Here is a 140,208-nt window from a genome sequence, read left to right on the forward strand (position 1 = left end):
ATAAATGATCTCAGATTAAACCGATATACTACCATGAGGTATTGATATAGGTTCCATCACCTCAGAATACCGAGGTAATAGAACCTAGGGAGCAGTTGTGGGGATATATTTTTTAGTACCAACACGTGGCAAGCTGACGCCGACGTGTCAGCCGAGGTGCCACGTGTCCTGGTCATTATGCTGAGGTCATCTTGGTTAAGCCGAGGTTATATCTGAAGATATCGGAATCCAAGGTAAGCGGATAAGGGATAAGGGACAAGAGTCCTAGAATAAAGAAGAGACTTAGCCAAGATAAGAATAAAGCTCTTAGGGAGTTTATCTTTATCTCTTGAGGAGTCCAAAGTAAATACTGAACAGGAATCCATAGAAGTCAGGCTTCTATTGGGATTAGCATTGAGATAACTATAAAAGAGAGGCACCCCCATGGGTCTAAAGTACGCAATTTATATTTTGTCTAGTGAGTTAAGCACTTTTGATTATCTTTGAGAGATATACTGACTTGATCGTCGGAGTGCCCCCGGGTGGACGAACCACCGCTGGAATCTTCTCTTTCTGTTACAGGTTAGCCAGGTGTCATCTATTCTGCCAGTGTTCTCCAGCTGAATACTGAGTTGGGCAGTGTGATCGGAAAATCACTCTCACAGTTAGATAGGTGTAATTCCTTCAATCCTTTAGATTTGTCCAAAACTTGTTTCGGCCAATAAATCTCCCATATCATCTTATCATTATGATGATAAACAAATTGAAGTAGATGTGATTTCTTTGAACAGCAATGCATTTTAGTGGACATGATGCAAAGTTTGAAGTTGAACCTCTGGTTAAATTTGGTCATCTGTAAGACTGTAAATGGAATTTGTCCACGGAAATTTTGAAGCTGAAATCCCAAGTTTATTAACCTTTTTATGGGAGTGTGCTATGAGTTCCCAAAATGGAATAATCTCCAAGCATATCCATAAAATGAACAAAAGTTCTTGTTAATACTGGTGAACTTCTACAGCTCTTTCAATGAGTTATCTATCGTTCATTGATTCAAAGATAGTACTTGTATTTTTGTTGTAATGAGTTTAGTTTGAGACTTAAAAATCATAAATGGCTTCTTTTGAGCAGTCAAACATAATATTCCTCTTCTGAAAATTTTATTTGATACAAGTTGAACTTGTTATCCTTCCTCGTTCAATCGTCAATAAAAATCCCCCTGAACAGCAAAACCAACAGCCCCCACCTCCACTGCCCCCTCAACAAAATCAAGATTATGTTGAGGAGCAGAATGAAGAGGAAGATCAAGAGGTTTATTGATTGCTCAAAACTTATCAACTTCCTCTTGTCATACTCCTTGATTGATTTCTTAGCTGTCATCTTCTATTAAAAAAAAAATTCTCTGGTGAATCTTGTGAGCTTATTATGGAAGGTTCACTTTGTAAGCAGGATGAAAATGATGAAGAGAATGAGCAACAACAGGATCAACTACCTGAGGAGTTTATCTTTAATGCAGAAGGGGGTCTGGTGGATGAGAAACTTCTCTTCTTTGCACAACAAGCCCAGAGATGCCGAGGAAAGGCTGGGAGGGCAAAGAATGTTATATTTTCAGAGGATAGAGGCTGATATATTAAACCAATACTTCCGAAGGTAAGTTCCCCATCTTCGCTTCTCTCAACGTTAGAGAAGAAAATGGAAATTTAGAGGGGAAAAAAAGAAGAGAAAATCTTTGATATGAATCGTCTGCCCTTTCTGAACTTGTGTTTTGCTGATACTTTCAGAAACCGAAAGAAATAGCATAGAAATTAAAAGAAATGCATGGTTTCATTCTCAGTTGGCCATTCTTGAATTTGTTAAGTTAATTGATGGATTTTTTTGAGAATTTCAAGAATCTAGAACTGTGTTTTCTTTGGAAAAGTTTATTTCCGCACTTTCTCTGTCCTGACCAAGTTGCACAATCTTAATTAGGGTCCTGTAAAGAGATTAGCTGTTGATGCAACTCTTAGGGCAGCTACACCATATCAGAAGTTGCGAAGGGAGAAAGATACTCAAAAGAATAGGAAAGTGTATGTAGAGAAAATGGACAAGAGGGCTAAAAGAATGGCACGAAAAGCAAGAGCACTGGTACCATAGTACTCAAATTTCTTTTTCAAATTTTCCTGTTCATTATGTTATCAAATTTGTGGAGTGTTCTCACAGTTCTATTTTGTATTTTTTTTTTCCCTGTAATAGATCTTAGATGGATTTTTTTTAAATCTTTTTAACAATTTTTTTTTTTTTTTTAAAAAAAAAAAAGGCTATGGGATTTGCTACTAATTACCACACTAGGAAAGACTTTTTGATTTTTCTGTTTAGCGTGTACTCACTTGCTTATTCAAAAACCGTCCAAGGTGAGGGTGGGGGTGGGTTTGTGAAATGTAAGGGGAATATGTCAATGATTATCTGACAATTTCATAAATTACAAGTGAAATCCATTTAACTTCTTGGAAATTTCCTAAATTCAAAATGGAGTGCAATCGCTTTAAATTTTTTCCAAAACCCTGAAACTGCTTTTGTTGATGGTTGATTTCCCCCTAGAATATCCAGTTTAACTTGGGTTGATCATGGATACCTCTGATCTAACTTCAGAGGGGTTCACCCTAGAATGTCCAGTTTAACAGTTTAACTTGGGGATATTGGTGGGCTCACAGGACTTGTGTCCGAGTTGTAAGAAAACAACTAGTGAACTTTAGGATTAATTTTATTTCTGGGATTTTTTCCATGGCAGGTAATATTTGTGGTCTAGTGGAAGCATGGCATTGAACCGTATGCAGAATACAAAAGGCACTGCTCTTAAATTACTGGCAGACAGTTATACAAGCAGAGATCAGGTGCGTTTAAAGACATTAATAACATTGACTGTTCAAGCTGAAAATATCGTTTTACTATTTCTCTGGTTACTTCTATATTTAATTCAATGGTAAATTTAAATTTCGGTATAGTACTCCAATCCTTTTCATTTTTCCTCCCAGTTGCATTCTGTTTTCAGCATTCCAGTTAAATGATAAGCTTATGGAGGAATTATGCATGAATGTCTCACATAAGAGGTTATTTCTTATGACAAACAATGGTCTTGAGGTGCAATTGCCATGCCTGTTTATTCTGAAGATGGGTTTAAATGAAATCCCATTTGTACTGCTCATTTATCGAAATTGTCAAAATTTGTACAAGTCATTCTTGATCATATGCTGATGACCTGGAGCATGCCTCTTTCTATTGAAAAGATCATATGGTGGAAGTTTCATTGTTGGAAACGGAAGACATGATTTGCAGGCCTTTTGTCCAAGCCCACATATTACTCATTTGTCACTTTCATTTCTGTTAAGCTTATTTTATTATAATAGTTACTGAGTATTGTTTTTAAATATACTGTTTAAGGTCACATTTATTAATTTTTGTTAAGTCTTTTATTCCTTTGTGACTACCTATCTGATTTAGTTTACTATTAACCTAAAATAGGTTTCGATCATTCCTTTTCGTGGAGATTCAGCAGAAGTTCTGTTGCCACCTTCCAGGTCAATTGCAATGGCAAGAAAACGTCTTGAGAGACTTCCTTGTGGAGGAGGTTCCCCCCTAGCTCACGGTCGTACCACGGTATGCAAGTTCATCTAAATCTTATAATTGCTAGGGTCTTGGCTAAAAATGTCAGAAGCATATAAATTACCTGAAATACGTGAGAGTTTTTTAATTTGTATTGACTGATCTGTTGTGTAATATTTGATTCGTGTATTTCATGAAGATATGTATATCTTTGCCTGAGCTATTTGAAAATAATAATTGTTTTCTAGTTTTTAGTATGCATGCATTGCTTTCTTTCCTCTCCTTTACTTTGTTGGATTTCTATTTGAACCAGTTCCATCTGCATCATGATTCTCAGCTCTTAAACAAACAAACCTGAAATTTGTAACTATGATTGTTGACATTGTCTCTAACATTTGTATTAACCTGAACTCCTTATGTTGTGTTTGGTTGAGGGATTTAGAAAGGGAAATGAAAAAAGTAGGTGAAATGTGAATAAAACATGCTTATATTTCACCTAGTTTCACACGCCTTTTCCCTTTCCCTTTCCCTTTCCCTTTCCAAATCTCTCCTCAAATCTCCTAACCAAACACAGCGTTAGGCTGTCAGGGTTGGGCTAAATGCGGAGAAAAGTGGTGATGCTCGACACATAATGATTGTTGCAATAACTGATGGTCGAGCCAAAACATCATTGAAAAGATCCACTGATCCTGAAGCTACTGCTGCTTCTGATGCTCCTAGACCTTCTACTCAAGAATTGAAGGTAAATTTATGCATCAAGAAATAAAAATAAAAAATAAAAAGGCAGCACAATCCCAGTATTGCAGGACTTGATAATATGCAGGCTTCTTCAGGTACAAATGCTAAATGCTAAATATTATCACAATCAGATGGTATTACATGCCTTTTCAAATAAATTTCACCATCAAAGAAATAGGGTAAAAAATTGAAGTGTGAATGTCACGATAATTAATGGATCTTTTCTCTCCCAAACACACATTAAGATGTACTAATTGAGCGTTATTTTTTTATTTCGGTTGTATTGTCTTTTGAAGGATGAGATGCTTGAAGTTGCTGGGAAAATATACAAAGCAGAGATGTCTCTTCTTGTCATTGACACGGAAAATAAGTTCGTCTCCACAGGCTTTGCCAAAGAGATTGCAAGAGTTGCTCAAGGTTTGATTGCTTGGAATGCCCTTTGATGTTCTATTACGAGTTTCTCATGTCTAACTATTTTTCTGCAAAACTTCATTTTTTAGGAAAATATTACTATTTGTCAAAATGCTTCAGATGCTGTTATATCTGCCACGACAAAGGATGCTTTGTCAGCTTTGAAGAACTCTTGATTTTGAATTTTAATAGTTAGCTCCAAAATTTGCGAGAAACTAAGAGGCTAAAATTATGTGTATTGTTCATTTTTTTTTTTTTGGGTAAATGTATAATTCATTACAAATGTGTATCTTCAACTTTGTAATAAATAATGTGTATATTTTTTTGGGAAATGAAAATTAAATATAACTAAAATACAAAAAATATAATGAATCTATTTTAAGTGTTACGTGATCATGTTTTGCTTCTGTACATATAGAATGGATCAAATTTTAGAGTGTAAACTCAAAAATTATATCTAAAAAAAAATACTAACAACATTATAGTTGAAATGAGGGAGAAAAAAATGATAAGGATAAATTACAAATATGCTCTCTGACATTTATTTAAAATATGAATTGTCCCTTGTGATTTTAAAAATTATATTTGGCCTTTTCAAGTTCATAATTGCATAACAAATAACACATTTTATTAATAAATTATCAAGTCAATTAATGATTTTTAATGATATATAGGAGTGTAGTTACTTCTATATATTTCAATTAGCAATTCAAATAATAAATTATGGATTGCCCATTTTATTAAAAATATATTTCAATTAGCAATTCAAATAATTTTATTTTTGTATAGGAGAATAATTATATATTTTATTTTTTCTGTTAATTATGTTAAATAGAAAATTTTAACAATGGGATATTTGTAATTTCACAAAACACAAGGAGTAATCTGTATTTTAAACAAAGTTCAAGAAGTGTTTGTAATTTACCATATAAAGTATATACCATATTTCGTGTTATATAAAAATTTTAAAACTTAGAATCGAATCGAATTTTATGATTCAATTTTAGTCCAGTTACATAAATTTAACAATTTAGTTACAGTTTTAAATTTTTTTAACCAATAACAAATTGATTTAATTCTTGATTGACTTTAAAACTAAAACAATCCTTTTTTTATTTTTTATTTTTTTATTGGAAACACCCGTAATATTGAATAGTTAGTTTTAGCGGTGAAGTAAGAGCTCGTCTGGAAAATTGTTTTTTAGTAACTTTTATTTATTAAAACATGAGGTGAAAAAATTAATAATATGTTTAAAAATATTTTTTGATTTTTTATGAAAAAAATGTAAAAAAATAGAGTGAATGAGAAAGAATCTTTTAACTTTTTTTGTATGAGTTAGAATTTTATTAGTTCTTCATATTTTTAATGACTTTTTAGCTAAAATACAAGATTTGCCAAACCACCCCTAAAGATTTGCTTTTTTGTGACATTTTTGTTGGATTATTTTCGTTTTTAGTTAACTTCAGAAAAAAAATTCAAAAATTTAGAAATCTAGATTCTACTTGACAAGGCGAACAAGAAAATTTTTAAAAATTTAAAAGATTCCAAAAAAATGAAAATAAACAAAAATAGTGAAGTTTTTAGCTTTTTTATTTATTAGTTTTGGATTTTTTTGGACGTAATTTTAAAAAAATCATTAAAAACAAAAAAATAAATTAAAAAATGACTTTTTTTTATACATAAAAACAAAAAAAATAAACTAAAAAAATGACTTTTTTTCGATACATTAAAATAAAAAGAAAAAGGCAGAGGCTAAGTCCTCTCGCTAGCAACTCTTAACATATCAACATAAATATATATATAACTTATTTCAAAATATTTGGCGAAATAAGAACTCCTTCCACAAAATATATATATTTGTTTGGTGAGATTTTTTAAAAGGACTTCTACCACAAGTGCACCAATTGGAAGTTCATTTTGCCGAAGTCGCGGACATTGGCTTCTCGAAACCACTTCGTGAGAAGTGATATTCCAATTCTATGATAATTATTAAAATCTCAATTTTGCAACCAAATGTTATTATATTTTGCCGGAAAAAGATCCGGACCCCCTTTGGGGTCACCCCTTTTACCCTTAAGCTTATTAAATAAGAATTACCACAACGGCAACCCAATCTAATTGACTGGAGATTCCAAGATCTTGGTTCAAAGGGACAACCGAGTTGTGTATGACTCAAAATGATCACTAGAGAGTCAAACTCCTACTCATTTCTATGATGAAATAGTTATGTCTGCAAGGTTTTAGGTTAAGTAAAACTTTTAATGATTCTTATATCTAGAAATACCTAATGGAGTATGTCAGGATACTCTTCATAAGAATCACCTATATGAGTGTAAACTGGGCTGGTTCTATAAGATTTGTGAAGGGCTACAATTCTCTAGAGCACTCATGAAAGACCAAGTTGTTCAATGCCAAAATGAATACAATAGTGAGAACTAAACTGTGTTTGGTAATATACTATGTGAGTTTTATTGTCTTGGTTTACACAAATGGCTAAACAGTTTAGGACATCATGTTCGCTGGTTAGCTAATAAATCCGATAGTGTCTCAGAAGGGAAGGTTCAAAGCCAAAAGCTACTTATCCTTTGTAGAATATTTTCAATTTCTGTACTCTCTGTAATTAGATCATGTTGTTACATTTTCTCTCTGTCAAATTCTATTCATGTGGGGGATTGTTGGAAAAATATGGTTTTATAGGTTTATTTTGGACTAACTGTAAGCCCAAATTTGGATAGGGCCCATATATCTTTTGAGGTGGGTCCAAAAAAGTGATGTGTTCCTTATCGTGTGGCAAATCACTCGGTGAAAACGGTTCGTCAAAACCATTTTATGAGTGAATGAGAAGTTGACGTCATTTTCGGGTTCGTGAAATGGACAAATTAAAGAAATAAATGTAGGTTTCCTTGAAATGGTTATCCCACATTAGAAACTTATGTGTGTATATAAGTTTTAGGCGGCAATACTTGGATTGGGCCCCAAGGGGGCACCCCAAGTTTGTACAAGGAAGGAGTTATGGACAAAGTGAACCTTGGCTCAAAACACCACACACGCACACACAGCGCCACTGTCCGTCCGTCCGGGCGAGCTGAGCCGTATCAGGTGTGGGTTTGGGTCAGGTTGGTTCTAATATTAATTTTTTTGACAAAATTTATTTGAATTTTTTCCAAAAATTCTTGCAGAAAAATTAATTTAAATTTTGTGCCAATTTTTTTTGTCCAAACAGTGCCCTTTTTCAGTCCATTTTTCAGCAAGTTCAACAGGTTCAAACTGTCCAACAGATTGAAAAACAGTCCAGCAGTTTCGAACAAGTTTAAAACTACCCAACAATTATGAACAGATATGAAACTGTTGCAGTTATCTATTCAAAATTTGAACTGCATTTGTTCGGTTTGAAATTCAGTCCTATTCAAGTCTATAAATACCAGGCTGTTCCAACAATTGTATGATCCGAAAAAACTATCTAGAGAAATTCTTCTCTTCCCATTTTTGCTCTTTGTTTGCATTTTTCTTCATACTAGTTTTTTAGGGAAATATTTGAGAGTATAGAACACAGGTTTGGTTCGCCGTACAGATTATTTGGAGTGCTACTACAATTTGTGAAGATCATTGTATCCTGGGAGATAGACGACATTTATTTGTAAGTATCGTAGCGGAGCGAATATGTCTTAAGGTAAAAGTGTCACACACTCGACTTAATCTTTTAAATATTTATTCGGTTCGGTAAATAAATTTGTAAGTAATTTATGTTATTTGTTTGATTTGGTTTTAACTTATTTGTTTTACACAAAAGATTGTTCCAACATTATTCACGACATTCGCCATTGGCGCACCACTAGGTCTTTATCATTCTCTTGGGTTCCCAAAAAATGCAAATCGTGTTGCCCATTGGCTCGCCTCTTCTATGCTCAAAGGTTCTCTTCCTTTAGATTGTGTTAGGAATCCCCTTTCCCATCTTCTAGCTTTGTTGAGCTCTGGTGCTTTATTGTAGCCCTAGAGCATTTCCTAGCTAAAAAAAATAAAATCCTACTCAAACATTAAACAATATATCATCATTTTTTCAATAAAAATTATTTAGATAATTGTTTAGAGATAGTTTTATTACAATACACCCACATCTATTTTTATTGAATTTAGATGATTTGAGGTAACAAAAGTTGCCCAACAATTTTTTTGGGGAGAAATTATAGAAAAACTCTACAGTTTGGCTCGTATAAGTTTTTAATTTTGTCAATTTAAACTCTAAACTTTTGATTTGTTTTCAATCTAAAATTGACAAAATTAAAAACTCAATATTTATTTTGTTACGAGGATCAAACTTTGAGATTTATTTTAAGTAATTTCTCCAAATTTTTTCGGATGCTTTGTCCAACAGTCTAAATCTAAATTTCTTTTGTCCAAAGGTCCAAGCGCAAAATTGTTATGTCCATAAGTACATGCTTGTACAAAATGACCAAACTACCCATCCATATATATCTATATATATAAGAACCGCTTAGTTGCTTGAGGTTCGTCTTTTCTTTCCGATTTTGTCCTTTTGTTTTGAATAATTTACTAATGATGGCTTATATGTTGAGTGAATGTTTTTTCGTAATTACACAAACATTCTTGGTCAATTATGCAACAGGTTTTTCTTAAATAGACGAACATTCTTGGTTAATTATGAAACAGTTATTTTCGTAATTATGCAAACATTCTTGGTCTGCTTATGTCACGATCCAAACCAGTCTCCTATAGGTTTAGTATCGTAACTGGCCAGTAATCCGTAGAGTACCAAAGGCCTCTAAATCAAAAATCAAATAATTAGGGGCTAGTGGAAGCAAATAACAAATATACAATGTCCATTGAGTTGTGCAAACATAAATGGAAACATAAATGGGACAGAAAAATTTTAAACTTTATATACATATATCATACATCACCTTTACGATATCACATTTATATAGATAAGACAAAAAAGGACTAACTCCTAATTACAGAATAGACAAAAACTCGAACTTTAATTGTATAGCCATGACCACTTGACATATCTAGAACCCCCACGGGAGACACATAGGTTGGCTGACAAAACAAAGTCCAGGCAGAAGCCTTTAAGCATGGTCACGCTCCTGATCACCTACATACATAAACAATACAGTGAGTTAGAACCTAGTGAATAACAACAAGGTAAAGGGTTTATGAATGATGTTCATCACAGATTAAGAAATCAGAGTTTATATCAGAAATAGATTCTTATACATATTTACATTTCAAATCAGAAATAGATTGATATACATATTCAGATTTGTAAACAACTATATGTGGTACATCCATTAGCTAACAGATCAGAGTGATGAAAAGACCCACATGCATAGTCGGTACCGATGACCATAAAAGTCAACATCTTTGTGCACAAATAGCCATGGTACTGTTACCCCTTGGTGAAGGCCACATAAACATAGACCTTGGTATTATTACCCCCGGACAAGGACCACATAAACATAAGCCACGGTATTGTTACTCTCGGTCGAGGGCCACGTGAACTAAGGATGCCACAAATACATTTAAGAAAAATGGACATTCATTCATAAGTCATAAAATAGCATTTCAGAAAACAGATCATATTATTTTAGTCAAAAAATACTTATAATCAAACATAGTTTTACAGAGTTATTACTCACAGATAGCACCAGAAGCGAATTAGACAAATTAGATAGAGTAGACAGATTAGGCAGACGATAGCGCGTGACCTATACAAACACATAACATATACACATTGAAACACAATATCACTTCCTTGATCAAATTTGACTTCTCTTGTCTTTTTCTATCTAAATAATCTGAAATTATGCTACGTTTATTCTTTCTTTATTCAAATGAACCGAGTTCTCATTTCATATATTCGTTCATTATTAAATCATTTTCCAAATAGACCGATTTCTCATTTGGCTTCTTAATCAATTATTATTAAATCAATGACTTATTCCTTAACCAACTAATTTATGTTGATTGTTAACTTATTAATCTTCATTGAGTCATAATTCATTCCTAAGAATGTGTAGGACAAGATGAAATGGAAATATGAACTTAAATATAATTTTTCCAAAATATCCTAAAAAAGAGTTGTTCGCTCGAGCGAACCTTTAGTCGCTCGAGCGGTCTGCAAAAGACTGCAAAAGTACTGTAAGCCTTCAATGTGCACTCGAACGTTATATTGTTCGAGCGGTCTGTAAAATTCCAGAATTTTGAATTTCTCAAAAATGGTTTCCAAATGCATTTTTCAATCTTGAACCCATACATATCTTAATCAAAACTTTGAAAACATTTTAGAAAACATAAACACTTATTTATTTCTAAATTATTTGCTCAAAATCTCATGAAGTTGTCAAAACTTAAACCAAACTCCATGCATGCAAATATTTTCAAACTTTTTTTCCCTTGAAAAATAAGCATGACATTAACCATGAAACTCATGAATTATCTGAAATAAAATTCAATGCAAAAACTTTCATACATCAACACTTTAAAATCCAAACTCAAAATTATGAACCATAATTATTAATTAATTTATTTGAATCAAAACCCATGAACTCATGGTTTCTAAAAATATTCTTCAAAATCAAATACACAAAAAATTTGCATGTAATTTATGGAGTTTAATTTAACTATAACTTTCAAAATCAAATAAAAAATAATTAATTTCTAAATTAATTTTCATAAACTTGAGCTTAGCTCCAATTTTTCATTTTCTTGTCAATTTCTTTCTAATCACATGAAATTGATTTCAAACTCTTTTCTATTTTCCTTCAAAATATGAAATTAAAGTTGTAAACTCCATAGAAAATCATTTGCATGTATGAAATTGACATAAAAATTAACTAATTTTATATTTTTATTAATTTTTTTCATATCAAACCCAAATTCAAACTCATAAGTCTTTTAAACATGAATTAAAGTCTAAAACCTTGAAATTCCAAGATGCATGTAAGGATGACTTTCAAATGTGTGAAGGATGACAAAAATCAAACTCAAATATTAAATCACAACATCAATTTCTTAATTATCAAACTTAACTCAAATCTTCCTCATTCTTTTCTTAATTTCTTTCTAATTCATGAAATTAAACCCAATTACCACTTGATTTCAATTGCTAAATGATTAATCTACCAGAATTAAGCTTAAACTTTCTTACCTAAAACTTTAATTCGTTGAATCTCTTGAGTTCTTCCTTCAATTCCAACACAAAACTTGAATTCCTCTTCTTCTCTTCTCTGTTCGTCTTTCGGTTCTCTCACTCGGTCTTCTTCCACTCTCGGTTCTCTCTCTCTCTCTCTCTCTCTCTCTCTCTCTCTCTCTCTATTTCTATTTCTCAGAACTAGCATAATTACCCGTGCTATGCATAGATAAAAATAAATAATCAAAAATTAATTTTTAAAATTAAATAATAACCTAAAAAAATTATCTACAATATTTAGCAAAAATGATTTAGAATCAATTAAATTTTATTCATTTTTATCATAGTTACATATAAGAGATTTTTTTTTTTATTCTTATGTCATTAATTGTGTGCTCTAAGTTCTTAATAACAAATATATGTCATAATTTAAGTGGTAAAAATAAAAAAAATAAATAAAAAAATTATATTTATGATAAGATATAAATACATTTCGTCTTATGAGTTTCGTAAATTTAATTTTTCACATGATAGTGATAAATTACATTTGTCAATATAGTAATTTTTTCATGTTTTGTGAAGTCTAAAAATTATAATTTGTCTTATGTTATAAGATTTACGTAAAAATGAATTAGGATTCACTTGTGATATTAAATTTGCGTTTAACATTAGATTAACGCCAACTTGTCCTTTACCTAATCATTAAAAATTATTTTGTTTTGTTCCCAACTTATATGAATTATTTGACCTATCTATTTATTAAATTAGTAAATAAATATTTGTAAATATTTTTTTATAATAAAAATAAGAAATATGGACTTATTTTATGCACACTTATTAAAAAGTTTGAACTATAGTTTTTTTTTTTTAAAAAAAAAAACTATATATTTATGTTTAAAACAATTAAATGAATAGTTATATATATTTATGTATAAAAAAAATTATTTAGGATAGAACCACCCTAAATTGTAGGTCATATTCTAGTCCAAATAAATTTAAATTTTATATTTAAATTATGCCATAGTTTATCAGTTCGTAACTGATATGAGCTAAGGGGGTTCTACTAAAAAGTAGCCAAAAAATTTAGTTCAAGTTGATTTTTTTACCAATAATTTTTTATTTAAGGCTAGTCGTTAGACAATTGTCTAGTTCATGTCCAATCCATAAGTTAGTAGATCTGCCTATTTATTTAATTTTTAATTAGAAATATATATATTTTTTAAAATTATAATAAAAATAGGAAATATGTACATATTTATTTGGTATATTTATTAACAATTTCAAAATTATTTGAGAAATTATGTTCTTATTTTTAAAAGGATAAATTACATTGGTAATCCCTATATTTTAACTCTTGTGTTATTTTTGTCCTAACAATTTTAATTTGCTCAATTTTGACCATAAATTTATAATTTTGTCTCAATTTGGTCCAATTGTTATAATTGCTAGTGTTTTTTTGTTTTTTTTTATATATATATATTGAAAAACGTATATGAGTAACATCTGTTATACTTTTCTAGACAAAATTATAAACTTGTTCAACTCAATTAGTTAATATCAACAAACTCAATAACTATTTTCTTTCAAAAATCTTAACCGGCATTATCAATTGGACCAAATTAGTACAAAATCTAAAATTAAGGGTAAAAATCAAACTAATTGAAATTACGAAAACCAAATTGACACAAAAGACAAAATGTGGAGACTATCGATATAATCTACCCTTCTTAAAATATGTCTAATATTAATTGTATCAATATTAAGATATATTTATAACTGAAAAACTATTTAAGACCAAATTAGGCTAGAATCTGAATAAAAAATTAATGGCTTATTAAAAATATTTAATAATTATAAATTCAAATTTGATCAATTTTTTATTTAAATTTTTTCATAGAATTAGGTTGTTTGATAATTTTAATTTATAGTTCAATTTTTCCTTGTGTTTTTTTAAAAATACTTTAAAATTATATATAATTATAATTTCTTTTGAAATTTCCTTTTCAATCTCAAATTAGTTATAACTTGAAATTGGTTAAAATTTATTTTTGACTTCTCATCTACAAAAACTAACAATAAATATAAATTAATTTTTTGAACATTGTAAAACGGTAAATAAATAAGAAATATATTATCAATAATAATAATAACAAAACATATTTTTATTTATCATGTGATGTCTCACCACTGTATTGATAATAGATATTAATAATAAAATTCATTACGATGATACAACAATAATATATCAAATGGTAAGTAACATGTGATTACAATAATTTTTTATAGTTATACAGAAGTACCCAAAATTATATATAAAAAATAATAAATAATCCATATGCAATTTTTATATGGTAAAATTCACACTTAATCTCAACCACACATTAGCTTTCTAAATCAATTTATCACCAAAACTATCTACTGTTCTTTTAATATTCACCTTTTGAAAATCTACCCAAACAATGCTCTAGTCGAGCTCATCATCACCCTTGTTGTTGCCATGCTTACCACCTCCACTAACCATTATGTAACTCCGGTCTGGTTTTTTATCTTTATAAATATAAAAAAACAATATTGTGGAAATAAAAAGGTACCGTTAAAGTTTTAAAGTGTTAAAAATGAAAAATAAAAAAATGCGTGATTTTAGGTTTTCTTATTCCATGTATGGGTCTTAATATTTTTTTTAAAATCCAAAAATTATGGAATAGTGTTTATTATTTAAAATTTTATTTATTGATGGACAAGTCAATTAAATGTTTTGCCAATAATTTTTTATTTAAGCCTAGTCGTTGGAGAATCGTTTAGTTCATATCCAATCCATGAGTTAATGACCTACCTATTTATTTAATTTTTAATTAGTAAATATATATTTTAAAAAAATTTATAACAAAAATAGGAAATATGTACATATTTATTTGGTATATTTATTAACAATTTCAAAATTATTTAAGAAATTATGTACTTATTTTTAAAAGGATAAATTACATTGGTAATCCTTATATTTTAACTCTTGTGTTATTTTTGTCTTAACAATTTTAATTTGTTCAATTTTGACCATAAATTTATAATTTTGTCTCAATTTGGTCCAATTGTTATAATTGCTAGTTTTTTTTTATATATATATATTGAAAATATACATGAGTAACATCTGTTATACTTTTCTAGACAAAATTATAAACTTGTTCAACTCAATCAGTTAATTTCAACCAACTCAATAACTATTTTTTTTTTCAAAAATCTTAACCGGCATTATCAATTGGACCAGATTAATACAAAATCTAAAATTAGGGATAAAAATCAAACTAATTGAAATTACGAAAATCAAATTGACACAAGAGACAAAATGTGGAGACTATCGATATAATCTATCCTTCTTAAAATATGTCTAATATTGATTGTATCAATATTAAGGTATATTTATATCTGAAAAACTATTTAAGACCAGATTAGGCTAGAATCTGAATAAAAAATTAATGGCTTATTAAAAATATTTAATAATTATAAATTCACATTTGATAAATTTTTCATTTAAATTTTTTCCTTGTGATTTTTAAAAATACTTTAGAATTATATATAATTATAATTTCTTTTGAAATTTCCTTTTCAATATCAAATTAGTTATAACTCGAATTTGGTTAAAACTTATTTTTGAATTTTTATCTACAAAAACTAACAATAAATAAAAATTAATTTTTTAAACATTGTAAATTGGTAAATAAAGAAATATATTATCAATAATAATAATAATAATAAAACATCTTTTTATTTATCATGTGACGTCTCACCACTACATTGATAATAGACATTAATAATGAAATTCATTACGATGATACAATAATAATATATCAAATGATAAGTAACATGTGATTATAATAATTTTTGATAGTTATACAAAAGTATCCAAAATTATATATAAAAAATAATATATGATCCATATTCAATTTTTATATGGTAAAATTCACACTTAATCTCAACCACACATTAGTTTTCTAAATCAATTTATCACCCAAACTATCTACTATTCTTTTAATATTCACCTTTTGAGAATCCACCCAAACAATGCTCTAGGCGAGCTCATTATCACCGTTGTTGTTGCCATGCTCACCATCTCCACTAACCATTATGCAACTCTGGTCTAGTTTTTTTTTTTTTTTATCTTTGCAAATATAAAAAAACAATATTGTGGAAATAAAAAAGTACCGTTAAAGTTTTAAAGAGTTAAAAATGAAAAAAAAAATGTGATTTTAGGTTTTCTTATTCCATATATAGGTGTTAATATTTTTTTTTAAAACCATAAATTATGAAATAGTGTTCATTATTTAAAATTTTATTTATTGATGGGTAAGTCAATTAAATGTTTTTAATTTTTTACAAATAAAAAATTTGAAAATTTTGCTTTAGAAATTTTAAAAATGGCCAAATCATAAAGAACAGTATAAGATGCCTTATTCTATAAAAAAAAAAAAAAAAAATCATAACTATATTATCAATTCACATATATCAAAAGAAATAATAATAACAATATAAAAAATACACAAACATCCACCAAAATAAATAAATAAATTCAAATCAACTCCCAAAACAAAGATAGTTAACAGATATATATTTTTTAGCAATTTAGTTGGAAAAAAAATACATTGGAAAGAAAAAGTCATATAGAGGGGAAAAAAAATACTCACACAAAAAACATAAATTTACAAAAAAAAAAAAAACACAAACAAACAAACTTGAAATAAGTTTGGACTATTGGTAAATAGAGAGAATAACCATTGCATCATTACATTTGGGGATGCGTTGGTTGGGCTAGAAAAAAGATCAAATATTGAATATTTTAAAGAGCGAATTGTATTGAATTTTTAATTTGATTGGATTTTTAAATTTTTAGATTTATATTATTTTCAAAAAATGTGAGGGTGGGATGAAAGTGACTTACCATATTATTTTGAATTTTGAAATTTAAAATCATAGATAATTAGTGTTTTTATTTTTTTATTTGAATTATTTTGATCAACATTATTTTTGGAAAGAGTGTGGGTGACTTATCATATTATTTTGAATTTTAAAATTCAAATTGTAGATAATTAATTTTTTTTTGTTTTTGAATTTTTGACTTAATGAACTAACCAATAGATTTTTTTTTTATTTCTTTAAAAATTAACAAATTAACAAAATTAATTTAGGAGTTTGAAACTTTTACGATCATTATCCTTAAAAAAATTCTCTTCCTTATGGGGTGTTTTGGAAAGTTGGTAAAAAGTTGACTTTTGACTTTTTACCAAGCTTTTTGGCTTTTTGGAAAGTGATTTGGGAAGTTGATAAAAAGCTGACTTTTTATTTTTTAGTTTAATATTTATTTATGGTATCAAATCAAATTAAAATAACTAAAATACCCTTGTCAAACTTTGAAATTCTACACAATTTGTTAACCTAGAGGGTATTTACGTAATTAGCCAACCTAAGCTTTTTTATCACTTGCCAAATACAACAATTGCCCAAAAAAGCTGAGCCAGCTTTTTTCAGAAGCAACAAAAAAACGGCACTATATATATATATATATATAGATAGATGCCAAAAAATTGACTAGGAATGTCAAATAATTGAATAGGTTCTTTAGAGGGATGGATATACGGTGCGCACACACCCCACTTTCTCAATCCTTCTAGAACTCTCCTAATTTTGCTTCATTAAGTTAATTGATTAGGAATAACTTAATATATTAATTACATTTTAATTTAACAAAACGTCATTTAATCATACTTAATCTTGATTAGCACATAATTAAGTTAATTATAACCAATTACAAATCTTACATAATTTACTTAGTTTAACTTGACTTCTATTAGAGTCCAATTAATTATATTTGAATTTATCAATCTAAATTAGATTTTTAGTCAAACTCCCAAAAGGTTCCAAATATCAAATTAAATTTATTTCCATCATCAATTTTGGTTTCTTAGATCTTTAAGGCCTTTAATTTCTAATCATACTCAAAATTCCTATCAATAAATTACATATAAAATTAGACACCTCACAAATAAATTTAATTCAAAATAACCACAATTCTCAATCCTCATAATCAAATTAGCTTAATTAATTCCAATTCAAACCCAATTAGTCAAATCTCAATTTTACTAAACTTAATCAAATATTTAATTAAATTCCCATATAATCCAATACTCGAAATTAAATTGATTCAACTCGTTAATTCCACCTTCTTGAGCTATTTAGGCTTTCAATTTTTAATTCCAAAATAAATCCTTAATCAAATCATATACGAATCAGACGTCATAATTCTCATAAATTCCAAATTAATTCAAAATAGTGGACAATTAAAAACCCAAATCTCCTCAATTAATTAGATGCTAATTATTATAAGTGATGTGGTCTTCATAACTTAACTGCTTCAAGTTCGTCTTTTCTTTTTGATTTTGTCCATTCATTTTGAATAATTTACTAATGATGGCCTATATATTAAGTGAAGGGCTTTTTTCGTAATTACGCAAACATTCTTGGTCAATTATGCAACAGTTTTTTTCGTAAATACACGAACATTCTTGATCAATTATGAATAAGTTTTTTTTGTAATTATGCAAACATTTCTGGTCAATTATGAAGGGAACGGTGCACAGATTATGAAATATTATTTTAATGGTTAATTACATCTTCAACTAAAATGACCATAATGGACATCCACAAACACTTATAATATTATATGAAAATATTTTCTGTACACATTTTTTTAAAACAAAAAAAATCTCAATGTACACTTTTTGAGTAAAAAAAACTAAATTCTAATTTTTCTATTATTATCACTTTACTTGCTACACACTCTATACTCTTCTATCGCTTGCAAAACAATACTCTCATAACAACTCTCATATTGTTTTAATCTTTAGGTTTATACTCTATTAGTGATGAAAATGTTAGTTTTTTCGTGCAGTTTTTTTTTTCTTTCTTTTTGCAGATTTTAATCGGACAACCAGTGCCGAATTATTACATTATATTCGGACATCAACTACCAAATTATTTCATTTTATTCGGACATCAACTACCAAATTATTTCATTATATTCGGACATCAATTGTCAAATTTTTTTTTATTATTTTTCAAAACAAATTTGTCAAACTAATCACTTTTATTTAGAAGTTAAATTTCAAATTAAATGTATAATTTTTTGGAAAATTAGTTCCAAAATCCCCAAATTGAAAAAAATAAAAAATAAAATAAAATAACCTAGGGTTTTATGGCAATGGAGTGCACAGAGATCTGAAAATAGTAAATGTAATAACAAAATAGAAAGATACTTCATCTTTAATAATATTTTTGAGGGTTTTCAATGGTGTTTTCAATGGAGGTTCAATAGGGTCTTTAATAGAGGATTTTGCCTCATTTCATTTCACTTTACACTGTAGTCTTGAATGATCTTTATATGAGTCTACAAATTTGGAAATAGGTACGATGGTTATTAATGAATGATATAATTGTAACTTTTAGTGTGTGGATTGAAAAAATTAATTAATAATCAAATTAATAAGTGTGTGTACTGAGAGAATATGTGCACTAATGTAATTCAGTGTGTGGAAATAGAATTTCCCAATTATGAAACATAAATATTTTATTTTTTAACAAATTACAAATATACCATATGGTTTGTTTAAAATATGAATACATTTCTATAGTATTAGAAATTACAATTATCGTTTGAGAGGGAGATTTATGGTCTGGTTTGGGCCGTGGAAATGACCGGGTAGATTTGGGCCGAACAAGTTTGGGCCGCGATGAAACGGGCCTATCCTGAAGTGTCTTGCTCGGTTAAGGCAAGGCGTGGTTGAACCAAGCTATTTGGCTTCATGGTATAGAAGCCGGTCAAGCAAGATGATCGGCGCCAAGCAAGGCGTGTAGGTTCCACGGTTCATGAGTTAGCTCGGCAGGAAGGCTGGTGGCAAACTAGTACAAGTTGTCCCGAGCTCGGCTATGCCGGGATGCAGCCAAGCTCGGTCCTTAATGAGCTTGGTTATTGGAACGCTTGGGCTTGAAGTGCAGCATGGCCGCTGGCAGCCGAGATGCTGCAATCTGGCTGCCGAGCTCCCAGTAGAGTGGGTTGACAGATAGGTTAGGTGTTGTTCAGCAAGATTTGTGCTGACAAATGGGATAGCAACACCACGTGTCGAGAGACTAATGGGAATAGATTTGGGACGCAAAAGGTATATAAGCGAGTTTGCGCCCCCCATACTGGACGAATGACATTTTCGGTGAGATAAACACTATACAGAACTTAGTCCTCTCTCTTTCTCTATCCCTGTGTGTGTGTCTAACTTGATCGTCGGAGGAATTTTTCGGTAACACACCGCCGGGTAGCTCACCGCCGTTGTGCTCGCAGGTCGATCGGACAGACAGGAGCTTGGAAAAAAGGAGTGCGGGCTTGCCTGAATATTTGCTCCCTGCACAAATAAATTTTAATTTAACACAATACTTATGAGGACAAAAACCTACTGTTCAATGCAATAATAAATTATCAAAATTGTTTAATGAAAAATATTTATATTAAAAACTGTTAATTGACTTAATGATTTATTTATTAACCAAATGGTTAACTGAAAATTATTTTTCATATCATTAAAAATTGGTAATTTACTTAATGATTTACTTCTTAATAAAATTGATTATTTGTTATGTGAGTATGATTTATGTATTAATAAAATTAGCCATTTATATATATATATATTTTATTCTGCTTCTTTATTAGTTCAATGAATTATCTTAATATTTTTTTTAGATAAGAAAATTATTTTAGTATTTATTTTATATTTATGTGTTGAGAAAAATTGTACACCATAATTTTTTTTTATGAATTTAGAAGAAATATTAAAGTTTCATAAATTCACCTAAAATTATATGGTTAGAATTAGAATCTATATCATTAGGTATATAACAAATTAAAAAATGATATATATCATATTATATAATTTTATCATATTTTTAATAATTTATTTATTATATTTAATTTTATATAATAATATTTTAATTTTTAAAAAATTATTAAAATACAAAACTTAAATATACTACTAACAATAAACCGTACTTACGCGGGTCATCACAATTTAATTTTTAAAAAATTATTAAAATATAAAATATAAATATATTACTAATAATACTTACAATAATAACCCGTACTTACACGGGTCATTACAAACTAAGGGGTATTTTGAAAAGTTGGTAAAAAATTAGTTTTTGGCTTTTTATCAAGCTTTTTGGCTTTTTTAGAAGTGATTTGGGAAGTTGGTAAAAAGTTGACTTTTTTGATTTTTGGTTTAATATTTTTTAAAAGTGTCACATCACTCCAAAATGACTAAAATATCCTTACTTTTTGATTTTTGAATTAATTAATTAAAATTTTCTAGAGGGTAGTTTGGTAAATTTGGGTGTTGCGTTTTTGGTCTTCCCAAATGGGATTTGGGGTGTTTTGGGCAACCTGGTGTTTTTGGCAACACACACAAAAAGCTGCGTTTTTGGTGTGTTGCAAAAACGGCACTAATATGAGAGTGTTTGGGAAGAAAGCTTTTTGGCTTTTTTATGTTAAAATAGTATTAAAAGACAAAATTAAAATAGTTAATAAGACAAAGTATTACATTAAATTTATAATTATTTCATTTTTTCTCTCACAAATATCACATCCAACTATAAAAAAATCTATGATTTTTTGAGAATTTTATACAACTTGTTTGGTTATTCTAAAAAATGAGTTATGTTTTCAAAAAAAATATGTAAGATCTGATTATTCAAGTAATGGGAATAGCCTTGCCTTTAGTACAATCTACCTGTACTCTTCTTCATAGCCTAGGCTTTAGCCTATGGTACATATAGATACATTTTTCTTTTTTTATTATTTACACAAACAACCAAAACTATTTTTCAGTTTGACTATTTATTTAAATTTCATGGAAATTCTACGATTTTGAAAATAAAAATAAACATAAATATATGATATTTTAAATCGTAAATTTGTAAAAAAATTTATGATTTCATAAATAAATTTACACATCGATTCACATTTTTTTTAATGCCAATTTGAAATAATTGGGCATTTTTTTGAAATTACAATTGCTGAAAATTTGTACATAAATTCACTGTCTTTTTTGGAAACTTGTATAAATTTATGTTTTTTGGAAATTTGTATAAATTTACCATTTTTGCAAATTTGTAAATAAATTTTGGTTATATTGAAATTTTTTACATAACTTTGACAAGTGTACGATCTTGTGAATACAAATTTATGATTTCATTTTGCGCATAATATTTATGAAAACTAGATTATACGAAATAAATTTTTTAATGCCAATTTAGAAAAAAAAAATTACGTTTTCTATGGTTGCAATGAGTGGAAATTTTATAAAAAAGTGATACAGTTAATGATAAGATATATACTCATAAATGGATACATGCTATATTATGTTTTTATAAAACCAAGCATGTATATATAATGTACTTGAGAGAATGTTTTGATATGAATTTTTTGTATTTTTTTAATTGTTTCAATCATTAACTTGGAGGGATATTTAAAATTGTAATGATGTATTTTTTGAAGAACCAAACAAGAATTTTTTTTCAAAAAAGAGTTTTCAAATCACTTTTTCAAAAAAAATTCAAATAAATGCAACCAAGCATAATAATTATCTTTTTAAATACAAAAATTTCAACTTATAAAAATAACTAAAAATTAAAACGATCTACTAAAACAACAACTTAAATAATCTATTGAAATAGCAACTCACGTTGTATACATTTTCCAAAACAGCATCTCGCTCCCTCCCCCTCCCCCTCCCCCTCCCCCCTAGAACACTCACTCTCACTATCACTCTCAGTCCCTCTAGTTTTCTCTCTCTAAAAACCCTAGTGCTTCTGGATCCCAACCCTAGTGCTTTTGACCTGTTGTGCGCCGGCGATAGGCCTTCGGATCGCCGTCGATCTCAGCAACGAGATCGCTGTCAAAGTGACGAGATCTCTCTCTCTCTCTCTTCATCCCCAGCGTCGCCGCTTCTCAAAGATTTTTCAACCTCTCCGTAGTCGCCGTCGCCATCGCCCTCGCCATACTCATCGTCGAACCGCCGGCATCCCAGATGTGTCAATTTCGGTGGTCTATCTGAGGAGGAGCTGAGGTCTGATCCAGCATCTTAAAGATCTAGCATTTCGGTCGCCGGCGTCACCTCTCAGGTCTGGCATTCTCTCTCTCCTTTTCTCTCTTTCGTCGAACCGCCGGCATCCCAGATGTTATTTTTGATAATAAATCTATGATCTCGTAGCTGTAGTTAATACGTGATAATATATGAAAATTCTATTGAGTTTTTTAAATGTTATTATTGGATGTTTTTAAAATTTTAAACAATTTTTTTATTTTTTTAGATGCATCTTATTTATTTAGATGAGTAAAAATTTTGTGGAAAAATATTTTTAAAAATTAATAAATACATAAAAATATAAAAAATTACTGAATTCTCATTTTTTTTTTGTATTTTTAGTATTTAGGCTTGGTTTGGAAATTTGCTATTTTAGTAGGCTAAAATTTTTGTGTTTGGGAAGATGATTGGATTTTTTTGTGGTTAGGTGTGATGTTTGTGAGAGAAAAAAGTGAAATGATTATGGGTTTGATGTGATATTTTGTCTTATTAGCTATTTTAGTTTATTTTGTCCTTTTGTGAATTTTAACCTAAACTAGGCTATTTTTTTTCTTGCCAAACACCCCCTTAGTGAATTTTAAAAAAAAATTTATTTTTTTTATTTTTATTTTTTAGGTATATATATATGTTAGGGATGTCTAAAAATTAAAAAAATTGTTCAAAATATTAAAAAAATTTAGTAAAAACAAAAAAACACGAAAAAAAAGAGAGTATAATTTGTGTTTTTGAGCATGCTGATTATTCTGTTGAATTCAATTTTTTTTTTCATTTTTATACTTATATCTTTAATATATATATTTTAAATATATTTTATGATGTAATTATGACATCATGTTCGACTACTTTAATCCCGTTGTTGAACAGGTAACCGTCGACCGGTCCCTTTTCCATTTGGCTCACCGGGCCATTTTTCAAAACATTGCTTTGTATAAACTCGGTTCCCTTTGTAGTCCTGTAAGTTGTAACTCTTTCTCTCTCTTCGCAGTACAAACTGGCTTGGCAGTAGCTGTAGCAGATACTCAGTGAACCCTCAAATGGCCTCTGAAAGCAAATCCAAGTCCAGCAACAATACCAATACCAATAAGAACACCACAAAGAGGAAGCAAAGATATTTCCCTTTCAACGTCAGCTCTCTCTCTCTCTCTCTCTCTCTCTCTCTCTATTCCTATATATATGTATTTGATTTTCCGATGCTAAAATCCAATTTCTTTTTAATTTTTCAGACAAGTGTGAAGAAGGGTTCGTACCCATTACGCCCTGGAGTGCAGGGATTCTTCATCACCTGTGATGGTGGGAGGGAACGCCAAGCCTTTCATGAATCCATTATTGTTATCAACTCTGTATGATCTATTCTCTCACCTTTTCTCCTTACAACCGCACATTTTCTACTTGTTTCTGTATTGCTATTAATTATAAAATCTTTTCTTGCCACTTCACTTTTCTTTTTTCCCTATGCCTATACATGTTTGTTTGTGTGTTAACCGTATGATCTTTTGTTGCTAGCTTTCGAAATTGGTTTGTTTTTAGGGAAAATTTCATTGAAACCCGTTTGTCCCATGTGTGGATTACCCTTATTTGAAAACAATCACATAACCCCTTGTGATTAATAGTAAGTGTGAAACAGGTGCCAGGACATAAGTTTATGTGCTCATTTTCAAATGTCAAAGGTAAATTGCACATGGAGTAAAGCACATGGGGTTAACATGAATTTTGCTTCAAAATAAAAAAAAAAATTGATGAAAATATCTTTGCACAATGAGGTTACTTGTGTACAAGGGTATTTTAGTCTTTTTGCTCAAGCCATTAACAGGTTTGATTGTACAATTTAGTCCACAAACCAATGGGGGTTATGTGCACATTGGCCATGTACTATCAGAAAACGCTAATAATCTAGCGAATTATGTATTTGTACGTATGTTCCAAAATATGGTACACTTTCGTTCTAAAATGATAAATTTAGTGATCCGAAGTGATTTCAAAAGTTTTTTCTAATATATTTCCTTAAATGTTATCTTTGGAGGAAAAAAATCAAATATGATGAACTAAAATCTAAGGTGGCTTAAGTTTTGACAAGACAAAAACATCAAAAATGAATATATATATATTTTATTGGATGCCTAATAGTTAAAAGAAAATTACTCTAAATGTACTTTAAATTCTCAAGTGCAATATATATAAGTTTACCCTTCACATTTTGGAGCATGTGGCGTACCACATTTCCATTCCCGTTTCACATATTGAAATGATCCGTACTCCAGGTAACATAGTGCCAAACCACAAGGGGGCCCCTTCCTTTTATCATTCAAATTGCATAGAATATTTTTTTTGTTATTGTGAAAACAACTATATGTAATATTTGTATGAATGCCATTTAATTATGTTGGACCAACCAAAAAAAAGAAGAAAATGTGCTATGTTCGTATTTTAGGTGAGCTTATGGGCCCCTATGAAAAAAAATTATTGATAGGCTCTTATTGTTTTGCTTGAATTGTGTGATACTTGTGACAGATCGGCTTTTGTGGTAATGTTTCATTTTTCTCGAAGCACTGTATATTTGCGGCGAAAAATTTATGGGTAAAAATTGAGTTGAGGTATAAAGACACAATTTCCCCCTAAATGTACTTTGATGATAATGGGATATGATTTCCCCAAGATTCATGATAAAATTTTCATTGGGAGAAATGAATACTTAAATATACCCTTGCATGTAGTTGGGTGAACCCCCTATGAAGTTTTCTGTGTATCATATACTCATGTGTGTGTCAAATACTTGTACAATATTACTGATAAGTATTTCAATGTATACTTTTCCATGAAGCAAGCAGTTTGACTTGGCTAAAAAGATGCAATAGGCTCAAGTTTCTAAGATATCAAATGGTGATCAACATTAATTACTAATAATAAGAGCCGCATTCCATCTATGTATCATAAGTTAAATGAATTTCATTTTACCATAACACTTTGTCAGGGACATTCGTTATTATCTTTTACCTCTGACTTGGTGTTATCTTTACAACGTTGTTCTGCAGTATGCATAACTTGATTTATATTGTCTGTATAGTTGTATGACTAATTTTAATGCTCTGTATTCAGAAACATATATTGGTTTTTTTTAGGGAGATTTAATACCATAGGTCTCATATATATACATATATATATGTTTTTAATATACCATAGGTCTCATATTTAATACGTGGAAAATCCTATAAGGGGGGCACGCCATATGCATCCTATCATAAATTGGCGTAATTTTATCACAAAATTTCATACTATTAACCACAAAATGCGTAACCTTCCCTCAAATTGACTTAACAAAAAATGTTGGGCTTGTTTGGTTTGTATTTGAGAAACATGTTTTGAGATAAAAAGTACGAAAATTTGTTTGGTTTGGTTTTTTTTCAAAAGATGTTTTGAAAAATTATTTTGAGAGAGAGTTTTGGAAAAAGTAATTGATTTGATGTGTATGAGAGAGAGATTTGTTTGGAAAACTTGTAAACCAAACAAGTTTTGGAAAAAAAATTTGAGAAAATTTGTTTGGTTTGATTACTTTTGAAAACTTATTTGTAGAGAATTTTTCTCAAAATTTTTTGAGAAACACAAACCAAACAAGGCCGTAGTAACCAAGTCACAAACTTTTGTAACATCAATCCCAAAATTTTGGACATTTTGTTATGCTAAGTTGTGATGAGATTATGCATTTTGTAGTTGATGTTACGAAATTTTGTAATGAACTTGCGCAACTTGCTACGTTACACGGACTCGTCAGTTTTGGCGAAGTACCCGTGTCGATACGACACGACACGGGTACGGGTACGGGATACGGACGGGATACGGCATGGAAGAAGTGGATACGGCATGGAAGAGAAGACGTAGAGTAAAGGAGAAGAGAAAGAAACTTGGTCGGCGAGAGGATCCTGATCGGCGACTTCGAACCAGTCGACTTCGATGACCTTTGAACCAGTCGCAGCAGTCGACTTCGATGACCTTCGAACCAGTCGATGACCTTCGAACCAGTCGCGTCTCTCACTCGATCGCCTCTTCGACCAGATTGCGTCTCTCGCCTTCGCTCTCTCTCTCTCTCTCTCCTTTTCACCTCTGTCCTTTTCGCCTCTGTTATCTTATACATATGTATAGAATAGAAGATATAAGATATAATACTTATAATATATATAATATATAATATATAATACTTACTTATAATATATATAATATATAATATATAAATAATATATAATACTTATATAATATATAATACTTATATTTATAACTTAATAAAAAAATACATATATAATATAAAATAAAATAAAATAAAATAAATAAAAACACATTATTTAAAAAATATATTAAATAATTAATATGTATTAAAAAAAATATTTATTCCTTATTTATTATATTTTTGTTATTTATAATATATATGTCAATTAAAAGTAAAAAAAAATTATATAGATAAATCAGAAAAATTATCAATAAAAGTAATACATAAGATAAAAATAATAAATATATTTAAAAAATAACTATTTAACTTATCTTTATATAATAAATATATTTTAAAAATTAAATATTTAACGTATCCCTGTACCCGTATCCTCGTTTGGATCCGTATCCACGTATCCTCAATTTTTAATTTTGAAGTACCCGACCTCTAGATACGTACCCGCACCCGAGTCCGTGTAACATAGGCAACTTGTGATATGCACCACTAAGAGGGTGCACACTAAAGAATTTCTCATTTGTATATCATGAGAACTCGTTCGTTTAGTGGTATAAAGGTGGGGGTAGGGCATTTCGAGGCTTGTGTCTGAAATGGTTATCGAAATGACTGTATTGGATTGTGAATCAAAAGATATTTTATAAAATATCAAATCGTTAATCGTAGATATTCAAATACTTTTTTAAAAATACTCAGTACATAAGAAAATGAGAAATGCTGGAGAAGAAGAATAATATAATTGAATGGCTTAGTCTAGAATGGACATTAGTTTGTGTATATATACTGATAAAGATTTACAAGATAGGAAATAACGTAAAAAGAAACAAAATCAAGGCCTAAACAATGGCCATATAATAAGACCTAATTAATTCTAATTCCAGCACTCCCCCCTCAAGCTGGTGCGAAGACATTCAACAAACCCAGCTTGACAAAGGATGGACTCAGAAGAATAGACAAAGGATGGACTCATAATACTAGTACGAACCTTTTCTCGAATGAAATGTATGTCAACCTCAATGTGTTTCGTCCGGTCATGAAGTACTGAATCAGAGGATAACATAATAGCTTATTTGTTGTTACAAAACAAAAGAGATGAAACACCCTCAGTAAATCCCAACTCTGCAAGAATGGAGTGAAGCCATAAAACTTCACATACATGTACCCTGTGCTATTGCTTGATACTCAGCTTCAACAAAAGACCTAGAAACAATAGCATGTTTCTTACTTTTCTATGGTATAAGGTGATCACCATAAAAAGTATAGAAACCAGATGTGGACTGTCTATCAGTTCTAGATCTTGCATAGTCCGCACTCATTGATGACCAGTTGTGAAAAATAATTCCAAACTAGGAGAAGTCTTCAAATACCGCAAAATATGATAAACATCAAGATGCTCTGTATGAGGTGTATGCATAAATTGACTTACAACACTAACTGCAAAAGTTAAGTTGGGTGTAGTGTTATATGAGACGGCTAACGAAAGCATTGATTCATGCCTGAATCCTTTAGTAACTTGCAAGAATCTAATGTAAGCTTGAGGTTTGGATCTATAGGAGTAAAAACTGGCTTACACCCTAGCATTCCAGTGTCATGAAGAAGATCAAGAGCATATTTCCTTTGGGACAACGAAATCTCCCGATGCGAGCGAGTAACCTCAATACCCAGAAAGTATTTGAGAGGACCTAGATCCTTAATGTCAAATGCTTGACTCAAATCTCTCTTTACTTGAACCATGCCAACTGAATCATCACCTGTAAGAATGATATCATCAATATATACAAGCAAAATAATACACTGACCAGTGGAAGTCTTGCGAATAAAGCAAGTATGAACTAAGTGGCACTGAACAAATCTTGTGGATAAAATAATAGAGCTAAAGCGACTGAACCAGGCGTGAGGAAACTATTTAAGCCCATATAAGGACTTGCATAGTCAATACACTATCCCTGCATACTCCCCCTCAGCTCGAAAACCAGGTGGAGAATCCATATAAATAGTCTCAAGTAAGTCCCCATGCAGAAAGGCATTCTTGACATCCAGTTGATGTAGAGGCCAAGAATGTGAGGCAACAAGAGAGATAAGGAGCCTAATAGAGGTAAGCTTGGCGACTGGTGCAAAGGTATCCCCAAAATCCTTGCTAGGAACCTGAGTAAAGCCCTTGGCAACCAGCTGTGCTTTGTAGTGGTCCACAATGCCATCTACAAAGATACTTAATATTGAACACCCATTTGCGGCCAACAATCTTTTCACCAGATGGAAAAGAGATACAAACTGCTTGTTACACCCTGGATTTCCAAGATTCGACTCACGGAAATTTAAGTATAAATAATAAAAGAGAAGAAAATAATTTAAATAAAAACAAAGTCTCTAGTACAGATGGTTATAACGTCATACATGTCATGAGATTTGTCCAATTACATGCATCTTATATTCATCATCTAGATGGAGTGAATATATAGTATGTAAAGCAAAATAGTATTATAGTAAATAAGTAAAGTGCCCTTAGGCTTACATCAACAATAGGGTTCAACCCTTAAAAAAAATAAAAAAAATTGGCACTTGGCCTACAAAAGATGGCTTAATACCTACAAATCACGAGAGCTTTTCTAGTTTGCGCATATATTCCACCGCGTCATACCAAGGTCGGGGCACACTACCAACACTTGAAAAAGATTTTAGCCACGTAGGGTGAAAATATAGTCCAATAGGATAACATTTCAAAGGATAATATGCATTGACACATGTGCATGATCATGGGGGTGTTTGGTGCAGCTTTTTTAAGCCAACTTATGGCTTCTGGCTTTTAAAAAGTTATTTTGGACTGTTTGGTTAAACTTATTTCAAACAGCTTCTGATTCTAACAACTTATTTTAAGTCAAAAAAGCTGATTCTGAGAAGCTGCTCACCCCTTGCTTCTGATTATCAGCTTCTGCTGTGGACATGTTAATTCACCGTTATACTCTTAGATTTTTTTATTTTTTATTTTTTTAAAAATAGAAAAAGACTTAAATGGACTATTAAATATTATTATTATTTTTTATGAAAAATGTAGACAAATAGTGAATAATAAAAAATAAAAATTAATTGAAAAAGCTACTTCACAGCTTATTTAACAAACACTACTCAGCAACTTAAATCTATAATCCAACAGCTATACCAAACAGATTAACCGCTTCTGATTAAAGTCATAATCTATAATCTGTTAAGCTATAATCTATAATCTGTTTTAACAGCTACACCAAACACCACCCATGATGTTCTACATGAGTATAACGTGCTCAAAACCATGGGAGAGAAAAGTAAAGGAAGATAGAGAGAGAGAGTTAAGAGTGTAATGTGCAGTGTGGGTTTTAGGTTCAGAAATATCTAAAAAGTGGTTCAAAAATGCTAGGTGGAGGTGTAGCCACATTAGTCCATTTTAGCATGGCCACTCGAGCGGTGCCTACCTTAGACCATTTTGCTTGGTCGTGGCTTGAGCGCCCGTTTCTGCTGCTCGTGCGCCCAATAATTCACTGCTCGAGCGGCCCATTCCTGGGTAGGCTCTTGCTCCTAATTCAATTTTAAGGTTCGTTGGTTCTCCCAAATGCTCGAAACAAGTTTAACAAAAGTGTTACGTGTTAAACAATTGTAATGACAATTTAACTAATAAAATATCAACCTGGTCCATTAATTTGCAAGCCCGAGAATACATCAGGGCATCCATACATGTGGTTTTCAAGTCAAGTTTTAAACCCGAGATGCTACACTGCCAGGTCTGATTTTGTTCCAAAGTTGCCATCTCTGTTTGCATAGTGGCCACCCCCACTTGGGATTCGAAAGAGTTTCTGATACAGAACGAGGAATAGTTTCCAACTTGAGCTTGCCAAGGAAGGATTGATAAGCAAGAGAGACACATTTATAACAAAGATACCGGGAAATATGATGATTAGTATTGCTATGATATCCAAAACGATTAGGTGGATGTCTATTATGAGGAGGGTTGCGACGAGGAACAATAACCAAAGCAGAAGAATTAGCTGACCCATGTATCGAAGAGGTTGTTGGTAGGGGACGAGGATGACGAGAATATACCTGCAATGGAGGAGGAGGTGGAGGAGGAGAAGAAGGAAGAGGAGCCTCAGCTTCAATCTCGGGAGAGACAGCTTCAATCCCATGAAAAATGGGAAGAGGCCAAACATTAGAGGCCAGAAATGGGACAAGAGAGAGAGGAATCCTGCACATAAGAGTGAGTACCAAAAAAGGGAATCTTAATGTCACATCACAAGAATGATAGTACCTACGAGTGCTAGGATCATAACACCGATACCCTTTGGATATAGTAGAATACCCTACCAAGATATATCTAATAGCTTTATCATCTAACTTAGTGCGAGTAGGACTCAGATTCTTAATAGAACAAGTGCACCCAAAAACCCGAGGTAGGAGAGGAAAGAGAGTCCTTGTAGGGTGTAAGGCCTAGAGGGTCAAGACCATGTAAGACACGACTAGGAGTGCGATTAATAAGATAAATTGCGGTAAAAATAGCGTTATGCCAGTAAAACTTAGGTACATTTGTTCCCTTGAGAAGACAACAAATCACAGACATAATTTGACCTTTTTTTCGTTCATCATTCCCATTTTGTTCAAGAGTATTAGGACAAGTAAGTTGTTGAAGTATAGCTAAGATGGGAACGAAAAATATCAGAGATGTATTCCCCACCATTATAAGATTGGATATTTCTAACAACAGTGTAAAACTGGGTTTTAACTATCTGAAGAAACTAAACAAACATAGGAAAGGCATTAGATTTACGTTAGCAAGATAAACCCAAGTACAACGAGTTGGTCATCTATAAAGGTCACATAATATTTATGGTTGGACAAAGCAGCAACATGTGAAGGACCCTAAATATCAGAATGAATAAGATCAAACACAGAAGAAGCACGATGCATACGAGGAATATAAGTAGTACGTGCATGTTTAGCTAACACACACACATCACATTGAAACTAATGAGTCTTACAAGCTTTATTAAAATTTGGAAACAATAAACATAAATACTGGAAATTTGCATGACCCAGACGAGCATGACACAATGTTAAAGTCTTAAAAGAAAAAACATAGTAGGATAAATCCTCAAGTAACATAGAAGTGGAAAAACTAGAAAGAGGCGGCTGATCTGGTGGATCTCCGAAGTAGTATGAACTGTCACGCTCATATCCCCTACAAAAAATCTTCTTCGAACTTAGGTCCTATAACAAGCTAGAATTGGGTAAGAAAATGACAACACAATGAAAGGCCTTCGCAAGCCTACTCACAAACAAGATTTTACGCAAAATTAGGGACATGTAGGACAAAGGAAAGAGTAATATTAGGAGATAGAGTAACACCACCCGATGACGAACGGAGGTAGTAGAACCATCAGCAAGACAAACAGTTTGGGCTGTTGCAAGAACTGGAGAAGAAAGGTAGGAAAGCTCACCCGCCATGTGGTCATTTGCCTTAGAATCCAGAACCCAAGTAGGATGTGCAGAGCAAACATGGAAAGTAGGAGTACCTATAGCCAAAGTGATAGTAGAGGATGATGGTCTGGAAGATATCATAGAATCAAGCTGAGCCAGAAGCTAACCAATCTAAGTCTGAGGGAGATGCAATTCTAGAGTAGTAGAACACGGGACGGCCTCCACAACAGCAACAGTGCGGGAGGAGCCAGATGGACGAGCACAGGAGAAACGTTGTCGCTAGGTATGGTCATGGGGTGGATTTTTCCTAGATTTGTTAATACCGGCCTCCGCCCCCTCTACTTCGTCCCCCGCCCCGTCCTTGTTACGGGGCGGAGTTTTTTTTCTTGCCCCCGCACATTGGGCATCCGAACCCCCCCGGTTAACCTGACTAAGTAAACCAAACTTGTTGCTTCATTCTACTAGAATAAAAGTGAAGATTAGTGGTTTAAGAGAGAGTTAATTTTTTTTGCTCACAAGACAAAATCCAATTTATAAAACTCACTCATTATAAAAGAGAACCTGTTAAACAAAACTCATAAAATTTGATATGGAACCTGTTAAAGAAAACTTGATAATAAAATAGGTAAAATAACCTATTTATGTAAAAACAGAATAAATAATATATCAAACAAAGAGTTCATTAACTTTAAAAAAAAAAAAAAAAAAAAAACTAAATCCATGCCATCTCAAATTCATAAAGTCTCAAATGTTAAATAACCAAGACAGTTGCAAAAATTACAAACTAAGTTTAAAAACCGTCTAATTGACCAAGACGAAACACCTTTTGAGTAAACAAAACAACAATAAACCCCTGCTACTTATCTAGCTCGGTGACAACACTTTCCTCTTCATGATCATCATAATCATCAAGAATTGTTTGTATTGTGCTATCTTTCGGCATAGACGAAGAACCTACAAACAAAAGCAAATAATATAAAACAAATTAAACCCCATAAATTTTTTAAAAAAATCTTAATTTCATAAAATAATAAATTGTAGTTTTTTTACCTTTGATTTCACTCCATAACCAATTTTGAGCACACATCAACGCCTCCAACGTCTTTGGATGAAGCCAACTACGGTGTGGACTCAACAATCTCCCACTAGTGCTAAAAGCAGATTCTGAAGCAACTATTGACATGGGAATAGCCAAAATATCCCTTGCAATGCGTTGCAAAGTAGGATACTTGAGACCGTTAGTTCTCCACCAAGACAAAATATCAAAATCCGAGGTTCTTTGTAACACTCCATCCTCGATGTAATGATCCAACTCCAATTTGACATTCCTACTCTTTCTATTATTATTACTATTAACAATCAAATCAAAGTTGGACTGCGGGTCTTGGATCCTAGATTGAGAGCTCTTAGTCACACAAGATGAAGAAATTTCATAATTTGTTTCTTCATCCATTTTCCTACAATGATACTCATCAAGCAAGTCATAGCAATTTTCTTTTATCTGGTCGATTTCTTCCTAAGACCAGGCACCATAAATTGTGGGGGAAAACCACTCCAACAACTTCATCTTATATCTTGGATCCAAAACAGCAGCAACACTCATAATACCATGAGCCACATTCCGTCATTTTCAAATTTGTCTAACATACTGGATGCCATCTTCTTAATCAATTCATTTGGACACTTGATCCATTCACACAAAGCAATTTTCAATACACAAACCAATTTTCAATTCACAAACCTTAGGAAAACACATGTTAACTGTAGGGTAGGTAGTACTAGAAAAAAATTCAATCACATTATAGAATAGGTCTAACCTCCCACAAATATCTTTAGCTACCTCCCAATCATTCTCACTTGGCATGCTATTATAAGATGAATCACGTTGTCTCAAGCAAAAAAAGACATCTTTATAAACTAAAGCAGTTGAAAGCATCAAGTATGTAGAGTTCCAACGAGTCTTACAATCAAGAACCCAATTCTTTATTGCTTGAAACACGTAGTTGTCTTGTTGTTTCCTCAAACTTTTGCTTTCTCTTTGGTGATGCAGTCCAAAAAACTACACTATCACAAACCTTCTCAATACCTTCACCAATAACAGGTAAACCATCTTGAACAATCAAATTAATGATTTGAGCAGCACAACGCATATGCAACATTGATCCACCTAAAATAAGTGAACTGACTTGGAGCTTGTCCAATAGAATTTTTATAATGGCATCATTTGTAATACAATTATCTAGAGTCACAGTAGATAACTTCCTATCAACATTCCACTCTAACATGCAATCTAGAAGAACATCGGAAAGGACTTCCTTTGTATGTGGAGAAGGTACATAAATGAACCTAAAACAATAAATTAAAGGGTAAATTACAAACACACCCCCTGAGGTTTACTTAAATTACAATTATCCCTTGTGGTTCTAGAAATTACATTATGTCCCTTAAGGTTTTTAATTTCATAACAAATAGGTCCTTTTATTAATAAATCATCAAGTTAATTAATAGTATTTAATAATGTTAAAATTTTATTTCAATTAATAATTTAGATAATTATATTATTCTATAGGTGAATAGTTAGAAATTTCACTTTTTAATTAATTTTGTTAAATAAAAAATTCTGACAAGGAGGTATTTGTAATTTTTCAAACCACAGGAGGCAATTTGTATTTTAAGCAAACGTCAGGGGGTGTATTTGTAATTTATCCTAAATTAAATGATTACAACATAATTTAACCAATAAATTATCGATAGAAAAATTATTCACTTAAAAAAAATTACCTCATAATCCGACTTTCCAAAGTCCAAGAGTCATCAATATAGTGTGCTGTGACAACCATGAATCTTCTCTTTTTATTACTTGAAGTTCACATGTCAGTTGTGATTGCAATTCTGCTTGAACTCTTCTCCACCTTAATCAAAGTCTTCTCCTTTTCTTGGTCATAAATTTTCAAAATGTCCCTCTTTAAGGTGCTTCTAGAAATCATGAATTTTTTTTAAACCCAATGTGTTCAACCATTGCAAGAGGGTACTCATGTAAGATGACCATGTTAGCAAGATCCCTTCTTGCTACATCTTGGTCGAAATGATAATTGTTAAGACTCACTTCTCTATTTGGCTTATTTTGTTCTTTTATTAAAATTTGTTGATGCAGGACGAATAGGGACATCGCTGGATTTTCAAAACAGAGGTTATTTGATGGCCTAAACAGTGAGTAATTTGTGGTTTCAAGAGCAAATTGAAGGCTAATAGGTAGGGGAAGGGATTAGGGTTGATTTGAGGGTGATTGGATGGAGTTTTGAGGTTGAAAAATGCACTTTTAGAGGGCTGTAAATAGTAATCCGAGAATAGCAAATTGAAACATAAAAGAAGAAAAAAGGTCTAGGCATCGCACCTAGATTCCCTTAGGCATCACACCTAGGTTTGGGTTGCATCACAAAACCCTAAAGAAGTTTCAAAGTTCTCAACTTTGTATAAAATATCAACTCTATTAACATAAAAGAAGAAAAAAGGTCTAGGCATCGCACCTAGATTTCCTTACCTAGGGTTGGGTTGCATCACATAAACCCTAAAGAAGGGTCAAAGCTCTCAACTTTGTATAAAAAATCAACTCTATTGAATTATAAGTATTACATGGCTTTATATAGGACTAGGAGACTTCCTAAACCAACTAGAACTAAAATAGGAAACTACCAAAATATCCTTGACTTCCAAAACTAATTTAAGACTGAATAAGAAAAAAAACAAAGACTAATTAAATAACTTGACTCACAAGGCGACCCATAGGCGACCCCAACAGCTCATATAGGCAAATATAAAATTACCAAAATACCCCTCGTATAAAAATCCTAGAAACATAAAAATAATCATAAAATAAAACTATAATAATATTAGAAATATGATTATGTATGGTTCCTATCGATTTCTCTTTGAAATCATTCCAATTTTCAAATATCGCCGCTTCTTTAAATTTACTCGTCTTTGAGCTGTTTAGATTCCGCATCTAAATAATCATAAAATAAAACTATAATAATATTAGAAATATGATTATGTATGGTTCCTATCGATTTCTCTTTGAAACCGTTCCAATTTCCAAATATCGCCGCTTCTTTAAATTTAATCTTCTTTGAGCTGTTTATATTCCACATCATTTATTGCCTCAAACCTCTAATATCTTTAAACTTTCGCCTTTTACATCGGTTGAAGTGACCACGCAAATGGCTAGTCCCTTGTTTGCTATCCCCTAAAAACAATTTATTACAATAATTGCATTCTTCCTTGTCTTTTCCATCAACTTTCCGTTTCTTAAAATGATTCCAAACAGGTGATGGTGTCTTTCTTTTAGTATCTTCCGATGAAATTACAATTGGATTGTCAATAGGGACACTGCCCTTGTTTGTATTTGTGTCATTTATCAACACTGTAGATTGAAAGGATGGAGTTGTGGTGGCCAATGGTGGGACTGAGACAGACTCATCTTCCATCTACAAAGAAATAGGACTTGTTAACATTATAAATTATTATCACTGTATATGTGTATATGTTACTTGTATTTAAATGTCTAGAATATATTAAATTGGGGAAATAAAAACATTCAGATTAGATAACATCTAAGAAATAGAACTACGAATTACAAATTAAAAAATACAGATCAAAACAAAACATCTCAATCATACAAAATTAAATTAAAAAAATATAAGAGACAGAAAAATACATTAATGGAGAGATTTACGTACATTGTTGACCCGAGGTAGATAAACAAATCAAATCAGAACAACAATGAAAGTACGAGTAAGAAAATGAGTTTCTTTCTTGTAAGGTAGAGAGACAAGTAAATGTAATAGTGAAAAGTTTGATATATATGGAGGGATAGAGAGAGATAGAAAGAATTATAATAGATTAACAGGATTTTATTAAGAAAAGGAAAAGTCCCAAACAGCTACCATCGTGTACAACCTATAGGTTATTATTATGAGATTTTGAGACTTGTTTTTATCATAAATAGTTTAAAAGTCTTTAGTCTTTTAGACTCCCAATAAGTAGATGAAAAGTCTCAGAATCTTCGACACTCGTTACATATGCAATATTTTATATATTAATTTATATATAATATAATATAATATATATTATTTATATACGGTCGAGTTCCAATTGGATAGTGCATTCCCCGTCCCTTGCCCTGACCCCGCTTTGGGTGGGGGAAAAAACACCCGCCCTCGCCCCATCTCTTCAATGGATCGGGTAATATCCACCCCATTTACATTGGGTATGAGCAGGTCCCCGCTAGGCAGGTCAAACCCTCCCTAGTTGTCGCAACTCAGGATAGAGTTTGAAATAGTGAACCTTGACATGACCTGGTTCTTCACAATGATGACAAATTACCTTCCTAGCAGAAAGATGAGACCTAGACGGAGCCATCTGATCAGAGGAGACATGAGGCTCAGGAACTGGAGTAGAAACAAGTTGAACCAACCGGCGGCGGTGCCTCATAGAGGGAAGGCTGAGGAGATGTGTTTAAAATCTAAATGTGAAAAGACTTGGAGTTTAAACCCATCAAGAACTGGTATGTATGCTGCTGAACAAGACGCTTGGTCACAAGAGAAGCTGCTTCGGTTGGAAGATTATTCAAAGGCTCATATTGAGCCAACTCTTCCCAACGTGCTTGAAGATACCCAAAGAATTCAGCTACAAAGATACACAAAGAAGATTGAGAAGCATGAGTAATATCTTGTTAGAGCTCCAAGATGCGAACATCATGATGAGCACAAGCATACATCTAAGATAAGGTGTGCCATAAACCAGGAACGGTATCATAATACAGGAACGTATGATAAATCTGGTCCTCCATGGAATTGAACATCCATCCCAAAATAGTGCAGTTATCCATTGACCACGTATAGAATTTGTGGCGTCTGGCTGAGTAGTGGTAGATGAAAGCTAATGAGCTTTTCCCTTTCTTCATAAATAAAGTTTAAGGGAACGACTCCAGGCAGTGAAATTTTTCTAATTTAGTACCAACCTCGTGGTACAATGAACAATAGTATGATGTGAGAGAGATAGCTGAAGTAACTGGTACCACAGTAGAAACATCAGATGAAGACTGTCATGGTGGCTAGAAAAATAGGTGATGTGTATAGTTAACAATATAGAATGATACACAAATCATAGAATACACCGGACACACGGTGTAACTAATCCAACAAGTGCTACCGAACAATCTGATAGCCCACCAACAAAAATAATGAAGAAAATATGTTTACCACATCAACACAAGAACCTTAGAAGGGTAAAAAAGGGGTAAAACTACCTGAGAAGACCAGCCGCCCTGGACCCAAGCCAAAGGGGTCGTAGTCGGCACCTAAAAGACTGATGGCAGTAGTTTTAAGGGGCTGCCGAGTGGCTATGTAGGGAGGAAGGTGGTTGTCGGCTAGGGGTAGAAGGAGAATAAAGGGTATCAAGTAGATGGGTAGGAGAGAGAGGCTATTGGTGTAATAGGTGGGGCTATCGAGTGAATGAGAGAAGTTGGTGGCTGGGTTTTGCTTTGATACCAAGAAGAATGGTAGAATTGAATGGCTTAGTCTAGAATGGAGATTAGCTTGTTTATATACTAATAGAGATTTACAAGATAGGAAATAATTTAAAAGGAAACAAAATTAAGGCCGAAACAATGGCCATAAAATAAGACTTAATTGATTATAATTAATTCTAATTCCAACAAGAGATTCACATTATAGACTTTAAAATTTATTTACAATAATATAATTGAGTGCATTACAAATTAAATGTTGACACCTAACATGTCACATTATTGTAGGTCAGATTATGAAAACATATTTTACTAACATTTCCAGGATAGAAGGTAGTTGTTGTGTGCAAAGCACAATAGTCTCCGTTCTGTATGTGTTGGGGTTCATTCTAGGTCTTACTTTAATGATCCAAACCATTCACTTTAGGGTACATCAAGTAGAATATTCTTGTAGATAATCAAGTTTATTGGATAGGATTTGGAGTGGCTATTGTGCCCCATGCACAACTACCATTGTTGTGTGCAATGGGGCTTGTTTCGTACCTTATTTCGATTATATGAACCGTTCACTTTGTAGAGTTCATCGAGTAGAGGTAGCCCCATAATTAAATTAAATTTGTATTTGCAACAGAGAAAGAAAAAAAAAAAGGCTGATGTGATTTTGAGTACAAAAATTCATACAAATGAGATTTGATCATAGGCTTACTAATATCCAATCAGCTTAATTTTTGCATGAATATTCTACTCGACGTACCATAAATGGTGAACGGCTCATATTATCAAAGTAAGATCTAGAATGAATCTCAAAGAGCGCACAACAGTGACTATTGTGCTTTGCGCACGGCACACCTTCTATCCCATTTTCTATAGTAAAATAGACCTATGTATTTAAATATTAAAAATATCTTGTGAATATGATAAATGGTCAAAAAATTGATGTTAAACGATTTTATGAAGAGAAATAAAAGTAAAATTTTTTATGCATATTATAAAATGCTTTAATATAAGAACGTGATTATAATGTGTAATTGAGAAAACATTTAGATTTATTACAAATAATGTGGATCAAAATCCCACCAATTAGAAGTATAATTTGGTCTAGTTTGGTTTTGAAGTAAACAACGATCAAACCATTATTTATGATTTCATAAAATTTGAAAGCAAACCAAACAATGAAAAATCTTAAAATCAAATTGAACCAAATCAAAAAAAAAAAAAAAAAATTTGTTCAGTTTGGAACTACGATTGTCATGAATTTGTGAAATCATTCACAATATAATGACAATTTGCTCAAAGATCAAGAAGTATAATTATCATTTACAAACAAAATTGTTCAAATGATCATTTAAAACTTTTTTTTTTTTTGGGTGGGTGAATCATTTAAAACTAGTTTTACTATTATAGAACACACTTGTAGGCAAATTGTTAGCAATTAAACGGTCCGGTTAGATTCTAAACTTGAACCATAACTATAAAATTACGAAACCGAACCAGAAAGTACGGTTCACCTATTTTTAGAACTAAGATCGAACCATGCATTGAGAAAATCAAACCAAACATGTTATTTGATCTAGATCAAACCGGTTTACAAATCACTCGAAAACCAAGCCAAACCACACAACACCACCACCATCATATCCCTAAACCTAATATAACAATATCGAAACTCAAATCACACGAAATTACCATCAAAATCAAACCCTATTGTTGAAATCCTAACCCTCATCATTAAAACCTTAACCCCAACCCCAATACCACCATTCCTTATCCATTACAATCACCAATTCAACCCAAACCACCAAACCCAAAAATCAACAACAAATAAAACAGAGATGGAGAGAGAAAAAACAGAATGTTGTCAATCACGGAGCACCAATTTGAGAAGATGGTGTTAGTAGAGGTGAGATCGTGCTAGGAGGGGTAGCCACGTCGTGATCTAGTTCAAAGGAGACGTCACAATTGCGCTTGGAGAGAAAAAATGGTTAGAGGGATGATATTGTCGTAGAGGTAAGAGGAAAGGAAATACCATTGTGAGGTAAAAGGGTATTGGGGGTAATGGTAGGGGTTTGGGCATGCGATGACCTGGTGTTGGGGTAATGGAGGTACAAGGGTGGCGGTAGGGAGGGGTTAAGGGATGCGTTGACTTGGTGTTGTTGGGGTAGGGGAAAAGGCAGTGGCAATATGGTGGAATGAGGATTAACGAAGAGAGTTTTTTAAATAGCCCAATTTGAAAAACTAAGAAAGCAAATTAATAGACTTTTTTTTAATTACAATTCTAGATGCACAAATTAAATACAAACGTTTTCGAGAAAATAATTTCACTATTAGGGTAAACTTTGAAAGTCCTAAATACTTCTAATACAAAGGAAAGGAGGAAAAAAATGAAATGAAAAATAACAAGTTCAAAATTGGATGAGGCTATCAATACCAGAGAGAAACATATAAATCTGAACTGGTCATCTATTTTTATTAAACTCTCAATTCAAAACTCTGTTACAACCTCGTTAGTGTTGTCGCACAAGACTGAGCTTTTTAAGGCTTTTTGGGTCCTTGACTGAAATAACTGTATTTCTTAACCAAGTCGCAATGGTTTTTCTTTGTAACGGCACTTCAAATCACTCACTCCACATTCTTGCTTGATTTATCATCGCCATCTTCGGATGCAGTCTTGGACTCGTCAAATTCCAACAACTACAAGTGATGAACAATTGTGAGCAAAGAATTCAACCAAGCACACAAAACATCTCAAAACTTTGCTAGCAGCGGTTGGAAATACATCGATTTGAATTAAGTAAACTTTCGGCAATTATGTTTATCGTATTAGAGAGAGAGAGAATAAGCAGTGCCCTTCGGTGGAATGCTCTAAAAAGACTCGTGTTTGTTTGGATTATTGCCACGTAAAACAAGTTTAAAAATAGTTTTACCTGTTTAATTAAAATAGGTCTTGTACGTGATATAAAAGATAACCAAACAAACAAATATAACAATTGCATTCAGTATCTGTAAAAAAATTTGCACCAAATTATATTTCAAATAATCTAGTCATTCACAAAAACATAATCCAAAAAGAATGCATTGTACACAGCTGTAAAGGCAAACATAATCTAGTTATTTTGAATAATAGTTATGCGTAAAAATATAATATAAAGAGAATGCATTGTACCAGTTTGACAGTGCCGACCAAAGTATTGAGCTTAGCATTTGCTAAGCTCAATTGGGAAAAAGCCAAAATGCTTAAAAATGTGCTCGATGCTGTAGCCTCTTCCTCAAGTTTCAGCATATATTTTCTCTTTTCCAATTTTTTACAATCTTTTCTTAGATACTCAAATAGAAATGCAATAATGCCAATCCACGTTGCGCCCACAGTGGTGAGCGCAACTTGGCGTTTGATGATACCATTATCTTCGAGCCAATCTATTTTAGCTTTTTAGACAAAGAAAACAAATAAAATAAAAATAGAATTTGTTTAACACATGGAAATGAAACAAAAACAAAATACAAAAGCGATTAAAAAATCAACCTTTTGCCTTCCGAAAATAAGCAAGCCAAATTTTGTAGAATTCAGCTCCATCACCTACAGGAATTACAAAAAAGGAATAATTTCATCACACATGAAAACTAAAATACAAAAGAGATTACAAAATTAACACTTTGCTTTCCGAAAATAAGCAAGCCAACTTTTGTAGAATTCAGCTCCATCACCTACAAGAAATACAAAGAAAGGAATAATTTCATCACACGTATTGTCTCATGTTTATTCAAACTTATTACCTAGTTGTATAATAACCTTTTGACACCCAAGAATGTGAAACTAACATTTAGATAAATCAATTTTTACAAAATACTCTCAATAAATACCAGAATCTATACATTGATTTTAGAACAGGTGCTCGTTAAGGAGTTACGTAACACAAGACATATGACATCACTAGTAAATAACCCACATTATGTGATCAATTATCATGTAGAAGTTCTCCAACAGATGGACATCAAGTAAATAAAACTAGATTGCTTCGTTTTGTAAGCGCACGTCTGTGAGACAGCTACAACAGAAATGCAGAATGACTGCTAAGAACAAAATAGGTATGCTTACAGAATTCTCATAGGCCAAACATGAGATTTGATGTATAATTTCTTATGAAGAATAATCATTATTATCTAGGGGAATCAAACATACTATGCAAATTCTCTCACTAAGACTAACACTCAAAGTTAGTACGTTGTAGCATGGAAAGATCTGAAGATCATAGAGGAATGAAAAACTGATGGCGGCAACTAGGTCGATGCACATGAGAATAGTAGCAAAAAGTTCAATATGCAACAAGAAGGAATTTTAGAATTTGATAGAACCAACTAATAAGTTCAGTTCATTGTTTCATAGATATCTAATTTGCAATGGCAGATAAAAAAATCCTTGCAAATTGCAACTAGGTGCATTCAATTGCAATTACACTAAAATGAATAATCATATAGATGTGAAGCGGGAAATGGGAAATATCACCTCCTTTAAAAGACCCTCTTTCTCCAAAGATGGAGTTTTTGCGTCTGCATGAACATAACAAAAATGTTAAAGACATACCGATATAATACAAAGATGTTACAAAGATTCCATCACACATCTTTCCTCATGTTTACTCAAGCTTGTTGCCTAGTTGTATAATAACTTTCTGACATCCAAGGATGTGGAACTAACTCCTAGATTAATCAACTTCTACAAAATACTCTCAATAAATACCAGAATTTAGACATTGATTTCAGAATAAGAATTCGTTAAGCAATTAGGTAACACAAGGCATATGATATTAGTAGTAACCACATTCTGTGATCAATGATCATGTAGAAGTTCTACTACAGATGAGCATCAAGTAAATAAGACTATATTGCTTCTTTTTGCAAGCTGCATGTTTGTGAGATAGCTACAATAAAAATGCAAAATGATTGCTGAGAACAAAACAAGTATGCTTATAGAATTCTCATTGGCCAAACATGAGATTTGATGTACAGCTTCTTATGGAGAATAATCATTATTATCTAAGGGAATCAAACACACTATGCAAATTCTCTCACTAAGAATGACACTTGAATGGAAAAATTTTAAGATCATAATCAAATGAAAAAGTGATGGCGGTAACTAGGTCGATCTGCATGGAAATAGTGAGCAAAAGGTTTAATATGTAGCAACAAGGAATTTTAGAATTTGATAGCACCAACTAATAAGTTCAGTTCATTGCTTCACAAATATCTAATTTGCAATGACTGATAGAAAAAATCCTTGCAAATTGCAACAAGGTGCATTCAATGGCAACTACACTAAAATGTATAATCATATTGATGTGAAGTGGAAATGGGAAATATCACTTAAAATAAATAATCAATTACCTTTAAGAGCCTCCTTTAGAAGACCCTCTTTCTCCAAACAAGGTGTTTTTGCATCTGCAAAAACATTACAAAAATTTTAAAGACATACTAATATAATACAAAGATTTTACATAGATTTCATCACATATTGCCTCATGTTTCCTCAAACTTATTGCTTAGTTATATAATAACTTTCTAACACCCAAGGATGTGAAACTAACGCCTAGATCAATCAACTTTTACAATATACTTTCAATAAATACTATAATCTAGACTTTGATTTTAGAACAAGAACTTGTTCAGGAGTTAGGTAACACATGGCATATGAGCTTCCTGAGTCGGACCAGCTTGGCTGCCGAATCGTTTGAATTATTGGTAAAGGACCCACATATGTTTGAGATGATCTAAATAAGTGCACTTTTTGATTTTTTTTTGCTAAATGTGTGGAAAAAAAAAGATGTATGTATGGGATAACTTTTTAACTTTTTACGAAAAATGTGTTATAAAATTTTGTAACAAATTGCAAAATTACAATTTCAAGGGTAAAAATCTAATTTTGCTATTTATTCCAATATTTTGTATCACATTTTTTTGTAAAAAGTTAAAAAGTTATCCCAAACATACGTTTTTTTTTTCCTACCAAAAAGTGCAATTATTTAGATCATTCTAAACATTGTAGAACTTCTACATGATCTGATAATGTGGGTCCTTTACCAATGATTCAGACAATTCGGCGGCCATGTTGGTATGACTCGGGAAGCTCATATGCCTTGTGTTACCTTTACTCCTTAACGAGCTCGTGTTCTAAAATCAATCTAGATTCTAGTATTTATTGGGGGTATTTAGTAAAAGTTGATTGATCTAGGTGTTAGTTTCACATCCTTGAGTGTAAGAAAGTTATTATACAACTAGGTAATAAGTTTGAGGAAACATGAGGCAATATGTGTGATGAATTCTTTGTAAAATCTTTGTATTATATCAGTATGTCTTTTACATTTTTGTTATGTTTTTGCAGATGCAAAAACTTTGGAGAAAGAGGGTCTTCTAAAGGAGGCTCTTAAAGGTAATTGATCATTCGTTTTAGGTGATATTTCCCGTTTCCCACTTCACATCTATATGATTCTACATTTTAGTGTAGTTGCCATTGAATGCACCTTGCCTTGTTACAATTTGCAAGGATTAATCTATCTGTCATTGCAAATTAGATATGTGTGAAGCAATTAACTGAACTTATTTAATTGGTGCTATCAAATTCTAAAATTCCTTCTTGTTGCATATTGAACCTTTTGTTCACTATTTCCATGTGGATCGACCAAGTTGTCGCCATCACTTTTTCATTCATCTATGATTTTCAGATCTTTCCATACTGCAATGTACTAACTTCAAGTGTCAGTTTTAGTGAGAATTTGCGTAGTGTGTTTGATTCCCTTAGATAATGATGATTATTCTTCATAAGAAGCTATATATCAAATCTCATGTTTGGCCTATGAGAATTCTGTAAGCATACTTGTTTTGTTTTTAGCAATCGTTCTGCATTTCTGCTGTAGTTATCTCACAAACATGCAGCGTGCAAAAAGAAGCAATATAGTCTTATTTACTTGATGTCCATCTGTTGTAGAACTCCTACATGATCATTGCTCACAGAATGTGCGTCCTTTACTAGTGATATCGTATGCCTTGTGTTATCTAACTCATTAACGAATTCCTGTTCTGAAATCAATGTCTAGATTCTGGTATTTATTGAGAGTATTTTGTAGAAGTTGATTGATCTAGGTGTTGGTTTCACATTCTTGGATGTCAGAAAGTTATTATACAACTAGGCAATAAGTTTTGAGAAAACATGAGGAAAGATGCGTGATGGAATCTTTGTAACATCTTTGCATTCTATTGGTATGTCTTTTAACATTTTTGTTATGTTTTTGAAGACGCAAAAACTCCATCTTTGGAGAAAGTGGTAATTGATTATTCATTTTAGGTGATATTTCCCATTTCCCCCTTCACATTTATATGATTATTCATTTTAGTTGAATGCACCAAGTTGCAATTTGCAAGGTTTTTTTTATCTGCCATTGCAAATTAGATATCTGTGAAGCAATGAACTGAACCTATTAGTTGTTGCTATCAAATTCTAAAATTCCTTCTTATTGCATATTGAATTTTTTGCTCACTATTCCCATGTGCATCGACCTAGTTGCCGCCATCAGTTTTTCATTCCTCTATGATCTTCAGATCTTGCCATACTACAATGTACTAACTTTGTGTGTTAGTCTTAGCGAGAGAATTTGCATAGTATGTTTGATTCCCATGGGTAATGATGATTATTCTTCATAAGAAGCCATACATCAAATCTCATGTTTGGCCTATGAGAATTATGTAAGCATATTGGTTTTGTTCTTAGCAATCATTCAGCATTTCTGTTGTAGCTGTCTCACAGACATGTAGCTGACAAACAGAAGCAATATAGTCTTGTTACTTGATGTCCATCTGTTAGAGAACTTTTACATGATCATTGATTACATAATGTAAGGTCATTTATCAGTAATATCATATGCCTTGTGTTACCTAACTCCTTAACGAGCACTTGTTCTAAAATCAATGTCTAGATTCTGGTATTTATTGAGAGTATTTTGTAAAAGTTGATTGATCTAGGTGTTTGTTTCACATCCTTAGGTTTTAGAAAGTTCTTATACAACTAGGTAATAAGTTTGAGGAAACATGAGGCAATATGTGTGTTGAAATTATTCCTTTGTTTGTATTTCTTATGGGTGATGGAGCTGAATTCTCCAAAAGTAGGCTTGCTTATTTTCGGAAAGCAAAATGTTGATTTTGTAATCTTTTTTGTATTTTAGTTTTCATGTGTGATGAAATTATTCCTTTGTTTGTAATTCCTGCAAGTCATGGAGCTAAATTCTACAAAAGTTGGCTTGCTTATTTTCGGAAAGCAAAAGGTTATCTTTTTTGTATTTTGTTTGTGTTTCGTTTCCATGTGTTCAAGAAATTCTGTTTTTAATTTTAATTGTTTTCTTTGTCTGTAAAACTAAAATAGATTGGCTCGAGGATGACGCTATCATCAAACACTAAGCTGCGCTCACCACTGTGGGCGCAGCGTGGATTGGCGTTATTGCATTTCTATTTGAGTATCTTAGAAAAGATAGTCAAAAATTGAAAAAGAGAAGAGATATGCTGAAACTTGCGAAAGAGATTACAACATTGAGCATAATTTTAAGTATTTTGGCTTTTCCCCAATTGAGCTTAGCAAATGCTAAGCTTAATACTTTGGTCGACACTGTCAAACTGGTACAATGCATTCTCTTTATATTATATTTTTATGAATAACTATTATTCAAAATAACTAGGTTATGTCTGCCTTTACACTTGTGTACAATGCATCTCTTTGGATTATGTTTTTATGAATGACTAGATTATTCAAAATATAATTTGGTGCAAATTTTTTTGCAGATGCTGAATGCAATTGTTATATTTGCTTGTTTGGTTATCTTTTACATCGCGTACAAGACCTGTTCTAATTAAACAAGTATAACTATTTTTAAACTTGTTTCACGTGGTAATAATCCGAACGAACACGAGTCTTTTTAGAGCACTGCTTATTCTCTCTCTCTCTTTAATACGATAAACGTAATTGCCGAAAGTTTACTTAATTCGAAACGATATATTTCCAACTGCTGCCAACAAACTTGTAGTTGTTCGACAAGTTTTTAGATGTTTTGTGTGCTTGATACTTGGTTGAATTCTTTGCTTACAACTCTGTTTATCATTTGTAGTTGGAATTTGATGAGTCCACGACTGCATCTGAAGATGGTGATGATAAATTGAGCAAGAAAGTCAAATGAGTGAGGTGAAGTGCAGTTACAAAGAAAAACTATTGCGCCTTGGTTATGGAATACAATTATTTCTGTCAGGGACCCAAAAAGCCTTAAAAAGCTTAGTCCTGTGCAACAGCACTAACGAGGTTGTAACATAGTTTTGAATTGAGAGTTTGATAAAAATAGACGAGCAGTTCAGATTTATATGTTTCTCTCTGGTATTGATAGCCTCATCTAATTTTGAATTTGTTTTTTTCCATCTCATTTTTTTTCTCATTTCTTTTGTACTAAAAGTATTTAGAACTTTCTAAGTTTACCCTGATAGTGAAATTATTTTCTTGAAAACGTTTGTATGTAATTTGTGACTCCAAAATTGTAATTTGTGATCCCTGCAATTAAAAAAAGTCTCTTAATTTGCTTTTTTAGTTTTGTCAAATTGGGCTATTTAAAAAACTTTGTAATTTTCAAATACTGATTCTTTGTTTATTTTATTCTATATTATATATTGGTAAATTACAAACAAACCTAACAAATATAGATTTTTTAATTGTGACTATAAAATGACAAAATGCCCTTTACTCTTATATGTATAATAATAAAAAGTTTTGAAATTTTCTCTCCCTAACAAAGTCTTCAAATCCTCTCTACTAAATCCTACATCATAAAGGTTATTGAATCATAACCTTGAAGCATTTAGATAGTTGCGTTGTGTCTATAGTTCCAATTGGACATTAGGACAGATTGCAGCAAAAAAATTACAATTTTGGAGGCAAAGGCAAATTCACTAATTGGAGATAAGGAAAAATAAGTATAATATACTGGATTTTGTTGCTTGGGTTACTATATAGGCAGGCACATCTTGTACAACATTTTCGATAGGGTCACCTTCCCCCTCCCAACCTCCACCTCCACCTCCACCTCCACCTCCACCTCCATAGCCATCCTCAATTCACCACCATCACGTTTTCCCTCTTACCCCCCACAACCACCACCTTTTTCCTCCCATCATTAGCCATCGAGAATATCTTCTTTATCAATTTCCCTCAATTTCATGTAAATCAAACTACCACAAACATCTCCCACCTCCTTCATCACCAAAAATCCAAATCCCACCACCCCTTTGTTTGTCCCCACCTCATATCTCTCTCTCTCTCTCTCTCTCCACATATCGGCAAATCCATACACAATCACTGAACCCTAACCCAACATTCAAGACCTCTTGCCTAGTCAACAAGTTTGACATGTTCATTGATGGAGCCAACAAGACCGCCACTTAATCATCATTGTTTCGAGAGCTCGATCTTTGATGGGGTCTGAATACCATGCAATCGCTTGTGAGATTTAATGGAAGAGAGAATTGTAAAGAGAGAAAAACAGGAAGAGACATGGTTATGGGCAAAATGGGTACTTTGAAAAATAAACTTGTTGACATCTTACGATTATGTTAGTTGACCTAATGATTGACCAATAGAGGGGGAAAATTGTAATATGATATTAACTCTCATGTCGCAGGACGTAATTTTCAAAACCACTGGGCTTATACTCAGTTATTTATTTATTTATTTCAATCTCTCATATTTTGTCAAATTTACCAAAATGCCCTTATAAGTTACATTATTGATTTTTCCTTATGGCTAAATTACCTCTTCGTGTCAAAATTATCAATATGCCTTCCATGCTAAGAAGCATGAACACTCTCTCTCTTTCCCAAAGTCCTGTCTACGGGATTTGAGTGTAGCGACCACCTCATCAAGCCCCAAGGTGTTCGTCTAAGAAGCACGAAACTTCTAAGAAGCACGAAACTTCTAAGAAGGTAACATATCCATGTCGTGTTCGTGTTGGACACAGACACTCTTTGGACACTCTTAGGACATGTGTCCGTCACTCTTCAAAACGTGTTCTATTTTTAAAATTTTTTTAAAGACCCGGACACTCTTTGGACACTTGGAGAATACGTGTCCATTGCTTAAACACGCGTGTCTATCGATTAGACATGTGAAACTAATTATAAATTTGAACAAAACAATTTAAGATATAATAATAAAACAAAAACTATACAAATTTATAAGAATTAGTGTCTATTGCATTTTTTATTATCTTTAATGGTATATGTTAGAATAATATATTAATATTTTTTGTTATTATTTTGTAATTATTCTATGCCTTAGGGCTCACCTTGTAATTATGAACTTCATTAATATAAATAGGGGATATATCCTAATCATTTCTCTAAAATAATATGGTATCAGAGCCTAATCCTAAAATCTAAATTCCTCGCCCATACAGTACCCATCGGAGCCACCACAGAACCACCACACAGTTGTCAATAGCCACGACAAAGCCAGTCGTCCCAGAGCCAGTCTTGTCACTTGCCGACGACGCTAAGGCCAGGAGGCCTGATGGCAGTGGTCGACTAGGCTGGAAAAGCCCTAGGCAGCCCCGACTGGGTGTGTCGTTCCATCTGTCCCTGTTGACTTGGACGCTTTGGTTCTCTCTTCGTGATGATGTGTCGCTGAGTAACCCTTGGTTGTGGTCTATATTTCAACTAAACCTCTGCTTTGTTTTCCCTTTAATCTAAAAAAAAAAAAAAAAAAAAATTTTTTTTTTGCAGTAAAGAAGAAAAAAAAGTTGACGAGTTTTTAAGTACTTAATTTTCTTAATAGTCATTGTGTTGTATTCCTCTACCTTCTGGGTTTGTGATTGACACTAGTTTTGTTGAGGGATTGGTATTATAGTATCTATGGCAGATTTCACCGGTGTGTCCACTACTTTTCAGACACCTAAGAATGAGAGTTTCCTTATATATACTACCATGACTGATAACCCCAACCTTAATCTTAAGATCACTACCTCTCTATTTAATGGTCAGAACTATCTCGTGTGGTCGTAAAGTTTGACTATTTTTTTAAAGAGCAAAGGGAAGATGTGGTATGTAGATTGCAGGATGCAGGCACCCAGCTCAGCTGGCCTAAGGTTATGACCAATGAGAGATTATCAACTCTCTGATTATGGGTTGCCTTATTCATTTGATGGTACCAGACATTGGTGAAGGCTACTTATCTATGGAGACTGCCCAGGATGTTTGGGATGCTGTGGCTACCACCTATTCTCTCGCAAAGGGAATGAGTTACGCCACTCTATTGAGAGCTTTGTTCAGGGGGAGTAGACGGTTCTTCAGTACTTCACCTTCCTCACCAATGACTGGAAACACCTTGATCACCTGCAGGACTATAAGCTTGTTTGCACTGCTGATTCAGTCGGGTATCGGAAGTTCATTGCACAGGAAAGGGTCTTCAAGTTTCTAGCCAATCTCAATGTGGAGTGTGATCTGCTTCGGAGTCTGGTTTTGAGTATAGACATTTTTCCTTCACTTCAAGAGGCATTTGCCTATGTACAGAATGAGGAGAGTCGCCGATCTACTGTGATGTTCCCTATCTCTACTGATCGCTCAGCATTACTGTCTACCTTTAAAGATGGCTTCAGCCTGACTCCCATCCCTCTGTTTGTCGCCAAAGAGTTTGTTTTCTGTGATTACTGTAAGAAGCCGTGGCATACTCATGAGATGTGTTAGAAGCTTCATGGGACTCCATATGGGGGTCGAGGTGATCGGTCTGGTTCTAGAGGAGGTTGGTCAGGCCAGTCTAGAGGACGTGGCTCTTATTTATGGGCTCATCAGTCTGGTGATGTTGATACACTTGATTCTACATCTGCTTCCGTTGGCCAGGCTTCTGATGGTCTCTCTGGCATGACTACTCATGATCTTGAGGATGTTCTGCGTCACTTGGTGGACCGCCGGTCTTTTACTACTCTCAGCACATCTTTCGCGTCGTTTGCTTGCTCAGGTAAATTAGCCTCTTCTCCTTGTGTTGTCCTGTCTCAGAGGTCTTTTCCCTGGATTATTGATTCTGGTGTCTTAGATTATATGTCTGGTTCCTCTGACCTTTTCTCTGCCCGTAAGCCCTCTTCAGGTCAGGACAAAGTTAGGATTGTATATGGTACTATTTTTTCTATTTTTGGAAAAGGTTTAGTCCATGTTACTCCTACTTTACCTCTCTCTTCTATTCTCTACGTTCCCAATTTTTCTATTAACCTGTTATCCTTGAGTCGTATTATAAAGGATTTGAATTGTAGTGGCATTTTTTCTTTGATCATTGTCTTTTTGAGGACCTTGTCACGAGGAGGAAGATTGACAGTGGTTGTGCAGAAAATGGTCTGTGGCATCGGCGTCATGGGCATCCTTATTTTTCTTTACTTGAGCACTTATTTCCATCTGTTTTAAAAAACAATAATATGTCTGAATTTCTTTGCGTGTCTTGTCGACTTGGAAAACAACACAGAGCTTCTTTTGCACCTAGTTTTAATAAAAGTTTAGTTCCTTTCTCATTAATATATTCTGATGTCTGGGGTCCATCTCGTATTGTGTTTGCGAAAGGTCATCATTGCTTTGTTGCATTTATTGATGATACTACTTGGGTGTATCTCATGAAAGACGAGAGGTTTTCTTTATGTTTCGCAATTTTCATAAGATGATTTGTACTCAATTTGGGGCCACTGTCAAAATATTATGTTCTGATAATAGGGGTGAATACATAGATTCTGGATTAGGGCAATATTTTTCTACTCATGGCATTATCCATGAGACCTCTCGCACCAATACCCCTCAGCAAAATGAGTGGCGGAACGCAGGAATCGCCATCTTCTTGACATGGTTCGGTGCATGTGTTTTTCAATGAGTATGCCTCGATTTTATTGGGGCGACATTGTTCTCACCGTTGCCTACCTTATTAATCGTCTTTCTCACCGTTGTTCTCACCGTTTGTACTACCACCTCCTATTGGGACTACAGAACCCAATGTCACTAAGGGTAGGGACGGGCAAGTTTATGTCTGGGACAGAGACAGACAGAAAGTTAACTGAATACAAGAGACCACTTCTACTCCTCTACTGCCATCTCCTGCTTTTGATGATAGTCCAAGTTAGATAGGCCACTTCATCAGTTTGATGTAAAGGATGCCTTTTTCCATGGTGACCTTGAAGAAGAGGTATATATATGGACATTCCTCCTGGTTTTGAGGATCATCAGACAGAAGGCAAGGTATGTAGGCTTCAGAAGTCATTATATGGTCTCAAACAGTGTCCAAGGGCTTGGTTTGAGAGATTCACTCAGGCTATGGCTTCAAACAGAGTCAGGTAGATCACACCTTGTTTGTGAAACATCCTCACTTGGTAAGACTACAACACTCATTGTTTATGTAGATGTCATAGTTCTTACGGGCGATGATGGTGAGGAAATTCCTCTGTTGATGAAATATTTAGCCAGTGAGTTTGAAATCAAAGATTTGGAGAGCTTGAAGTATTTTCTGGGAATTGAAGTTGCTCGCTCTTAAGGATGTAATATTTATCTCACAAAAGAAGTATGTGCTTGATCTGTTGAAGGAAACTAGAATGCTTGGTTGCAAGGCCCGTGACCCTCTATTAGAACCCAATCAGAAACTAGGGGATGATGAAGGAGGAGCAGCTGTTGACAGGGAGAGCTATCAGTGATTAGTGGGTAAACTCATTTACCTATCTCACTCCCGTCCTGATATTACTGTTGCTGTTAGTATGGTTAGCCAGTTTATACATGCTCCTCATCAGATTTACTTAGAGGTTGTCATGAGAATTTTGAGGTACTTGAAGTCTGCTCCTGGTAAGGGTCTTTATTTTTCAAAGTATGATCATCTTCGTGTGGAAGCCTATACAGATGCTGACTGGGCTGGATCAGTGACTGATAGAAGATCAACTTCAGGGTATTGCATCTTTGTTGGAGGCAACCTAGTTACTTGGAGGAGTAAGAAACAGAATGTGGTTGCTAGGTCAAGTGCAGAAGCTGAGTTTAGAACTATGACACAAGAACTGTGTGAGCTCTTATGGATCAAGTTATTGTTGAGTGATCTAGGTATTGGTCAGATGGATTCCATGCGGTTATACTGTGATATAAGGCTGCTATCAATATCGCTCAGAATCCGATTTAACATGACAGAACAAAGTATGTTGAGATTGATTGCCACTTCGTTAAGAGGAAACTCACTAGTGGCACAATATGTATTCCCTTTGTGCAGTCTGGTGAACAACTTGCTGACATCCTCACTAAGGGAGTTGGGAGTAAGCCATTTCATGATATCTTAGGCAAGCTGGGCATGAGAGATATTTTCGCACCAGCTTGAGGAGAGTGTTATAATAATATATTATTATTTTGGTTATTATTTTGTAATTATCCTATGCCTTATGGTTCACCTTATAATTATTAACTTTATTAATATAAATAGGGGATGATATCCTAATCATTCCCCATTTTGAAATTCTCTAAAATAATGGCATATATATATAACATATAATAAATATATAAAAATTATATATTCCATGTTTTGCATTTTTTTAAAAATTAGCGTGTTGGCGTGTCCATATCATATCCTTATTGTGTCACATGTCCATGTCCACGCTTCTTAGGTATCCGTCCCATACATTAACGTGGTTCTTAGATGCTCGTATGACAATGATAAACAGACCAACAAGAGGACGCCTTCGCAAAAATTATGTTATTTACTTTTTTTGGCTCGTCAGTTTGTTTGTAAACAGTTGTTTATCGTGCTCATACTTTTGCAGGCAATTTCTAGGCGATCCACTTTGTTTGAGATGATTAGAGATTATGAACAAGCAACAATGGATCTTCAAAGACTAGTGTCTCTTCTCATGAAGCAAGTGGAGGATAAGGCCAATCAGTCTGGTGCATCTGATAGAATGAGCAGTGTGAATGAGTTAAGACAAGCTGAACAATGGTTTCTATAATGGAAGAAGAAGCGAGAAAGGAAATTCACTTGAATATGTACCTCATTTTGTAAGTTTTCCCTTCAGTTTATGATATTAACTATGTGAATTTGTTATCTTATGTTATACTGTGGTGTCACGTAAAAATTTCAACAATTGCATGCATGAATGTGTCCTCCTAATGCATGAAGAAGTAACTTGTACATTGATCAGTATGCTTTGGTTGGATTAGTTTTAAGTCTTTACTAGGATCATGTAGGAGAGTGCTAGAAATCTGGGTGTATGCTGCTAATTTTGATTATGATGGATGAAGGTTAGGCAAATGTTGCAGGTTTAGGATTTTAAAAGGTGGAATAAAGGCCCTTTAACTTCTATAGCCTTCAATAGAATGCAAAAGAACCTTTGTTCTACCTAAAACCCTATGATTTGAAACAAAGGGTACTTATGCTAGAAATAAATCAATATATAAGGTTGTGGATTAGAAAGGGTCATTAGTTTTGGAAGTGATGGCTTACTGGATTTTCAAAATTAGTTGCTTAAATACTAGGCAGCAAGGATTTAGAGTGTTAAATTGAAATGGTTGGAAAGGGTTAAGATTGTGGAATTAGAGATGAAAAACTAAAGAAAAAACATGCAAAAACATGAAATAGGAAAGAAGCGAGCTGCATTGTTATGGACCTTATTGATGCAAGAAAAACTTGTGTGCTATCTTCATTTTCCAATCTCAGTTCTAAATTTTGGACATTTGGTTGGTTGCCTATAATGTTGGTAATTCTTTGATTCAGTACCCGGTTAAAGAAGCTAATTGCATTATTGTTGGACAGAGCTGTATTGTTTATTCATGTTCGGAATCACTATTTACCCCAAGGGGGGAAGATTCATTATTTCCTGATATATGGCTGGAAGGATTTTGTTTCCATTTTAGTTAAAAATGAGTACATATTAAAGGGCAATTTTCACCAAACAGCGAGGGATTCAGTGAAATGCAACAATATCAGGGAAGGCTAGTGTAATTTTTCAATACTAATGGGGCCAACTGTAATTTGGGCAATTTTCAAGGGAGGTCGCTGAAAAGTTTTCTCTAATAATATACTCATTTTTAGTCCCATGTCGTTACCCACTACCCCCCCGGTAACCATACCGCACTGCATTACTTCCACCAACGTCCTCCCCCACCACCAAACCCCATAGCGATTGACACCACCAGCCTTCGCTTGCTATCAACCCCTCCCTCCCCCTCCAATTCAATTCAAGGGATTTTGAGATCAGGGCTTTGGGCAACAAATAGAGGTTAGGGGTTAGGGTTTTGGGTTTTGGGTTTTGTGACTTGTGACAAGGATTTCAAGATAGAGCACAAATGCTTCATCTTATAGATTGACGATGCATCAAATGGGAATTATTTTTGATTATTGATTTGGGATTTGCATTTTTTCATTACTCAAATAATGGTGGTCCCTAAGCTTGATGAATAGAGGTGATGTGGTTCGAATGTGAGGCTGTGGAGTGGCTAGAGATCAAGGAGGAGGTCACATGTGATTCTTGTGCTGGGCTGATGAGATTGGGATTTTAAGGAGAGAAGGTGATATAAAGGGAGAATGGGAGACGTTCATGTTGACAATGGCGACCTAGGCTTTGATGTTTGGTTTTTGCCTTGATTTCTGGTAAGATGAGCAGTTGGCGATGGAGTTGGGATAAGGGAGAGCAGGCAAAGGGCGGTGGTAATGGGTGGCAGTGGGGATAAGGGGGTGGCTGTGGAGGTGATGGGTGGAGGAGGAGGTAAGATGAGGGAGAGGACGTTAAGGGTGGTACTAGAGGTGAAATGAGAGAGGGAAAGTGAAGGGTGGCAGTGGTGAAAGGGGTGTAGAGGGGTGTGCAAGTGGTGATGGGTAAAGGGTGCTAGAGGAAGAGGAAGGAGAAGAGATGGAGAGGTGGGTTAGAGTTAGGGTCGCGGTTGATAGTAATGGCTGTAAATAATTGGGTTATTTTCGTCATTTTATTATGTTTGTTGACTCTATTAACGTTTTAAGTCTATTAGTGGAGGTTGGTGTAATTTTTCAATACTAAAGGACCGGTGGGGAGAATGTTGTAATTTCCCCTATATGTTGTAATTTTCCCTATATCAAGAGAAGGCACCAATAGAGAGGGCACAAACCCTGTACACTCAAAAGTATTGGTGAAGCCTGTACAAGTTCCCGGAAAGTCAATAAAAGAATTAAGAAGAAAAAGACTCCATCCAAAAATATTGTGAAACGGGAGAATTCTCTTTGAACAATGGATCAGAAGCTGTAAAACCATAGGCAACGTGCGATTTCTTTCTTGCCAAATAAACCATATGATGACAAGGGTGCGGTTTTCCGAACCTTTCTTCTATTATCACAATAGAGAGCAGTAAGAGATAGCATGTGCTTGTGGAATATGGAGTGAGCTATCTGGATAGCATTATTGTTATCACAATAGAGAGGAGTAAGAGGATAGCCAGACACCTAAATTAGAAAGGAGCCAAGGAAGCCAAACAACTTCAGCTGTAGCATGGGCCATAGCATGATATTCAACATCAAGCAATCTAATAAAATAAAGTTTTCACGGGCTTGATATAGAACACTCATTAATATGATTTGAACTATAATTCTTATAGAATCGAGAATGAAGTTTTCATTTGATACATGGTCGTCGTTTATGCATGTGGAAATCCAATCAGTTCGTTAACAAAACAATCAACAAATCGAAACAATGGATTCCTTCTATATATTAGAACATTTCGAATTAAATAAATTTAGCTTTATATTTTAAGTTCAATAGATGTTCGGTTATTAGCAGGCATATGCCAAACATGAATACCCCTGAAGCCATGGGCAGAAAACCAGCAGTATTGTTTCTTATTTTTCCAAGAGATAAGAGAGTTACCAAGAAAAACTTTAAAAACTGGTAGTGGACTTGTGATTGAGCCCAACCATAATTGGCTTAAGCCTGAAGAGTTAAAGTGGAAGCAAAAATACTACACTAAACTTTGAAAGATGATACCACGAACATAATGTAAAATCCACAACAAAGCTTCCCAATGAGTAGTGCGAAGTGTAGAAACACACTAACTAACCACATGAACTGCAGAGGCAATATCATGTCAAGTCATAGTAAGATAAACCAAACTATCAACCAAGGCAATATCCAATCAACTCATAGTAAGATAAACTAAACAACCAACCAACTCTCTATACAAAGCAGGATCATCAATAGGAATACCATTAGTCAAAAAATTGGCATGTAACTCACGAGGTGTCAACGCCTTATTGTCCATGAGACTGGCATGGCGAATGATCTCATTCGCATACTGGAAAATGTCATTATTCTTTTCAAATGTGTCACCATTTTTGCGTTTCATTGCCAGTGGTGTTGATCCAGCTGTAACAGCATCAGAAATTAAGAAGGCCTAATGGAAAGCTGCACTCCGACATCATCCTGACAAGGTTTCAGACTTTTACTATCTTCTGCTATACTTAGAGGCTACTATCATTTACCCTCTCTAATAGTATTTTACTGATGTAGGCTGGTCAGTGCTTGACTAGAAGTGAGAATGGAGATGATGGGCTTTAGAAGGACGTAGTGGACAACATTCACAAAGATGCTGATATGCAGTACTTTCAGATCCTACCAAGGTATTGTTCTTGTATTGTCTTACATAATTTGTTAACTCTCTCTCTCTCTCTGTCTGTACAGTATTAGTACTGCAATTAAAAGGGCTGCTCAACAAGTTTCAATCTTGTCTATAAAATCTTTCCCCAATCACTGTTTAACTGCTCACTTACAAGCCTGTAATAATCCCCTAAAAGATTCTTTTTGAGACATTACAACTAAATTCAATGCAAAACGAGCATTTTTTTCTTTCTGCCCCCAACATACATGCAAGATGATGAGGCATCTCTTTAGTGTTCTGTACATGGTGCAGGTGGCTGGTGTTTTCTTACCCTGAAGATACATGTAGTACTTTTGGCTTTCGCAAGGTTTTTATTTTTAATTTTTAATTTTACAACAGAAAATTTGAAATGCATAAATTTGAAGTCAACAAGAGAAACCAGTCAGCTGAGAGCAAATAAAATAGGGAGAAATGAAACTTAGAATAAGACCTTATATTGCTGAGATAGATACTCTAGAGATTGTTTGACAAGCAAGCATAGAAAATAAGGAGAAAGAGAACAAGAGAGAGTACTTGGTGAATGTGGCTGCTGTTTTCTTATTCAGAAGATACATATAGCAGTTTCGGTTTTTTGCTAGATTTTAAATGCAGTACATTTGCAGACAACAAGAGGAACCAGTCAGTTGAAACCATTAAGGCTGTGTTTGGATTATGGATTTGGATACATATGTGGAAAGGGAAAGTGAAAAAGTGTGTAAAATGTAGTTATATTTCATCCACCTTTTTTCCTTTCCCTTTCTAAATTTCTACCAAAATCCATGATCTAAACACAGCATAAAGAAAATAGACTTGATAATTTAGAAATGAAACTCATAATAAAACCTTATATTGTTGAGATAGTTAACTCTAGAGATTGTAAGACATACAAGTGGACAAAATAACAAGTGAGAGAAATAAGGCAAGGACAACAAGAGAAATTGCGGCCCTGTCTTTGCCTCACCACTTTAATCTTATTACTGAAAGTGAAAGGACTGACGTACCCTTATTCTTAATACTCATACTAACATTCCCCCTCTAGCCAGAGCATATCAAATAAATTAATGAACCTTCCCCATAGCCTTGGTGTACACAACTAGTCCCAAAAGCTTAGGAAAGGGCCAAACAATGCATATCAAGCTCTCCAACACCTTTCCTCACATGTAAAATATGTAGAGAAATATAATATAAGCGTAGAAACAAATGTAAATAAAGAGACTTGAACCCAAGATCTCTCATTACTTGAGCTCTAATAGCATGTTAAATCACCACTAGTCCCGAAGCTTAATCTGTTAGGAAAGGGACCCAACAATGCATATTAAGTTTCCAACAAACACATCTCCAATTGAACTTCATACCTAACATCGCTTGTATTAATCCACTCCCTTATGACCATCTCATGACCATATCTCAAATAAATTGACAACTATAATTTGCTTTGTTCACTTATGAAACACTTTATTATTTGTAATTATTGGTTATTGCAAAATACTTACATAGGCCCGTTAGTTCTAAACCCCATCTTTTCTAGCAATGAAGCTACCGTTGTGATCGCACATTTTGCATTGGGCATCGCTCTGTTCTTTGCCTCATTCTGCACTTAATCTTGTTACAACATTTCATGTAACCAAATTAACATCAATGACATCAATTGTTAACCAGGTATTGAGCATTGATCCAAGTGATCTCCAATAGCAATTGAATTTCCTACAATGTGAAAGGAATTGGATTGTCTAAGCACCAAACCTCTTCTGGTGCATTTTTGAGGTATCTTAAAATTTTTACAAACAACATCCCACTGTTGTTGTTTCGAGCTTAGTGTGGAACTAGGGGTGTTCAAGGATCCGAACTACCCGAAAATCTGATCCAAACTGTCCGACCTGACCCACCAAGAAGTCTTATCACCTTGTTCAATTAATCTAATTACTTTTAATATTTGTTATCAGAATCTTATAATTCGCAATTTGATTCGCAATCGACATGAATCTATAAGTGAATCTATTTTGGAAATGAATCTTTACTAGATCGCCTGATTTACAATTATGATTTACAATTGATTCATGATTCGATTCACTTTTTAGGATTCATGCAATTCTTGAAACTATCATGTCCGACATATTTTGATTATTTTTTTCTTCCATTTTTTAGTTAAAATGACATAATACAATTTATAGTAGTGTTTAGTAAGAAAATTACCAATATATATACATGATTTGTTGTTATTTTAGAGATCATGAAGTTTTTAATAGGATCCATTCAAATTCAGTCAAACCCAACACGTTTTTAACCATTTCTTCTCATTTATTCTCTTAAAAAAATCATAATGTATATTCTAAAGATGTTTAAGGTTAAAGTAACTTACAATATAAATCATTTATTGCTATTTTATTAAAATAAACATACTTCAATATTACATGGGTGAGCTCAGTTAAATCTAATGGTTCTGCAAGTTCTTTATTATTAGGTCATTGTTACTTGTAAAGGTATATATGCTTATGAAATATCAACATCATTGTTAAGTTATTGTTACTTGAAAATTGAGAGTGTCTCTGTTTACTTTCTTTATTAAGAATGGTTGATAAGCAATATCTAAAAAAGGGAAAATATAATATGGTGATCTTACATGGGAAACTGTGTTAACTTTGTACCTATTAGACCGCATTATCATCATTTAAAATAACATTTTTTATTCGCGATTCAGTACAAGGTCATTTCGATTAACGATTCAATTCACGATTTGACAACTATGTTTTTAATGACAAAGTCCCCTTCCCAAGATAGACTTTTATTTTTACTTTTTTAGCTTCATTCCTTTCTCTAACCCTCTGGTCTCCCCTTTCTCTTTCAACCTTCTCGTCTCATCTTATCTCATTTCCCTCCCTTCCTCCCTCCCTCTAGTCTCGTTCTCTCTCACCCTTTTATATCTCCTTTCCTCTTAACCTTACATTTATCTTTGCAAAAAGCATTATCTCCTCCCGCCTTTTCAATTCATCTCTCACCATTGTCTCCCTCTCATTATGTATCCCTCTCTGAGAAACCCGCCTCCCTCTCATAGTGATATAGTCTCTCTCATTTGAAACCTTTTTTCTTTCTTAATCTCTCTCTGCTGGTGGCAATGGTGTTAATTAACAATGATGATGATGTTGAGATCTAAGGCGAAGTTCAGTCTTTACTCTCAAATCTGTTTTCATATTCAATATTCTTAGATCTATCTCTTCTACTCCATTTATACATGTTTGAATCACAACATGAGAGAAAATGGGGAGTAGATTTGAGTTGCATATGTATTTCACTGACCGCCAATCTGAATGGTGGGTTGTAGTCGATTTTGAATATATTCTCAGTCGGTAGAGGCAAATTTTCTAAATCAATATATTCGTTGGTGGGCTAAGGGTACACCCGACCCGAATCGACCCGTGAACACCCTTACGTGAAACCACTCTAATTACAAGTATTATAGCATGTCACGTCGAAATAAAGTATTTCCTTTTCAGTTCTCTAATTATCAAAAGCTTTTCTTTGGGATCTATTGATCCGTCCGCATCGCAAAGCTGGTTGATGCCAACTGTAATGGTTGAAAATCCAAGACCCCTAATAACACTTTGTTCGATAAAGCAAACGATTCGTTTTGACAACTTCGGACCAGACTAATCCCTTTGAATTAGTTGATTTTACAAGATCGATTGAGCGGGCTGGTTGGGAAGGGTTGATTCGCAGAGAAAAGAATTGCTGAGAGATAGATTCTACTATTTGGTCAGGACGAATGAGTGGCTGTGAAGCATGCTCGGGAGTAGATTGACCCTTAGTTGCAGGAATCGTGCAATCAGGTGGCGATTCTGAGTAAGAATCGCGATTCCGCGATTCCGCGTTTCCTAGAAAGAAACGTGTAAAAATCGCATTTCTGTAGAGAGAGAAACGTGATTCAGTCCAAGATGGGATCGTAAAGGGGTTAGAGAGAGAGAGAGAGAAACCTGGTCTCGCTGTCGCCTTCTCCTTCGACATCGCCTGGACCTTCGACATCGTCCTTCGACGTCGACTTCGCCTTCGATCTGCTCTCGCGATTTGCTCGCGATTGCTCTCGCCTTCGATCTTCTCGACATCGCCTTCGCCATTGCGCCTTCAATCTGCTCACCTTTTTCTTCTTCTCTCTCTCGTCGATTTGTGTTCTGTTCTGTCCCCTCCCATTTTTAACATATAATAAATAATATAATTTGTTATATAATAATAAATCTAATTAAATCAAATATAATAAAAAAAATCAAATAAAATCTATAAAATAAATCACTCAATTTTTATTTTTTATTTATTTAACATATTTTATTATTCCTTGTTATATTTTTTATTTATAATATATATCAATTAAAAATAAAAATAATACCTAAGATAAAAATAATAAATATATTTAAAAATAACTATTTAACTCACCTTTACAATCTAAGAAACTTCTATCGGCTCACGCTTCCCTCCCGCCCCCACTCTCGCTTCGTGCAACTAAGGATTGATCCTTCCCTATGTCAGTCTAGTCGTCATCACACATGTTTCTTTTAGAATGTCAATTACTTGGTAATCTTTCTCTTTCTCTGTGGTGTTGTTATCACTTGAATAATAGGATTATGAGGTTATTGCCAATCATCATACCAAGTGCAAAATTACTTCATCAACATCAATTCTGAAACAAACTAGGTGGGTGGAGTATGGGAATTAAATGGATTCAAACAAGGGTATGGGGCTTTCTCTTCATAGCTCTGGTCTAGATGTGCGACTGGTTGTTTAAAGGAGGGAGGGGATGAAGTCAAGTTGAGGGGGAAATGATGGTAAGGGTAAGATGAATCTTGTAGTTGGGATGTAAATAGTTGGGATGTAAATAGCAGATTTGGATAGCTCTATTTCTGAGAGGTGTGAAGAGAAGGCGACGATGTCTACAGATTCATGTCTTTCTCTAGCTATGTTTAATCTCTAGAGGATGGGGGTCTTTTGTTCAATGACAGTCAACGATGAGGTAGAGGTCAAAAAGATGGACAGGGTATTGTTTATTAGCAATGTAAGGGGGATGGAGTTCTATGTTGAATTTGATGATAATGACTTTTTAATATTGATGAAAGTAGGCAAATCTACTTGTAATTGTGAGAAGTTTTCATGCATTACTGATAAGGGAGGTAGTGTGAGAAGTTTTCATGCATAACTGATAAGGGAGGTAGTTTGAGCCATGAACAGATTGAACAATTGGTTAGAGCATCTCCAATGGTGTTTGCTAAAATAACATTGCCATTGCTATAATTTGGCAATGAATAGTGTTATTTTGCCAAATTATAGCAATGGTGCTCCAATGGTCACATACTATTTTGGCAAATCTCAACTAACTTTTCCTCCAAGTTTATAAGTGTTGTTTGGATATAGGTTTTTTAGTGATTTCTTTTTTGTCTTTAGTGACAACTGTTTCTAAAAAAAAACTATATATTTACATTATTCCCGATTAGACAAATATAAAAAATGAAAAAAAATTGAAAAATTGAAGGAAAAAAAAATTAAATATAATTCACTGTACCAAAATTCATACCATTACAAAAAAAATAATTTTTTTTTTTTTTTAACTAAGCACAACGGCTTCATACCTTCCATTTTTTTTTTTTTTTAATTAGCCAAACAGAGCACAACAACTCTATTTCTTTCGTCACCACTGTCCACGTACAAACCATCAACGGTTGAGATGATTTGTGTAGAATCATCCAACCTTTTTCCTCTCCCTCTCACTCTCTCTCTAACCTTTTCGTCCTCCCTCACCCTCTCAGTTTCCCGCTTTCTCTCATTCTCAGATATCATCTCTCTTCTCTCTCTGTTCGAGTGGCGATGGTGTCGACCGTCAATCGCCGAAGACCAACAGCAACCTCTATCTCCCTCTCACTCTCACTCTATCCCTCTCCCTCTCACTCTCTCCTCTCTCTCTCTTCGATCGGGGACGGTGTCTACCCCCAATTGCCAAAGACAACCTTTCCTCCCTCTCTCTCCTCCCTCTCTCTCTCTTCCTCTCCCTCTCACTCTATCCCTCTCGCTCTCACTCTCACTCTCAGTCTCCCTCTCCCCCAAGCGCCGCCGTCTACCCCCACCCCTCTTTCTCTCATTTCTCTCTCTGTCTCTGTCTCTCTCTCACTCCTAGAATGGATCGGCAATGTTAGACAAGATCACGAAGAAGATTGAAACCCTAATGAACACAAAGAAGATCATCCAAAGAACACAAAGAAGATCAACCTATTTCTGTCAGGTATGTTTTTTGATTTCACTGTATTGATTTTATAATTTTTTAAATTTTTTTTTGCTTCAAATTGCTGAAATTGAAAATTGGAAATTGATTTTGTGTTTTTAAATCATTGTGTTTTGAAAGGAAATTGATTGTTGATTCTGTGTTTGGAAATTTGGTACTTGATGATTCTGTGTTTTAAATTGTTTATTTTCTAGCTTGCTTCTGTGTTTGGAAAGGATGATGAAAAAGGGAAGGAGGGAGGAAATAGTTGGTTGAAGTTGACTTCGCAACTTTGGCATTTGCCAAAGATAACAGCTGCTAAAACTTACCATTGGAGGTGCCTTTCTATCAACTGTTGCCATAATTTGGCAATAGCAACTCCAATGGCACACCATTGGAAATGCTCTTAGGAAGGTGAGTGAATTGAAAGTAGAAGATAAAAAGTTGGAAGATTAGATTTGATGGTTGTGCCATCCCGTTAATGTGTTGAATTATTTTAGCTATGTACATATATTTCTTAAATTTTATATAATTTTTTAGTCTCCACAAATACTGCAAATTGATGAAATTGTTCCACAAAAATTTTGGTTACTAAATTTGTTTTAATGCCATTGACATATACTGCAAATTGCCTTGAGATGAGCAAAGACAAATATAGTGTGTGGGTGACATAAGTTCCTTTTCCACACGATTGTCGTCTTCTTCTAGGATGATGGAGGTCACCTGCAGTGATTGTGTCCTATGCTTGCCCAGTAGGACCAACACTAACCATCCTAGCTCTCTGAATTTCTTGGGTCTCGTAACCTGTGTCATGATTCTGCTAGATATTTTGGCGAGTTTTCTATATGTATACAATGAGAGGTATGTTGACTTCTCAGCGTTGCAATTGCTTGCATCTATTCTTAAGAGGTGAATGAAAGGAAAAAAGCTTACCACTTCTGACTTTCATGTACCAAAAATTTAGCTCTCTTGAAGCAAGGTGCCTCTATTTACACACCACCCTTCATCTCAAGGCATTAATTAGCTTATTTTTTATTACAATATTAACCTAATGTAAAATGACCACAAAGGACAAAGGGCTATGATACACACCTTACGTAAAATTACCATAAAAGACAATAAAATACAATACACACCAAACGTTACTTACGTATCTTCTCTCTCAAAAACCAAAAAATCCTGAAACAAAAACCAAAAACCCTTGAACAAACAACCAAAAATATACGTATTATTGAAAATTTTGATTGGACTGAATGATGGATGCATCTGGCAATATTGATTTGGAACAATAGAGCAAGGAAAAGGTTAGTTTTTCATTTTTTTTTTTTTTTTTGGTGTACTTGTTGTGTGGTAAACTGTTTGTATTCGTTCGGATATCCAAATTCGAACAATGTACTCATGTTCGACTATCTACAATCGAACAAGTTCTAATTGTTCGATTTTCTAGTGTCAAACATATTAAAAGTGTTCGACATAAACACACCGGACAAAAGGTTAACGTTCTAAAGACCAGTGTCGAACGGTTTGCAAAATGAAATTTTCAAATACAATGGGCATGGCAACGGAAAAACGTACATAAAACCCTAAAATCTAAGGCAAATGAGAATTTTCACGTACTGTATCTCCAATGTGGAGTTGTTTCCAACCGTGATGATAACAACGATCATCATCGACTTCTTTGATGATACAAATAATGGAGGGGGTCGTGAATCAGAGGAGAATGGAGTGAAGTCGTCTTCAGCACGAATGGAGACCGGTTTAGACTGGTTTCCAAACCTCTGGGATGACAATGAAACAGAGAATGGAGGGGGACGTTGTGTGTTTTTGAAGTGGAGGTGTGGAATATGGAAGGTTGAAGATTGTGGGTGGGGGGTGGAGTGAGTAAGGTAAAGATGGAAGATTGTGGTGTGTATTGAGCAAATTTCTTATTTATCAAATTACCGAAGGTGTGCCTTGAGATGAAAGGTGGTGTGTCTCAAACTGCTAATTATGCCCTTTAGTTTATGAAGTCATTTCATTTCAAGTAATGCGTTGCTCACAAACTCAGAAGAGGGGGAGGCGGGAAAGAGAACCTTGTTTTGTGGCTAACATATTACATCTTTTCTGCCATGTAGAGAAATGTCGGTGAAGCCCTCATTTAATTGGCCGGGAAACTTGCTGGTAGCCTGCTATCAGCTATGTGAATCCTATAATCTTACTCACCATGTAGGTATTTTTACTCCAGGTGTTCAAAGATTATAGTTTTTGATATTTCTATGATTCACTTAATTTTTGGGGAGCCGTTTTGTGTAAATAAAACTAGTAATAAGATTTGTATCCAATCCACCCTCCTAACTCCACCCAATTTTAACAGAATAAAATGGCGAAAAAAGACTTACGTAGCCGACCCCACTTGGGTCATGTTAACGTGTGTCCTTAGAGCACATGTTAAGAAAGAAAAATATTATACATTCTTTATCGCACCCACTTTATGCATAATGTATAATCTTTCTAAGCATCTTAACATGTGGCATACGTTAGCAAAATCCGTTTATATTTAGACTCTTTTGGATCACTCCTTTCCATGCACATTCTTCACCAGTTGCTATCCTCTTAATGCTGATATATATTTATATATATGCAAATTACTATCCTCTTAATATATACATATATGTCCTTAACTGTGTTTTTAATTTGGTCAATTGCTGTCTGTTTGTAGCAGTCACGGTATGATCTAGAAGAGGAGATGTGTAATGCTCAAAGAGAGGCAGTGGAGGCAGCTCATCAAAAATGCATACAGATGCCCAGAATTATCCATTTGAGAAAAGCAGCAGCAACAGGCAGCAATGGTGAGAGGTCTGGAGATCACATGGACATTCCCAACCCAACCTAGAGGCTCAGAAACAACTCGACGGAGCAGATTCTCATGATAACTGTTGGCTAGGTCTCCCAGAAAAATCTTGGCGATTTCAGATCATAACCATCTGATTGATGCCTAGTTGGATGATTATTTTGGCCAATAAGCTACATTTCATGTTTAGCTTCTGTGAGAGGTTCAGCTTATGGACAAGGACTTCATGCCGCTCTTCAAGAATAGATCGTGTGCAGCTAGATGGAGGTTTGAGAGTGAGGATTCTAGTGACTGAAAAAACATCATTTTTGAAACGTTTAAAAAAAAATGAAAAAAGAAAGAAAAAAAGAAAAAAAGAAGAGAGGTCAATGTAAAATAGATTCACATGAGAGAGGGAGAGGAGGAGCTCTGCGTATGGATTGGCAATGTGTACAGAGAAACAATGAATGTGTGGATGCAACTGACAAGAGTATGTTATATGTACCAGCAATGTGTACATGAATTCATCGCATTGAGAAAGATTGGTGGCCTTGACTGTTTGACTAATTTCAGTTGGGACGTTCCTAATGACAAAAGAATGCATTTTTCCCAGAGAGGCCTGCCTGGAAGCACTTTGTCCAAACAGAGCTTGTGTTTTGTCTCTTTTTCTTGGTATAATTTCTTTTTCTTTTTTTTTTTCCTCTTTTCTTCTTTGGTTTCTCGGAGAGTATGAAATGTTGTTAGTATACGGTCACTGTTTGTGGTGTTTGTCTGGAAGTCTAGAAAATTAACAAAGACAAGATGACAAAATTTGTATTACATTGTGTTGTCCAAAAATTTGTGGGTTGAAGCATTTGGTTGTGTTTCTGTTTTGATTTTGTGAACTAAAGCTTTAATAGTTGTACCCAAAACATAAAAAATAAAAAATAAATTAAGGTTTGAATTGAACTTGGATCTTATCTTGTGTCAACATTTTTCCTTCGTTTTTTTTCCCAGTCAGTTTGTTAAAAATATGGAAATTGTAGTTACTAATTTTGGACACGTCTGTTAGCATTTCATATTTTAGACCATATTTTGTTTCAACACACATCGTTTATACCATTTAGATATCAATTTTCAAATAGAAACAAAATTCTTGAATATCAAATTCTAAATAAAATTCAATTGTTCGAACAAAAATCTTGTTTAATAGTTGATATCCGAACATTTTTATTTTATTCAAAAGTTAATATTCAAATGGCACAAGTAGAATGTTTTGAGACAAAGTGGTGTGCAAATAGAATCACTTCATACTTTATTTAAGTTGGAAATATCAACAAATATGTGCAAGCAAATGCAATCACTCATAACAGTTCTGAATCGGGGGGGAAAAAAAAAAAAAAAAATTTATCAAAGTTCAATTTGTAGAGAATAGGGAAAGAGGGTGGGAGTGTATGTTGGTGGAGGGGCTATGCACTGTGGTGGTTGTGTCGTGTTGAAGGCGCATTTTCCTGTACAAGATAAATCAGTCATTAATTTTTTAAATAGGGTAGATTTTTAATATATTTCAGTATTAGGGTAAAATGCCATTCTTAACTAAGTTTTTCAAAAAAAAAAAAAAAAAAAAAGAAAGGAAAACGTGATTTCTACCAAAGTCTTTTAACTTTTTTGTAGTATTAAAATAATATTATTTTATTATTAACACATTTTTTTATTTAATTATCAGTGGTTACTAATTTGTTTTCCTGACTAAAAGCGTATTTAAAAATAAAATTTTATTCATTTATATAAAAAAAATGTCCTTAACTAAAAAAGTTCCTTTTTAATAAAAAAAAAGTTTTTATCCAAGTCATTTATATGAAAAATTTTCTTAATAACATATTTTTATATATCCCACACTCCCCTTTGTTTTTTTTTCCTTTTATTCTCTTCACTCTGTAATCAATGTTCCTCCATTTTTGACACTCCAGCCTCAACCATCACTCCCTTCCTTCTCCCTTCTTAGAGACTTGCATTGTCAATGTCACCACCACCACCAAGTAAGTCCATCTCTCTCTTTATTTTTGAACACTAGTTTTCAAATATTTGAATTATTTAATTTCAATAAGATGCTTTCCTCTCCTTTTTTTTCTTTTTCTTTTCTTTTTTTTTTAGCTCGTATATGTTTAGGATAGTGTAGTCGTACACATTTGCTATGTATACTTGCAAAGTTCAATAAAATGTCACAACCAAACCAATTATTGACTTCTACTTCTTCTTTGATGATTTTTTATGTGTGTGTGTGTGTGTCAAGTCTTAGACATATTGATTTTAGGGTTTGAAAATAGAAGAATAGGTGAGCTATATTTTAAGAAATCATAAAAAGTGATAGTGTGTGTGAGAGAGAAATTGTTCTTCAAGGTTTGCTCAATGTTAAGGAATGCTTGTAAAGTGAGAAATTTCAATCAAAGTTTTGCTCAATGGGAAGGAACACTTGTAAATGCCATTCAAGAAATATATTTCATTTGAGGCATTTACCTATAGGATGATAAAAGAATTTTAGGCTCCTTTTAGTTAGTTCACATTTAGAAAATGCTTTTCTAACTTTTATGGGTAAGTTCACTAAGAATGATGCTTCCCTCCTATTGGGCCTATGGGGGGTCCATCACAGGTTCCGTTTCGATAATCTGAATCGTTCAATATGTAGAATTCGTCGAGTACTATCTGCCTGTAAAAAATCACGTTGATTGGATATCGATAGCTATATGATCAAATCAGATTTTTGTCAGCCGTTTATTTTTCACCATCTATTTTTTTTTTTCCATACAAAACTGATTTGATCACATAGTGATCGATATCCAATCAACATGGTTTTTTACATACATATAATACTGGACGATTTCTACACATCAACGATTTAAATTATCAAAACATGACCGGTGGTAAGCCCTCACTAGTTTAATAATACTTTCCAATCCAATAAAGGACGTAAAAGAAGCTTCTTCCGTTCAGTAAAATGTTATATTTGAATTTTTACTAGGTCATGTTTGACTTGACGTGAGTGTCTATAGTAGTATACATTTAGGGGTTGTTTGGGGTGTCCTAAATAAGTACATTTTTTTTGTCTTTTTAGACTAAAAAGTTAAGGTTGAAAATATGAATGTTTGGGTTAACTTTTTGACTTTTTATGAAAAAATGTGAATTAAAAAATTGTATAAATTAATGTGTAGGGAAAAATTAGTATTGGGAGTTGTGCAGCCGTAATTGTTGACATTTGGTGAATAGTGATAACTTTTTAATTTTTTAAGTAACTTTTTAACTTTTTGACTTTTTTAAGACTTCTCAAACTTGACCTTATTATTTATTTCAATTGGGCGGATTTGTTTTTCATTCACCTTTTTGCGTTGTTAACTTTTTACAAGAGGTTTTTTTTATATATATATATTTTTAATTTTTTATAACAGAAAATCAAGGCTGATAGTTTATTTTAAGATAAATTAAAAATACACTCTCTGATGTTTGCTTAAAATATAGATTGTCCTTTGTGATTTGAATAATTACAAATACCCCCCTTATTAGAATTTTTTATTTAACAGAATTAACTAAAAAAATAAAATTCATAATTGTTCTCCTATATAATAATAAAATTACTTAAATTATTAATTAAACCATATTTTTAACATCATTAAAAACTGTTAATTAACTTGATGATTTATTAATAAAATAAACGATTTGTTATGAAATTAAAAATTTCAAGAAGTAGAATGTAATTTTTAAAATTACAGAGACAATTTATATTTTAATCAAATCTCAAAAGATATATTTGTAATTTACCCTCTATTGTTATTGAGTAAATATATGTGCTCTTTACGTGAATTTCTATAGGAGTAGATACGTAGAATGTCAGTCTTTCTTTTACTGTATTTATTTTCTATCAAGGCCTCCAATATTACCTAGTATTGTTTCATCATTTCACGAAATGAAGCTAAAATTGAAATATAGATAAAATCATATCACTTCTAAATATATACTCATGATTGATTCCCGTTCTGAAATAATTATTTTAGAATTAATGAATGTAAATGATATTTTTCCATGTAATGTGGTTAAAAAAAACAAACAAACAAATAACATATAATCATTTTCCCAAATATAGGTCACATGTACAAAATGTAGTGAGTCTGATAAAACAGTGCGTAACCAATAATTGGTGTAAAACATTAAAGCTTACTAAGGGGTGGTTTGAGATGATTTAAATAAATGTACTTTTTAACTTTTTATAAAAAGATGTGCAAAAAAATAGAGAGGCGACGTGATGAAAAAAAGATAAAAAGATAAAAAATGTGTACTTATTAGTACACCCCAAACAAGGCCTAACTTAGGTGGGGTTATTATATTTTTTTTAGTATAAGATCCATATTTTTTGACCAATCATATTGTGTATTAATGTTTGAGTTGCCAATTGTGAAGGTTAGGTCTGGTGGCTAGGGTTGTTCACGGGTCGGATTGGCTCCGTTTAGCCGTTCACTATCACCCGAACTGACAACTTCGGTTTGAAAGAAGCATTATCTGATGCCAACTGAGTTATTGTTCGAAACCGTTCAATTCGTGTTGAAGAAACTACGGTTGGTGCTATAATTAGGGGTGGGTAACGGTTTATCCGAACCACTCAAACCGCCCAACCCACCCAACCCGCATATAAATGGACGGTTTCGCAAACATAATGCAGGCGGATGCGGTTTGAAATATGACAAATTTACGGATTGCGGGCGGGTCGCGGTTTAAACCCGCAACCCGCAAAAACCGCCTGCACTTTAATTATTATTATTATTATTATTTTTTATATACCAACTTTGTAACTTTTACAGGAACACCATTATATTCTCTATGACACTAGGATCCTTATTTTTAACTATTTCTCAACTTTCTTAATCCCGTAGAATTATTAAGTCCTAAACTTGGTTTCTTATATGATTTTCATTGGTGATTCATCCACTTTTTTCTAATAAAATTTTCCTTCTGGTGGTCGATGGAACTTCTAGCTTGATTATTGATTACTGAACTAACAATTCTAATTGAGTACAACCTTTAATGCATTGATATACATTTTTTTCATGGCAAAAATACTAGTGTAGGGTCTCTTTATTTTGAGTACTTTCATTTAATGCATTGATATTCAATTTTTATTTGTAAACTCATCAGAAAATTGTTATCACAAATATATAAAATGAATCTGATGCCTAAATTTGATGGGAAAAAAAAACTCAAAAATTAATTTTTAAAGAAAAAAGTGTAAACCGCAAACCGCCCGCACATTTGCAAACTGTAACAACCCTCATACTGTTTACTGATTAGGGACTGATTGATTACCGATAATCACCGATTACTGCTAAACGGAACTGATAATGACTGATAACTGACTGATAATTGAACTGATTAAAGTACTGAACTGACTGACTGAAATTGGAAACCGAATTGATTGAGTATATGTTAGTTAAATTGCATTTTATCTGTTGACAGTATGATTATCTGTTCATGTTCATATGTTTAAACTGCTAATTGAAGGCCTTATCGGCGGCCGAATCCGAAACCGATTAGTGTTCTATGACCCTCATAATTTATGTGATTTTATGGTATATTTATCTGAAAACTGATTAGGTATGATTAAATTAGATTAAAATAAGCTAATTAAAGAGTTGGACTTAATTACCGAATTGCCACCCTTAGTGGTCCACTCAAATGCACACACTTGAGCCTTGTATACACTTCAATCAGAGCATTTCATCAGCTCATTCCTTGAGCTTAACCGACCAAGAGAGGGAAAGGGAGAGGAATTGAGTTCTACCTTGTGAATTGCTTGGAAATTGAAGGAATTGGAACATAGGTTGCAAATTTAGCTTCCTCACCTTGTAACTAAAGCTCTAGGTAAGGAATTCAACCCCTCTTTGTTGTGTTTAAGCTCATTCATGTAAGATTCTTGAGCCTCTAGTGCTTCAAGTCTAGAATTGGTTCATTGTTGTTGATTTGGAACTCATTTCATACATGCATGTTTGTAATGTAGATGTTTGAGTTGTTTTCATGGCAAAAGGTTACATGCATGTCCATCTTTTGGTGATACTCCATGAATTCATCATGTTCTTGAAGAAATGAGCCCATTTGAACAAGCTTTGAAGATTGAATTTGGTTTGAATCCATGCATGTTTGCATGTTCTTCATATTTTTGAAAATGGGTTTGAGTATGGTTCTAATTGACTCACCTTTGGGGCTTGAATTCATAAATTGAGCTTTGAAACTTGTTATACATTGAATTTAGTGATGTTTTCCAGAATTTGGGCCCAAGAGGTCGAGTTTGGAGTGGTAGAATGATTGGTTTGAGCTTGGGAGGCAGATCTGGAAATTCCAGATTTGGCTTCCTCGCTCGAGCGAAGGATTCCCCGCTCGAGCGAGTACCTTTGTCCAGGGCTCCGCTCGAGCGACCATCGAGCGACCATCACGCGTAAATATCAGCATCTAGTATTTTTACTGTTTTGCAGACCGCTCGAGCGAAGGATTACTCGCTCGAGCGAAGCCTTTGATTTTGGACTTACGCTCGAGCGGAGAAAGTCTCGCTCGAGCGAAGCTCCTATTTTCAGCAACTTTGCAAAATGTTTTCTAAGTGTATTTTTGCATCCTCATCCCATCCTAGGCATTCTTAGGCCTAGTTTAAGACATTTAGATGAGGATATCGTTGTAGAACACACCAAGGCAAATTAGGGATTAAATTATGATACTCCCCAACTGTGTAGCTTAGTGTGTGTTCAATCTGTGAACTGTGTAGGGTTGGCGACTGGGGAGACACGCTCTAGCATACTGTAGCCTAAACTCAGTGAGTAACAATTGTGTAAAGATATGTTCAACTGATATCTTTGAATACTGAACTGAACTGTTTACTGAACTGGTATTACTGAATGAATGTATGTCCTTTATTTCTGAACTGTACTGTGGCATCCTTAGTACCTACTGTTTACTGTTACTGTTACTGTTACAGAGATCTCTGTCGGTTCCCTCGTGGAACCACTACTGTTTACTGACTGATGGCCATCATTACTGTTCGGTCTTTCAAGACCTACTGTTACTGTTATGCTAATGGATGTACCACATATGACTGTTTACTGTACTGAAAAACTGAAATATTGATTGAATTGAACTGTTTTCATTACTGTAAGGACATTCATTCTAAACCCCTTTACGCTTTATGTTATTCACTGGGCTTTAGCTCACTGTTTATATATATATGTAGGTGCTCAGCCACCAGATCGGAGCTAGGAGCGTGGGTTAGACTCCAGTTTTGTCAAGCCAGCCTTTGTGCCTCACTGCGAGGTTCCGAGCCTATCTGTTAAGGCTTAGGGGTCTTTTACAATTCCCCCTTCTGTACTGTTTTACTGTTCTGTATAGACTGAGTGTTACTGTACTGTTATATAGGGTCGAGTCCCTAGTCTGAATGATTGTAAATATTGTGTATACTGTTCTGTACTGTTTATGGATAAATGTATGAAAAGCCTTTTTGCATACAGAATGTCACAGCTCAATGGACACTATTTATTTACTGTATTGGCTTCCGCCAGGCCCTGTACTCTGTTTTACTGTATTACTGTTCTGCAGGCCTTCGGTAATCTCGGATTACTGGCCGGTTACGGTGCTAAACCCATAGGGCCGGGTTTGGGTCGTGACACAAACCCTACCCGCACAAACCGCAAACTGCACTGCGGGCGGTTGCGGGTTGACTTTTTCCCAAACTGCATAGATGCGGGCGGTTCAAAATCGAACCGCAAACCGCGCAAAACCGATCCGCGAACACCCCTAGCTATAATCAAGCTTGAACAATAGATTTCAAACCAGAGGGTATGAGAAAGAGGAGAGATTTTTCAAAGGATGAAGATTTGAAGGTTTCACTGCTATGCTTTTGCACCGTTGCCTTCCTCCACCACAATCTCAGGCCGTTTGCTGTCATGATCTTAGAGTGAGAAGTTCCAGTCGCAGGGAAAATAAAGGAGTGACATATTGAGAAAGTGTAAATCGTGAGAGATGTAGATCTGATATAAGGGAGAAAATAAGCTAAATAAATTGTAGAGAGGGAGAGAAAGGGGAAGGGGGTAGAGAGATCGGAGTGAGGATGAGGGAAATGAAATGTTTGATAGAAAAATGGAGACGAAAGAGGATGACAGAGACAGAAAAATAAAGAAAGAGAGTGCAGGTGAGAGGAAGAAGAGAGGTCTGAGGGAGAGAGAGAAATGAGAGGATTGAGGAGACCTAGTGAGGGGTCAATTCTCTTCTTGGGAAAGGTTTTTTTTTTTTTTTAATTTATTGATAGGCTGTGCTTGGTTGTGATTTCAAATCACAATTCCACACCTTAATTCAAGCATGGTGTTTGGTTGTGATTCTCAAATGATGTTTTGAGAACTCTGCACAGAACACCTGCGTTGTTCTGTTTTTGACAGACGCGTTTTTCTTTTTGTTGGGGAAAATCTTGTTTGGCGGGACGTCCGACCGGCTGTCTGGAGCAGTAAATTTTTTTTTTTTCCAATTGATTTATATAATCAAAAAAAATATTTTCTGAAATTTTTTAAATTTTTTATGTGCTTTAAAATAATTTTGAATTGTATGTTTAGTTATGAGTTATAAATTTCTGTATCACATATCAAATGTCACATCAATAATTTTCCACTCAAATCAAAACTCTTTTCAAAACTATTTTCAAAACTCTTTACCAAACAAATTTTCTACACTCAAATCGTAATTTCACTACATACAAACTCAAAATACAACTCATACTCTCAAATCACATTTACAAAACACAACCAAACGCAGGCAAGAGGATTGAGGAGACAAAAGAATTATTGTGTAGTCAAATTATTTGTTTTATTTATTTATTCATTAATGAGAAGTGTCCGTTTGTATATTGGGAAGATATATTTTCTTTAGGAAAAAAAAAATTAAAATTAGGGTTTACAAGTATCTAGGTGAATAAACCTGACATCATTATTAAAGTATATAAATATATGTATGTACATAATTCGGTCAGTTTGAGTAAGGAAAATTCTAAATTATTTAGCTCGATATTCGACTAAAAGTTGAATTTTTTTTTTTTATAAAATTGAAACGCAGCTGACCGCTTGATTGATAAAACCGCCCATATTATAGTGGGGTTAGTCAGGTTCGGGTAGGATCTTCAAGTGATTCGGATTTTTAAACACCCTTAATGATAGCTATGAATGTTGTGTTCTATTGGGGGGAAATATTATGCGGGATCCCCAAGAATGTGTCCCATGACATTGAAGAGAAAGGAAATTGTATAATGTGCAAAGGGCGACAACATTAGGCAAGTTGAAGGAGATGATGGTGCCTAAGGTTGCCAATTATGGGAAAACTAACTATTGAGGTTCAAGTACAAGTTCCCATTGAAGGGGAAATATAGGTCCTTATCAATCAACGACGATGAGATCTTTTAGAAAGATTTTGTTAATGATCGGAATGTGATTGGATTGTTCCCATAAAATCTAATAGTATGTCTCCTCCTCCTTCAAGATATACCCCTTTCTTTGATTATTCGGGATTGGGTAGCTGTTTGTCACCTAATAGTGTATTGTAATATGGTTTAGTAGTCATTTCTCCGATTCTTAGTTTTGTTTTCTTGCTTTTGTATGAGGACTTCTTATCCTCCACTTGTTTTCATCTTTTATTTCAATAAAATTGCTTTGTTGCTCTTTAATATATATATAGATATATATTTATGATTTTATTGTTGTCTAAATATAAATTTTGAATTTTTTTTTGTACATATTGTTTGTTTATATTAGACAATCTTGATTAATTTTTTTATTTTTTTTTTATGCGAATGAATAAGGAATAAGGAATAAGGAAAAGTATAAAAATGAGCACTACAATCTCTAAGCAAATTAGCTACTATGTCCTCCACTTTTCTAGTTATATCTAGTCAGAAATCAAGTTTACATATAAAAGGGATTGTTAGACACTGATGGTGTTTGGGAAGTGGGTTTTTATGTAGGTTTTTTGAGATGTAGGATATTATTGAAGAAAAAATTTTGTGCTTGGGAAGATAGTTGGTCTTTTTTTGTGGTTGGATATGATGTTTGTGAGAGAAAAAGTGAAATGATTATGGGGTTGGATGTGATATTTTGTTTGGATGTGTTTTTTTTGGTTTTGCAAAATTTTTGTCTTTTAGTGGAAAAAATGAGAAAAAACCCAACTAAAATTCTTCCCAAACACCACCACTGCTTGGGCCCTACAAATTTTAGGACTGACCCTAGTTATTAGGGCCGGTCCTGGTTACCTGTCATCTATTACAGTGACTTGTTACTGTGTGTTTTCACACATCGAGTTTATTAGACATTGCTTATCTCAATGACATCTTATCTCAGTGACAATGCTGCTCATATAACATTGCTTTATCATCATGACGACTAAAGTGTCATCTTTTCACATTCAGCTTTAGTCATTGTGGACGTCATGTCCTTTTTGATGTTTAAGGCACGTTTTCACACTATGTTATACCAATTCATTATCCCATATCAATAGAGTCGCCACTTAATTTTTATGAAAAACTAAAGAACTTTTAAAGATGAAAATTAAAATAAGGACAAACTTCACTTTAACGCCTTATGGTTTGGGCCATGTGCAGTTTACTCCTCTAACATTTAGAAATGGCCACATAACTCCTACATGGTTTGTGAACTGAAATGCACCGTTAAACATTCCATCCAACTTAACAGCAAGTGTGAAATAATAATAAATAAAAAAAGCAGCAAGTGTGAAAACAGGATTGCGCAGACTACTCGAGCGCACTTTTCACCACTCAAGCGGTGTAACTAAAAGCGGCGCGAAACATATAGATTGACCGCTTGAGTTTCACCGCTTGAGTGGTAAAAATTTCTTCCCAGAAGTTCAGGCGCTCTGCAAAAATACTAGATGATCTTTTTTTTTGCCACGACAGGGTCAAAGGACGCTGCCTCGGACTCGCTATGGGGCGCTGCCCCCTGGACCCCCGCGAGCTAACTGGGTAACTCGATCCTTAACATAGTCAGTGAAGTGGCAAATATGAAAGAATTAAGATCACAAACTCCTCTGCATAGGCACAATTTGGGTTGGATTCACATCCAATACTTAAGGCCTCACTGAAATAAAAGATCGAATAAATTACAACTGAAAGGAGTTTTGTCAAACGGGATTGCCAATTACAAAAACCTAACAATCTCCCCATTTGTTAATTCTGTGACAAAACACACCTAACAAATGAAATCCTAATCACCCTAACCCATTACAGCTAACAAAAACAAATTTTTTTTCTCAAGGTCATGATTTGCAAAACAACTATTAGTGAAACAAGAGTATATGAAAAAACAATAGACATATGAGAAGATTATCTTGAAGCATGAGATAGAAATATGACTAGATAAAAATGCAAAGACACTCAAAATTTCTCCCTCAAAATTCTCTCTCTCCCCCCCCCCCTCTTTTGTCAAGAATTGTCAAAGGAAGCTCAATCAACTAAAGTAAGAGCATAAACCACACAAGCAGGGACAAGATGATGTAAAAATTAATAGCCTGCGAGAAGTAAGCAATAAATAAGCAATAAATAAGCAGTGGATAGCAACAAGCAAACCAACTAATGCCAATCTTCCTTACTAAACCAATCAATGTAAGTTCATCCTAAACAAAAAACCTTACAATGATTAACCAAACTCCCCTTCACTAAAAGCAACCACAAGCACTGAAAACAATGAACAAGAAGAAAAAGACAAAAATAATATGGTGGAGCAAGCAAGGAATTTCAGATTTGTACCTTAAAACACATAGGATTATCCAAGAAACACAATTACTTGAAAACACAATGTGCACAAGCTCTAGAAGATTCCTCATGAAAGAATGTAATGCAGCATGTGAAAAGCATAGATCCCATGATAAAAGTGTGTGTGTGACTCTTGGAGTTCGACAAACACTAACTTCAAATCCTAGTAGTAATCTGATAGTTGGACCTCCGACAAGAGAATCTAACCACAACTTAGGAAAGTCAAACCAATAGGAATCAAGGAGTATTTGTTGAGAAAATGCGGAGGCTCCCCCTCAATCGATGAATCAATTTTTTTTATTTTTTTTAAAGTTTTCTTTCTTTCTTTCTTTTGCGTACTCATTGGCGGCTTTCATGCTCAAGAGTATGGAAATTGAACCAGAGAAGCATGGATACAATAAGGATAGCCTGGTTGGTGACTTTGAGGTAGCCTTTTCCTCATGGAGATGCAAAAAGATAGAAGGTGGTTAAGAGATTCAACATCACCCATGATATGCTAGTATAGGTCAATTCCTCTAGAAATGCAAAAAACACAATGCTAGAAGTCCATAGAGAAATCTGATCACTTATGCAGAAGAGTCCGATATTTGCTAATCCAAAAGTATGTACAGAATGAGACATACTGATCAAAGTACACACACTTCAAAATGAGTAATGACCACAGAAAGCACACATATATTAACACATAATGAATATTCTTGTCAATTCCAATATGTACCAAGAACTTCTCAAAAATGTCAAGCTTACAAAACCATACTAAGAAAATCTTTTTATTATTTTTTATTTTATTTTATAGATATAAACAAAGCAAGACAGAAAACGAACAAGCACACACAAAACGACTCAAAAAGAAAAAACAAATAGAAACCCAAAAACAAAAAGAGAAAAAAACTAAAACGACTAAACAAATTAACACAAGTCAAGTTTTCTCACCCAAACCGCTTTAGTATGAACAAAGTTATGAGAACTGCGGTTCTTAGATGGTGTCTTGACGTTGTGGTTCCCTTCCCCTTCAATGGGAGACCGTCTCGACTTGGTTTTCAACTTCTTATTCATATGTCTAGGCAAACACAACCTCTGTTCATGTTTGATCTCAAGCAAATCAAAATAGCGAGGTCTAATATGACCCTTAACCTCATTACAACCAATAAAGTGTCTCCTACCCCACGAGATATTAGAATTTCTTCCATCTCTATGAGACACTCTCCCATGCAACTCATAACAATAAGGGCGAATATAACCATACATACCACAATGATGACAAATAAAAATATAGTGTACCTTCTTTTCTTTGTCCTTACCAACTCTAGGAAAATTGAGAAGTCCATCCTTATGTTGAATTTTTTGTTCCCCCTTTCCTTGAGTTCTTGTATCATGAGATATAGATGCACTCTATTTTTGCTCTTTGACACCACAAAAGCCAATGCCACTCTTGTCACAACACATTTGTTGAGACCCAATGATATTGGCCAAAGTCTTTGATCCTTTGTTCCAAAGTCTAATGGTAGCCATAGCACACTTGAGCTCTTCCTGTTTCTTGATTACTAGCTCTTCCAAGGCAACTGAGATATCTCGAGAGTTTCAATCTTTTCTTCATATGTTGCATAGATTTGCTATAGCTCATTTCTCTCTCTCTCACAAGTCAAGAGTTTTGCACAAAGAGCTTGTCGATCACTAGAAATCTTGATGGCATCATTCCTAGCCTCAGAAATCTCCTTCTTTAATTTGACATTCTCACTTTCATAGGCTTTGAGTTTGATAGTGAGTTTGTCATTCAATTTAGATAAGTTAAGAGATTCCTTATACAACTTTTCATAAGTTTGCTGAAGCTCTTCATCATCACTCCTTGAGGATTCATCATCAGTGACATTCTTAACCGACCTCTTCGAATACTCCATTTGTCCTTCAATTTTGGAAGCCGCCATGAAAGCAAAAAAATTGTTGACTCCCCTATTCGCCTTGAGTCTCGTCATCACTTTCATCCATATCCGACTCTATTTCATCATTCTAAGTGATAGCAAATGCTTTCTTCTTCCACAAACGATTAGGGCATTCTTAAGCAAAGTGACCAAATCCTTGGCATTTATAGCACTAGACTCTTTCGGAGTTCCCTTCTATTTTTCCTTTCTTCTTCTTGGTTGTGGAATCAATTTTGAGCTTATCTTTGCCTTTGGATTTATGAGTTGATTCCAAAAGATTAGGATTCTTTTTCATAAAAGACTTTTTAAATTGCTTTACAAAGCATCCGTAATCTTGGAATCAATCTAATAATTCTCATCAGAATGCTTTCCAACTCTATGAGCACTACTAAAAGCAATATCATCTTTTTGTTTCTTTTTGAAAGTCATATGGGCCTCATAGGTTTGGAGATTTTCAACCAAATGATCCAACTTAAGGTTGTTAACATTTTGAGCCTCCTCAATAGTTATAACTTTTGGTTGGAACTAATTGGGCAAGGACCTCAAAAATTTTCCCAAGATCTTGGATTCTGGTGTTTTTTCGCCTAAATTGAAGTTAAAATTTATAATGACACTCAACTTCGCATAAAATTCATCAAAGGTCTCATCATTTTTCATTGAAAATTTTTCGAAACTAGACTTGAGCCTTTGAAGTTTTGAGCGTTTAATCGAAAGAGTGCCCTCATGAATAGTTTGTAAGATATCCTAAGTCTCTTTTGCCACTTCACAATTGCAAATACGACTAAACTCTTCTAGTGTGACGGTGCAAAAGAGAGAATTGATAGATTTACTATTCCAGCTACTATTTTGGTAATCAATTGTGTCCCACTTATCAATTGGTTTGGGGAAAGTTACTTCATCAATGGTAATAGTCTATTCAGTTCACCCACACATGATGGATTGCCAAAACTTTTTCATCAATAGATTTTAAAAATGCTCTTGTCCAAGCTTTCCAAAAAGAATAATTAGATCCTTCAAGTAAGGGTGGTCGAACCATAGAATTCCCCTCACGAATTAAATCCATTATCACAAATCAAATAAGATCTCACTCCAATAGTTTTGAAAAAATAAAAATAAAACAACCCACTTTGATACAAATTGAAAAATCTAAAAATCCCGGAGATATTAATTTGTGATTATGTATCAATTATAACCAGTAAATAACAATCTCGATCAAATAATCAAAGACAAATTGACACAACGATTTAACGTAGAAAAACTACAATTGGAGCGCCTCTAATTGTGATAAAAAACCGAGGGTCAAAGCCACAAAACAATCCACTAAGAAGACAAAAAGAAATTACACAAGTGTACTCTCAATTACCTAGCGAATCCACGCCTAAATTGAACTGACCCCAATGTGCCTCTTCCACCACCGTCTTCACCTCGGAATTGTCTTGCCCAACGTTGAATCCACAGCGATGATGTGGAATCCACGACGATGAGCCACTCCAGAATCCACCAAAGTTTCAGGCCCAAGTTTCCCGAAATCCACTGAAGAAAAACTCTCTTTTGTGAACAAACGAAACAAACAAACCCTTGATGATATTGATATAAAGTTCACAGATCCATTAATTACTTTTAAATCATCAAGGAAACACACAGAAAGCACCCTCCAATTTAAAAAACTTTGTATCTTGTCCCTCTTTGAAAATATAAACGGCCTAGAAACAACGGACAACACACTTTATAGAAAACCGGATAGCGCAGACCGCTCAAGCAATGTAACTAAAAGCAGTGCGAAACATATAGGCTGATCGCTCGAGCGCAACTGTCACCGCTCAAGCAGTAAAACTTTCTTCCCAGAAGTTCAGGCGCTCTGTAAAAATACTGGATGATCTTTTTCTTAGCTCGAGCGCACAAATAACTACTCGAGCAGGTCAAACAACTTCGACTGTATTTTTATTTTTTGCTTCAGAGGCGTTGCCCCTCGACCCCGAAGTGGCGCTGTGATGCCCAAGTAGGTAACCTGTCTTGTTTTCTTTTAATGTCTTTATCTTATTTGTGTTGGGGGTGTCGGGTATTAACCTAAGGTCTCATCGACCATTTGGGTTCACGTCCCTGAAAACCTTTCTTAGATTCTCATTCTTATTTTGTTCTAGAGTAAAATTTTTGCTAATTTCAGAAAGCGTAAATTGGAATCGGAGTGTTGCGGTCTTGCTAGTGTTTTTTTTGTGTGAAAGACAAAACCGCACGTGCGGAGGCTGGTGCTTCACGTGCGTAAGTGGTCCCGTACATGCAGGAGGCAATGCCGCACTTACGGTGATGGATTGCCATCATTGTTTGGCTACTGCTTTAATTACATGTGCGGAGGCACATGCACGAAACAAGGCACACGTGTAGGGGAAAGGGCTGCACGTGCGAACAAGTACGCGCCGCACGTGCGAAAGAAGGCGCGCACATGCAGGAAAGTTCTGGGTATGAAAATCTGGTCCTTTTCTTTCATTGGGTTGAGCACCCACTTCACGTTTTCCTCATCTCTCTCTCTCTAAAACACTTTTCTCTTCTTTCTCTCTATAATTACTCTCACCAATTACATTAAACCGTTGATTTCTTTAAATCCATTAAAGCTTTGATCCTAGTCCCTTCATCAAAGTTGGAGAACTCTTCGAGGGCTACGTTTTGTGCGGTGGAGATCAGGTTTCAACACCAATGATTTTAGGGGTTTCTTCTCTCTTTTTCTCCAAAACTTGAGGTAGGGATTTTCTTTGAGTTATATATATATATAAATATATTGCAAGTTTATGTATTTTTTGGAACCTATCTTGCAGTTTTGAACCATGAATTTGAGTTTCTTGAACTCTAGATGTTATATTTGAAAGAATAACTCTCTTTCTTTTCAAACTATTGAGAATAGGATCTATGTTGGTATGAGAGAATGTTATTTTCTTTGAAAAATCATTTAAAAATGGAAAAAGCCTAGTTTTGTTGGAAAACCCTAGAAATTGGGGATTTTGGAAAAATGTTGAGATATTATGAAATCCATGCTTGATAAAATGTTATGGTGAATAATTTATGGAGAATTACCATGTTTGTATTTTATGAGGAACTTCTTGGAAGGATAAGAAATGTTTGAATTTTTTAAGTTTACTTATAGTATTTTATTGATTTGTCTTGGAAAGATTAAAAATCAAAATGTTGATTAACATGTGAGAAATGCATGTAATAAGGTGTTGTCACTTACCTCTCAAGAGATTTATTATGAAACTACCTAGTGAAGAGGTATGGAAATTTTGATCACAATGGAAGATTGTTTGGAAGAATTGAAATTGGAATTATTGTAAGGCATGTGATACATGAGGCATTGGCATTCCATTTCATTTGGTTATCATGATTTAGAATTGCAAATTTGAAAGCTATTGCTTTGAGAAAGTAAATTGTTTTGTGAAGCAATAATATTTTGAATCGTTTTGGGGTAAATACATTGGTAAGTTCAGATAGGGGGTGTAGATTGATATTGGTTAAGTTGGCCTGAGTGTCCTTGGTGTAAGACCAGAAACTTGCGCATGTGGGTGCTTAAGCCCTCCGGTTAGTAGCCGGTAAGGTAGGATTTGATAGTGCTTGATACGTCTACTTGCAGACATTAGCCCTGGGGAATTACCTGAGTCGTATTTACCACCCCTTGAAAATATATTGGTAAGTTATTGGATTATTGTGTTTTCAAATTGCAATATGCACAAGTTTTTCCAAAAGATTGAGAAATACATTATGAGTATGACATGGCATATGCATTCATCTCAAGAAATTGTATAAAATGTATAGACTTTGTTAAGATGCCTCTACTGGGTTTTGTGCAGGAAATGATGTAGTGTTTCCGCCAAGTTTAAGGCGTGGAAATGTTTGAGGGCATATGGCTCCCTTTTTTTTTTATTGTTCTTTTGACAAGCCAAGGGCTTTACTTGTATTGGTTTGATAATCATTTTTGGGTAACCGGGCATAAGCCTTGGAACTTGTAGCCCATGAGGGAATTACATTTTATTTCATTCTATACCACATGCTATAGATTCATATCCTAAGATTGTTGAATGTATTATTGCATGTGGAAATACTATGTAAATCTCTGGAATGTATTGAATACGAAACTTAGAGATTTAATGATGTTCTTAGAAATGAGATTTCATATACACTCTATGTACAACTATGGTAATGAGAGTTATTGAATTTGAATATGATCTTAATGTTAGGAATTTATGAGCTTTCCTTGGAATAATATTTTGGGGGCGTTACAAAAGCTGCCTCGAACCCGACATGGGATGCTGCCCCTTGGGTCCCCCGAGAGCTGATCGGGCAGCTCGATCCCTGACATAGTTAGCGAAGTGGCAAATATGAAAGAATTAAGATCACAAACTCCTCTGCATAGGCACAATTCGGGTTGGATTTGCATCCAAATACTCAAGGCCTTACTAAAATAAAAGATCGAATAAAATTACAACTGAAAGGAGTTTTGTAAATGGGATTGCCAATTTCAAAAACCTAACAGCATGTATACAATTTAAGTAAAATACAGTTCGAATCGATTCTAATCTAGATCTGTGAACTTCAATCCGAAATAGATCCGCAGAGGATAGTTTCTCAAATTTTCAAACCAGAACTGAACCACAGATTCAAAAAACTAAACCAAATCTACCGAATTGGACTAGATTGGTTCGGTTTGTGGATTTTACAGTTCCTTTGCTCAGCCCTAGCCTGAATGTCACAAAATTGTCTTAAATTTCATGAGAAATCTATAGCATGATTTTTACGTTGCTTATAAATAATTTAGATTGCATTGTTAGGTTGCGTTCTAAGTACTTTACTTTTTTTTTATTTTATTGATTGTTCTATTTTATTGAATGATAGCTGAAGAAAGAGCAAGTTTGATCCAAATACCAGAGGAGTAGATCCAAGTAAATTTTCAAGAGGCCTCTATAGGCTGTGATTTACTTGTGTTTCAAAGGTAAATTCATGTTCTCTCATTGTTAATAAAAAATTATTTTTCATATATCATCTTTAATCTATAAGTATTATGTACTGGATTTTTTTTAATGAATGTCTTTATTAATTTACTTCAAGAAGAGGTTATGTGGCTTTATTGCATATGTTCATTTTCTTTGAAGTAGTATTTGTTCAAGTGCTCATTAATAACTTCTTTATTCTTCAAGAGAATCAAAATTCCAAGAGGGAAATGAATGTCTTGAGTTGAAGTCTTGTTTTCCACTAATAAAAAATATTTTTGATGAATCACTTTCTTATGTAGTTTTTTACATTATTTTTTTCTTTTACTGGAGATATTTATGATAAGAGCAGCATGCTCATAAATGTTTCAATCTTTTGAATGTTTACGTGCCTACTATAAATTTGAATACTCTCTTTGTTGAACCTTTGTTGTTAGAACTAACACAATACTCTCACATAGTTCTTAAAATCATGGCAGGTATAACGCTCTATTTCACTCGACAGCCCCACCCAACCAGCCTAGACCTTCTGAGACTGTTAGAATAATATCTTGTTAGAATAATATCTTTGGTTATTGTACATTTATTATTCTATTAGCTGGTATTTCCTTATTTGTGCCTCCAAGGCTTCCATTGTAAGCTACCTATTATCAACATAAAAGGGGATGATTGTCTAATTATTCCCTAAGTTTTTCTCTCTCAAACAAATATGGTATCAGAGCTTTAGGGTTACCATCTCATTTTCCACCTTCACCTATCACCACCTAACTATTGCCCACTGTGTTTCGACACTCTCTGCTTTATCTAGGGCCTGCAATAGTCACTGGTGAGCACCCAGGACCAGCCAACAATCCATGTTTGTTGTTCGGCTTAAGCCAAAAGCTCCTTGGCCTCTTTCAGCCCAAGCCAAAAGCTCCAAGCCTGTTTCGACTTCAGCCGACTGCCACTCTGAAGCTTCTTTAACCCACTACATGTTTTGATTGGTTCATCTTCACCACTATTCCTTAAGTCAGCAAGGTTTTGCCTTATTTGAGAATAGTTTAGCCCTTGTTTTGATTGGAAGTTTTTTTTCATTTAGTTTATTTATTTTTTGGGTCATTATATGGTCCCATTACCTAACTTTGACTAATTGGTATGCTTCTATAATGGTTTGTAATTGATATTGCTTGGTCCAGTTGATTTTATTTCCTCTTCCGGTACTTATGATTAGTGCAGGTTGTTATTTGGTTTGTAGAGTATAAATGGCCGACCTTACTAGTGAATCCCCCACTACTTCTCAGCTATCTAGAGAAGAGAGTCCCATTATGAATACTACATCCGAAAACCTAAACCCTAGCTTAAAAATCACCACCTCTTTGTTTAATGGTCAAAATTATCTTGCTTGGTCACAGTGTCTGACACTTTTCTTGAAGAGTAGAGGGAAGATGGGTTATGTTGATGGGAGGATCAAGGCATCAGGCATCACTGATCCTAGTTATGACCAATGGGAGATTACCAATTCTTTAATTATAAGATGGCTCATTCATTCCATGGTACCTAATATAGGGGAAGACTACTTGTCTATGGATACCGCCCAGAATATTTGGGATGCTGTGGTTACTACTTATTCTCCGAAGGGGAATTTCTCACAGACTTTTGATTTACGCTGTTCAATTGAGCACTCAGTACAAGGGGAGATGACTATCCTTCAGTACCTCACTTTTCCTAACAATGGCTGGAAACGTCCTGATCATCTATAGGATTATAAGCCTATTTGCACAGCTAATTCAGTGGGTTACCGGAATTTATTGATTAGGAAAGGGTCTTCAAATTTTTGAAAGTTCTCAACTTAGAGTTTGACCCTGTTAGGAGTCATGCCCTTAGTATGGATCTTCTTCTCTCCCTTTAGGAGGCCTTTGCTTATGTACAGAATGAGGAGTGTCGTCGTTCTGCTATGCTGCCACCTACCTCTACAGAGTGCTTAGCCTTACTTTCTGCTCTTTCTAGGGATGGTACTAGTCTGCCTCGTACTTTCCCTAGTCCTTCAAAGAAAAATACACTGTTATGTGATTATTGTAGCCAGTCGAGACATATCCCTGAGACTTTTTGAAAGCTTCATGGGGTTCCTTCTGGTGGTCGTGGTGACCGTTCTGGTAATCGTGGGGGTCGCTCTGGATAGTCTCGACGACGCGGGTTTAATCCACGTCCACATCATACCAATATAGTGGATACTCCTGACGCCTCTTCAGTTGCTCTTCCTAGTGGTGATATTTCTAGAATGTCTTCTTTTGAGTTAGAGGATGCTTTGCTCTACCTATTGGATCGTTGCTTTTCTACTACTCCATCCGGTACATCCTCCTCGTCTTTTGCCCACTCAAGTAACTTAGCCGCTTCTCCAAGTGCTTTTCTATCTCAGATGTCTTTACCTTGGATTATTGATTTTGGTGCCTCAGATCATATGTCTGGGTCTTCTGATCTGTTCTCAAAATATAAGCCATCTTCAGGTCAGGACAAAGTTAGGATTGCTGATTGTACTGTTTCTTCTGTTTCTGGGAAATGTTTAATCCATGCCACTCCTTCTCTACCATTATCTTCTATTTTGCATGTTCCCAATTTCTCTGATCTTTTATCATTGAGTCATCTTAGTCATGACCTAAATTAGTGTGACTTTCTTTCTTGATCATTGTTTGTTTCATGACCTTGTCACGAGGAAGACTATTGACAGTGGTAAAGTGGAACATGGTCTCTATATTCTAGATCAGGTGGACAAGCTGGCACTTTATTTCATCAAGTTTTCAACCACCAAGGAAGACTTATGGGTGTGGCATCAGCATCTTGGGCACCTATCGTTTCTATTTATGGCTTTTGTATTTTCTATGGTGATCATCTTATATCATGGAAAAGTAAGAAGCAGACAGTTATTTTTAGGTCTTCTGCAAAATCTGAGTATGGGGTTATGCCACAGAGAACATGTGAGATTCTATGACTTTGTTCTATTCTGACAGAGTTGGGATTTGAGGAGACAACTTCTGCCTCTTTGTTTGTGACAACAAGTCTGCTATTAAGCTGTCTTATGATTATGTCCTATATGAGCGTACTACGAATATAGAGGTTGATATACATTTCATTCGAGAAAAGGTTCAGACTGTATTGTGAGTTCATTCTTTGTCTCTTCTTCTCAGCAGTTAGCAGACATGTTCACCATGTTTGTAGGGCCATCATTACTCCAGTCATCCATTGACAAGTTACGTTTGTTGAATATCTTCACACTAGCTTGAGGGGGAGCGTTGAATTTAGGAAATAACAATATTGTAATTATAGTAATGTGTATAAAATCCACAATTGTGTAAATCACAAATTTAGAGCCTTTATAGTTTCGTTTCCTATTTTGTAATATTGTTTCATTATATATACGTAGCTCTACCTTATTCATAGCTAAGCCAAAATATCTTTTTCATTCTTTTTATATTTCCCAGGCTGTGGTGTGGGTTCAAGTCACAGAAATCAGCCTCTTTGAGTCATTTAATTACTGATTTTATTTCTTCATACCTTGTAGATTATATTGGCAAGAGAGTATTTGAATGATGTTACTATCAGCAGGGAGCAAGTGAAGTATCTTGTTTGGGAAACACTTCGAGGTGGTTGCCAGGTTCTTATTTATGGAACCCTTCCTTAGTTTATGTTAAAAGTGAAAAAAATCTAGAAATCCCCTAGATATTAATTTGTGATTATGTATCAATTTTAAGAAGTAAATAACAATCCCAACCAAACAATCAAGACAAATTGACATAATGATTTTAACGTGGAAAACCACAATTGGAGCGCCTCCAATTGTGATAAAAAAAAACCACGGGCAAAATCCACAAAACAATCCACTAAGAAGACAAAAGGAATTACACAAGTTCACTCTCAAGTACCTAGCGAATCTACGTGTAGACGTCCCCGAACGCCCCGGGAGGACGAGGTCCCCCGTTCCGTTCGATATTGGGCTCACTACAGTTCGGACTCTCAAATTGTCACGGTTCTAAATCTGAATCAAAAAGTCCAAATCCGGCAAATCATTTTGAGAAAACAGATTTTGAAAGAAGTGCCAAACATGGACTGCTTTGCCAGATACAGAGTCGCCACCTAAATGTTTTATTTTGGGGAAATTTAGGAAACCCTGACTCGTTTGCCTAAGGCCACGTGTCTGTCATCACCAAAGTTGCCTCGGCTCGGAAACTTGGGTACGATTGGAGAAGGTCACTTCGTGAGCACCCCTGCTCGCCCGATCAAAGATCGGCCTCTACTAACCATGATATCTATTTTTGAAAACATTATGCGTTCTTATTCCGGTTATTAGCCTAAATTTACTATGTGATGCGCACAACATACAAGTATAGACTGGATCGTCTGAATTGGAACAAAACATTTCATGTTTATTTTTTAAAGTGGTTTGATGGTGCTACCTGCAAGTAGGCTAAGACGTGGATTTGCCACCCTCGGGTGGGCTTAGAAAAACATGATTTTGCCACTATCTAGTGGGCTTAAAACACACATTTGATGAATTGTTCCAATTCAAATAACCCAACCTTCACCCACAGGCATTCAGACAGTTATATCACATAAGCATATAGCCTCATGGTAAGCATGTTATTCATGGCAGTCACTCACACGCATGCAAGGATGCTAAAGCATAAAACTTACCGAGTACTCCAAGCCAAAACAGAAGCCGATTAGAAATCCATGCATAATCCTAATTATACGGAAATGCCTAATGCAACACATGCAAAAATGCAACTATAGCAAGCTCGGCATTCTAAACATGGCATATGAAATGCTGCAGCTAACATGTATTCAACTTGGAATTGAAAATACAATGCAGTTAGTATTATGCGCCGAGCCCGGTGCATGCAAAACAGATAAATGAATGCAAACATGCTATCATACTGTATGCTAATTGAAACATGCCCTAATCTAACCATCATAAGTGGGTAAATAAAAGGGAGAAAGACGTGGGGTTGGAAGACATACATCACACACACACACACTTATTACAGTTGTGCCCTAGCTCGGAGGGTCCGAATAAATAATACAGTCCTGAATAAATAATTACAGTCCAAATAATTACAAAACCCTAATTAATTAACAAATTAAATTAAGAAAGCAATAAATTGGCATGCAAGCCAGGGACTGCCTCAACTCTGCTCCGGATGATGGATGATGCATGCTTAAGTTGCCTTGTGCGGAAATCTACTGCGATGCCCCAATTAGCCTCTGTTTGTAATTATTCTCGGGATGCGTACCAAGCTTCGGAAGGCTGCTGATTCTTGATTTGCTGTAACAAAGAGCAAGAAAGGGGCATGGCAAAGTATTTTCACATATGTATGCATGACTACCCTTCAGGAGTGTAGTCCTCGATCCTCGTGCCACCAATCACGCATCTCGATGCATGATGGCCGATGAGTCGAATTGCACGACTCAATATGAAATGAATGCACATATGGACACAACAAGGACTAGACTCCATCATGGATAATCCAGAGTGTCGGTGACCGAGGAATTGAGACACGTTCCGTCACTCGGAATACGAAACGCCCCTCGTTTCCCGTGCTCGGGCTAACTCCTATCCCCAACACGATGCAATATACATGACATGCATGAAATGCAACTAAGATACAACCTATCATGCACAATGCTAGGAAATGGCATACACGATGCACGAGATAACATGGCATACACAATGCGCTAACATACAACCTAGCATACACAATGCTATGAAATGAAATTGCATACACAATCCAATATGGGCTTACACCAACATGAGTGGACCTCAGCTGCACTCACATAGGAGGCCATACGATGAAAATGAGACAACTCGAAATGCGTGCCCACGTGCACGCGAACCGAGGATCGACCTTAAGGCACCAAATGCCACTCTAACAAGACATGGCAAGGCATAGAATATGGCATACTAGCATGAAAATTTCAGTAGCAAAATATGATGCAAAACGGCCCCAGAACATGGAAACATGGCACCCGATACATGGAATGAGACCCGAAACATGAAATTAGGTACATGGAATGACCTATGGCTATGCAAAGCATGCATTATTCGAACATGAAGTGTGAAGACAGAATCAAGACAGTCCCAAAAAAAGCATATTTACAGTTTTAAGCAAGGCCAAAAAGTGAACACAAATAGGGCTAAGTTAACATGCAAAAATGGCCCCAAAAGAGAGATAACGAAGAAAGTACCAGCTCCTGGCCCTAAATGGCCAAGAGCCCATCAACAAAGTTGAAGAGGGGCTCAAAACATGGTATTTTACAATTAGTGACCAAACCCAAAACAGTGCACATGCAAGCTTAAAATACTATGCAAAATAAGGCCTAAAGAGAGGTTTAAACACAAAGAGCAAAAAGGGAGCTTCAAACAGAAAAAGTCCCTTGATCAAACATGAAGAGGGGGTCAAAATAAGGCTATTTACAGTTCGGACCAGAGCCCAAAAACACAAGCACAAGGGGCTAACAAAACATGCAAAAGTAAGGCCAAAAGAGGGATGAAGAGGCAAGTGACAAAAGAAAGCCTCAAACAGTGAAGAGCCCTCAACAATGTTGAAGAAGGGCTCAAAATAAGCCACTTTTCAGTTTATGACCAAGCTCAAAATAGTTTAAAAATGGGCCTAAAATACTATGCAAGAAAGAGGCATACAAGAGAGGTAAAGAAGCAAGTGGTAGCTAGAGACCTTAACATGGAAGGACCCTTAATCAATCATGAAAAATACATCAAAACATGACTATTTTAAGTTAGGGCCGGAGCCCAAAAATTGTAAGAAAGTATGGCTTAGATATAGAACAAAATAAAGCACAAAAGAGGGAGAATGAAGACTCACCCTTGTAGACCAAGCTTCAGTAGCTCTTGGCTTGAGAAAAGGTGCTCCTAAGCTCTGGAAAACCAGCTCCAAGTGTTGGAAAGGATGGTGGTGGTGTGGTGCTATGTGGTGGTGTAGAAAGGGGTGTGGGATTTGAGGGGTTTTGAGGGTTGGAGTGTAGAGAGAGAAAGATACAATGTAGGAGGCTTAGACAAGATTTTCTAACCCCTCAAATGGGAGCTGGAGGGCCTGGATATATAGGCAAAAGAGGGGGGAAAAAATGGGGGGAATTGAATTCAAATTTCCTACCAAAAGTTGGCCCCCCGGATACAAAATCTAGGGGGAAACATAGGGCATTTTTGTAAAGTGCCTAGAGAGAGGATCATGGCCGGCCGGTTTCCTAGGGTTTAGATGGCCGGTCGGCCAAGGGTCAAAAGGGTCAATGAAGGTTAATGGCCGGCCATGCCAAAAAGAGGGCCTCTCATGTGTGCACAACACAACCATGTGGTCAAAAACAGGAGAGAATGAACCAGGAGAGAGAAAATGCCACTTTTAGGAGGGGTTCAAAAGGGTCACACACAATTACTGGCTGGCCATATGATATTGGTGGCCTCCTAGGTGTGTACAACACAAATATGTGGTTTGGGGCAAGAAAAAGTGGCCTTAGGGTGGTCAACATTGGCTTTCAAGTGGGAAAAACGGGCGACGGAGGGCGATGGAGGAATAAAACATGGTCGTCAAAACAATTGCTGGCCTCCCACCCTTCTACGACCTTTCTAACAATGAAACAGAGGTCCCTGCCAAAAATGAACTCAAACCGATGCAAAATGAAGGTTCGGGGGCCGAAACGCGCAGCCCGAGGCCCCGAGAACTGACTGTTAGGCACCGGAAGTGGTGTTTGACCACGAAGTTGGTTTTTCGGACCACAGTGTCCTTCAAAAGGGAGTAAATAAGATGCATGCCAAAAACCGGAGCAAACGGAGGTGGTTAACTGGTCCCGAACCGAGGCACACGGCCAACGGCTCCGAAAAACCAGAAACCGGACTCCAAACGGGCAAAATGGCCTACGACCACGAAACGTAGCCTACGGCCACTGAGAGATGATCTACGAGACCTCTCTCTCCCTTCTGGAAGAGAAACAGAGAAAACCGAGCCTGGTTCACGAACCGAGGCAAAGCACGCAAAGCCCCAAAGTCCGGAGGCAAGGCTCGCAGCCGAAACTTTGAAACCTCAGAACGAGCACAATATGCAACATCACCCAGTGCTCAATCGGTGACGTCTGAGTCTTAAGGTCGGTCAAAAATGGGGTGTCTACAGTTGCCCCTCTTTGACAGAACTCGGAAGTTATAAGTGACGGGAGTGAATGTCAAAACCCAGAGACGACCCATTTTTGACAAGGCCGAAGACTTAGACAAACATACAAAACAACAAAGATGTGCCCACAGGCATGCCCGCAGGCAGGGGCAAAATGCAAAATGATATGCACAAAGCCGAATGTAGCTCATGATCATGCAAATGCAGCAAGCTGTAATGAGGCAAGTATTCGCAAATAGATGCAACAGTTTTAAGCAAGAATGCAAAGCAACAACTACATTTCATGCAGTTAGGAATGTAGAGAATTTATTCAATTATCATCGCGTCTCACACGGAGAAGATACGATACCTACGCGATTCGTCTGGTCGTACCAGCCTCAAATGAACCGTACATACAATATCGTGCCTGCAAAAGAAAGAAACTCAACAAGCACAACAGATCTAACAACATAGGTTCAATGTGATATCGAATGCAGACAATCGCGGTGCCGATGGAAAAGTGCATCGCAATGCGGGAAGGAACACGCGTGACGACGCGAGTTTAAGCACAGAGGCTCGGTGATATCAAAAAGACGTCCATAACAATGCAAGTATGTGCGTGAGAATGCAAGTCACGTGCATGATAACGCAGAACAAGCGTAAACCAGGATGTATGTTTGTCCCAAAACAACGAGCAAGGAAATGCGCGTTTCGGCGAGGGCGACTCGATCGCGGCCTCCGATTCACCTCCCTGAGAGGTTACAACATCTTCAAAAGGATATATCTCCCTTTCGATGAGTAATGATGAGACACGCATCGGGAGTTGAAGCAGAGGTTCCGGCGGAGCGATTTCGCAACAGAAAGTGCACTTCTCTTGTACTTTTTCAGGTCCCGGGGACTCCAATCCTCCCCAAAATTTGCAGAGAGTTTGGTGGGCATCTTGGGAACACCACCGGCCAGTTTTATGGCAAGGGGGAGGCCAGCGGCCAACTTTGAGGGAGAGCGGTGGCCGGCCTGCCAGAAAAGGTGGCCGGTCGACCACCTAGCCCAGATTCGGGGCAATTTTGTCTTTTCAGCCTCTTTTCTTTAAATACACTTATCCAAACACTTTGTGCTCACAAGTGCACTCCGAAAACATCTCCTCTACCTTCCCAAACCATCTTCTCTCTCAGATCTGTGCTCTACACCCGTTTTCCAACGCCCCACACAAGTTGTTTTCGCGAAATCTTTCAGTTTTAAGCACTTTGAACCGATTAAATTTTGATTTCGGGGCTTCTTTTCTCATTTTCGCCACTTGAGGTGAGTTTATCTCAATATTTGGAAGATTTTCTCGGGAGTTGACTTTTGTTGACTTTTCATTTTTCGAGAGTTGACTTTTGTTGACTTTTTCCAATTTTGGCTTATTTTTGCTCATTTTCGCCCCTTTTTGCAGATTTTCTGAAATGGCTGGTCATTTCCCCCACGGTGGAGGTCCTCCGGACGCTGGAGGTGATCCCGATATCATGGCTCTACCTCCGAGGGTTCGACCTTTCACACCCGAGAGGTACGACCCACCGGCACATATTCTTCCGCGGGCTATTTTCTATCACTTCACCGATTTCGACGAGCGAGCACCCGGGGATCTCCTTCTGCGGGAGCTAGAGTATCACCTCGCCCATGAGGCACGAGAGGTATTTACTTCGTTCTTACCTTTTCTGTAACATATTATGAATTTTTCATGCATTCTGTTTGCACTCTGAACACACGGTTCAATCACTTGAATTCCTGAACACTCAGCCCATAAATGGATTGTGAACACACGGCACACATCGGTTGAGGGTTGAACACGCAGCCCACACACTGATTTTCTGAACACATAGTCCGAATTGAAGGTGAACACGCAGCACACACTGATTGAGAGTTGAACACGCAGCCAAAACACTGATTGTGAGTTGAACACGCAGCCCAAACACTAATTTTCTGAACGCACAGCCCAAATTGAAGGTGAACACGCAGCACACACTGATTGAGAGTTGAACACGCAGCCCAAAACACTGATTTTCTGAACACACAGCCCAAATTGAAGGTGAACACGCAGCACACACTGATTGAGAGTTGAACACGTAGCCCAAAACACTGATTTTCTGAACACACAGCCCAAATTGAAGGTGAACACGCAGCACACACTGATTAAGAGTTGAACACGCAGCCCAAAACACTGATTTTCTGAACACACAGCCCAAATTGAAGGTGAACACGCAGCACACACTGAATGAGAGTTGAACACGCAGCCCAAAACACTGATTTTCTGAACACACAGCCCAAATTGAAGGTGAACACGTAGCACACACTGATTGAGAGTTGAACATGCAGCCCAAAACACTGATTTTCTGAACACACATCCCAAATTGAAGGTGAACACACAGCACACACTGATTGTGAACACGCGGCTCACTTACTTTACTTTGCACGCAGCCTATTCATTTTATTTGCACGCAGCTTATTCATTTTATGCTGAAACATGTATTCATTCTGAATGCAGGTGACTTCTCGCATTGTGCGGGGATATGGCTCTACCGCGGCAAAAGATTGGTACGCCGAGCTCCCGGAGGCTGTTCAGGATTTTGGTTGACTTGGCGGGGTTTGGGCCCTTCTGTACTGGGCTATCACGTTGTCCTGCCAGAAGGACGTTGATGGCCGCCTTGGTGGAGAGATGGTGAGACACCACTAACTCCTTCCATTTTTCTGCCACGGGGGACTTGACTATGACCCCGTTTGACTTTGCCGTACTGACTGGCCTTGACGTGGGAGGTTGGCCCATCCCTTACGACGAGGACATGGGCCAGTGGGAGGCTGCTTGGATATATTTGCTGGGGGTTCGCCCGCCTGTTGATAGACTTTCGGGGAGAGTCCGATACACCTGCTTCTCTTCCCATTTCCGGCGGGTGGAGATGGAGCCCGGGACTCCTGATGAGGCAGCACAGTATGCCCGTGGCTTTCTGATGTTCCTCTAAGGGACCACTTTGTTTGCCGACAGGGGGAATAATGTTGGGCTTTATTTGTTGAGTGCTTTAGTGGACCTGTCACAGGTTAGACAGTATAACTGGGGTGGCGCCGGCTTGGCTACCCTTTATTGCTACATGAGCGCGACCTCCCGCGGACGGGGGGACTTACTTGGCGGCTATTGGAGAGCCTGTGAGGTACTTTCTGCCCTCTTGATTTACATTTCTGCTCCTCATTACCTGCACATTGTACACACGGCGCACTTTATACTTTGTATCGTGCGCTTTGCCCTCAGCACTTCGTATTCTGCTTTGTTTTCCACAGTTGTGGGTCTATGTATATTTCCCGACATTGGCCCCGGAGTTGGTGGTAGAGGGACCTCTCGTGACCCTGTACTCACTTGTATTTGAAGGCCAGCACCAGCCAAGACCTCGGGAGTCTCTCCTTTATCTGCGGCAGTACTTCGACACGGTGTGGTCGACAGAGGTATTTCAGAACTCTCAGTTCTTTCTGTTTTCATCTTTGATTTGCCCTGTACATTTTCGATTTCTGCTTGGTTTATGCGTCTGTTATCCGTAGATTACATGGCAGCCCTGGGCGCCTTTAGGTGAAGGTCTTCGATTCCAGTTTGCCGGAGGGTGGGGTGTCTCCCGGTACAGGATCCTGTTCGAAGGGCCAGTTGGTAGGGCCTGGTTTTTGGGGGACCGCTTCTTGCGTCAGGTCTGGGGGTACACTTATCAGGACCCTCCCACAACACCCATAGTCGATATGCGGATTGCTGATAGGCTCTCTTCCCGGGATGTTGTTAGTGCTATGCTGGGTACTGATGCTTTGCTACATCTTGAGGAGGGGGATTGCGCTACTTACCGTCACATATACCTGATGCCTCCATTGACGGGAGTTCGTACTCCGACGATGAGGCCTGCTGGCATGCCATCTTCGAGCCAGGACCGGGCTCGGGCTGCAGACGCCCCTTCCACCAGCAGGGCTGGTACATCTAGAGGTGGGGGTGGATTGGTTCCCCCGATTCCTCCGATTTATCCTCATCCTGGATGGCCGGACATGCCGACCGAGTTAATGGGGTGGCAATATGGGACTACCTCTCTGATTTCGATCCCGATAGAGCCTCCGATGCCCGGCCATCGATATGTCAGAGACCCCGACTCACCACCGGTATGTTTTACGGCTTTGATTCATTACTCAGATACTTGGACGTTCATTCCTTTACTGATACCCTTGCTTTTGCATCTGCAGCCCCCTGTTGAGTACATGGATCAGGTGCTCGAGATGGTAGCCTCACTTGAGGGGATGGTCCTGCGGAGGGAGGCGCAGTTGTCCATCATCGGCTTGCAGGTACCCTTTAGTTTTCTGGCGTTTATCATACTTCTGATGATATGCTGATTTCTACTGCATTGATAGGCTACTTGTGTAGAGCACATCTGACACACACCTCACTTATACACTGTGTTTACATGTACCCACTTCATGTAGTTTTCTTGTATTTGTATCTGATGTACATATTTGGACTGATATATTTAAATTGAACTCTTTATTCTCAGATGCCCCCGGTATATGCTTAGCCGCAGGCTGGGCCACCTGGGCCTTCTCGGGGAGGTGGACCATCCGGGCCTTTTTGAGGAGCTGGGCCATCTGGGCCTTTTCGAGGAGCTGGGCCATCCAGGCCTTTTCGAGGAGCTAGGCCATCTGGGCCTTTTCGAGGAGCTAAGCCATCCAGGGCTTTTCGAGGAGCTGGAGGGGGGGTCATCTCGTAGACGCAGAGCACACATTGTAGAGAAGGAGCCCGATGAGGATGAGGAGGAGGAGGCTGCAGATCGTCAGTCGGAGACATCTGCTGACAGAGAGGACGGCTCCGGTCTTGGTTCCGGGAGTGGAGGCGAGGCTGAGGGGGATCCCGAGGATGACGACTCCGATTCAGATGATGATGATGGCGATGGTGGCGGAGAGTCTATTCCGCAGAAGAGGGCGAAGAGGGCCTCTTATTCCTGCTCTTGAGAGCACAGATGCGGCTGTTTCCTGTTTTATTTATCTTTTTGCTAGTAGTTGTAGCACATTGTACATTATTGGGCAGTTTTATTCTTTGTAAAACTTGTGCCTTAGTCTGTAAAATGTTGTAACAAGCGAGGCATGATGGAATGAAACAGCCTTTGAAAAAAAGTGTTGTATTTTAAACTCTTAGCATCATATCGCATCATTTTGCACCATAATGAGATTGAATGGAAATGTGCATTATGCATTTTGCCCAGTCAGGTAGTGAACCGACGCAACAACTTAACTTTTTAAGATATAACAAAACCTTAGCAAGTTTACAACTCGATGAGCAAAACACAATAGTGTTGACAACTCAATAAACAAGACTCAAACAAAAATTGCTTAAACAAATAGTAACAACTCAAAAACACGAAACACGACAGCTCGACAAACAACTCGATAAGCAAAACGACAACTCGATAAACAAAACAACAACTCGATAAACAAAACTTAACAAAACAAAGTGTACTTCGGACGATCTGGGCAACGGAACGTATTCGAAACAGAGGGAAATAGAGGCCTTCGACACACCCGTTGCATGAAAATGCTTGAAACTTTCTCTTGGAGGGTAAAATAGGGCTAAAGACACACATTGGAGCGTGGCCGGCTACTTTTGGGAGCCGGCCAGCCAGATTTATTGCAAAGGGGAGGCCACCGGCCAGGTTTTTAAAAAAAGAAATGGCCGGCCGGCCACTCAGCTCAGCAACCGTCAAATTTTTGACACTTGTCCCCCGAATAGTGTCTTTTTCTCTTTAAAAGCCTTAGCTCTGTGGTTTATTCAATTCATCTTAGTTTTGCACAAAAATGGAGGCGTTTCTCATTGAAAATCTCACAGCTTGGATCGCTTCTCTAGATGGTTCGGAAAAGTTGAACTTCCGGGGTTTCGGCTTAAATGCATTGTTCGCGCTGAGTCGCACTCCGCTGCACCTTCCTTTCCTCCATGCCGCGGCGAGGTTTTGGAACCCAGTGACGGATGTCTTTAGCTTTGGCGGGCAAGAGGTATGTCCAACTTTTGAAGATTTTCAAGTTTTGATGGAATCTGAATGACATGAAGAGATCTTGCCCCAGTTCCGCTTTGGCCACGCCCAAGCTTTAGGGCGGATGTGTGGACTCACCGCGCATGACGCTCGGTCTCTGATCTGTAATGGGGAACTGGATATCCTCGGTTTGATTCATCGCTTTTCTGACGCTGGTGACCGCAGCAACCATTATTGGCAAGGTTTCCGGCAACACGCCCTTTGCTTGTGCCTGTTGTCTCACTTTCTGCTTTCCCCGGGCTTTGGCAGATTTAGCATTCGTCTGATTGAAGTTGCTCAAGGCTTGAAAGAAGGAAAGAGCTGCATCGCCATGACCTTGGCCGAGACACTGATGGGCTTGGATGCTATCTATTGTCGGGAGACGACTAGATTTGCTGGGAGTCCACTGTTGCTGCAAGTAATGTTTCCCACCCAATCTTACATATGTATTTGCTCACATCACTCGGCCCTCAGGCTCGGTTTTTCTCACAAAAATCTTTTTCTCACTTTTCTCTCACCGTACATCTCTCTATTCTTTATTCTCTCATTTTTCATCCCTCCCCAGGTATGGTTGATGGACAAATTGCAGGTTGTGGACTCTTGCCCAGCCTACTCAGCTCGAGGCTATTTCTTTCGACAGTGCCTAGTCGATGCCTGATGAAAGGTAGTGGTTTGACTGGATGTGCAATTTGTCTGCAGGTCGCATTGCTTGGCGTTGTCCTTGGCTCAATCTCCCGGCAATGAGCTATAGCATGTCCCGGCTGATCGGGATCCAGTTGATTGGTCTGACCCACTGTGTGTTCTACTTTCCGTTCTGGTTCCTGCGCCAGTTCGGTCATGATCAGATTTGCCCGCCAGAGGGGATTGAGTACCCAACTGCTTTCCCGGTCCGAAGTGCACAGCTTGCCCGATATGCCACAGCATGGAGGACTAGAGAGCTCCTGGCCCCTGCTCCCACTTTCAGTTGCACTTTGTCTGACGAGTGTTGGGACTGGCTTAATGAGGAGGCACAGGTCGGGCCCAGAGGCTTCGACCAGCTCTGGGAAGGGGCGCAGGGATACTTGACTTGACTATGCCCCGGATTTATTGCTTTATTAGTACTTTCAAGTTTTCTTTATGAATGTAATAAAAAACAACTTCGATTGTATGCAAGAGTAGGAGAACTCTGTTTTGAAATCAATGAAATTGAAAGTTGTGGTACTGAAAATTTTTCGCTTTGGTCCAAAAATGGTCTTAGTTGTAAAGAGATTAATTTGAACAAAGTCAACTTTTATTAAAACTTTTCAAAACCATTTTCGATATGGATCAGAACTGGACACGCCTAAGATCTGTCACTGAGATGCACAACCCCGGATCCTAGCAGCTGGAAAGTTGCCCCTAGTTTGAATAGTACCACAACACCGTGTGGCAACGGAAAGTTGCCCCTAGTCTGAATAGCACTGCACCGGAGATTGCGATAAATGCTGACGGATAAAGATGACTGAGATGGTCAAAATGGACAAAGTTGATCAGGGAAAAGTTTATGGCTGAACTTCAGGATGAAGTTGCCTACGTATCCCAAAGATGGGAATCAAGCCTTACGTAGTTCAGGCTTAGGTTCACTCGAGTATTTTCACTCTCCTTTTACGCTCTAACTTTTGCCAAGGTCGCCCTTTGCAGGTTTTCAACCTTGCGAGCTCAGTTTTTTATATTTTCCAATTTTTTTTGTGCTCTAACTTTTGCCTAGGTCGCCCTTTCGGGTTTTCGGCCTAGCGAGCCTCTCAGGGGTAATATTTCTTCAACTTGTCTATGTTGATCGGTTGGGAAAATTCCAGGCCATCTAGGTCCATCAGAACCACAGCTCCACCTGACCAGATAGCTTTGATGATATAGGGACCAGTCCAATTAGGTCTGAACTTGACCCTTGGGTCGTGGATGGGAGCTCGGTTGTCCTTGAGCACCAAATCTTCTTCCTTTAGATTCCTGGACTTAACTTTCTTGTTGAAAGCTTGGGCAATTCTGCGCTAATAACCTTGAACATGGTACAGTGCTTTCAGTCTCCTCTCATCAAAAAGCATGAGTTCCTCAAACCTGCTCTGCTGCCAATCTGCTTCGGCTATTTGACACTCAGCCAATACTCGCAATGACAGAACCTCAATCTCGATAGGTAGAACGGCCTCCATCCCATAAACCAATGAATACGGAGTCGCTCCAGTAGAAGTTCTGATTGACGTCCGGTAGCCCCACAGAGCAAAGGGCAGCTTATCTGGCCAATCCCGGTAGGTTTCCACCATCTTTTGCAGTATGTGTTTGATATTCTTGTTGGCGGCCTCAACCGCTCTGTTGGTTTGCGGCCGGTATGTGGATGACTTATGAAAAGCCACGTTGTATTTTTCTAACAAGCTAATCACTTCCTTCTTGAAGTGGGAACCATTATCTAAAATGACCTCGCTCGGGACCCCATAGCGACAGATGATGTTATTTCTGATAAACTTCGCAACGTGCGACGCCTTTAACACCGCATAAGACTGGGCCTTAACCCACTTTGTGAAATAATCTATCGCGACCAGGATGAACTCATGGCCATTCGACCCCTTTGGAGTGATAGCCCCGATCACGTCAATTCCCCAAACTGAAAACGGCCATGGCGAAGTCATGTTGTACAGTTTCAACGGCGGGATATTCATGCGATTTGCATGGATCTGACATTTGTGGCATCGCCGAACAAAACTAACATAATCCTCCTCCATGGTGGACCAATAGTAACCCTGTCTGAGGATCTTCCGTGCTAACATTACTCCGTTCATGTGTGCACCGCATTCCCCTCCATGGATGGCTTCCATTAGATGTTTCGACTCTTCGGCATCAACGCACAGCTTATGCATTCCCAGATGACCTCTCTTATACAGCTTGCCCCCACAGATGATGAACTGAACGGCCATTATTCTGATTGCCCTTTTGTCTTTGGCGTTCACCCCTGGCGGGTATGTTTCCTTCTCCAAGAAATTCCAAATGTCGTAATACCAGGGGTTTTTGTCCTGAACCTCATCTATAGCAGCAATCGACTCGTAGGCAGGTGCAAATTTCTGGTCAATGATGACTGGACGCATCCGGACTCCGAACGGGATGTCTATCATGGAAGATTGAGTTACTAAAGAATCTGCGAACCTGTTGTTCTCTCTTAGTAGATGAGTAAAGCTTAGCCTCTCAAACCGAGGAATTAGCAAGTCCAAGGTTTGGTGATACATCATCATCTTCTCTTCTTTGACTTTCCAGTCTCCTTTTGCTTGAGACACAACAAGGTTCGAGTCCCCGATGACGTCCAACCGTCTTGCCCCTAGTTCCAGGGCTGCTTCTAGACCAGCAATGCATGCTTCATATTCTGCTTCGTTGTTCAAGACTTTGAACCGGAGTTTGAAGGCTAGAGGGATACGGGACTTGTCAGGTGCTATCAGCAACACTCCTATCCCATATCCGTATTGATTTGACGCTTCGTCAAAGTACATCGTCCAAGTTTCGTCGTCGATATACAAGATGGCCTCATCTGGGAATGAGTACTCGACTGCTTCGCCCCCTTCCACTAGATGGTCAGCTAAGAACTCTGCCACTGCTCTCCCCTTGACTGACTTGCGTGTTACATATTTCAAATTGAATTTGGAGAGCAAAAGCAACCAACAAGCTAGCCTACCCGTAAGTGCCGGTTTCTCGAAAAGGTATTTGATGGGATCCAGTCGTGAAACCAACATTACGGAGTGAGCTAACTAGTAGTGCCGCAGCTTCCTGGTAGCCCATACCAAAGCTAAGCAAGCCTTCTCCAGCGGAGTGTAGCGGGTCTCGTAATCCAATATCTTTTTGCTCAGATAGTAGATGGCCCTCTCCACCTTATCCTCTGAATCTTGTGCGAGCATGTAGCCCATTGTAGTCTTAGTTACTGAAAGGTACAATATCAACGGTTTCCCCGGCTCTGGTGGCGACAACACGGGCGGGTTTCGTAAATATTTCTTGATCTGTTCAAAAGCAGCTTGGCATCGGCCGTCCCATTGGAATTTCTTTCCTTTCTTCAGGAGACCAAAAAGTGGTTCACAAGTCAAGGTTAATTTCGAGATAAACCGTCTTATGAATTGCACTTTACCCAGAAAGCCTCGCACCACCTTTTCAGTCCTTGGTGGTGGCATTTCTAAGATGGCCTTGATTTTTGAAGGGTCAACCTCGATGCCCCTTTATGTAATCAGAAATCCCAGCATTTTTCCCGCTGTAACACTGAACGTACACTTCTGAGGATTTAGCCGCAACCGAAATTCTCTGATCCTTTGAAAGAACTTTTGCAAGGCGGTGTAGTGGCCCTCTCTTTCTTTAAACTTGACAATCATGTCATCCACGTACACCTCAACCTCTTTGTGGATCATATCATGCAATATTGTAGTCGCGGCCCGTTGATATGTAGCTCCAGCATTCTTCAACCCAAACGGCATTACTCTATAGCAGTATGTCCCCCACGGGGTGGTGAATGCAGTCTTTTCCCGATCTTCAGGTGCCATTACTATCTGATTGTACCCTGAGAAGCCATCCATGAATGAGAGCAAAGCATGCCCTGCTATGAAATCTACCAACTCGTCAATATGCGGCAAGGGAAAGTCGTCCTTCGGACTAGCTCTGTTTAAATCCCTGAAATCCATGCATACCCGGTTCCTGCCATCCTTCTTCGGCACTGGAACGATATTGGCCAACCAAGTCGGGTATTCGGACACCAGCAGGAAGCCTGCATCGATTTGCTTGGTGACCTCTTCTTTAATCTTGAGAGCCCAGTCCGGGCGGATCCTTCTAAGTTTCTGTTTGACAAGTCGGACCTCGGGGTCAAGGGGAATCCGGTGCTGTACAATCTCAGGATCGATCCCAGGCATGTCTTCGTAGGACCACGCGAAAACATCTTTGAAATCTTTTAATAAGGCGACTAAGCGCTCGCGTTCCTCCGAAGACAACGTGGACCCGATCTGGACCAGCCGCGGGTCCTCCTCAGTACTAATATTCACGGTAATGATTTCATCCGTTAAGGGTTTGAAAAATCTCTCCTGCTCCTGCTCATGCTCAATTAAACGTTGCAAAACCGGAGGAATTTCTTCCTCGTCGTTTTCATCAAAATTTTGAAAGTCTGAGTTTATGCAATAAATTAAGGGCACAGAAAAGTACTCAAAAACTACAGTTACTTGATTCTCATTAAGCGCATCCAAATCGTCCGAATTCTCGGTTACAACAGACTCAAACGAGAAAGAAAAAGACGACCTGGACATAACTGTGGCATCCGGGTTATCATCCCCAGGATTACCAGACTCAGACTCAGTCGAGTTGGAACCTGATTTCGACTCACAAGATTCGATGGAATCAGATTCCGGCTCACTACCTGACCCGGTGTTGCTGGACAAAAACCCCTCCTCGTACTGCCAAGTGAGAGAGGGTGCGATAGATGTATCCAAAATAGTTGTTGGTAGGCCCGCAGTCGTTTCATCCCCAATCACGGAAATCGAGAAATTATCCCCCAAGCACTTATGGTCGATCGGAGGATCTGAGAGTAGACTTGCCAGCGCTACCTCTATTTCAATTTCAGCGCCTTCGGAATCCACTGCCTTACACTGCCCAATCTCAGCTGATGGGTCTGTCTGCTCTTCAACAATATCATCCCCGGGTAGTTGCAGGTCGAAGAAGATCTCGAAACTTGGCACGCGCTTCTTCTCCGCGTTTAGCCACGGCTCTAAGAAGCCACAAAACAGAAAGTCCTCCCCCTCCCTGACGAAGCGTCCGTTCAGGGTACCCCGAATGGGCCTATGCATTAATTCGAAAGGCTTCCCAGCCTGCTTTGCTCTGGCTCTTCCGGCCATTTCCTTACCCTTCCTTACCCAGTCCTCGTTGGTGGACATATAACCCAAGCCAAAGGTATGAAGGTTGTGTGGCACTTCGGCCAGTGCTGCGACGCCCTTCCGGCCGCTCCTTCCTAATCCCATCCCGGGGATGTGTTGTAACTTGTTCATAAGGTAGACGGATTGAGTACTGACGTACACCCCCTCATTCACAGCCATAATATTCTGCACCACTCGAGTCTCAGCCAAAGTGAACCCTGATAAGAACACATCTTCAGTGCCATGCTCGATTTCCAAGACTGGTGTGGACACTTCCGGCGGCGGATGGATTGATGAATTCCCGAAGACAATAGCCACCCCCTTCCCGTGAGGGTACTTCAACATCTGATGTAAAGTGGAAGAGACTGCCTTTACTTGGTGCAACCACGGCCGCCCCAAGAGTAGATTGAAGGTTGCGGGAACGTCCAAGACATAGAATTCAATGTTGTGTTGTCCGGGACCAACCTGGGTCTGAATTTTGACAGTCCCCATCACTTTCCTGCTAGTATTATCATATGCTCTGATCACCTGAGTAGTCGGCACGAAGTTCGCGGGCTTCAACCCGATTGCATACGCTATTCTGGCTGGGCAGACATTGATGGCGGACCCGATATCAACAAGTACCACCGGTATCCACTTGTCCCTACATTCCACGGAAACGTAGAGGGATTTGTTGTGATTTGTGCCCTCAGGTGGTAGTTCTTTGTCTGAAAAGGTTAATGCCGGGGAACCTCCTCCCGGAAAAACAAGCCCAACCAGCTGTTCTAGTGTAGTATCTATAGAGAGTTTGGCCTTGTCCATGGCAGATAAGACAGCCTGTCTGTGTACTCGCGGCGCCATAAGCAGTCTCCAGATGGAGATGTCTGCTTGTATCTTCTTCATCTGTTTCAGTACAGCTTCCTCTTTGATCTGCTTCTCTTTCTATCTCTCGGCTTCTTTGTCCTTCCCAGATGCCTCAGGTTGGTCTAGGTGCGGGGGCTTGAAGTACCGCCCACTTCTTGTCATGTGATCAACCTCATCGAGGTACCATGTGTCGTCTGGTTGATTGCTTCCCCAGTCTTCGTCTGTGTGGGCAAGACATAAGTCATCGTCTTCCCACCACATTCCATTGGCATTCAAAAGGCACCTGTCTGGCTCGGGCATGTTTGTACTCACGGCACTTTCAGCCTGCATGCTCACAGCATCCTCTGTTCTTGTGCCCACAGCACTTCCGATCCCCTTATGGATTTTGGCTTTCCCGGTTCTCTCAGAACCCTGTTGTTCTACCTGCGTCAGTGCAGTTTGTTGTTCAACTTTCCCTGCATTCACAATGCTTCTGTCCTGAGCGAAATTCTTTGTACTGGCGCTCTCCGGTATGCATTCTGACTTTCGGCCCTTCCGGCCATCACTGGTACTCTTATCCCTGCTTGGCCTTGTTCTGGTTGGAATTCTACAATGTCTGGTTGATCATCTAACCATCCGGTAACTTCTGCCGACTCCTCATATTCAAACCAGTTGACTGCCGCATCCCGTGATTCTTGGTCTCTGAAGAACTGGAGGTTGGCAAGGCCCTCTTCTACAGCCGTCAGATTGTCCGTTCCTTGTTCAAATCTGTCCCCTTGAATCACACATAGTTCTGCTTTTTCTGGCAGCCTTACACTTAGCTCAGATTGGCCCACTGACAGGATGTACTCACTTAGGTCGTAGGTTTCCCCAGCAAAGTTTCCAGACTGCTCAAACCCTGTCTCAACCATTCCATCCTCCTCTGCAACCTCTGTTGCGCTGTCTTCCACAGTTGCCACCACTGGCTCAGGTTGGGTTGTAGAGATGTCCAATATGCACAAGAAGTCAGTGCAGTCGGGAAGGAGCACCTTCGGCTTAGGTAGATGGGTAGGAGTAATATAGATGCTAGGATCGTAAGACACGACCCCAATCTGGATAAGATTGACTCTTTTGGGAGGTGGAGCTTCGTTGTGTGTAGGGAGTGGATTGGTTGTGACGTTAGGTTTCTCTGGAGGTAGAATCACATTTTTGTCAACGAGGTCTTGAATCTCGTGACGCAGCCTGAAACATTGGTCAGTATCATGACCGTGCTGCTGGTGATATGCACAGTACTTGGCTGGGTTGTGAGAGTTTGTGGAAGTGGATTTGGTAATGGCCTCGGCTCCAGGGGTTTTAGATGCCCCTTTCTGATTAAGACCCCCAGAGCCTTAGACAAAGGCATGTACAGTGGGGTGAAGGTTCTTTGGCCTCTGGGCTGGTATTTAGTGGTTTGGGTATTACTTCTGGATGCACCGGAGAAGGGTGTGGCTGCCATGGGCCTTGGAAAGAGAGGGGGAATGGTGGCGACCATGCTGACCTCTGAAGCTCTTGCGGTTGCAGCGCCACTCGGGCCTGCGTTATTGTTGCGGTTAAATGTTCTCCGGGGTTGCTCCCTGTCCTGGTCAATCAGACCTTGCTTCATCGCATCCTCGATTTGTACCCCCATCTCATGTAGATCGGAAAAGGTGGGGAAGGGGAGTACAATCATCTTCTGCATCAATTTTGGTTGAAGGTTGCGCACAATCATCCTGATTTGGTCCTTATTAGTGGGCCTCAAAGTCATCATCGATGCCTTCGCCCTCCACCGAGTTACGAAATTTGAGAAAGTCTCTTTGGGCTCCTGCCTCGTTGTTTCGAGATCACGAGTTGTAATCTCGATCTGGGTATTGTACGAGTACTGTGCGACAAAGGCCTCGGCCATTTCATCCCAACTTCTTTTTACCTCATCTTCCAACTTCGCGTACCAGATAGCGGCCACACCCGACAGGGTTCAGCCGAACAGCGAAAGCTTTTGTGGTTGGGTTAGGCCTATTGGCCGTAGTATATCTAAGAATAACCGGAGGTGGACCATGGGATCCTCGGATCCGTCGAAACGATCAATTTGTGGCATCTTAAATCTATCTGGCAACGTTACGGCCACATCGGTATATCTGTCCTCGATATCCGGAATAGCCTTTACTCCTTGTGATTTCTTGAAAAGCTTCTCAAGCTTGCTCAGTTTCAGAGCTGTATGGTCTATTTCGAACCCGAAGGGAGAGTTCGGGTGGTTAGGTGTATGGGTCTTGGACAGTTGAGGCGGAAGCGGGGGCGAAGCTGGCCCCGTTGGAAGGTCTGTGTCCTCTTGGATGTTCTGGACATTGGGTAAGGTGTTCTGGGTGTTTGGCAAGGCATTCTGGACAGTAGGTGCCTGCTCGGGTAACGGGACCCCTAGTGGAGGAGGAACTTGATGTGAGGCAGATGCTGTATTTTGCCATTACAGTCTAGTGATTAGCTCGGCCTGCTGAGCCATGACTGTGGCTTGCTGTTTAGAGAACTCTGCTTGGCGGGCAGCGTCCTCCTGCATTTGTTTCATGCTCTCTTGGAGCTGGCTCATCATTTCTTCCATCCTGGCAGTATTCTGCTGATCTTGCTGACTGACTGGTATGTGTATCTCTATGGTAGAAACTGACACCTCAACCCGGCTATTCACTGCTAGGGTAGACCACTGCTCTGGTAGCCTTTGTTCAGACGCACTACGTCTTCTCGGCCTTCTCCTGACAGCAGGGGGTAGAGAATGGAACACTGGCTGTCCGTCAATCAGATCCTCAGATCGATTGAGCCGACGACCTCTTGTCCAAAGTGCTTGGGGAATATCTACTGGGTCGGAAGCAATTGTGCTAAAACACCTGTCTTAGCAGAAAGATAAATAAAGCAATAAGGAAATAAACAATTAGATAAACGAACAGCATAACAGCTAAAAATAAATACACAACACACGGCTGGGCATAACAACACACGGTCGATAAGCTGAATACACACTGTCCTCAAACACTAATCATTATCCCTGAATCGTTGTCCTCGAAAACTGAATCTCTGATACCCGCAGATAACTGATTCTCAAACACTGACTAATGCCCGTAAGCCTGGTGCCCAAACTCATAAACTGATACATGCATTTTCCCTGTAGAGACGCACTCTTACAGCACATAACAGAGTGAGAGCCAAAACACCCCTATGTTAGGGTAGGGTTTCCCTGTCCTATTTTGTCAGGAGCTAGGGTTTCACTACGCACGCAGCGATTTCAAACAACCTAAATCGGGTAAGCAACCTGTCCTAGCTTGGAATGGTCACTATGGATTCCGAATATGCACTAGGTCGAATGGCCAAAAGGGTGCCCCGGTAAAACCGGGGTTTGTGTTCCCATACTGGCAGAGCCCACAACCGGTCAGCCTTATGGTCATGTCTTGACAAGACAAGCCTCCGGCAAACCGTTCAGGAATAGCAGATGGAAAACACGGTGTCCTAGGCGCACCAATGCAAATGCAATGCAAAGAAACACATAAGTATAGTCAAAACCAGATATCATGAGTTCGAGTCAAGTTCTCTAACTCCCCAGCAAAGTCGCCAGAAACTGTAGACGTCCCTGAATGCCCCGGGAGGACGAGGTCCCCCGTTCCGTTCGATATTGGGCTCACTACAGTTCGGACTCTTAAATTGTCACGGTTCTAAATCTGAATCAAAGAGTCCAAATCCGGCAAATCGTTTTGAGAAAACAGATTTTGAAAAAAGTGCCAAACATGGACTGCTTTGCCAGATACAGAGTCTCCACCTAAATGTTTTATTTTGGGAAAATTTAGGAAACCCTGACTCGTTTGCCTAAGGCCACGTGTCCGTCATCACCAAAGTTGCCTCGGCTCGGGAACTTGGGTACGATTGGGGAAGGTCACTTCGTGAGCACCCCCGCTCGCCCGATCAAAGATCGGCCTCTACTAACCATGATATCTATTTTTGAAAACATTATGCGTTCTTATTCCGGCTATTAGCCTAGATTTACTATGTGATGCGCACAGCATACATGTATAGACTGAATCGTCTGAATTGGAACAAAACATTTCATGTTTATTTTTTAAAGTGGTTTGATGGTGCTACCCGCAAGTAGGCTAAGACATAGATTTGTCACCCTCGGGTGGGCTTAGAAAAACATGATTTTGCCACTATCTAGTGGGCTTAAAATACACATTTGATGAATTGTTCCAATTCAAATAACCCAACCTTCACCCATAGGCATTCAGGTAGTTATATCACATAAGCATATAGCCTCATGATAAGCATGCTATTCATGGCAGTCACTCACACGCATGCAAGGATGCTAAAGCATAAAACTTACCGAGTACTCCAAGCCAAAACAGAAGCTAATTAGAAATCCATGCATGATCCTAATTATACGAAAATGCCTAATGCAACACATGCAAAAATGCAACTATAGCAGGCTCGGCTATTCTAAACATGGCATATGAAATGCTACAGCTAACATGTATTCAACTTGGAATTGAAAATACAATGCAGTTAGTATGATGCGCCGAGCCCGGTGCATGCAAAATAGATGAATGAATGCAAACATGCTATCATACTGTATGCTAATTGAAACATGCCCTAATCTAACCATCATAAGTGGGTAAATAAAAGGGAGAAAGACGTGGGGTTGGAAGACATACATCACACACACGCATACTTACTACAATTGTGCCCTCGCTCGGAGGGTCCGAATAAATAATACAGTCCCGAATAAATAATTACAGTCCAAATAATTACAAAACCCTAATTAATTAACAAATTAAATTAGGAAAGCAATAAATTGGCATGCAAGCCAGGGACTGCCTCAACTCTGCTCCGGATGATGGATGATGCATGCTTGAGTTGCCTTGTGCGGAAATCCACTGCGATGCCCCAATTAGCCTCTGTTTGCAATTATTCTCGAGATGCGTGCCAAGCTTCGGAAGGCTGCTGATTCTTGATTTGCTGTAACAGAGAGCAAGAAAGGGGCATGGCAAAGTATTTTCACAAATATATGCATGACTACCCTTCAGGGAGTGTAGTCCTCGATCCTCGTGCCACCAATCACGCATCTCGCTGCATGATGGCCGAGGAGTCGAATTGCACGACTCAATATGAAATGAATGCACAGATGGACACAACAAAGCCTAGACTCCATCATGGATAATCCAGAGTGTCGGCGACCGAGGAATTGAGACACGTTCCGTCACTAAGAATACAAAACGCCCCTCGTTTCCCATGCTCGGGCTAACTCCTATCCCCAACACGATGCAATATGCATGACATGCATGAAATGCAACTAAGATACAACCTATCATGCACAATGCTAGGAAATGGCATACACGATGCACGAGATAACATGGCATACACAATGCGCTAACATACAACCTAGCATACACAATGCTATGAAATGAAATGGCATACACAATGCAATATGGGCTTACACCAACTTGAGTGGACCTCAGCCGTACTCACATAAGAGGCCATACGATGAAAATGAGACAACTCGAAATGCGTGCCCACGTGCACGCAAACTGAGGATCGACCTTAAGGCACCAAATGCCACTCTAACAAGACATGGCAAGGCATAGAATATGGCATACTAGCATGCAAATTTCAGTAGCAAAATATGATGCAAAACGGCCCCAGAACATGGAAACATGGCACCCGATACATGGAATGAGACCCGAAACATGAAATTAGGTACATGGAATGACCTATGGCTATGCAAAGCATGCATTATTCGAACATGAAGTGTGAAGATAGAATCAAGACAGTCCCAAAAAAAGCATATTTACAGTTTTAAGCAAGGCCAAAAAGTGAACACAAATAGGGCTAAGTTAACATGCAAAAATGGCCCCAAAAGAGAGATAATGAAGAAAGTACCAGCTGCTGGCCCTAAATGGCCAAGAGCCCTTCAACAAAGTTAAAGAGGGGCTAAAACATGGTATTTTACAATTAGTGACCAAACCCAAAACAGTGCACATGCAAGCTTAAAATACTATGCAAAATAAGGCCTAAAGAGAGGTTTAAACACAAAGAGCAAAAAGGGAGCTTCAAACAGAAAAAGTCCCTTGATCAAACATGAAGAGGGGGTCAAAATAAGGCTATTTAAAGTTTGGACCAGAGCCCAAAAACACAAGCACAAAGGGCTAACAAAACATGCAAAAGTAAGGCCAAAAGAGGGATGAAGAGGCAAGTGACAAGAGAAAGCCTCAAACAGTGAAGAGCCCTTCAACAATGTTGAATAAGGGCTCAAAATAATCCACTTTTCAGTTTATGACCAAGCTTAAAGCAGTTTAAAAATGGGCCTAAAATACTATGCAAGAAAGAGGCATACAAGAGAGGTAAAGAAGCAAGTGGTAGCTAGAGACCTTAAACATGGAAAGACCCTTAATCAATCATGAAAAAGACATCAAAACATGACTATTTTTAGTTAGGGTCGGAGCCCAAAAATGTAAGCAAGTATGGTTTAGATATAGAACAAAATAAAGCACAAAAGAGGGAGAATGAAGACTCACCCTTGTAGACCAAGCTTCAGCAGCTCTTGGCTTGAGAAAAGGTGCTCCTAAGCTCTGGAAAACCAGCTTCAAGTGTTGGAAAGGATGGTGGTGGTGTGGTGCTATGTGGTGGTGTAGAAAGGGGTGTGGGATTTGAGGGGTTTTGAGGGTTGGAGTGTAGAGAGAGAGAGATACAATGTAGGAGGCTTAGACAAGATTTTCTAACCCCTCAAATGGGAGCTGGAGGGCCTGGATATATAGGCAAAAGAGGGGGAAAAAAAAGGGGGGAATGGAATTCAAATTTCCTCCCAAAAGTTGGCCCCCCCCGGATACAAAATCTGGAGGGAAACAGAGGGCATTTTTGTAAAGTACCTGGAGAGAGGATCATGGCCGGCTGGTTTCCTAGGGTTTAGGTGGCCGGTCAGCCAAGGGTCAAAAGGGTCAATGAAGGTTAATGGCCGGCCATGCCAAAAAAAGGGCCTCTCATGTGTGCACAACACAACCATATGGTCAAAAACTAGAGAGAATGAACCAGGAGAGAGAAAAGGCCACTTTTAGGAGGGGTTCAAAAGGGTCACACACAATTACTGGCCGGCCATATGATATTGGTGGCCTCCCAGGTGTGTACAACACAAATATGTGGTTTGGGGCAAGAAAAAGTGGCCTTAGGGTGGTCAACATTGGCTTTCAAGTGGGAAAAACGGGCGACGGAGGGCGATAGAGGAATAAAACATGGTTGTTAGAACAATTGCTGGCCTCCCACCCTTCTACGACCTTCTTAACAATGAAACAGAGGTCCCTGCCAAAAATGAACTCAAACCGATGCAAAATGGAGGTTCGGGGGCCGAAACGCGCAGCCCGAGGCCTCGAGAACTGATTGGTAGGCACCGGAAGTGGTGTTCAACCACGAAGTTGGTTTTTTGGACCGCAGTGTCCTTCAAAAGGGAGTAAATAAGATGTATATCAAAAACCGGAGCAAACGGTGGTGGTTAAGCGGTCCCGAACCGAGGCACACGGCCAACGACTCCGAAAAATTGAAAACCGGACTCCAAACGGGCAAAATGGCCTACGACCGCGAAACGTAGCCTACGGCCACTGAGAGATGATCTACGAGACCTCTCTCTCCCTTCTGGAAGAGAAACAGAGAAAACTGAGCCTGGTTCGTGAATCGAGGCAAAGCACGCAAGAGCCCCGAAGTCCGGAGGCAAGGCTCGCAGCCGAAACTTTGAAACCTCAGAACGAGCACAATATGCAACATCACCCAGCGCTCAATCGGTGACGTCTGAGTCTTAAGGTCGGTCAAAAATGGGGTGTCTACACTACGCTTGAATTGAATCGACCCTTATATGCCTCTTCCACTATGGTCTTCATCTCAGAATCGTCTTACCCAACATTGAATCCACAACATCGATGTCGAATCCACGACGATGAGCCACTCTAGAATCCACCAAAGCTTCAGGCCCAAATTCCACGGAATCCACCGAGGAACAACTCTCTCTTTTGTATAGAATAAACAAACAATCCTTTGATGTATACTTCTTAAACCATGAGTTAAATACTCAATTAAACATCAAACAAAACTAGCAAAATAGCCCCAGAGGAAAACCCTAGAACCTTCAAAGAAGATCTAGAAACCGCACCCTAAAATCTGACTGAAACACATATTTATAGAAAACTGAATCGCGTTCATCGCTCGAGTGCAGGAATGACCGCTGGAGCAAAACTCACTCAAGCACAGGAAATTTCACTCGAGCATAAAATCCTAACTCCCAGTACTTTTGCAGCCAAGTCAAATTTCTTGAACCAAACATTCTTCGCTCGAGCGCACAAACGGCCATTCGAGCGAACAAGTAAATTCAACTGCATTTTTGCTTTTTACTTCGGGGGCGCTGCCCCTCGACCCTGCTCGAGCGCAGGAATGACCGCTTGAACAGAAAAAATAACTCCCAGTACTTTTGCTGGTGAGTGAAATTTCTGAAAGGTCACAATCTTCGCTCGAGCACAAGAATGGACACTCGAGTGGATCTACGCTCGAGCGCAGGAATGGATGCTCGAGCGGAAAAAAAAAAACTCCCAGTACTTTTGCAAGCGAGTGAAATTTCTGAAAGGTCTCGATCTCCACTCGAGCGCAAGAATGGCCACTCGAGCGGAAAAAAACAACTCCTAGTGCTTTTGCAGGCGAGTGAAATTTCTGAAAGGTCGCAATCTCCGTTCGAGCACAAGAATGGCCGTTCGAGCGGACAAACAACTTCGACTGTAATTTTTCTTTTTTACTTCGGGGGCACTGCCCCTCAACCCCGCTCGAGTGGAAAAAAACAACTCCCAGTACTTTTGCAGGCGAGTGAAATTTCTAAAAGGTCGCAATCTCCGCTCGAGCGCAAGAATGGACGCTCGAGCGGATCTATGCTCGAGCGCAGGAATGGTTGCTCGAGCGGAAAAAAAAGTGGCAAACATGAAAGAATAAACATCACAAACTTCTCTGCAAGGCACAATTCGGGTTTGATTCGCATAAAAAACTCATAGCCTCACTAAAATAAAAGATCGAATACAATTACAACTAAAAAGAGTTTTGTCAAACAGGATTGCCAAGAATAAAAACCTAACATAACCAAAATTTATTTACAAGAACGAAGAAAGAATAACTTAACTGCTTTCTTCAGGTCATCCACACTGACTTTTTCACGTCCTTTTAAAGCAACTAAGCCTTTGGCAACACGGGCATTATATAACTCAGCTCTGTGTCCCTGTCATGAACAGATGTATGCAAAAATTTAACATCAGGAGTATCTTTTCAATAATATTATCAGATAGTATTATACTGCATCCATTAGTACAATCTCAGATAAATTGAATGGTATGCAATAAGGCATATGGTCTAACAATAAATGTCAAAGTTATAATGGTGGGTGGTCTTCAATCTCTATTATATGTAACAATAACATATACCTAAATATTGTCTGTTTCTTTAATTAGCAGATGTCTTTATTTTGCAATATTATAAACACAAGATATTTGTGAATCAAATAAATAGATAGAAGCCATATAAACTTTTTGTTAGGTTTTTATTCTTCGCAATCCTGCTTGACAAAGCTCCTTTCAGTTGTAATTGTATTCGATCTTTCATTTCAGTGAGGCTATGAGTTTTAGATGCGAATCCAACCCGAATTGTGCCTTGCAGAGAAGTTTGTGATGTCTATTCTTTCATGTTTGCCACTTTACTGATTATGTCGGGGATCGAGTTACCCGGTTAGCTCACGGGGGTCTAAGGAGCAGTGCCCCTTAGCGGGTCCAGGGCAGCGCCCTGGCATGGTCGAGGGGCAACGCCCCCGAACCAAAAAGAAATATTGCAGTTGAAGTGGTTTGTCCACTCGAGCGGAGATCGTGACCTTTCAGAAATTTCACTTTCCTGCAAAAGTACGGGGAGTTGTTTTTTTCCACTCAAATGCCATTCCTGCGCTTGAGCGTAGATCCGCTCGAGCAGAGATCGCGACCTTTTAGAAATTTCACTCGCCTGCAAAAGTACGGGGGAGTTATTTTTTTCGCTCAAGCGGCCATTCCTGCGCTCAAGCGTAGATCCGCTCAGTAGCCATTCTTGCACTCGAACGAAGATCGCAACCTTTCAGAAATTTCACTCACCTGCAAGAGTACTGGGAGTTGTTTTTTTCCACTCGAGAAGGGTTGAGGGGCAACACCCGAGCAGGGTTGTGGGGCAACGCCCCCGAAGCAAAAAGTAAAATTGCAGTCAAAGTTGTTTGTCTGCTCGAGCGGCCATTCTTGTGCTCGAGCAGAGATCACGACCTTTCAGAAATTTCACTCGTCTGCAAAAGTACTAGGATTTGTTTTTTTCCACTCAAACGGCCATTCCTGCACTCGAACGTAGATCCGCTCGAGCGGCCATTCTTGCACTCGAGCAGAGATCGCGACCTTTCAGAAATTTCACTCGCCTGGAAAAGTACTGGGAGTTGTTTTTTTTCGCTCGATCGGCTAATCCTACGCTCGAGCAGCCATTCTTGCGCTTGAGCGGAGATCGTGACCTTTAAGAAATTTCACTCGCCTACAAAAGTACTGTGAGTTTTTTTTTTTCGCTTGAGTAGCCATTCCTACGCTCGAGCAGGGTCAAGGGGTAGCGTCCCTGAAGCAAAAAGCAAAATTACAATCGAAGTTGTTTGTCAGCTCAAGCGGCCATTCTTGAGCTAGAGCAGAGATCGCAACCTTTCAGAAATTTCACTTGCCTGCAAAAGTACTAGGAGTTGTTTTTTTTTTTGCTCGAGCGGCCATTCCTGCACTCGAGCGTAGATCCGCTCAAGCGACCATTCTTGCACTCAAGTGAAGATCACGGCCTTTCAAAAATTTCACTCGCCTGCAAAAGTACTGTGAGTTATTTTTTTCCGCTCGAGCGGAGATCACCACCTTTCAGAAAATTCACTCGCCTGGAAAAGTACTGGAAGTTGTTTTTTTCTGCTCGAGCAGCCATTCCTGCGCTCGAGCGGGGTCGAGAGGTAGCGTCCCAGAAGCAAAAAGTAAAATTGCAATAGAAGTTGTTTGTTCGCTCGAGCGGAGATCGCGACCTTTCAGAAATTTCACTTGCCTGCAAAAGTACTTGGAGTTGTTTTTTTCTGCTCGAGCAGCCATTCCTGCGATTGAGCGGGGTCGAGGGGCAGCGTCCCCAAAGCAAAAGGCAAAATTACAGTCGAAGTTGTTTGTCCACTCGAGCGGAGATCGCGACCTTTCAGAAATTTCACTTGCCTGCAAAAGTATTGGGAGTTGTTTTTTTCCGCTCGAGCGGCCATTCTTGCGCTCAAGTGTCCATTCTTGCGCACTCGAGCAGAGATCGCAACCTTTCAGAAATTTCACTTGCCTGCAAAAGTACTAGGAGTTGTTTTTTCCGCTCAAGTGGCAATTCCTGCGCTCGAGCATAGATCCGCTCGAGCGCCCATTCTTGCGCTCGAGCGGAGATCGTAGATCTGTTTTCTATAAATATGTGTTTCAATCCGATTTTAGGGTATAGCTTCCAGATCTTCTTCTTGAGTATTAGTGTTTTCATCTGGAGTTTCTTTGCTTGTTTCGTTTGATATCTGTGAGAGTTTAATCATGAATTGAGTGGATTATATCAAAGGGTTTGTTTATTTTATTTTATTTGAAAAGAGAGAGTTGTTCTTCGGTAGATTCCGTGGAATTTGGGCCTGAAGCTTTGGTGGATTTCGGAGTGGCTCATCGTCGTGGATTCAACATCAGTGTTGTAAATTCAACGTTGGGCAAGACAATTCTGAGGTGAAGACGGTGGTAGAAGAGGCACATTGGGGTTTGTTCGACGCGGGCGTATATTCGCTAGGTAATTAAGAGTACACTTGTGTAATTTCTTTATGTCTTCTTAGTGGATTGTTCTGTGGCTTTTGCCCATGGTTTTTTTTATCACAATTGGAGATGCTCCAATTCTGATTTTTTCACGTTAAAATCATTGTGTCGATTTATCTTGATTGTTTTATTAGGATTGTTATTTACTGGTTAAAATTGATATATAATCACAAATCAATATCTAGGAGATTTCTAGATTTTTTAGGTTAGATAGGTGTAATTCCTTCAATCCTTTAGATTTGTCCAAAACTTGTTTCGGCCAATAAATCTCCCATGTCATCTTATCATTATGATGATAAACAAATTGAAGTAGATGTGATTTCTTTCAACAGCAATGCATTTTAGTGGACATGATGCAAAGTTTGAAGTTGAACCTCTGGTTAAATTTGGTCATCTGTAAGACTGTAAATGGAATTTGTCCACAGAAATTTTGAAGCTGAAATCCCAAGTTTATTAACCTTTTTATGGGAGTGTGCTATGAGTTCCCAAAATGGAATAATCTCCAAGCATATCCATAAAATGAACAAGAGCTCTTGTTAATACTGGTGAACTTCTACAGCTCTTTCAATGAGTTATCTACCGTTCATTGATTCAAAGATGTACTTGTATTTTTGTTGTAATGAGTTTGAGACTTATAAATCATAAATGGCTTCTTTTGAGCAGTCAAACATAATATTCCTCTTCTGAAAATTTTATTTGATACAGGTTGAACTTGTTATCCTTCCTCGTTCAATCGTCAATGAAAATCCCCCTGAACAGCAAAACCCGCAGCCTCCACCTCCACCGCCCCCTCAACAAAATCAAGATTCTGCTGAGGAGCAGAATGAAGAGGAAGATCAAGAGGTTTATTGATTGCTCAAAACTTATCAACTTCCTCTTGTCATACTCCTTGATTGATTTCTTAGCTGTCATCTTCTATTAAAAAAAAAATTCTCTGGTGAATCTTGTGAGCTTATTATGGAAGGTTCACTTTGTAAGCAGGATGAAAATGATGAAGAGAATGAGCAACAACAGGATCAACTACCTGAGGAGTTTATCTTTAATGCAGAAGGGGGTCTGGTGGATGAGAAACTTCTCTTCTTTGCACAACAAGCCCAGAGAAGCCGAGGAAAGGCTGGGAGGGCAAAGAATGTTATATTTTCAGAGGATAGAGGCTGATATATTAAACCAATGCTTCCGAAGGTAAGTTCCCCATCTTCGCTTCTCTCAACGTTAGAGAAGAAAATGGAAATTTAGAGGGGAAAAAAAGAAGAGAAAATCTTTGATATGAATCGTCTGCCTTTCTGAACTTGTGTTTTGCTGATACTTTCAGAAACCGAAAGAAATAGCATAGAAATTAAAAGGAATGCATGGTTTCATTCTCAGTTGGCCATTCTTGAATCTGTTAAGTTAATTGATGGATTTTTTTGAGAATTTCAAGAATCTAGAACTGTGTTTTCTTTGTAAAAGTTTATTTCCGCACTTTCTCTGTCCTGACCAAGTTGCACAATCTTAATCGGGGTCCTGTAAAGAGATTAGCTGTTGATGCAACTCTTAGGGCAGCTACACCCTATCAGAAGTTGCGAAGGGAGAAGGATACTCAAAAGAATAGGAAAGTGTATGTAGAGAAAATGGACAAGAGGGCTAAAAGAATGGCACGAAAAGCAGGAGCACTGGTACCATAGTACTCAAATTTCTTTTTCAAATTTTCCTGTTCATTATGTTATCAAATTTGTGGAGTGTTTTCACAGTTCTATTTTGTATTTTTTTTTCTCTGTAGTAGATCTTAGATGGATTTTTTTTAAATCTTTTTAACAATTTTTTTTTTTTAAAATAAAAAAAAGCTATGGGATTTGCTACTAATTACCACACTAGGAAAGACTTTTTGATTTTTCTGTTTAGCGTGTAGTCACTTGCTTATCCGAAAACCGTCCGAGAGGTGAGGGTGGGGGTGGGGGTGGGGGTGGGTTTGTGAAATGTAATGGGAATATGTCAATGATTATCTGACAATTTCATAAATTACAAGTGAAATCCATTTAACTTCTTGGAAATTTCCTAAATTCAAAATGGAGTGCAATCGCTTTAAATTTTTTCCAAAACCCTGAAACTGCTTTTGTTGATGGTTGATTTCCCCCTAGAATATCCAGTTTAACTTGGGTTGATCATGGATACCTCTGATCCAACTTCAGAGGGGTTCACCCTAGAATGTCCAGTTTAACAGTTTAACTTGGGGATATTGGTGGGCTCACAGGACTTGTGTCCGAGTTGTGAGAAAACAACTAGTGAAACTTTAGGATTAATTTTATTTCTGGGATTTTTTCCATGGCAGATAATATTTGTGGTCGACGCTAGTGGAAGCATGGCATTGAACCGTATGCAGAATGCAAAAGGCACTGCTCTTAAATTACTGGCAGACAGTTATACAAGCAGGGATCAGGTGCGTTTAAAGACATTAATAACATTGACTGTTCAAGCTGAAAATATCGTTTTACTATTTCTCTGGTTACTTCTATATTTAATTCAATGGTAAATTTAAATTTCGGTATAGTACTCCAATCCTTTTCATTTTTCCTCCCAGTTGCATTCTGTTTTCAGCATTCCAGTTAAATGATAAGCTTATGGAGGAATTATGCATGAATGTCTCACATAAGAGGTTATTTCTTATGACAAACAATGGTCTTGAGGTGCAATTGCCATGCCTGTTTATTCTGAAGATGGGTTTAAATGAAATCCCATTTGTACTGCTCATTTGTCGAAATTGTCAAAATTTGTACAAGTCATTCTTGATCATATGCTGATAACCTGGAGCATGCCTCTTTCTATTGAAAAGATCATATGGTGGAAGTTTCATTGTTGGAAACGGAAGACATGATTTGCAGGCCTTTTGTCCAAGCCCACATCTTACTCATTTGTCACTTTCGTTTCTGTTAAGCTTATTTTATTATAATAGTTACTGAGTATTGTTTTTAAATATACTGTTTAAGGTCACATTTATTAATTTTTGTTAAGTCTTTTATTCCTTTATGACTACCTATCTGATTTAGTTTACTATTAACCTAAAATAGGTTTCGATCATTCCTTTTAGTGGAGATTCAGCAGTTCTGTTGCCACCTTCCAGGTCAATTGCAATGGCAAGAAAACGTCTTGAGAGACTTCCTTGTGGAGCAGGTTCCCCCCTAGCTCACGGTCGTACCACGATATGCAAGTTCATCTAAATCTTATAATTGCTAGGGTCTTGGCTAAAAATGTCAGAAGCATATAAATTACCTGAAATACGTGAGAGTTTTTTAATTTGTATTGACTGATCTGTTGTGTAATATTTGATTCGTGTATTTCATGAAGATATGTATATCTTTGCCTGAGCTATTTGAAAATAATAATTGTTTTCTAGTTTTTAGTATGCATGCATTGCTTCCTTTCCTCTCCTTTACTTTGTTGGATTTCTATTTGAACCACTTCCATCTGCATCATGATTCTCAGCTCTTAAACAAACAAACCTGAAATTTGTAACTATGATTGTTGACATTGTCTCTAACATTTGTATTAACCTGAACTCCTTATGCTGTGTTTGGTTGAGGGATTTAGAAAGGGAAATGAAAAAAGTAGGTGAAATGTGAATAAAACATGCTTATATTTCACCTAGTTTCACACGTCTTTTCCCTTTCCCTTTCCCTTTCCAAATCTCTCCCCAAATCTCCTAACCAAACATAGCGCTAGGCTGTCAGGGTTGGGCTAAATGCGGAGAAACCTTTCCAAATCTCTCCCCAAATATCCTAACCAAACACAGCGTTAGGCTGTCAGGGTTGGGCTAAATGCGGAGAAAAGTGGTGATGTTCGACACATAATGATTGTTGCAATAACTGATGGTCGAGCCAAAACATCATTGAAAAGATCCACTGATCCTGAAGCTACTGCTGCTTCTGATGCTCCTAGACCTTCTACTCAAGAATTGAAGGTAAATTTATGCATCAAGAAATAAAAATAAAAAATAAAAAGGCAGCACAATCACAGTATTGCAGGACTTGATAATGTGCAGGCTTCTTCAGGTACAAATGCTGAATGCTAAATATTATCACAATTAGATGGTATTACATGCCTTTTCAAATAAATTTCACCATCAAAGAAATAGGGTAAAAATTTGAAGTGTGAATGTCACGATAATTAATGGATCTTTTCTCTCCCAAACACACATTAAGGTGTATTAATTGAGCGTTATTTTTTTTATTTCAGTTGTATTGTCTTTTGAAGGATGAGATGCTTGAAGTTGCTGGGAAAATATACAAAGCAGGGATGTCTCTTCTTGTCATTGACACGGAAAATAAGTTCGTCTCCACAGGCTTTGCCAAAGAGATTGCAAGAGTTGCTCAAGGTTTGATTGCTTGGAATGCCCTTTGATGTTCTATTACGAGTTTCTCATGTCTAACTATTTTTCTGCAAAACTTCGTTTTTTAGGAAAATATTACTATTTGTCAAAATGCTTCAGATGCTGTTATATCTGCCACGACAAAGGATGCTTTGTCAGCTTTGAAGAACTCTTGATTTTGAATTTTAATAGTTAGCTCCAAAATTTGCGAGAAACTAAGAGGCTAAAATTATGTGTATTGTTCATTTTTTTTTTTTTTTGGGTAAATGTATAATTCATTACAAATGTGTATCTTCAACTTTGTAATAAATAATGTGTATATTTTTTCGGGAAATGAAAATTAAATATAACTAAAATACAAAAAATATAATGAATCTATTTTAAGTGTTACGTGATCATGTTTTGCTTCTGTACATATAGAATGGATCAAATTTTAGAGTGTAAACTCAAAAATTATATCTAAAAAAAAATACTAACAACATTATAGTTGAAATGAGGGAGAAAAAAATGATAGGGATAAATTACAAATATACTTTCTGACATTTATTTAAAATATGAATTGTCCCTTGTGATTTTAAAAATTATATTTGGCCTTTTCAAGTTCATAATTGCATAACAAATAACCCATTTTATTAATAAATTATCAAGTCAATTAATAATTTTTAATGATATATAGGAGTGTAGTTACTTCTATATATTTCAATTAGCAATTCAAATAATAAATTATGGATTGCCCATTTTATTAAAAATATATTTCAATTAGCAATTCAAATAATTTTATTTTTGTATAGGAGAATAATTATATATTTTATTTTTTCTGTTAATTATGTTAAATAGAAAATTTTAACAATGGGATATTTGTAATTTCACAAAACACAAGGAGTAATCTGTATTTTAAACAAAGTTCAAGAAGTGTTTGTAATTTGCCATATAAAGTATATACCATATTTCGTGTTATATAAAAATTTTAAAACTTAGAATCGAATCGAATTTTATGATTCAATTTTAGTCCAGTTACATAAATTTAACAATTTAGTTATAGTTTTAAATTTTTTTAACCAATAACAAATTGATTTAATTCTTGATTGACTTTAAAACTAAAACAATCCTTTTTTTATTTTTTATTTTTTATTTTTTTTATTGGAAACACCCGTAATATTGAATAGTTAGTTTTAGCGGTGAAGTAAGAGCTCGTCTGGAAAATTGTTTTTTAGTAACTTTTTTTTATTAAAACATGAGGTGAAAAAATTAATAATATGTTTAAAAATATTTTTTGATTTTTTATGAAAAAAAAATGTAAAAAAATAGAGTGAATGAGAAAGAATTTTTTAACTTTTTTTGTATGAGTTAGAATTTTATTAGTTCTTCATATTTTTAATGACTTTTTAGCTAAAATACAAGATTTTCCAAACCACCCCTAAAGATTTGCTTTTTTTGTGACATTTTTGTTGGATTATTTTCGTTTTTAGTTAACTTCAGAAAAAAAAATTCAAAAATTTAGAAATCTAGATTCTACTTGACAAGGCGAACAAGAAAATTTTAAAAAATTTAAAAGATTCCAAAAAAATGAAAATAAACAAAAATAGTGAAGTTTTTAGCTTTTTTATTTATTAGTTTTGGATTTTTTTGGACGTAATTTTAAAAAAATCATTAAAAACAAAAAAATAAATTAAAAAATGACTTTTTTTTTATACATAAAAACAAAAAAAATAAACTAAAAAAATGACTTTTTTTCGATACATTAAAATAAAAAGAAAAAGGCGGAGGCTAAGTCCTCTCGCTAGCAACTCTTAACATATCAACATAAATATATATATAACTTATTTCAAAATATTTGGCGAAATAAGAACTCCTTCCACAAAATATATATATTTGTTTGGTGAGATTTTTTAAAAGGACTTCTACCACAAGTGCACCAATTGGAAGTTCATTTTGCCGAAGTCGCGGACATTGGCTTCTCGAAACCACTTCGTGAGAAGTGAGATTCCAATTCTATGATAATTATTAAAATCTCAATTTTGCAACCAAATGTTATTATATTTTGCCGGAAAAAGATCCGGACCCCCTTTGGGGTCACCCCTTTTACCCTTAAGCTTATTAAATAAGAATTACCACAACGGCAACCCAACCTAATTGACTGGAGATTCCAAGATCTTAGTTCAAAGGGACAACCAAGTTGTGTATGACTCAAAATGATCACTAGAGAGTCAAACTCCTACCCATTTCTATGATGAAATAGTTATGTCTGCAAGGTTTTAGGTTAAGTAAAACTTTTAATGATTCTTATATCTAGAAATACCTAATGGAGTATGTCAGGATACTCTTCATAAGAATCACCTATATGAGTGTAAACTGGGCTGGTTCTATAAGATTTGTGAAGGGCTACAATTCTCTAAAGCACTCATGAAAGACCAAGTTGTTCAATGCCAAAATGAATACAATAGTGAGAACTAAACTGTGTTTGGTAATATACTATGTGAGTTTTATTGTCTTGGTTTACACAAATGGCTAAACAGTTTAGGACATCATGTTCACTGGTTAGCTAGTAAATCCGATAGTGTCTCAGAAGGGAAGGTTCAAAGCCAAAAGCTATTTATCCTTTGCAGAATATTTCCAATTTCTGTACTCTCTGTAATTAGATCATGTTGTTGCATTTTCTCTCCGTCAAATTCTATTCATGTGGGGGATTGTTGGAAAAATATGGTTTTATAGGTTTATTTTGGACTAACTGTAAGCCCAAATTTGGATAGGGCCCATATATCTTTTGAGGTGGGTCCAAAAAAGTGACGTGTTCCTTATCGTGTGGCAAATCACTCGGTGAAAACAGTTCGTCAAAACCATTTTATGAGTGAATGAGAAGTTAATGTCATTTTCGGGTTCGTGAAATGGACAAATTAAAGAAATAAATGTAGGTTTCCTTGAAATGGTTATCCCACATTAGAAACTTATGTGTGTATATAAGTTTTAGGCGGCAATACTTGGATTGGGCCCCAAGGGGGCACCCCAAGTTTGTACAAGGAAGGAGTTATGGACAAAGTGAACCTTGGCTCAAAACACCACACATGCACACACAGCGCCACTGTCCGTCTGTTCGGGCGAGCCGAGCCGTATCAGGTGTGGGTTTGGGTCAGGTTAGTTCTAATATTAATTTTTTTGACAAAATTTATTTGAATTTTTTCCAAAAATTCTTCCAGAAAAATTAATTTAAATTTTGTGCCAATTTTTTTTTGTCCAAACAGTGCCCTTTTTCAGTCCATTTTTCAGCAAGTTCAACAGGTTCAAACTGTTCAACAGATTGAAAAACAGTCCAGCAGTTTCGGACAAGTTTAAAACTACCCAGCAATTATGAACAGATATGAAACTGTTGCAGTTATCTATTCAAAATTTGAACTGCATCTGTTCGGTTTGAAATTCAGTCCTATTCGAGTCTATAAATACCAGGCTGTTCCAACAATTGTATGATCCGAAAAAACTATCTAGAGAAATTCTTCTCTTCCCGTTTTTGCTCTTTGTTTGCATTTTTCTTCATACTAGTTTTTTAGGAAAACATTTGAGAGTATAGAACACAGGTTTGGTTCGCCGTACAGATTGTTTGGAGTGTTACTACAATCTGTGAAGATCATTGTATCCTGGGAGATAGACGACATTTATCCATAAGCATCGTAGCGGAGCGAATATGTCTTAAGGAAAGAGTGTCACACACTCGACTTAATCTTTTAAATATTTATTCGGTTCGGTAAATAAATTTGTAAGTAATTTATGTTATTTGTTTGATTTGGTTTTAACTTATTTGTTTTACACAAAAGATTGTTCCAACATTATTCACGACATTCGCCATTGGCGCACCACTAGGTCTTTATCATTCTCTTGGGTTCCCAAAAAATTCAAATCATGTTGTCCATTGGCTCGCCTCTTCTATGCTCAAAGGTTCTCTTCCTTTAGATTGTGTTAGGAATCCCCTTTCCCATCTTCTATGTAACGCCCCGACCCTTTACACGTCATCGATATTGTCCGCTTTGGGTCACGCCCGCACGGATTTGTTCTTTCCAGTGGGTCACCCATCCTAGAACTACTCCAGCCTAAGCACGCTTAACTGGGGAGTTCTAATAGGGATTTCACCACTTGGGAAAAGGCCTTGATGCTATATAAGGGTCCAAGTTTTTACTTTTATAGCCCAGGAATTCCCCTTCCATTCCCGATGTGGGACACCTGGTATCAGAGCCGACTCTTCGGAGTACCGAGTGTGGGCCCCTGACGTCTCTCGATACATGTGGGCGGGCTTGCGAGCTGGCAGGCTACTGCACGGGGACGTGCAGCCTTATGGGGGGTGGATTGTAAGGCCCCAGTGTCCCACATCGAGAATGGAGGGGGAGTTCCTGGGCTATAAAAGTAAAAACCTGGACCCTTATATAGCATCGAGACCTTTTCCCAAGTGGTGAAATCCCTATTAGAACTCCCCAGTTAAGCGTGCTTAGGCTGGAGTAGTTCTAGGATGGGTGACCCACTGGGAAGAACAAATCCGTGCGGGCGTGACCCAAAGCGGACAATATCGATGACGTGTAAAGGGTTGTGGCGTTACATTCTAGCTTTGTTGAGCTCTGATGCTTTATTGTAGCCCTAGAGCATTTCCTAGCTAAAAAAAATAAAATCCTACTCAAACATTAAACAATATATCATCATTTTTTCAATAAAAATTATTTAGATAATTGTTTAGAGATAGTTTTATTACAATACACCCACATCTATTTTTATTGAATTTAGATGATTTGAGGTAACAAAAGTTGCCCAACAATTTTTTTGGGGAGAAATTATAGAAAAACTCTACAGTTTGGCTCGTATAACAAAATAAACCTTGAGTTTTTAATTTTGTCAATTTAAACTCTAAACTTTTGATTTGTTTTCAATCTAAAATTGACAAAATTAAAAACTCAATATTTATTTTGTTACGAGGATCAAACTTTGAGATTTATTTTAAGTAATTTCTCCAAATTTTTTCGGATGCTTTGTCCAACAGTCTAAATCTAAATTTCTTTTGTCCAAAGGTCCAAGCGCAAAATTATTATGTCCATAAGTACATGCTTGTACAAAATGACCAAACTACCCATCCATATATATCTATATATATAAGAACCGCTTAGTTGCTTGAGGTTCGTCTTTTCTTTCTGATTTTGTCCTTTTATTTTGAATAATTTACTAATGATGGCTTATATGTTGAGTGAATGTTTTTTCGTAATTACACAAACATTCTTGGTCAATTATGCAACAGGTTTTTCTTAAATAGACGAACATTCTTGGTCAATTATGAAACAGTTGTTTTCGTAATTATGCAAACATTCTTGGTCTGCTTATGTCACGATCCAAACCAGCCTCCTATAGATTTAGTATCGTAACTGGCCAGTAATCCGTAGAGTACCAAAGGCCTCTAAATCAAAAATCAAATAATTAGGGGCTAGTGGAAGCAAATAACAAATATACAATGTCCATTGAGTTGTGCAAACATAAATGGAAACATAAATGGGACAGAAAAATTTTAAACTTTATATACATATATCATACATCACCTTTACGATATCGCATTTATATAGATAAGACAAAAAAGGACTAACTCCTAATTACAGAATAGACAAAAACTCGAACTTTAATTGTATAGCCATGACCACTTGACATATCTAGAACCCCCACGGGAGACACATAGGTTGGCTGACAAAACAAAATCCAGGCAGAAGCCTTTAAGCATGGTCACGCTCCTGATCACCTACATACATAAACAATACAGTGAGTTAGAACCTAGTGAATAACAACGAGGTAAAGGGTTTATGAATGATGTTCATCACAGATTAAGAAATCAGAGTTTATATCAGAAATAGATTCTTATACATATTTACATTTCAAATCAGAAATAGATTGATATACATATTCAGATTTGTAACAATTATATGTGGTACATCCATTAGCTAACAGATCAGAGTGATGAAAAGACCCACATGCATAGTCGGTACCGATGACCATAAAAGTCAACATCTTTGTGCACAAATAGCCATGGTACTGTTACCCCTTGGCGAAGGCCACATGAACATAGACCTTGATATTATTACCCCCGGACAAGGACCACGTAAACATAAGCCGCGGTATTGTTACTCTCGGTCGAGGGCCACGTGAACTAAGGATGCCACAAATACATTTAAGAAAAATGGACATTCATTCATGAGTCATAAAATAGCATTTCAGAAAACAGATCATATTATTTTAGTCAAAAAATACTTATAATCAAACATAGTTTTGCAGAGTTATTACTCACAGATAGCACCAGAAGCGAATTAGACAAATTAGATAGAGTAGACAGATTAGGCAGACGATAGCGCGTGACCTATACAAACACATAACATATACACATTGAAACACAATATCACTTCCTTGATCAAATTTGACTTCTCTTGTCTTTTTCTATCTAAATAATTTGAAATTATGCTACGTTTATTCTTTCTTTATTCAAATGAACCGAGTTCTCATTTCATATATTCGTTCATTATTAAATCATTTTCCAAATAGACCGATTTCTCATTTGGCTTCTTAATCTATTATTATTAAATCAATGACTTATTCCTTAACCAACTAATTTATGTTGATTGTTAACTTATTAATCTTCATTGAGTCATAATCCATTCCTAAGAATGTGTAGGACAAGATGAGAATGGAAATATGAACTTAAATATAATTTTTCCAAAATATCCTAAAAAAGAGTTGTTCGCTCGAGCGAACCTTTAGTCGCTCGAGCGGTCTGCAAAAGACTGCAAAAGTACTGTAAGCCTTCAATGTGCGCTCGAACGTTATATTGTTCGAGCGGTCTGTAAAATTTCAGAATTTTGAATTTCTCAAAAATGGTTTCCAAATGCATTTTTCAATCTTGAACCCATACATATCTTAATCAAAACTTTGAAAACATTTTAGAAAACATAAACACTTATTTATTTCTAAATTATTTGCTCAAAATCTCATGAAGTTGTCAAAACTTAAACCAAACTCCATGCATGCAAATATTTTCAAACTTTTTTTCCCTTGAAAAATAAGCATGACATTAACCATGAAACTCATGAATTATCTGAAATAAAATTCAATGCAAAAACTTTCATACATCAACACTTTAAAATCCAAACTCAAAATTATGAACCATAATTATTAATTAATTTATTTGAATCAAAACCCATGAACTCATGGTTTCTAAAAATATTCTTCCAAATCAAATACACAAAAAATTTGCATGTAATTTATGGAGTTTAATTTAACTATAACTTTCAAAATCAAATAAAAAATAATTAATTTCTAAATTAATTTTCATAAACTTGAGCTTAGCTCCAATTTTTCATTTTCTTGTCAATTTCTTTCTAATCACATAAAATTGATTTCAAACTCTTTTCTATTTTCCTTCAAAATATGAAATTAAAGTTGTAAACTCCATAGAAAATCATTTGCATGTATGAAATTGACATAAAAATTAACTAATTTTATATTTTTATTAATTTTTTTCATATCAAACCCAAATTCAAACTCATAAGTCTTTTAAACATGAATTAAAGTCTAAAACCTTGAAATTCCAAGATGCATGTAAGGATGACTCTCAAATGTGTGAAGGATGACAAAAATCAAACTCAACTATTAAATCACAACATCAATTTCTTAATTATTAAACTTAACTCAAATCTTCCTCATTCTTTTCTTAATTTCTTTCTAATTCATGAAATTAAACCCAATTACCACTTGATTTCAATTGCTAAATGATTAATCTACCAGAATTAAGCTTAAACTTTCTTACCTAAAACTTTAATTCGTTGAATCTCTTGAGTTCTTCCTTCAATTCCAACACAAAACTTGAATTCCTCTTCTTCTCTTCTCTGTTCGTCTCTCGGTTCTCTCACTCGGTCTTCTTCCACTCTCAGTTCTCTCTCTCTCTCTCTCTCTATTTCTATTTCTCAGAACTAGCATAATTACCCATGCTATGCATAGATAAAAATAAATAATCAAAAATTAATTTTTAAAATTAAATAATAACCTAAAAAAATTATCAACAATATTTAGCAAAAATGATTTAGAATCAATTAAATTTTATTCATTTTTATCATAGTTACATATAAGAGATTTTTTTTTTTTATTCTTATGTCATTAATTGTGTGCTCTAAGTTCTTAATAACAAATATATGTCATAATTTAAGTGGTAAAAATAAAAAAAATAAATCAAAAAATTATATTTATGATAAGATATAAATACATTTCGCCTTATGAGTTTCGTAAATTTAATTTTTCACATGATAGTGATAAATTACATTTGTCAATATAGTAATTTTTTCATGTTTTGTGAAGTCTAAAAATTATAATTTGTCTTATGTTATAAAATTTACGTAAAAATGAATTAGGATTCACTTGTGATATTAAATTTTGGTTTAACATTAGATTAACGCCAACTTATCCTTTACCTAATCATTAAAAATTGTTTTGTTCTGTTCCCAACTTATATGAATTATTTGACCTATCTATTTATTAAATTAGTAAATAAATATTTGTAAATATTTTTTTGTAATAAAAATAAGAAATATGGACTTATTTTATGCACACTTATTAAAAAGTTTGAACTATAGTTTTTTTTTTTAAAAAAAAAAACTATATATTTATGTTTAAAACAATTAAATGAATAGTTATATATATTTATGTATAAAAAAATTATTTAAGATAAAACCACCCTAAATTGTAGGTCATATTCTAGTCCAAATAAATTTAAATTTTATATTTAAATTATGCCATAGTTTATCAGTTCGTAACTGATATGAGCTAAGGGGGTTCTACTAAAAAGTAGCCAAAAAATTTAGTTCAAGTTGATTTTTTTACCAATAATTTTTTATTTAAGCCTAGTCGTTAGACAATTGTCTTGTTCATATCCAATCCATAAGTTAGTAGATCTGCCTATTTATTTATTTATTAATTAGAAATATATATATTTTTAAAAATTATAACAAAAATAGGAAATATGTACATATTTATTTGGTATATTTATTAACAATTTCAAAATTATTTGAGAAATTATGTTCTTATTTTTAAAAGGATAAATTACATTGGTAATCCCTATATTTTAACTCTTGTGTTATTTTTGTCCTAACAATTTTAATTTGCTCAATTTTGACCATAAATTTATAATTTTGTCTCAATGTGGTCCAATTGTTATAATTGCTAGTGTTTTTTTTATATATATATATATATATTGAAAAACGTATATGAGTAACATCTGTTATACTTTTCTAGACAAAATTATAAACTTGCTCAACTCAATTAGTTAATATCAACAAACTCAATAACTATTTTCTTTCAAAAATCTTAACCAGCATTATCAATTGGACCAAATTAGTACAAAATCTAAAATTAAGGGTAAAAATCAAACTAATTGAAATTACGAAGACCAAATTGACACAAAAGACAAAATGTGGGGACTATCGATATAATCTACCCTTCTTAAAATATGTCTAATATTAATTGTATCAATATTAAGATATATTTATAACTGAAAAACTATTTAAGACCAAATTAGGCTAGAATCTGAATAAAAAATTAATGGCTTATTAAAAATATTTAATAATTATAAATTCAAATTTGATCAATTTTTTATTTAAATTTTTCATAGAATTAGGTTGTTTGATAATTTTAATTTATAGTTCAATTTTTCCTTGTGTTTTTTTAAAAATACTTTAAAATTATATATAATTATAATTTCTTTTGAAATTTCCTTTTCAATCTCAAATTAGTTATAACTTGAATTTGGTTAAAATTTATTTTTGACTTCTCATCTACAAAAACTAACAATAAATATAAATTAATTTTTTGAACATTGTAAAACGGTAAATAAATAAGAAATATATTATCAATAATAATAATAACAAAACATATTTTTATTTATCATGTGATGTCTCACCACCGTATTGATAATAGATATTAATAATAAAATTCATTACGATGATACAACAATAATATATCAAATGGTAAGTAACATGTGATTACAATAATTTTTTATAGTTATACAGAAGTACCCAAAATTATATATAAAAAATAATAAATAATCCATATGCAATTTTTATATGGTAAAATTCACACTTAATCTCAACCACACATTAGCTTTCTAAATCAATTTATCACCAAAACTATCTACTGTTCTTTCAATATTCACCTTTTGAAAATCCACCCAAACAATGCTCTAGTCGAGCTCATCATCACCCTTGTTGTTGCCATGCTTACCACCTCCACTAACCATTATGTAACTCCGGTCTAGTTTTTTATCTTTATAAATATAAAAAAACAATATTGTGGAAATAAAAAGGTACCGTTAAAGTTTTAAAGTGTTAAAAATGAAAAATAAAAAAAATGAGTGATTTTAGGTTTTCTTATTCCATGTATGGGTGTTAATATATTTTTTAAAATCCAAAAATTATGGAATAGTGTTTATTATTTAAAATTTTATTTATTGATGGGCAAGTCAATTAAATGTTTTGCCAATAATTTTTTATTTAAGCCTAGTCGTTGGAGAATCGTTTAGTTCATATCCAATCCATGAGTTAATGACCTACCTATTTATTTAATTTTTAATTAGTAGATATATATTTTAAAAAAATTTATAACAAAAATAGGAAATATGTACATATTTGTTTGGTATATTTTTTAACAATTTCAAAATTATTTAAGAAATTATGTACTTATTTTTAAAAGGATAAATTACATTGGTAATCCTTATATTTTAACTCTTGTGTTATTTTTGTCTTAACAATTTTAATTTGTTCAATTTTGACCATAAATTTATAATTTTGTCTCAATTTGGTCCAATTGTTATAATTGCTAGCGTTTTTTTTTTATATATATATATTGAAATTACACATGAGTAACATCTGTTATACTTTTCTAGACAAAATTATAAACTTGTTCAACTCAATCAGTTAATTTCAACCAACTCAATAACTATTTTTTTTTCAAAAATCTTAACCGGCATTATCAATTGGACCAGATTAATACAAAATCTAAAATTAGGGATAAAAATCAAACTAATTGAAATTACGAAAACCAAATTGACACAAGAGACAAAATGTGGAGGCTATCGATATAATCTACCCTTCTTAAAATATGTCTAATATTGATTGTATCAATATTAAGGTATATTTATATCTGAAAAACTATTTAAGACCAGATTAGTCTAGAATCTGAATAAAAAATTAATGGCTTATTAAAAATATTTAATAATTATAAATTCAAATTTGATAAATTTTTCATTTAAATTTTTTCATAGAATTAAGTTGTTTGATAATTTTAATTTATAGTTCCAATTTTTCCTTGTGATTTTTTAAAAATACTTTAGAATTATCTATAATTATAATTTATTTTGAAATTTCCTTTTCAATATCAAATTAGTTATAACTCGAATTTGGTTAAAACTTATTTTTGAATTTTTATCTACAAAAACTAACAATAAATATAAATTAATTTTTTAAACATTGTAAATTGGTAAATAAAGAAATATATTATCAATAATAATAATAATAAAACATCTTTTTATTTATCATGTGACGTCTCACCACTACATTGATAATAGACATTAATAATGAAATTCATTACGATGATACAATAATAATATATCAAATGATAAGTAACATGTGATTATAATAATTTTTGATAGTTATACAAAAGTATCCAAAATTATATATAAAAAATAATATATGATCCATATTCAATTTTTATATGGTAAAATTCACACTTAATCTCAACCACACATTAGTTTTCTAAATCAATTTATCACCCAAACTATCTACTATTCTTTTAATATTCACCTTTTGAGAATCCACCCAAACAATGCTCTAAGCGAGCTCATTATCACCGTTGTTGTTGCCATGCTCACTATCTCCACTAACCATTATACAACTCTGGTCTAGTTTTTTTTTTTTATCTTTGCAAATATAAAAAAACAATATTGTGGAAATAAAAAAGTACCGTTAAAGTTTTAAAGAGTTAAAAATGAAAAAAAAAATGTGATTTTAGGTTTTCTTATTCCATATATAGGTGTTAATATTTTTTTTTAAAACCATAAATTATGAAATAGTGTTCATTATTTAAAATTTTATTTATTGATGGGTAAGTCAATTAAATGTTTTTAATTTTTTACAAATAAAAAATTTGAAAATTTTGCTTAAGAAATTTTAAAAATGGCCAAATCATAAAGAACAGTATCAGACGCCTTATTCTATAAAAAAAAAAAAAAAATTCATAACTATATTATCAATTCACATATATCAAAAGAAATAATAACAACAATATAAAAAATACACAAACATCCACCAAAATAAATAAATAAATTCATATCAACTCCCAAAACAAAGATAGTTAACAGATATATATTTTTTAGCAATTTAGTTGGAAAAAAAATACATTGGAAAGAAAAAGTCATATAGAGGGAAAAAAAAAATACTCACACAAAAAACATAAATTTACAAAAAAAAAAAAACACAAATAAATAAACTTGAAATAAGTTTGGACTATTGGCAAAGAGAGAGAATAACCATTGCATCATTACATTTGGGGATGTGTTGGTTGGGCTAGAAAAAAGATCAAATATTGAATATTTTAAAGAGCGAATTGTATTGAATTTTTAATTTGATTGGATTTTTAAATTTTTAGATTTATATTATTTTCGAAAAATGTGAGGGTGGGATGAAAGTGACTTACCATATTATTTTGAATTTTGAAATTTAAAATCATAGATAATTAGTGTTTTTATTTTTTATTTGAATTATTTTGATCAACATTATTTTTGGAAAGAGTGTGGGTGACTTATCAAATTATTTTGAATTTTAAAATTCAAATTGTAGATAATTAATTTTTTTTTGTTTTTGAATTTTTGACTTAATGAACTAACCAATAGATTTTTTTTTTTTAAATTAACAAATTAACAAAATTAATTTAGGAGTTTGAAACTTTTACGATCATTATCCTTAAAAAAATTCTCTTCCTTATGAGGTGTTTTGGAAAGTTGGTAAAAAGTTGACTTTTGACTTTTTACCAAGCTTTTTAGCTTTTTGGAAAGTGATTTGGGAAGTTGATAAAAAGCTGACTTTTTACTTTTTAGTTTAATATTTATTTATGATATCAAATCAAATTAAAATAACCAAAATACCCTTGCCAAACTTTGAAAATTTACACAATTTGTTAACCTAGAGGGTATTTACGTAATTAGCCAACCTAGCTTTTTTTTATCACTTGCCAAATGCAGGGAGCTTCTATATACACACACTAAACCCCCTCTCCACACACACTTAATGAAGGAGGTGTGTGGGAAGTGTAGAGAGGGGGGATGTGTAGAAAGTGTGTTGTGTGTATATAGAAGCTCCCCCAAATGCAACAATTGCCCAAAAAAGCTGAGCAGCTTTTTTCAGAAGCAAAAAAAAACGGCACTATATATATATATATATAGATAGATAGATGCCAAAGAATTGACTAGGAATGTCAAATAATTGAATAATAGGTTCTTTAGAGGGATGGATATACGGTGCGCGCACACACCCCACTTTCTCAATCCTACTAGAACTCTCCTAATTTTGCTTCATTAAGTTAATTGATTAGGAATAACTTAATATATTAATTACATTTTAATTTAATTAAACGTCATTTAATCTTACTTAATCTTGATTAGCACATAATTAAGTTAATTATAACCAATTACAAATCTTACATAATTTACTTAGTTTAATTTGACTTCTATTAGAGTCCAATTAATTATATTTAAATTTATCAATCTAAATTAGATTTTTAGTCAAACTCTCAAAAGGTTTCAAATACCAAATTAAATTTATTTCCATCATCAATTTTGGTTTCTTAGATCTTTAAGGCCTTTAATTTCTAATCATACTCAAAATTCCTATCAATAAATTACATATAAAATTAGACACCTCACAAATAAATTTAATTCAAAATAACCACAATTCTCAATCCTCATAATCAAATTAGCTTAATTAATTCCAATTCAAACCCAATTAGTCAAATCTCAATTTTACTAAACTTAATCAAATATTTAATTAAATTCCCATATAATCCAATACTAGAAATTAAATTGATTCAACTCGTCAATTCCACCTTCTTGAGCCATTTAGGCTTTCAATTTTTAATTCCAAAATAAATCCTTAATCAAATCATATACGAATCAGACGTCATAATTCTCATAAATTCCAAATTAATTCAAAGTAGTGGACAATTAAAAACCCAAATCTCCTCAATTAATTAGATGCTAATTATTATAAGTGATGTGGTCGTCATAGCTTAACTGCTTCAAGTTCGTCTTTTCTTTTTGATTTTGTCCATTCATTTTGAATAATTTACTAATGATGGCCTATATATTAAGTGAAGGGCTTTTTTCGTAATTACGCAAACATTTTTGGTCAATTATGCAACAGTTTTTTTCGTAAATACACGAACATTCTTGATCAATTATGAATAAGTTTTTTTTGTAATTATGCAAACATTTCTGGTCAATTATGAAGGGAACGGTGCACAGATTATGAAATATTATTTTAATGGTTAATTAAATCTTAAACCAAAATGACCATAATGGACATCCACAAACACTTATAATATTATATGAAAATATTTTTTGTACACATTTTTTTAAAACAAAAAAAATCTCAATGTACACTTTTTGAGTAAAAAAAACTAAATTCTAATTTTTCTATTATTATCACTTTACTTGCTACACACTCTATACTCTTCTATCGCTTGCAAAACAATACTCTCATAACAACTCTCATATTGTTTTAATCTTTAGGTTTATACTCTATTAATGATGAAAATGTTAGTTTTTTCGTGCAGTTTTTTTTTTCTTTCTTTTTGCAGATTTTAATCGGACAACCAGTGCCGAATTATTACATTATATTCGGACATCAACTATCAAATTATTTCATTATATTCGGACATCAATTGTCGATTTTTTTTTTTATTTTTCAAAACAAATTTGTCAAACTAATCACTTTTATTCAGAAGTTAAATTTCAAATTAAATGTATAATTTTTTAGAAAATTAGTGCCAAAATCCCCAAATTGAAAAAAATAAAAAATAAAATAAAATAACCTAGGGTTTTATGGCAATGGAGTGCACAGAGATCTGGAAATAGTAAATGTAATAACAAAATAGAAAGATACCTCATCTTTAATAATATTTTTGAGGGTTTTCAATAGTGTTTTCAATGGAGGTTCAATAGGGTCTTTAATAGAGGATTTTGCCTTCATTTCATTTCACTTTACACTGTAGTCTTGAATGGTCTTTATATGAGTCTACAAATTTGGAAATAGGTACGATGGTTATTAATGAATGATATAATTGTAACTTTTAGTGTGTGGATTGAAAAAATTAATTAATAATCAAATTAATAAGTGTGTGTACTGAGAGAATATGTGCACTAATGTAATTCAGTGTGTGGAAATAGAATTTCCCAATTATGAAACATAAATATTTTATTTTTTAACAAATTACAAATATACCATATGGTTTGTTTAAAATATGAATACATTTCTATAATATTAGAAATTACAATTATCGTTTGAGAGGGAGATTTATGGTCTGGTTTGGGCCGTGGAAATGACCGGGTAGGTTTGGGCCGAACAAGTTTGGGCAGCGATGAAACAGGTCTATCCTGAAGTGTCTTGCTCGGTTAAGGCAAGGCGTGGTCAGACCGAGCTATTTGGCTTCATGGTATAGAAGCCGGTCAAGCAAGATGATCGGCGCCAAGCAAGGCGTGTAGGTTCCACGGTTCATGAGTTAGCTCCGCAGGAAGGCCGGTGGCAAACTAGTACGAGCTGTCTCGAGCTCGGCTATGCCGGGATGCAGCCAAGCTCGGTCCTTAATGAGCTTGGTTATTGGAACGCTTGGGCTTGAAGTGCAGCATGGCCGCTGGCAGCCGAGATGCTGCAATCTGGCTACCGAGCTCCCAGTAGAGTGGGTTGACAGATGGGTTAGGTGTTGTTCAGCAAGATTTGTGCTGACAAATGGGATAGCAACACCACGTGTCGAGAGACTAATGGGAGTAGATTTGGGGTGCAGAAGGTATATAAGCGAGTCTGCGCTCCCCATACTAGACGGATGACATTTTCGGTGAGATAAACACTAAACAGAACTCAGTCCTCTCTCTCTCTCTATCCCTGTGTGTGTGTCTAACTTGATCATCGGAGGGATTTTCTGGCAACACACCGCCGGGTAGCTCACCGCCGTTGTGCTCGCAGGTCGATCGGACAGACAGGAGCTTGGAAGAAAGGAGTGCGGGCTTGCCTGAATATTTGCTCCCTGCACAAATAAATTTTAATTTAACACAATACTTAGGAGGACAAAAACCTATTGTTCAATGCAATAATAAATTATCAAAATTGTTTAATGAAAAATATTTATAATATTATTAAAAACTGTTAATTGACTTAATGATTTATTTATTAACCAAATGGTTAATTGAAAATTATTTTTCATATCATTAAAAATTGGTAA

The 140,208-nt window shown here is 35.9% G+C and overlaps 1 protein-coding gene, 1 long non-coding RNA gene and 2 pseudogenes across 19 annotated transcripts; 3 read left to right on the plus strand and 1 right to left on the minus strand.

The window, feature by feature from the left end:
* Positions 1–846: 846 nt before the first annotated feature.
* Positions 847–4,936, plus strand: LOC114262472 (magnesium-chelatase subunit ChlD, chloroplastic-like; annotated as a pseudogene). The gene is made up of 9 exons (XR_014350265.1): positions 847–886; positions 1,151–1,287; positions 1,426–1,626; positions 1,945–2,100; positions 2,744–2,846; positions 3,475–3,609; positions 4,136–4,297; positions 4,590–4,710; positions 4,794–4,936. The product of XR_014350265.1 is annotated as a magnesium-chelatase subunit ChlD, chloroplastic-like (transcript).
* Positions 4,937–9,590: 4,654 nt separating this feature from the next.
* LOC145807986 (uncharacterized) lies at positions 9,591–12,007 on the minus strand. The gene is made up of 2 exons (XR_014351446.1): positions 11,873–12,007; positions 9,591–9,817 (listed from the first exon to the last, which is right to left on the minus strand). It is a non-coding gene; the product is annotated as an uncharacterized LOC145807986 (long non-coding RNA).
* A 10,606-nt stretch (positions 12,008–22,613) lies between these two features.
* LOC114271695 (uncharacterized) lies at positions 22,614–68,759 on the plus strand. Of its 17 annotated transcripts, none has more exons than XR_014351082.1 (9): positions 22,627–23,062; positions 24,011–24,149; positions 24,249–24,365; positions 35,832–35,887; positions 55,031–55,262; positions 58,578–58,656; positions 58,736–58,845; positions 60,522–60,626; positions 67,796–68,759. XR_014351082.1 is itself a non-coding variant. In XM_082906468.1 (9 exons), the coding sequence occupies exons 2-5, from the start codon at positions 24,060–24,062 to the stop codon at positions 55,062–55,064; spliced, it is 324 nt and encodes a 107-aa protein (XP_082762594.1). In that variant the 5' UTR covers positions 22,627–23,062; positions 24,011–24,059; the 3' UTR covers positions 55,065–55,262; positions 58,578–58,656; positions 58,736–58,845; positions 60,522–60,626; positions 67,796–68,759. The 17 variants fall into 17 exon arrangements, 11 of the variants coding, with proteins under 11 accessions (XP_082762584.1, XP_082762594.1, XP_082762593.1 ...); XM_082906468.1 differs by lacking the exon at positions 35,832–35,887 and adding an exon at positions 25,534–25,616; XR_014351079.1 differs by lacking the exon at positions 60,522–60,626 and having other exon boundaries at positions 67,799–68,759.
* A 20,099-nt stretch (positions 68,760–88,858) lies between these two features.
* On the plus strand, positions 88,859–123,928 carry LOC114314028 (magnesium-chelatase subunit ChlD, chloroplastic-like; annotated as a pseudogene).
* The last annotated feature ends 16,280 nt before the right edge of the window (positions 123,929–140,208 follow it).

The sequence above is a fragment of the Camellia sinensis genome, chromosome 14 (assembly GCF_055761805.1).
Source record: "Camellia sinensis isolate YWXY chromosome 14, ASM5576180v1, whole genome shotgun sequence".
NCBI lineage: Eukaryota > Viridiplantae > Streptophyta > Magnoliopsida > Ericales > Theaceae > Camellia > Camellia sinensis.

Excerpts from the sequence above, each read along its gene's own strand:
- LOC114271695 (XM_082906458.1), top strand. The coding sequence starts at position 24,060 with ATGGCCTCTGAAAGCAAATCCAAGTCCAGCAACAATACCAATACCAAT. Across the intron at positions 24,150-24,248 it reads AAAGATATTTCCCTTTCAAC|ACAAGTGTGAAGAAGGGTTC; the intron begins GTCAGCTCTCTC and ends TTAATTTTTCAG. Across the intron at positions 24,366-55,030 it reads CCATTATTGTTATCAACTCT|GCAATTTCTAGGCGATCCAC; the intron begins GTATGATCTATT and ends ATACTTTTGCAG.